Raw genomic sequence first — 144,179 nt, forward strand, 5'->3', positions numbered from 1 at the left:
TGTTTCCCCATCTTGTCTTACTGGTGTGCTCCCCTGGCACTGGGAGCATCTCAGCAATGTTCACCCTCAAACTTGGAATAAAATATATCACTCTCCAGCAGCAACAGTTGTTCCCATCTTATGGTGATATTCAGTGGTAATTATAGCAGCAAGCATCTGGAGGTTAAGCTGTACTTCCTAAACACTTGATATTCGTAGCTATGAAACTATTCATAAATTGTTGTGTTCACTTAAAAGGATTCACAGCTATAGTTGGAGAAGACCTTCAACAGGAGCTATTAGGCCATAGTGACCCATATAAACAAATTCAGTAAGCTACAAGAAAGTATTGCAATTTATTTAAAGTAATACTTCGGCATCACAGAAGAGTTTTCTGACAGTTCAGTTAATCGACTGAAGGTCTGCTTCCCATCTACATTTAAAAAATATTCCAGTATAATAAACACATGTTTTTTGTTTGCTGGAGTTGATCCAGCTACCATGGTTCAAGTGCCAACATTAAAAATGCCTTACTTTTAATACATATTAAGGGAACATACAAACATCTCTGAAATCCTGCGGCTCATAGGAAAACTCTCCTTTACATAAATTACAAACAAACAAAAAGTTTGGTACTCAACTGAAAAATACACTAAAAATAATTCTCTCTAGCATGTTATTTATAAAGTGTATATACCAACTATATGAACTAAAATGATTTTCACTAGTGATGGGTACATGTAATTTAATACCACCAATGAAAACTAGAAGTAGTTGAAGCAGCTGGGATGAACTCCAAGCACTGCTCATTTTTCAAGTTTTGAACACAAAAAATAGGAATTAAATAGAGCTCTTGTAGCATCTCTGCACCAATAGCAGCCATATATTCTGGTGGAAAAAATGGAAAACCAAAACTGTGTGGAGAGAAAACAAATGCTTCCCCACTACCACAGTATCAAGCTTCCCCTGAATGGATTCATTTTTTCAACTCAGTCTTAAAAGTAGAGTGTTGTGTACAACATATATGTGAAGAGTCACAACACACCTTAAACTTCACATCTCCTCCTGCACTCTTTCTTTGCACAGTGCTGTCCCTGGCATCTCACTCCTCATCAACTTCTTTGCTCAAAACAATGTCAAATACATGCTGACCTTGTACCCTGCAAAACTAGAAGCATCCCATAGTACTGTGTTGATTTTTTTCCTATGAAATCTCTAGACTAGGGGAGAGCATTCACAGTGCATGACTCCTGCTGACCTTTAGAGAAACTTCTCCCAAACTGCTGCCTCTTACGCTGAAAATATCATCTTTCTCTCTGCCTGATCTATATTTCTTGTTGCAAGCACAGCAGAGGTATCTTGAAGAAAGTACAGTCCTGAAGATCACTATAAACTTTCAAGACATGACATCCCTGGACCCAGAAGAGCTCCCATCCCAGAGACTGGCAGCAGGAACCACAGCAGGCCATCATCCTCATGTTCTTTGGGGAAGCAAAGGAAACAGTAAGTCAGCTTTGCTCTCCATGCATCACTCACTCTCAGCTTACACTCCTGTGAAATGGAAGCTGATGGATTTGTGAAGAGGTCCTGTGTTTCTGTTTCTCCAGTAGCTTGGGGAGCTGTGTGGTTTGTAAAAAGTCACCAGTGCTGCATATGATTGTAGATGAAAACATGCTCCCAGCAGAAAAGCTAGAGATAGCTGAAGTGTAAAACTGGAGCGACAATGCAACAAGGCAGCTATCTCAACAACAGCATGCAGGACACCAGCTGCAAGCAGCAGAACAACCAGTTCTTCTATTCCTGGGCACAGAGCCGGGTGATGCTGTCTGGTTCAGTTGTTCCTCATGGGACCTTTGAAAACTGAGTTCATACTCACTAGTTCATCACACCTGCCTTTGCTCCAGGACACTGGTTTCCTAAACAGTCATTGAGATGTGGTTTACGAGCAACACATCTATATAAAACAAAGGTCAGCACAGCATTCATTAATAAATACCGTAACAGTCACACTGCAGGATACAAGTGCTGCTCTGGTTACAGGCTATTTCCTCACAAACCTTCCAAGTTAAATACATAACTTCTCATTAACAAATTGCCATTAGTCTCGGATGTCAGCAACTCAAACAGCCAATGAGGTGGTGCCCCAGTGCTCAGCAGGACTCCCTGCCCACTCACCGCAGCGTGTCATGGCAGGGCTGCAGCTCAGTATGGGAGAGCTCATCTCAGCTCTGCCAGCCCTGAGACAGGTGCTGCTTGGGCAGTGCCTCCATGGGGAAGCATGGCCACCCAGCCTGCTGCTGTGTGAAATAGGCAAACTGGGTCTGATGATAAGGCAGACATTTCAGACCAAGCTCGTCTTCTTTAAAAATAATAATAATAATAAAAAATAATAATAAAGGCCTGTTCATGACTTTACATTCATAAGTACTCTCGCAATGTCAAGGGATGGGGGGTGAGGGTGGGAGGGGGCTTCATCAATTCATTAGATCTGCTGCCATGAATTATTTATATGCAGTGCTAAAAATGGTTCTGAAACATTACAAGAATTCAATATCAGTTTTCACAGTGGGATTTCATCATTTTAGCACTGGAGCATAATAGCCTAATGCAATACTAATACGATGTGGTGCTAATAGGGTACAATGAGAGTTCTCTCTAATATGCAAACATTTCCATGTTGCATTATTATTTCTTTTAAGTTAATATGATATGGTGATAATATGATGAAATGAATTAGTTTCATATCATTGTTTGCATGAGTTGCGCATATTAAAAGAATATTTCCCCCCCTCCCCTTGAATTCACTTGGAATGAGCTTGAAAATTTACCCTGTAGTTATTCTTATGCTAATGAGGCTGTTTAGTAGGAAACACTCCCGCTGTTGCTTAGCCAGCTGAAGAAAGAACAGGCATGTGTCACCTCTTGCTGGAATAAGAATTTTCCTGGCCTACTTTGAAAGCCTCTGTCCTAAACACGTTTGCTTTAACGTTTCCCACACGTTCATAGATTTGTTGTATATTTGTGATAAATTCACTGGTCAATATTTATCAGGAGCACTTCTACATAAGCAGATATCTTCCAGTTCAGCTCCTGCCTCACAGAAGACGTGGGTAGCAATGTGCTAATGGCCCCCAGAAGCACTGTGCAGATAGCCACAGATAGACACCATGTCTGTTCTGCTTTGGGGTTGCAAGGTGCTTGCTCCACCTTGAGGGCTGGGAAAAGCAAGGTGGCAAACCCAAATCCCGGCTCCATGGTTGCTCGTGGCCCTCCTGTCTCCCTCCCTACATTATGAAGCATTTTTCCAAAGTTGTAGGAGATACAAAAGGCCAAGTTGGCCAAAAGATTTTACTCCCTGCCTCAAAAAGCAGAATATCCAACAGCCTTGGGGAAAAATCCATTCTGCTCTTCTGGAAAAGTGTCCTCCTCCCTGGCTTATCAGAGTGACTAGAGGATCCCCTAATTTCCTGCTGTGATGTCAGCCCTGTAGGGAAAGTAGTTGGGACTGGCCCAGACATCCTACAAATACTTTGGCATCCCATGCTGGCATGAGCTACAGAGCTTGGGGCAGCTGAAAAGTCCTGTCCCGATCCTCTGCAAGCATTTTTTCCATGGCACTGAAATGTAGAAAGTGGAATAGATGTAGTGCAACTATTTGGCCTATTTCAGAGGGACTCCCATGGCTCACAATACTTCTTAATAAATTAATAAAAAAGTAAGTTAATAAAACTGAAGTGCTGAGATTTTCTATCTAGGGATGCCATAGCATTCCCATACAGGATGGTGAGCAACAGCCTCATCTACCCTCACCCCCACGTTAACCTCACACACATCCAGGTATCACCTTCAAATCCCAGCAAATCCAGCTTTTCTCGATTGAAATTCCAATGGTATGACCTTTAATTCACATGAAGTTGCTCAGGAAAATTTTACACATGAGGTTAACAGCTCATGTACAACACTGAAAACTTCCACAAATGTTACAGGAGCTTAAAATGTCATAAATAAAAGAGCCCAAAGTTTTTTAATTATCAGATTTCCAAAGCTACTCTACATAATTCCCCGTATAATCCAATCTTAAACTCAGAAGACATTCATGCAGATGACATTTTCTCTCTGTTTTGAATGGGGATTATTTTTTAAGAAGATACAGTACCTGGAAATATTTCAATAGGTCTGTTATTTAAAGCATATTTAATGGCATTTATGTTTTAATCTTCTTACTGACTAAACTTTAAAGAGAGCTGCAAGTAATTCAAATATGAAAAAAAAAATAATTAGTCATTAGTTAATAACAAAACAGACATAAGTGAAGAGTCAGTTGATTCATACACTGGACATAAATGGGAATAACAGGGCACTTCAGGGTACCACACTTCCTTTGATTAAGATTTTGAGTAAGTAATTGCATTGTCCACATCTTCCTGACACTTTGGAAGGTTTCTACTGCTTACGGACTTTGGCTTCACTGATCTGGCAACCCAGTGATCAGAGTCACTGGGCCAAATTAACCAGATTCCTTATAAACCAGCAGATTAAAGGAGCCCTTGCCAGGCAGAGAAAAGAGGCAGATAAATAATTTTAATGACTTTCATTCTCCACTTTCTAGCCTGAATACAGTGTAGCACAGTCCAAGATCTCTCAAGGGGTGACTACTCCCATTAACCAAAGCTCACAGAAAACTGTACAAGAACCAAACTGCAGGTACTTTGGACTCAGTAGTTTTAGAAACAAACTGATTTTAGCCATACCTGTTCAAACCTGCTTCCTTGGTGCTGAGAGTCAGGTACTCAGCTGCTGTCTAGCTGTTTCCCTGCTCAGCAGTGTGGCTGATGCTCTGCTCCCTAAACTCTGTGTATACTCATTTTCTGCTTCACCCCTGAAAGAGCCTGCAGACAGCTCCCTGCTTGTTTTTCTTCTCACATTCTGCCTAACCCTAGGAGCAAAGAGCTACTCTGTTAGAAGCAAAGGTGTTAATTAGCGGTGAACCTGTTTAACCCAAATGCTCTTTCATGCAGCTTCATTATGAATCCCAGAAAACCTCAGATTGTAACATGGCTATGATTTGCCTAGATTAGAGCAGATACTAGTTCTTTTGGAAACAAACAGTGCTTTACCAAAAGCCTCTTTCCAATGGGCCCATAAAGTGGAGTCTGCTGCACCCTCCCCAGGAAGAACTAGGAGTACCTTGAGGCAATAAAACACAGGCATGGCACAGCTTACCTCTAGCCTTCTGAATCTGTGTCCTAAGTCAGCAATGGAAGTGAGGAAGAAGAGAAAGGCAATAGCATGCAAATAAGAGACACTGGCTCTGTCCTTTTTCCAGACTATTATCTACCGGTCTCTGAGACAGGAAGCTCCTGGACAGCCCACTATGCTATGTGTCTACCTGAGGAATAAGGTCATGCTGATGATCACAAAGCACACAATAGAAGAGATATATTTTAAAGGTTTGGATTTTATAAAACAAAACTAAAAGTAAAAAAATTAAGCCTTCCTGTGGCCAAGACAAACTGACATGATTTCTTGTAGCTGTCAATGGAACAAATAGGTCTCACAGAACTTAAGCACTGTAAGCCCAGCCGTTATTTTGCACTGAAAATCATTTCTTGGTGTGACCATTACCATTGCTTGGTTACTTGTAGAAAACAATTCCGACTACCAGGAAATAATTATGAACAAAGCCCTGTTAATTATACAAGACATCTCAGCTGCCCTAATTAAAGATCAGTTCAATACTGTTCACTTGGTAATTTTATTTTTAATTGTGAATAGATTTAGTAGAAGCCTGGCTGATAAACAAATAATGAGACTTGTGTTCCAAAAGGAATCTGATTAATAAAATTATTCACCAATCATTTATTTCCTTTGGTTTATATCATTCTTCCTTCTCCATTAGAACTGGAATAAAATTATAGGAATTGCATTAATTGGTTTCAAAGACAATGTCCCTTCTCATCACAAACATTCCACAGTCCTGGGCCACAGAGTTGAGGCCTTATTTATGCAACTATGACAAAATCAGGAAACAATTCAGTCAGGAAAATGCTAAGTCTTGGATGCAGCAAGAAGTCCCAAGCAAGTCAGTTCCTGGATTCAACATGAGAAAATGGTCAGGGTAGGAGACAGAGACCAGGTAGAGCTCCAGCCTCCAGCAGTCATCCTCACCTTTTCCTCAGGAGAACTCGCACAGAGCCTGCTGACTACCAGATGTACTGTACCCAAAGACAGGGCTGCGAATAGAAGAAATTAAGACTTCCTGCCATGGCTACAGAAATCAACCCAAGGATATTATCAGAGCCATGCCAGGAGAGCACAGCTGGCATGGAGCTGCTGCAGGGCCACATGGACAGGACAGAGGGAAGAGGAAGAGCCTGACGCATGAAATGCCTGCAGCTTAAGCCCACAAACCATTTCATGTTGCCACTAGATCAACGATGAATGACTGCAGTTAAAGTGGAAAAATAACTTTACATATGTTTCCTACTACAATCTGCCAGCCTCATATTTTAATGGTAAACTGAAGCAATTTGCTTCCTTTTTTAATGGATTATAGAAAGAACTCGAGCATAATGTTTCTACCCCTGTATGATCAATACCTTTAACACACTTATAAATTATTAATATCCTGCTCACAAAAATTCTTCTGAAGAAGTATAATCACTCAACACAGCTCAAAAGAAAAAATTAATGAATTAAAGCATTTATTTACATTTTTAGAAGTTTCTAGCAGCTTCATGGGGTAGCTGAAAAGCTATATTGTATTCAGTATAGTGTATTAGATGTAGTCTACTTATTAATTTTTCATCCTTCCATGGCAACATAAAGGGACTTAGCATGTAACTGTTTAATCAGTCAAAAACCCATGCCATGATGACTGTCTCACTACATTCCTCCTAGAAATGAATCTCTCTTCCAGATGATAAGTTCAAGGTCAGTGGAAGGGGCTGAGTTGACTTAGAAGTTGGTGTAAATCAGGGTTATTCAGGACTGGGGCATGCAACAGAATACAACATTCCCAGTTCTAACACCACAGTACTCCTCCTGACATTCCAAAACCCATAGAGAGTTTAACACATCTTATTGCTAAATAATATCATGTGCCATATTGATTTAGCTGCATTTCATTAGCTAAATTACTAAATCAGATAATAATCTTACAAAACATGTTTCATTTTTTAAAATCACTTCTCATTTTCTGAATAAAGAGGAGGGAGATACAGAGATATTTATTTCTTCCCAGTAAGTGCCATTCAGTATTTTCTGCTAAGTTATAATCAGGCCACCATGGCCAAAAACAGCAGCATCAAACTATAAAGCCCACAAATTTATTTTAATTTTTCATCTAATGGAGAGTAAACATGCTGCCACACAAGAATCAACAACTCAGAATGTCGCCTTAAGCTCTCAAGTGCTATTCCAGAGAGTACTAGTAGGATTATGGGGCTCTCCTTTGTGCACCTTGTCTCTTTGAGCAAAAGATCCAGTAAAGGCAGATCCACTCAGATGTCATACTTGATCTGATGAAAACGAACACTAAATACATTCTTATCTAACCAAGAGATGAATTATTTGATCAAATATTTTGAAGGCAGGTTTTTACGTATCTGTACTCAGTAGGCATAAGATAACATTGCTTTGGGCTGGTAAAATAAAGCAAACAAAAACAAACAAACAAAAAAATTAAATCTCACTTGGTCTTCTTTACAGTTATTCTGGGGTTGAACTGGTCCACAGTCCCTAGCAGTTACTGCTCTTGTTTCCTTAGGTCATGATAATGCTGGAGAATACATAAGCAACATTGTTTTAAAGTATTCCCTGGCTTCTTACAATCATTTCCTTAGAAAGCATCAATGTATATCTGAAAACAAATGCTGGATTTCAGCAGCCTCTTGTGTAGCCTAGTAAAATAGCAGGAAGAAAAACATAATTAGCCAGATTAACTTCTCCAACTCAGATACGTTAACAGCCTTTGCCAGTACAAATATGAATAGACATTATAATGCTATAAAAAGTAGCTTTGTTTGTTTAATTTTTATTTTTTTGTTGTTTTACAGAGCCAGAAGATAGTGCAGTTGCCAACACAGCCAGGAAGTCCGAGCAGAATTAAATGCAAGAAGCTCTGTCACTTCAGTGAATGCTAAGAAAGTAGCTGTTGTTATACAATTAAAGTTCAAGGTTGCATCTATAATAGGCTTTTCAGTGTATTTGAAAGTAGATTTAAATTGTTACTCACCCCTAACCTTCTTAGAGATTCATGATGTCGAGTACATAAAACAGAACAAACTGAAAGGGCTATAATACATTTACTGAAAGAAAAGAGTCTTGTAGCTAGAGAGAGAATATTGCACTGGGAAACAATAGGGTTTTTGAGAAGCTGTGTTTTGCAAGAGGAACTTTCCTATTCCACCATCCAAATTATTCTTATAAAACAGTTCTTCAGAAACATAGCCGGGGTCATTTATCAGTTTTATAAAGATGCTTATTTTCTATCCATCCAAGAGATTAAGTGGGAAGATGAATTTTTAGACTTGATTAGTCATGAAATGTGTTTATGATTTCCATACAACACTGGTAAAGATATAGACAATTATTATTTTTTTTTCCTTCCAGTAAGTTGGATAGTTTAAAGAGCTGTGAACATCAACTGGTGCTCTCCATAAAACTCTGTCTGTCTAGAAATGCAGCACAGTCTTGTAGGCATCTCTGGGTGCTCCCATAGAATAGTGACATGATTGGAGTTGTTTTTGCTTTGATTACAGGATGTTTCTCACACCGTTCATCAAATACAGAATGGTGTGGGAGCTCTAACTGAAGAGAATAGAATGATCAAAAACCCACTTGTTTCAGAACTTGCAGAAAAGATTACAGAAAAGAGGAGTATGGGAAAAAAATGCTAGCAGATAAGCCTTTGCTTTATAATGTCACAAAGAAAGCAACAGAAAGAGAAAGAGGACCAACAGTGGCTAATTGTCTGTAATGGCATAGTGTACAAATATTTGCAATGTTTTGTGGTTGTTTTTTTTTGGGTTTTTTTTTTCTTTGTTGTTGTTGTTTTGTTTTTTTTTTTCAATTACTTACCAAACTCAGGTTTCCCATTACAGAATAATGCCAGAGCATCACCCAATGATCCAGTCATGGTCTCCTCCATCTCTTGTCGCCGATGAAATACAACTGTAGCACCTCTGTAAATTCCACTGTCCAAATTTTCATCCAGGAGAGGCTGAAATGATTTATCTGGAGATTTGAGAAAACACAGCTTAAGAAGTACATTTCAGTCCAGTCTGTTCCCTTCATTCAGAGCATCTGAAAAAGGATGGGAGTATTTAAATGTCCTAAGAAGTGAGTCTCACAGTGTTTTCAAGAAAGTCAAGAATTTGAAACCTTACTACATCTGTGTAAATTTTAACTGTACTCAGCACATGGATTTTAGGCAGAAATTCAAAGTGCCTGAGTATTTTGTGTGGCCACAAGGCTTTGTAAGCTTCCTGGATGCTTATCTTCTTGGCAATAAGAGGTTAAAATCTTTTCAGTAATTGCTTTCTAAATATACATCTGTCCCACAACTCACAAACTTGACATACCCTGTCAAATGCAAGTTTACTAAAGAGGCCTTGTAACTGCAAATATATTAGCGATATTCTACATTATTACCCCAAATTGGTATTTGCAACCCTTCCTGATCTATGAATTTCACTGCAAAGAAATGTTTTATATATTTGTATAAATATACCATATGTACAATGCTACAGGTTCTCAAATTTGCATTGTGTAAACTTTATTACATACACTGAAAACTGACTGATGATGAGTGCTACCCTTGTAGTCTAATTTCCTTCTAATCCATGATTTGAAAATTCCAGCTAATGGGCTCTCGACAAGACTAAATTTGGGGTAGTAGCAGACTTAATCAAGAAAACAAATGGGATTCATTAAAAGCTGGCACTTGTCAGATAATCTTTGGAGAGTTCTCACCTCAAAGAACTCACCTCAAAGAGTTCTCACTCACCTCAAAGAACTCTCTTTGGAGAGTTCTCACCTCAGTCTACACATCCCCATCAAAAAGAACAATATATATATATATATATATATATATACACAGAAATCTTCAGCTGTTTTTATCTCAAGCTGTTGAGCCAATTCAGTGCAACTTCATAATGGAAAACAGACTTAGTTAACTTTAAATTCCCTGTTCCATGTTTTAGAAGATGTATCCTCTTTCCAACTTTTTACACTCTTTTCATAGGTATTTGCAGTAAAAGGTTAACTAGAAGCTTCTTCTCACAGTTGAAGACAAATTGGCTATAGTTTCTATGCCCCCCTGTAACACATACCTTCATTGCAATGTTTGAAGTATTTCTTGGGAAATACCATTAGGGTATCACCCACCTCCGATAGCTATGGCCTTGTTAAAATACGCATATAATTATTAAATAACTCATAGAAATCAATAATTATGCCTTTAGCCAACATATTGTCAAAGATAGTGGTAAAGCAAGATTTATATTGCAACAGGTACACATCCAGCCTTGTTCTGCTTTGAATTTAAGAGCAATGAATAAACACATGCAAAGTTTCAGTAAGCCTTTTCCACTTCTCCTAAAAACGCACACTATCCACTGTCGTTGAAGTCTCTGTAAATTACTTGAACTCTAAGGACCAAATAAAGGCATCAGACTGCTGGCAACAGAAAGGATTTGACCATGCTTGGAATTAGGAATTCTTAAATGCATTCAGTCTGCTTTCTAATGTCCTCTCTCGGCAATGGCACTTTACCATTTGCTAACACCTGAAGTAACACTGCTAAGATAAAGGATTATCTACCTTCTCTTTCCAGCAGAAAATCTGACTCCCGGTTTATTTGCTCTTATTTGGTTCACTAATACTTCACTCTGCAAAAGCTTATTTACTCTCGCTACCACCTCCTAATTACTTCAAGGAAGTCATATTGTTCTCTCATTGTGTTTTTCTAGTTTTTTTCTGAGCAAGATGTATTTTTTTTGTTAGAGTATCCAAATTCTTAGCACGTGGGATGCAGCATGCATCCGTACAGCATGTCTAAATTTGCTAAGGCAATTTGAGCATTATCTGATTGCTAATTAGTGTGCTATAGTAATTCTGACCTTTAAAAATGGTCTTTTAGCCCCACTGTTTCAGAGGCCTGCTGTGCTTATGCTTCTTATGTGAATATTTTCTACCTATGACTTCTGTTGTCAGAGAACTCAGCTCATTTAGATGCTGCTCACTGAGGTTGAGAATAGCACTGGATAGCATTTTAAAGTTGGTTTTGAAGTTGTTTGGGTTATTTCCTCCCCCTCCCAGTTGCTTTCAAGGCTTGATTACCTCAGTTACATACAGAAAGCATTCAGATAGTTGAGTTGTTCGCAGTGTCAAAGCATGCTGCCATCTCCCTCACTCTATAGCCATGCAAGAGGCCTTCTCCTTCAGTGAGAGAGTCCTAGCATGTGCAGAGTGAGAGCAGGAAGGGCAAAGACCACCTGAGAATTACAGAGGACCCGTTGTCAAGTTCATCCACTGCACTGAACCAGTGTGAGCAACCCCACCTCCCCAGGGTGGCCTTTCTTCACAGATCTGAGGGGTGTCTGAGAGACACACACTGATCTGCCACTTCAAGAGACAATGCTTCTGTCTGGTGACTATGCATAATCCTTCTGTGCATACTGCTTCTGGCCAGTGCTCTTCCCTGACAGATATTAACAATATGAAAAAGGCTGTAAAAGGTTTATTATGAAAGCACAACGTGAGAAGTTACCCCTTGCAGTGGTGTCCTCTAAGAGGCGCAGAACTGCATGCAGCAGTGCTTCTGTAACCATAAAAATAGCTGTTAAATTAACTGGCCTTATTAGAATCCCTTCTCTCTTTTTGTGATTAACACAGAAAAGGGAAACAGCATACAATGTCAGAAACCACCATAGAAGTTCTCACTACAATCCCACCTCGAGGAAATGCTACCCTGCAGCCTGCTTGCCCTTCCCCAGCTCTCTGAAGAAACCACACTTCTCAGCGCACTTTAACACAGCCCAGTGAAACACTACAGGATTACCTCATCCTCACATTGCACGTGGGAAATAGGGGAGGCTTACAGGAGCCTCATCAAGCTCTAAAGCTGGGGCAGGGCAGTGGAGGTAAACACCATCCTGCCTGCAACAGACCCAGGTCTCCCTGCAGGCCAGCAGTGGAGGCATAACCAGCTGGGAACTGGGGACTGCACCCAGTCCTCTTGTGCCTGACAGAGGCTGCTTCCCCAGCTGTGTAGGGGTCTTTGCAATGAGAGAACAGCTGCAGCCGCTCACTTATCATTAAAAAAAACCAACAAACCAACAACAACAAAACGGCATGGAAAACTGCCATATGGGGCAGGGAGTCATCAGAATAAAATGTCAGTTTAAGCAAAGCCTGTGACAAGGTATCAGTCCCTGAGAAGTTTGATATTCATTTATGTTGTCAAGGTCAAACTTTGAAAAAGATGCATACTTCATTACAACCACTAACACTACTGTGAGAATACTCATGCAGGCCTGCCAAGCTGTCCTTTATGAACCAAGCACCAAGGAGGTTCCTGCTATGCAGCCTGAGGAATTCCAAGGGTTTTGCTTGTCATACTGGTACCAATCAGTGAGTTATCTGAGGCATGTTTTGCAACTGTCAGAAATCTGTACCTGTATGACACAACACAAAACAGAAGAACTACAACTAGATTCATCTGAAAACAAACAGGGCATATGATGAAAAAGAGAACTACTCCAAAACACACTACTGGAAAAGACCAAAAATGCTGTTGATGCTTTTCGTAGTTTCAGCAGGAAAGTCAACACATAGTCAACACAATATCAAAACCTAAAGAGTGCAAATGGTCCCTTTTTAGTCCTGAGAGATTTCTATGTTTTTGTTACTAAAAATGAAATCAGTTGTATAAATTCACAGAGCATTAGAACATGCATATATGAGACACACATCAAACACTACCTGGATATATTTTACAGCCTTTGGTTTTCATAATGAATTTCTTTCTTCAAAAGTCTTTAATGCAAGTTCAAACTACTTGTTTCAGCTAAAGCCAATAAACCTGATTTTGAAGCTATCGCATAAGACACAATAACTTTTCACAAGAACATCAAAATGGGAAACAACATATTGCCAAAGGAGATTGTGTTGGGCAAAACTATGTAGCATTCAATTATCATTACATACAGTAGGGTATTTTATTGTGCCACATCAGTGTGTAGCTCAGCATACTTTAGAGGAGGAATAGAGCAAATTAATTATAACTTACCCTTTGAATATGACTGAATATGATAGTAACTCTCGTAGTGGTTTTTCTGTGGCACATCCCAGTGGAAAGATGCTACATGAGACACCCGAACCAATGCGTTTCTTAGCCGATGAAAAAATCCATGCTGTCATAAAACACATCCTTTCATTAGCTACTCAGCTTCTCTGAACTGACCTCCAGAACCTCCCTTTCAAGTAGCAGGCATTAGACACAACATGGATAGCTGTAAGCCATAGCTTGCATTGCTGCAAAACCCTTCTGTGAGTAACAGAGCATGTACACATGTAGATATCCAACCTACGTGAACAACAACATTCACAAATATTTCCTCTTATCAAACAGAAGTTTGTTTTACATTCAAGTGTGTTTTATCTATTCAAAATAAAAATCTTCCATAAAGGAAACAAAAACAAACAAACAAAAAATCTCCAATATTTGAACCCAAATCTTAAGGCTGCTCTGCAATGTCTTGGTTCTGGGGTGCAGGAGCAGATGTACCAGGTACCACTAAAACTAAGAACAGTTTAAAAAATACATCAGGTTTTCTAGGGGCAACATGTTAAAATGATTAAACGCATTTTTTACCTGAGTAGAGGAATGGCAGAGTACTGAAAACTGAACCAAAAAGGACTGTAGCCAGCATGTCCATGCCCCTACCACCTCCCACCATACTTGCATTGGCAAGATCTGGGGTGACATCTCCCTGTGCAGCTCTCAACAGCAATTCCATCTTGGCTTTGGTGTTAAGTTTTCCTTCAGGTGATGATGGCAGTTTTTCAGCTCTTCAAGTAGACTAAACTCCAAGAAAGTTTACCCAGGAAATGTGAAGAGGGGGAAAGACAAAGTTGTCCTTAGACATTTCACATCCATCCTTACTGTGATAGACACTGCAGATAATTTTCCTAGCAGGGAATTTCTTGTGAGCATTTTACCAGTGAAACATTATTAAGTGTTCCTGCCAAAAGCAATTTGTTACAAAAAATGTTGGAGAGATGGAACCAAGACAAATTAGCCTCAGGATTTTAGATACAAAGATATGTTCTTTTTGTACTAATCCTATGACTGTGGATATCTTTTCCAGCACACTTGAAAGCAGCTTCACATGTGCTGAACTTACTATCAGACATTCAGGATAACCCTCCTCCAACTTTTAAACACAGGAAACTGCAATTAATAGCATTAAAAACATTTTAAGAGTTTTGCAACCACTCTTACTGCAATCAAAAGATGCATCTCCAGCAAAATTAAATAAACTAGTCTTTCAATTTTTCAGGACAACACAATAAAACTTTTTCTACCATTTTGTAAGTTGTAGCATCGTGAAGACCAAGTACAGTTACCTTGTTTTGAAGTTTTCCCTGTTGATTACAGAATAGTTGAGGCTGGAAGGTACCTCTAAAGTTCATTTGGTCCAAACCCCTTCTCAGCAGTGTGTTTGTGCAACACAGAAAGCAGCACTATAGAGACAAGCACATGTGCATCCACTGAGACACTCCAACAGCACCATGGGATGGTGGCCCTGTGCCTGTGCTCAGCATGGTTCCCCCTAGTGATCTTCAGAGCAGCCTTTTTGCCGTCATTTCTAGCAGGCTGGGCCAAACCCAGCTGTTCAGACAACAAACAAGCAGATTGCTCTGAGCAGCCTCTCTTCCCTCAATTGTTTACTCCCTTAGCCTCACTCCCACCTGTTCTTCCTACTTACTCCCTCAATGTCCAGCTTTTATTTCACTTCCCTCATCTTTTTGTCACACTGATGCTGCCTCATCGCCCCTTGCCAGTTCTTCCTCTGTTGCTTCTACCACGGTCAGGCAAGACCCACTCCAACCTCCCTGGTCTGAAGCAGGAGCTGCTGAGAGCAAGGGAGGACTCCAAGCACAGCACAGACCTATTTAGTAACAGCCCCATGTACTGTCAGCTCCTACCTGAGTGTTGGCTCTTTGATAGTAGGGAAATCTGTCAGCATCATTCTAAGGCTGCAGAGCCCTGCCACTGTAAAATGCTTTGTTTTATTTTGCATAGCTCCATTTCACACGCTGATGCAGCTGGTTGAGCCTACTGTATTTCACTTTTCTTAATTGGATTTTGCTAATTATTCCTGAAAACCTCCAAAACCACAGCAGTATTGTGCTGCCTTACTCTCCTACAGCACTGCTCCAGTGCCATCAGCTCACTAGGAGCAGAATGCTGCTGGAGAGAGAAACCCAAACCTGCATGCCAGGGGGATGCTTCACCCACCTGGGGTGGTTAGTGAAGCTGCTGCCTCTATTAAAACAGCCCAAGGGCTGGGGAGATGGCCCTGGATCCACTCAGTCTGAAGGAGGGAAAGTTATGTTTTGAAGTGAGGAAGATGTGCAGCTACAGAGTACAGGGAGAGGCGAGCATTTACCCATCTGTAGGGCTGAGAGTCCCAGGAAAATTGTTCCCCAGCTTTATGGTGGGTACCCAGCTCCTGCCACACTCCCAGCATTCTTCCTGGCTGCTGCTCCCCCTCTCCATTTTGAATATAAGGCAGTGCTTTCTGGAGGAGTGAATTATCTGATACTTATCTCTGACTCCAAGGCCTGTAGGTGCAATATCCAGCTCGTGAAGCCCCTGGACCTGTAGGAATTTATAGCAACAGATTGGCAGTGAGTTTTTCTGCAGGTTGTTTATATTATCGTAAGCTGCTTAGGAGAAAAGCTTTAACAGAACACTAGATAAAAAGAAAATGGGTTTTAAAACCCCCAGTAACTCTTTTTTTTTTTTTTTTTTCCCCCTTAGCTTGTTCTTGAACAAAAAGTATGAGGCCTGGGAAAGCACCTGCAGGTACTTTCACAAGGAACTAGTGCAGAATGCAACTGAGTGCAATAGGAAAAAGGTCCTTTGCTCAGCCTTTGGCAGTACAATCTGACTGAAAATTTGGGGGAAAAATCAGGAGGAAGTGAAGGCAGGTAACAAATGCTGGCACTCAGAAATGTGAATAAATAATGGGTCTTCAGTTTTTCTGCCAGTTTGATCCCATGGTATTACAAATCCTAATAGCTATTGATTTTTTTCTATATTTTGCCAGCAGTCAACAGAGAAAATTCATTCAAATGAATAACTCACAAACATGCTAGAAGTTACCATGGGTGAAGGAAAGACCAAGTGTTGGGAAGCTGACTAAATAGAATATTTGCTTAAGCATTGTGCTGAATTCCTGGTCAGCAAAGAATGACCAACAGCAAGTCTAATGAAAATTACTCAGACTTCAGGGCAGAACTAGAGCAACTGTCTTTCATCTACACTAACACTGAACTGTCACCTTTTTGGAGACAAACATATTTCTACTCATCACCTGATGCATCTTGAACTGCACCAAAGAATTGTCCTGATGCAAGAAAGACAGTACCATGAAGGATTAATGTATAGTCTCATGGGTAGCACCAAAATGGCAGCTTGCACTAACCTCTTCTACCATCATCCCAAGACAAAGAAGGTTTCCTTTTAGGCATCTGCCATCACCTGAAGGACAAAGGTTTTCTCCATGGAGGGAAAAGATCCCAGACTCAGGTTCCAGCAGAAAGTTTTCCTGCAAAATAAAGAATTTAAAACAGTCATCTGCATTACTCATAGCTAAGGATGATATTAAGAGGGAAAGAGAAACCTGGGAACAGCAGGCAGCTTCCTTGGAATGAGCCTTAAACAAAAAAGTGAAAGGTCAGGTGAGTCCTTGTGCAAAACATGATACAAAGCCTGGCAGTTCTCATATGGTAAAAATAACTCAGAGCAAATTCACAACTCATAGCAAATTGAGCAGCAACAATTCTGAGTGTACTCAATAGAAGACTACGTTTTTTCAATAGAGTCTAATAATTTAACATATTAGTTGCTGTATAATAGCAACCTATTTATTTATTGACAGCATGATTAGTTAGGATAGATAATTAAGACTAACTAATCAAGCTTTTAGTCATTTTCTAGGGGAAAAAGAAAATGACTCTGAATGAGAGGGTGCTTTTAGTGCAACCTTGTTAAGCTAGGTAACACAGATGAGCTCTAAACTGATCTGTTCCAGCAATGACCGTTCTTTGTCCCCATGCACGAGGCAGATGAGCATGTAAAATGATGGTCTTTGGGATAATACTGCCTCGTGCTACAGAGAGAAAGGTTAAGAAAGAGTGGAGAAGTAGAAGAAAGGGTAGAAACAGAGATGTGGGAAGGAGCCTGAGATGCAGGGAGCCAGGTAGAGGCTTAGGCTGGAGAAGAAAATCTATCAAAAACTTGAGAAAAGACATAATTTTCAGTCCTCATGCTGCTGTGCTCAGCTGGAAAGTTGGAAGCTGAGCATTTAGAGTGCTAAAGCTTGCTTTGAAGACAAGCAGGCAAAGGAACCTCAAGAAAAGGAAAGTGATCCTGTGATGCTAAGGCTTGGGGCAGAAGATTGAGTTCGCAAGTAGTGAATTTAGGGTTAGGGTTGTAGGGTTGTATCCCAGCAGGATATTGGCTATTGCTCCATATTGATTTAGTTAACAGGGATAGTTGAACAGCAGGCTGAAATGGAAGAAGCTGCGTGTTGGCAGTTCATACTGAAAGTTCTGATCTTTTTCTGTAGAAAAAAGTAAATAAACCTCCAAGTCACTGATCCCTATCATACTGTCATCTATTCACTTGAGCTTCATAAATCAGGCTAGCTGACAGCGTTTGTGAAAGGATGAGAGTCCCTTCGTTTCAAAGTCACTGCACAAAATTGAATGGCAGCTTCTGGGCATGTGGAATGTGAATCGGATACGTCCTGGGAGTAAAACCTGCTCCGGCCTTCTCCAGCAGCTATGATGAAACACAAGGCTTAGGTGAATCAGTGGAGATTCTCCCTGGCTTCAGGAAAAGTGAACACAGATGGCTCCCCGCTTTCTTCAGCAGTGGCCCCAAACAAACACCTGAAAACAGATTCTGACCTTTCTGATTATACAAGGCAAACTTTCCTGCTTTTTTAGCTGCTGCTGTTGAGCTTTCCCAAGCAATCTCTAAACATAAAATAGGAGTGATTTTAAAAGAAAATGGGTTCATCAGGTCAATGGTAGTGTAATTCTGGAAAGGGTATGAAAGTAGGGAAGTAACGATAATGCATGAATTGAAAGGCTGATATAATTTGCCATGGCTGCACTGAGGTAAGGAATAGTAAATAAAACTTCCTGTCTGACTGGAACATAATGAGTTCCTTACCTTTTAACAGTGGCTACAAAATAAATTAAAAGAAAACACATACTGCTTTTCTTCTCTTGCAGATAGCATCTATTTATATTATGGTAAAAGGAACAGTGACAGAGAATACTGCTTCTACACAACAATACTTGCATTAACTCTGAAGTCATGACCACTACCCAGAGATGGTGGAGGAAGGGGGAATGACACTGGCTTGAGAATAAAGTGATTTGAAATTGCCACTGATGGCGAAATAGGGAGAGTGATAGACAGTAAAGACTTGTCATGTATTTCTCACAGCCTTACTTGTGTTGGAAGGAACAGTGATTTTAGGAAAGAGGAGGGAAAGGATATTTGAAGGCAATTATTGTTTCTGCAGAAGAGATATTACTGTTAACTGCGTCCAGTGCTTTTGTAACTTCGTAGTGCCTCAGTAAAGAAGAACTACTATGGAATTGTGGAGTGGACTTGCAGGAAGTACGCAAACAGACAGTGGATGGCACTGAAAAAAGAGCAATGTCTATAGGATGCCCAATACAACTGGCCAGTAGCCAAGGAGCATGAGTCTCAGCAAGCCCACTGAAGGACACACAGCGGCTGAATTTCTGGAATACGTAGTAACTACAAGTAAAATAGCACTGAAAATATAATTTACCCAGCTGGTAACTGAAATGTGTAGTTCAGGCTTCTCTGAAGAGGGATATGACTGAAAGCAAGCAAGAAAAAAAAACCAAAAAGATTATTTTAACCTGCACACAACAGACCTATGCATAGTTCTTCTTCTCATTCCCTTAAACCTTACTACAGGCAGGGATCAATCAACTGATCAAGGCTTCTGCAAACTACACACTGAAATTCTTCTATTTGCCATCTAGAGAACAAAATGGAAACTATGGTAACAGAGCTAAACCTGGTAAGGTCCATCAAAGACCAAGAAGGTAACTCAGCCTCCCTCCATCTGGAGTCCTTGACCTCACTGTACTCCCAACAAGAGGGACACTTCTTGAGAGAGTTCATAGAGAGGTTCAATTAATAACAATTGCTGATTTTCAATTGCACTGCACTTGGCCTCCTGGTTTGAAACATGCAGTTCAGGATACAACTCTCAGAAACTTTTATCAGGAGAGACATCAAATAATCCGAAGTATTGTGATTTTAGTTGGTAATTTTAGCTCAGTGATTTATGTTTACCTCAGTCTAAATATCTATGAAACACATCTGGAATCTGTGCCACTGCTGTAACTTATAACTGCAGGTAAAACATATTTAGATACAGAGGATACACTTCTGAGTTTACTACTATCATGAATTAGCATCATTTAGAGTTTTGAAGATTTCCTTTCTTCTGACACCACAGGATAAGAAATTTGCCTTTCTGGCACTTTTCCCACAGGAAGTATGGCAATTTTTATAACACACTCACAGGCAACTTACAACTTACTGCAACTTAAAAAGTAAAGCTCATTTTTACTGAATATAGATTTTTGCAACATGGTAGAACTCCTGTATGTCTGACAGCATAAAGAATAGCTTACAAAATGTACCATGTGGATTTAAAGTGACCAAAAGAAGAATCCGATTTATAATTGTCTTTTTGTTATGCAATCCAAATTCTATTTTGTGGGGGAGAGGGAGAAGGGTTTCAGTGAACCCCCAGAGACAAAACAGATCATGTATTTATTGATTTCAATGAGGAGAGGATACCTTTCACCTTTCCAAGCTAATTTTTTATCTCAAACTTCAAGTGTTACAGGGATGCTTTTATTGTTAGTGAAAAAATAGCACGCAGCATGGCAGAGTGCTGAAGATGGTGTGAGTCTGTTCCTCTCCCCAGGGTATATGCTGATGCTGGGGAGGGCTGCCCATTCTGTGGCTGAATTTAGCTGGAGCTTGGTTCCTGCTAGCATCTGGCAGGACAGGGACTGTGCCTGCAGCTTTGCATTTGAGCAGATACCCACCTGCTATACAATTGGTCTAGAGGCAAGGGATGAATGACAGAGTTAAACTGAGGTATTCACACCTAACATTTTTGAAAGGCTTTTCTTAAGCAGTCATGTAATGACTTAGATTGGAGGGGACTTCAAAGATCATCCATTTCCAAACCCCTCCTGTGGCAGGTCATCACCCACTAGACCAGGCTGTCCTGGGCCCATATAGCCTGATCCTGAGTGCCTGCAGGGATGGGGCACCCACAGCTGGATTGTGCCAGGGCCTCACCTGGGTATCTAGGGAAAAACACTAAGATCAGCAACATAAAAACCTTTAAATATATGCCTTTTTGGCATCAGTATAGCATACGTTTTAAATGTAACAAAGAGAGAGAGACAACTTTCAGCACAACACTAGTACATCGTCATTTGGAAGATTTATATGTATGAGAGACTCTAAAATGAAAGAAAAAAAATATAAATCAAATTTATTTCAGGGTAGAAAACAAAATCATAAATAATGTGTTTTTCACACGTATTTTCTGATTACTCACAGCTCCAGAATTTTAAGAACTACTGCTAGAGAAAGGAAGGAAACAGCCAGATGCAATCTAAATTCCAGCTTCAAACAATTCCAGCACTTGTCATCTAGTATATCAGGCCACTAATAGACTGTTAGATGTCCTTATCATAGTAGCAGAATGATCAGCCTCACACCAGAATGTTCTCAGAACTGTCAGAGCTAGTTTCAGTCTGGAGATACCAGTATCCCATTAATTCTTGTTCTCAGTGGAGTTCTTAAAACACCGTGCAAACTGAACATATGGATTAATTGCAGGAAGAATAGATGCTATCACTTACTACTGATATATAACTGAAACTGCAGAAAAGGCTTGTAAGAAGAATTAAAAGGCACAGTAATTTCCTTCAATCAGCCTTGAGTTATTACTTGCTACCAATTTTCATTAAGACTTTTTGTCTGCTACCAGACCATAGACTGCTAGGTTAATTCTAGATTAATTGTTACAGCCTGTCAGATTTCAGGTCACCAAACTTTCACAGTTCACTTACATAAAAAGGATTTTTTCTTTTACAGTTCCCAGATATGTTTTTTAAAACTTTCTTCCTTTCTTGTAGCATCTGTGCAGTGACATGTGTTGGTCAGAATGACTGCAGTGCTACCACTGCATCTTTGCGAGCAGTAGTGATGTCTGGGTAACTTTGCCAGGGCTTTTTCCACACATGGCACGGTCAGCAGTCATGTATTTACGTGTGCATATTAACTCCCTGACATCTGGCTGCTGTTAATTTGCAAGAGTTCTGGTGTCATGCAGAGTGTTTGTACTATGCCATCATTACCTCTTTGGGTCATGGCATGCCTCATTATATGTATGGGTTGTATTCTGTCTAAATTATTCAGTAATAATATACCTACACACAGAGTTTTCAAGCCCTTGATAGATTTGTTGGATTCTCCATACACATGCATACAAGGGGTATGTAAAACTAGTTTAGAAAGTTCTACCACACTTCATATGCTTTTTCTTGCTACCTTTTTTTGTTGTTTTTGTGGGTATATTTCAGCTTTTGTACATTTAAAATGATATAGTGGTGTATCAATTATAATTGAGCAGTAAAAAATGATTACTTATCCCTTTGCTAGATGCGCAGTATGCATGAGTCAAAGCAAAGATTTGCAGGCTGCAGAGAGATAATTTAAGAGTATAATGGCTGTTCCTGTTTCTTCATGTTACTAAGCTTGTTTTTTTCCCCCTTTCTAAATGTTTGTCATATAATTTTTACAGTGTGTTTTTCTCCTCTGAAAACATTTCTAAGACACTATAATCCACCACCTTGTTCCTATTAAATGTCATTAGTCCCACAAGTTGCCATTCAAACTGAACAGTAAGTTCTACAGATTCTCTGCTTTGACCTGTAAGAAGAGGAAATTAGGAACCACTGCTTGATCAAGACCAAAGCAAACTGTGAATGACACCCCAGTGGGGTTTGATGGTGCACCAAAATGAAAGGAAGTTCAGATGCTGCACCCTCACAAAAGTCTATTTAAAATACAACTATCTCCATTTTCAAACATCAGTGTAAGATCTGAAGTACAGAACACACTAAATCTAGAATATCTAGAAATCTAGAACACAATAAATCTAAAATAATAGTGCAGAGTTCTTCCACTCTGAACTGCTGCCTGGATAAATTGTTTAAAGCTTTTACCTGTTCTTGGACTTTAGGAAACTGAATGGTATTTCACAAACCCAGTTTACAGCTGCTGTCATTTTTAGTAAGAGGGTTCTTTCCCAAGTTTCTGAAGCAGCAGCTACAGGCACAGGGCTGAAATGTGGAAAAGCCAGACCACCACCTTTTAACATCATTGTTATAAAAATACCAGCCCACTGTGCAGCTTTACCAGCAGATTTTTGAGTGGCAGATTTGAGTGTTGAACCGTCCTTTTATTTTTCTTTCTCCTCTCACAATATCACTTTGTCAGATTTTCATGGGAGGCGATGAGAGGAAGGAGCCCATCCATGAGGATGCCACTTGTGGGGCTGTGATGTAGAAGGCTCAGCACCCACTTGTCAACGGAGCTGCTTCCCATCACCAGGGCCTCTCACACACATACCTAGTGCTGTGTTATTATTCTGCACCTACAGAGCCCTGCCTCATTCAGACTAGTGTTCATTCACACCCTTCTGCTGCAGCTTTCCACTTTCAGAGGTTCTCTGCAGGACAAGGCCATTTTTGTGGCTGGAATTTTCTGTTTCACTTGGAAATCTGTTTCACATCACGTTGCTCATGTCTAAGCCATTGTAAAAAAAAAAGGTTTGGTGGAACATTACTGTTGAAGCCATAAATTGAATAATTTAGTCTTTGTTTTTATTGGTGCAGACCAACAGAGTTCTTAATTGCAACACTGACCTGGTACCAAAGAAAAGGCCAGCTGTGCCTAATCAGCCAGGGGCTGGACTAGAACACACTGTAGAAAGGAAGTGAAAAGTAACGCCAAAATGTTTTAAGATGTAAAATGACACAACATTCAATGAACACTTGCCAACATCATCTCTAATTACTGCAGTGATTAAGTAGTAAAGAATTTGGTCTCTAGAGAACTGCAGTTCTGAAGGAAGCACGGTGCCATGTGTTACAGAATTTTTTCTTGCAAATCATTATGGAAATCCTGCTTTCTGTGGTTCTCCTAACAAACTCTTTCTTTGCAAAAACCATGCTTCATTTGTGAAGTGCAAAGGGAGTGTGTCTTGCCTGCCTCTGAAGATTTATGTCTTTATTGCCTTATATTCAACTTGCCTTTTTAAAAAATCCTTTTATGTCTCTAAATAAAGAAGCACAGAAAGCAGTGTGTATTTGCATACTGTAAGCGTTCCTCTCATCCTCACTGAAGAACAAACAGAGAATAGGGGAGGGCTAGATAAAAGCATCAAGACCTTAACACAGCACGGCAATGGTCTGACAAACGGCCAGAGAAACGGCAATTAATGCAAGACCAGTTTAAAATCAGAGTCCTAGGGGACACCTTAGAAGACTTCATTTAGAAGCACTTCCATTTCTTTTTTTATCATAAAGCTCTTAACCATGAGATCAGAATTTTTCCAGTTTATAAATACAAAGCATAACAATTAAACTGAGTTTTAGTAACAAAAGTATTTGAATTGATTATAATGTATGGGTTACGTTTAAACTTTTTGTAACTCTGGATCAAAATGTCTATTGTACAGGCAAAGTATATATTTCACTGTAGCATGCTCATGTTTATTGTGTTTTATTCTCTCTGTGGGTGCCTCTTCTTTTTATTCAGTAAAAGAAGAGGAAAAATCCTCATCCTCTTGCAGACCCGAGAGACAAAGAACAGCAAGGGAACAACCATAGTTGGTCCTCTCCTCTGTTTGGTCCTGTTTTTTTTTCATATCTGATCCATGTCTCTTCCTCCTACTCCTTGCTATACAGAGCTTCCAAACACACTATCTCCTGTTCCACAAAGAAATATTTAGCTTTCACAAAGCACTTTTATCAGTACATCAAAGAGACACAATTATCCCCATTTCACTGGTACGAAAACTAAGACATGATCATCATCTGTACGGAATATGCACAGCAGGGATATATTCCCAGAATAAGAATACCATACGTATACATTAGAAAGGAGGTAGTAGAACAGGGCATCTGTGTCTGTTGGGCCATGTTACAGAGCACAAAGAGGTCAAGAGAAAGAAAGCCCAATGCTTTTTCTCTTGTCCTAAGGAAGATATAGAAATGTTGCTGCAGAATCAATCATAAACAATTTGAAATAAGACCAGTTGATATCACATATAACTCATAGAGAAAAATAAAAGTGATTTAATGTGCAGGAGAAGCATCAGCATAACCAGTTCTTGCCTTTCAGCTGGACACTGCTAGGCTGACTATGCCATGTCATCACATGTATGGTAAAATGCTTCAGTGAAGTGAAAAACAAAATTACGTTATTTTTAGCCTGACTACAGTAGCAAATTAAAGTGCTTCCTCTTGCTTCTTACTAGATATGAGTTTAGCTGGAAAGGCAACAGATGCTCTGAATTTCAGCGTTTAAAATGAGACACTGAGATGCTTCCTCCTCAGCCAAGTCGCTACAAGTCTGTGAGAAGATGCTCTTTTTTCCTCAGCATTGAATAAGATGTTAAACTTAGCTTTCTAAGCTCGTTTCATGAATCATTCATGATCAAGTACAAATCCTCACGAACTCACAAGCTTCCTGGACAAGAGCACTGAACCAGCAAGAAGAATATTTAGGAAGGTTTAATGGGAATGACAAAACAGTTAAAAATGTGACTAGAGAGATCATAAACAGTAAGTGAATTCATTGGACCAGACAGAACACTTATCAGCTGGTCCAGTCCCATTTGTACTATCAGTAATGTTGAGTATAGAAGTATTGCAGATTTTGCTCAGAACTCCAGATTCTCAAATTCTTTCTATATTTTAATGCATTTGCAGTTGTTATTTCTGTGAAGGGAATTGTGCCGTACTGTTACACTCGTGACTCACTGAAAATCTGTTTTGAGACTTAACAGCATGATGCTGTGAGTAAGTCACGCCAAGAAAAACACTAATCTAGGATAAAATAGCTCAAATTGTGTTTATGGTGACCAACTTACCTGTAGTAAGTTTTGTCTCCAAAAAATTATCTGAGAAGATAACTCAGAAATATCTGAGAGGATTAATAGATTTAGAAGAAAATGGGGTAGTTGATAAACATCATATGTTTGGGATGCACTAAAAGCAGAAGTCTCTGTGCTATTTTTACTGTTCCCATTTATGTTCTCACTCAATTATATGGCACACACATTTCTGTGGCATCTGCTCCCAAGCCTCATTATCCTGCCAGGGGTGGCAACAAAGGGGTCATATAGGGTTCTGGGGTGTGAACGATACAGGAAAATGAAGGTGACAAGACCTTAGAGATTGTAAAGGGAACAAAGATGATGCACTCTGCTCTGGCAATTGCTGCATGAGGATTAGGTTATGACCACCCTGCCTTCAACAAGCAGCCTGGCCAGTGTCGTGAGGCTGCTGGGCTAGGAGCACCCAGCACAAGGCAGTAAGCAGCGCTGCCTGTCCCTGGGTGGGAGGGTCTGACCCTCCTTGCACCGATTCCATCTGCATAGACTTTGTAACTTCCAAAACTGGCTTGTTGTTTTTGCTTTTAATGTCTGCTAAAAGTGCATAAAACTTAAGGGCAAATACAGAGGTTGGTTCAGATGGTGATATGGAAAAAAAAATGTGTAGAGACATCTTCACAGGCTCTAAACTCCTCTAGGGCTACAATCTTCTAATACTGAGAATTCTCACATGTCAGTCTAAGGTCTTTGTTTCTTCCAAACCACATCGGTGTTTTGTGGTAGCACTATAGCAATCTCCTAGAGGCATCAGTCAGCTGGGGACCCTCTGCAATTACCTATCAAATAGGACACAAGAGACCAGGAACAGAGCATTCTGAGCAGCAGGCTGCCAATCTCTGTCCCTACCCCGATCTCTGTCCCTGTCCCAAAGGAGAAGAGAAGAGCTGTTCTCTCATTCTTTTCAAGTCCCCTAATATCTCCATGATGCTTACAAAATATGGGAGCTACTGTAATCAAAGACCTCGACCACGGCAATTTCATAGCAACTGAGTATGCCCAAAATGCAACGAGAAGTGAGTCTCCTCTACAGCTTGCCAATTTGTGTTTTGTCTGAGGTTCAGATATATTGACAGAAATGAATTAAAATGCTGATAGATAAAAATAGAAATATTCAAGCTTAATGTAAGAAAACAGCAATGCATAGACATGTCTTGGAATTAGTCAGTTATGTCAAACATCAACTATTTATAATTTCTATTAAAACAGCTCTGCTTTTCTTTTTAATTAACCACATTAAAAGAAAGTCAGGAGGTTTTAGCATTTTAAGCTTGTTCACTTCTAAAAATCAAAAATCACATGGTTCCTTAACTGTTCTAAATTGCATTTATACAGAAATGGAAGTAAACTTTCACCTTTTGAAAGAGTAAGATCTATGTATTGGTTTGAAAAGGGCACTAAATGGCTCCTGCATTTAGGACAGGATGGCAAACCCTTTTTACTGCAATGTCTGAGATTATGCTGCTGGCCTTTGCTGTGATGTCAAGCATCAGCCTTTGTGGCACGGCAATTTCCATTCTAGGAAAAAAAGTTGATATTTGTGGAGCAGATTGCACTGAACAAAATTTGCAGTCTCTGATGCCTGCTAGTGGGACATTTGTTACATGCTCTGCTCTGAATGTAGTAATACATATTTCAACGTGGCACTGCTTCTTCAAAAGATTAAAAACCTCTCAGTCCTGTGAGACTTGTGTCAGCATCTGATTTCATGTGCAAGGTAATCTTTAAATATTAATATGGAGCAAGGTCACGCTCTCCTTAACCCCCAAAATGGAGTTAGTAAATCATGATCTGGCAGTAGAAATATATGGGGCACATCAGTATTTGTTTAGGGCAAAATCTAAATTTAAATTAAACTAAATTGGTTACTGGCATTTTTATAATTGCATGCATGTAATATATTATCCGTAGGCAGAGGGGCAGTATGGATAGCCTGTGAAGCTGTAGTTGAAAAACATTTATTAGAAGGATATTAATAAAATCTCCTGAATTGACAGCAGAGAAAGTGGTATCTGAAAAACCAGTTAGATAAATCTAAAGTGGGAATTCAGTAGCTCTTGGGGCAAGTCAGCTGCTGTCAGATCTCTGTTGACTGCAGCTGAACGAGTCATTTTACACCAGATGAGCGGAAGCCTTTTGGGCTCTCATCTGAGCTGAACCACTGATTTATGGCATGACACTGGTAGTCTTTTTGACCTCTTTATATGACATTCATCCTACCAAGGAGCAAGGGGGAAGGGGAATTACTGCACTTTGCTGGAAACTGGAGGATGGACCCAAATAGACTTTCCCTAGGCAAAATAAAACATTTCATAGTTTAGTTTCTTGAGAGTGGCTGATGGGTTAGCCTTGAAATTCTACATACATTGTCATTACATGTTATCTGGAGCTCAGCTCCCTATGCAGCTGAGGTTCATGCCACACATAACTAACCATATTTGTTTTGCTGCCAGGGGATCTCCCTTGCTGCAGAGATGGGGAATGGCTGTATTCTACAAAAAGAGAACCAATTGAACTCTGTGAAGAGTCAGTGTTGTGAGACCATGACCTTTCATACAAAATACTTAGAGGGCAACTGAGCAGTGGCAGAGTCTAGGGAGGTATAGAGTCTTCATCTGAGCACTGGGAAATAAAGGGAGACAAATTATTTAAATTTAAAAATCCAGAAAGTTTGTTTGCTAAATAGGGAGTGAATGTGTGACCCTCATTCAAAGCAAGGAACAGTACATTTGAGCTTTAGCATTTAATGATTTGAAGTACTGAACAGGCAAGATTTTCCTTAAAGAAGCATCTAAGACACAGGGTCTTCATAAATAATCAACTAAGTAGCTTCATTTTGCTCTCTGCTCTGCTTCCTGAATTTGCCAATTATTTCAAATTATGTGTATAAATATTGTAGCGTGGACTGTTGTGTCCACTGGCAGACGTGTTAAGGCTTTTAAACCTATTTTTCTAGGCCCTTTTACTTTGATCTGAGTTTGAAAGTGTTTTCTGGACCTCATCTGTGAAGGTAATGGGTGTTTCAGAATCAGGTGATGCAAGTTGCATTACACCGGGCACAGGTAGGTCACCGAAAAGCAACATGCAGTTAAGTCTCTAACCCCACCAAGTAATCAAAATGTTTCAATCAGTCTCTGTCACTATTTGGGTTCCTCAGCTCAGGGAAGCCATATAACATGGTCTTAATCAAGAAAGATCATTAACCTACCTGGCTGTGGCTGCCTTCAATCTGCCTGCCACATACAGGTGCTCAGGGATCTGTGAGTTTGCTCTAAAGACTCTGCAACAAGAATAAGAAAAAGCTTATTTTCAGTGGTCTTATGCTTGTCATACACATTTCCCCACCTCCACACAAACCTTCCTTAGAAATCAACAAATAAGTTGAATTAAGACTTCGCTCTCATATATAGCAATTGAATAATAATACTGTGCAGTTCCTTATTCACAGATGGATTTTTTCTTTAGGTTCAGAAATTGCTTTCAAAGCACGTTTCCAATTTTCACTAAGCAGCTCTTGCCCACTAAAAACTCACTGAAGTTATCTTCTAATGTTTAAACATGTATGGAAACACTTCTGCCTGGCATTGCCTCATAAAAATCAAACTTTTAACAACAGAAGTCCTTCCTGTGAGAAATGTGCAGGTGCAAGGAAACAAGCAGGAGGACAATGAGGAAACTGAGAGAGAAAAGGCAAGTTATCCAACAAAACACAAGACTTGGGAAAGAGAAGGGGGAGAGAAGAAAGTGTATGGCAAAAGGAAGAGGAAGATGCAGCTAGGCTGGGCCTGGAGCACCCAAGGAAGTGTTTGGAAGCAAAACCTTCTTCAGGAGTTGGGCTGTCCCTTATCAGGAGCAGAATCAACAACAAAGCAACAGCGATTAGCACAATTTGTAATATTTTTCCAAAACACACAATAAATGTTTTTGCCCTCAGGAGAGACAGAGCAAAAAATGAGCACAAAACTGCTGGCAAAATGCAGAAGTCTCTGTCACACTGTGCAGGCAGATAAAGTTCTTTAGTCAATCCTGTGTTGTCTTTTCTGAAGTAGAAAGAAAAAAAAGCTGCCCAAAGTTTTGCTCAATATTTACCTTTTGGGTTAATAAATTGTGATCCTGACCTCAACAAAAGTCAATATCTTCTGATTATTATACGCAGGCACCTTTTATTTGTCCTCACTCATTGTATAATGAGCTACTCGTTTCCACAGGCAACTTCACTTTAATTTTGAATGTCTGAATTGAACAATCATTTATTCTCCAAGGCAAAAGACAAAGTTGCTATAAACCAGAGCTGAAAAATACAGAATGGTTTTGCTATTTCTGGTGAATAAGTGAGGTTGGGCAAGGGGACAGAAGGGATCAAGGATTATGCACAAGAAATAGTCATTTTAAATCCTCTTCTAAACATCTCTGAGTGACAAGGAGCAGAGAGGGGAAAGCCCTGAACTGTGCTGTTAAATACAATAAGGCTGCAAGTGCAGAAGAGAAGACCGCAATCTGGCCTGACTCATGGATTTGTTTTAACAAAATAGTGCTAGTCTTTTACCCCAGAAGATCCAAGAGCAATGCCAAAAAATACATGCCAAGGGTAGCAAGGATGGGAACGTGTGCAGGCCACACAGCAAACCAGAGTGAAGGCCACCATATCTTGATTCTTCCTAAAGGCTGGGCTGGCCAGGACCAGAGAGAGAAACCTCAGGGCGTTACTCTCACAATTATGCAATGTTTTATGCAGTAACACAAGTGTGCACTGTGCTTGCCTGGAAGAAATCAAAGTAAAGCCTCACCCAGCAAGATCAAGAGTCAGCTAGAATCACATTTTTGCACTTCAACTTCTCATTTTTCTAACAACCTCCACTGAGTATAATAAAAACATCTTTGGGCTTTCCAGCCTTGTGATACTGGAAAGATTTTCACCCACATAACTCACTGTTTTCTTTCTTTCTTTCTTCCTTTTTTTTTTTTTTTTTTTTTTTAAGTAAGTTATTTTGCCAGTTTAAGTCTGTCTGACTTGACATTATTGTACTATTAATCACACTGGCAAACAGTGGCAAGAGCAGCACGCCTCTAGTTTAAGCACAGCACTTTCTGAACAGTTTAAAGTCAGGAAGAACAATTATGGTCAAAACAACCATCATCTTTGTGAGCACCTAGCTAACAAATCCCATCAAGACCCATCCTAGCACATTTCTTCTAAAAGTCACTTTCTCTATCTGTGTGGTGCTACCCGGGTACCATGCTATCTTATGCTGTAAACAAAAAATGTCTCACTGTGACCAAAGCAGGTCACACTGAACACCTGACACAGAAATGTTATTTCAAACTAGAAAAGCAGCTGTTTTTCAGATGGGACATTTGAATCATTATTTAGCACTTCCATAAATATTTTTATTATTCCTATTATCTGTTAACATGATGCTTACCTTCTATAACATTTGAAAAGAGATATTCAGAAAGGTTGGAGTTACTCTACCTGAGTTTTGGGGAAAGCATACCATCACAGGTAGATTTTCCCATTTATTTCACAAAGCCAGTTTACAGCTCGCTTGATAGAAGCAGCTCCCACATGGAGATCATCAGACATAAAAAAGTCTTTAGTCATCTCACAGACCAAAAAGCAGTTGATTTTCTGAAAAAAAAAAAAAAAAAAAAGAGGATAAAAATCTATTTTCCCCCAAGAAGTCATAACTCAGAACTGACAATGCAAAAACTTGACTTATTAAAGGTTCATTTGATATTCTCAGACCTGTTCCTACTGAATTCAAACATCTTTTACCATTAACATAGTTCAGATTCTTTCTTTCCATCTAATGACCTGTATCAACAACTGCCACCAGCATCATATCAATACCAACAAGAAGACATGCTATTTTGTGTGCTGTTAAACAGCATGCATATCCATAGAGGAAGTTTGCAAACTATCTTATGAGCAGAAACCATTGAAGTTTCTGTAGGTTTGAATATATTCTTGGGCACTTTGTGGCCATGGAGGGTTTTAATCAACAGCCTTCATAATAGCTTAAAAATGGAAACTGATTTAGTGTCAATAGACAGAAACAGTAAGAATATGGGCAAAACACAGGTAGATACTGTTGTTTCTGAAAATGCAGCATGCACTCAGGGGGATGCTTACTTTGGAGAAGAATCTCTCAGCACAGAGCAGATCAGATCTCGGGCCAAGGTTTTGGATGAAGTCATTCTCTCTCTGCCTTCTGTATCAGGAAGTTCTGCTCCCAGCACAGTACAACTCTGCTAGAGGAGCCATGCACTGCACGCAGTATGAAATGCTGCATGGAATGCTGGCTTGTGTTTGTTTCTAAATTTCACAGCAAGACAGTTCAAAGAGCAGAGAATATTCTTGATATCATTATGGTAGCCTGAGCTGCTAAAGAGATTCAGTGAAGTACTCTAAATTAGCTGAAGCTTGTGAATACTAAAGAAGTGTAAGAGGGTCTTGGTGAAGGAAGGAAGTAGGCAGATGGTTTCCTCAATGGAAAATAATGAGTAGTTTTTGTTAGAGGCTTTTGGAAGTATGAAGGATGATTTCTACTGGCAGCCAAGATACTAAAAGATATAAAGGTTACAAACTAGTAATTCAGCAAACTAGTAATTCAACACTTCTTCAGGCACTCTGACTATGGTTTTTACGTGATTTTAATTAATAAGTTTAAAATTTTGAGCTGGATACGTTTCTATTTTCTTCTGTGCTCTTCTTTGTTTTTCCAAGCAATAAACTAAAATATAATGCACTCACCAGACCATAATTGAACGGGATAAACAGCAAGAATCATAAAAATACTTGTTTACAATACAAAGATTGCATTAATATTAGCAAGTGTTTGAAAGCACTGAAATAACATTTGCAGTCTCCTCCTTTCTAGTCAAGTAAATCCTTGCTTTATGCAGAAAATAGCATTCAATAAAGAATACTATCTAAATTTTGAATTATATAAAAATCACAACACATCTTTTTGCTCCTCTAAGATTCAATAAACAGTTCAATAGATCTTCTTTATTCCTTTCACCCTTCTGGGAAAAAGAATGATTCTTAGGCAAAGAGCTCGCAGGCCAAATTTCAATCTGAAAATAATCTTTATAGCTGAGTTATAAAACAATGAGAATAAGGGTTTATGATGTGAAAGTTGATGTAGACTTTACTGCTTTGGCATGATTGGTGAAGCTGTATTAAAAATAAATAAATGTAAAACAAACCAAAAATGATCAATGCACAAGGGAGTTATACCATTTTTGACGGAATAACAGAAGCTGTATGATACCATGGTCAAATAAATCTAGCATCTTAAACCACTCCACCCTTATTATCTCTACCAAAAGAAAAATGTTTATAATAATACATATATTGACTTTTGCTTTCTGTTCAATAACAAGATTTACTGCCCCACTCTTCAGTCAATTGTAACCTCTTTGGGTCAACAAATCTCTATACTGATCTCAATAGAAGTCGATACCTGCTTATTACTCACCTCCACATTTAGACGCCTATCACAAATTCTTAGGATATTCCCTTGACAAGAAGAAATGACTACTTTCTGTTTAGTTTATATACAAAATAGGCTTAAGTACTTTTCATAGAGAAAGTCAACACAAGGCTATAAGATGCTGCTGAATTTAAGGAAAAAAGCATTATTTATTAATTTTCTGTAACTTGTAATTGAAGTTGCTTAGCTTCTTTGTGCTGTTTCCTTAAAAAATCGAAGACTGACCCTTCTTGTAAATCCTACTTTCTTTCCACATGAAATGCAATTGAGCAATCTGATATTTAGTCCTGAGTAACAATGAAAGGCAAATAACAATAACAATTAATAAGATACTTGTAAATATTGAAAAACAGACATGCCAGTTCAACAGAGAAATGTAACAATTGCCTTCTCAGCTACATTTGAACAAGGCTAGCATAAAAAAATAGTCTTTCAGCTCACTATCTCACCTGAGTTTGTGTATGAATCAATTTTATACTTTCATAGAAAGAAGCTGTCTTGAGATATGCTGTTCAGCCACTGAAGTGTCAAATGCTTGCTGTGCAAAGACATTCAAAACAGGATTTCATGTCTTATATATAAATAGACTAAATGAAAATTTATTGATCATTCAATCCAAAGGCTCATCTAGGAATCTTAATATTGAGCCAGCTAATAAGGAATGTCTTTTAAAGCAGTATCTCATCAGATTTGGTTTTTAAAACTGGATTACTTATTTTCTTTCACCTGTGTTGTGAATGGAAACTTTGAAGAAGCAGGTACAAAAGTCTGGAACATATGGCAAGAGAATGTCAAAGGCAGCAGAAGATACACTGAAAAGCACCTCTACAAGTGTGTCAGGCTACAGGAAACATCACAAGATCTTCTGGTCCTTTCCAGTTGCACATACAATATAATATTAGTTGTGTCCAACACAGAAGACAACATATGGAACAATGACCTTAACCTTGGGTATTAATATTTTGTTACCCTGTCTTAAAATTCTATTTTTTGAACAACACACAATGCAGAATATTTGGAGGGAGGGAGACATTGCAGTAAAGGCCAGAAGTGGATACTCAAGACTTAAGGAATTTTTAAATTATTTTTTATTTTTACTTTTATCCTCATCAGATCAATTCACGTAACATTTTTTTGGACTTGTTTAATGTTGGACATTCCCATCACTACCCCATAACCGTCTCCATTATCTAAGGTAAAATGAGAATATGCAGTTTGTTAAAGATGGTTTTCTTGCATTTGTCAGTTAAATCCTACCTTGAAAAACCGGATAAAAATTTAGATAAAAATTTAGAGAAAAATTTAGATGCAGGTCAAGTACAGAAGGTCCCCATTCTCCATTTATTGATATAATTTTTGTGTATAAACAGATGAAAAAAGAGGAATGATGCAACAAAATCATGTCTGCACTTACCTGAGAACTGGATCTGACTAACAAAAAAGCCAACTCAGAATTAAGTAGTTTTTCAGGACAAGCAAAATCAACATTATTTATAGGGTCTGATAGTAGGCCTAGAAAAACATGTACAGCTTTTTTAAAACAGAGAAAGCTGTATTGATTAGCAAAATGTAAGGCATTAGACTGTATGGATAAACATAATTGTCACATAAAAAATCTAGGTCAAGAAACACCAATAAAACTCTTATTCATCTAATTAGTGAAAGTGCACAGCAAAAGGGCAAGCAAGGTTAACGTGCTCTGTCTAGTGCCTGATATTGCTACAGGATGACAAGACATTCTTCACACCCAGCTTTAATGATGTCTCAGACCATAGGGAAGGCTACATGTTCCCTAGGCATGGTGCCGCAGGAAGCAGGCTCTGAGAGCTTCCCACAACCCTGTCTGATAGCCCCATCAGCAAAACAGCACCCCCATTTACAACCTCAAGCTTAGAGATCTGGATCACAGAGACTTTTGATACAAAGCACATGTGAGTACATAATCAGAAGAAAAAGGTAAGCCCAGCTCCTCCGCTGCAGACAGCCACAAGAAGAAGGCACACAAGTATGTCACTGAAGAACAGACATGGTGGGACAAAACCAGGACTGTAAACAAAAATGCATACGGCCCAGAGGAGCTGTGTGGAAGCACTCTGTGCATACCAGATACTGCAAAGATCCATCTAATGGATTTTTAAGAAAATGCTGATGTTAGGCAACAATAGCTCCTGTAAGAAAAAGAAAGGAATCTAGGATTTGGTTCCTATTCTAGAAAGCAGTGAGGTTTACATTTATTGATCTTGATATGTGATTTCCTTCGCAAGAACTGGTATTTGGCAAAACATCTCCAAATTAAAATATGAGTGCATTTTTATGTGATAGTGGGTGGATTTCAGAATACTGTAATATGAAGAATGACAGCAATCAATGTAGATGGAGCACTGGTAAGAATACAACAGAAATTCAGCAAAGATCAAGTGCCAGACTGAAAGAAGGTGAAGGAAAGTGACTAGAGGACATTTCTTGGAAGTAAAAATAAGGTTAAAGACTGATCATTAATGTACTACTGACACTCCACAGTTCCAATCAGAGCTGTGCAAACGAATATATGATAAAGAATAATAATCATAGTTGGGAAGAATTAGATAGATGGGAAGAGGCAAAGGGCCACAGGAAGATCAGTCTAATATTGGAGACACTCTGACCAGACTGTAGCAAAGGCCTTGGAAGATGCTCAGGGGGAAGAAATCTCCATGGAGATTCATGAAAGCTGTTCCTTATTATTATTTTGCAGAGATCTCTACCCCTAAACAAGCCCAAAGGCCCTTTCAGAATCTCTGAAGGTCCTAGACTATGAAACCTGTCTTTGAAACACATGAGTGGTGTCTTCCCATGCTAAAGGAAGTGAGATATCTTCATGTCTGCCTGCCACAACCCTGCTACCGCACCCAGCAATCTCCTGTGCATTTTAAATACCACTTACCTTTAAACCCATTGTGTTTCAGGTTTTGGTTTCAAAGTATCTTTACTTTATATCATTAACCAAACACGGGATTATGGATCAGTGCCCTTATAGAACAGACAGGCATACAGAAAAAAGAGGAGGGGAAAATACTGAAATGTTTGGATTTACTCCATTCCAATGCACACACCTCTTATTTTCTGAAACAGAGCTTAGTTTGGACACATTTTTTTGGTCACTATTTGCAAAGCCTAAACTCCCTCATTTACTAATATTTATAGCTGTAGAATTAATGAGATGGATCACAGCTAGCATTTGACTTGATAACATTTTAATAGAAAATCTTCAGATGTATTAAAGATCTACTATCAGCCTTTCAGAAGAGGTGATGAGGCTGATGGAGCTACTATGAGGGTTATTGCTATAGGAACCTCTCAACTTGCAGCAGAAAGCAAAACATACCATCATGTTACGTATTCTGTTCAAGTTTCTTACTTTGAAATAGTTGCAATTGTCACCCTTGACCAGGTTCAAACAGGCATTTTTATCACAATGTTCCTGGCACAGTACTGCAAGCTACTTGCTTGTGAGCAGTTATCAGCTGGCAAATATTTAAAAGGAGGTTGGCTGATTGAAATTATATGCCCACAGCTACACAGAAACAACAAAATAACCAAAAGCAGCCAAAGGCAGCAGAGATTCTCTTAAAATATATATTTTCTAAGAAAGGAAACCTATTAAAGTATAAGAGCTGTAAATCCCACATCTTCTTTTAATATTTGATCATCAAAAACTAATAATTAAAACCAGGAAGGTTAGGTTGGTCAAGTTTTACAGCTGAGTGCTCTCCCCGAGCATGCTCAAATCAACACTTACGAGATTAATTTATAAGCTCTTCAAATTCTGAATCTCCGAGGTTTATGCTGTCTGTGCATTGTTTGCATAATGCAGTTTTACGCTGCTACAGCACTGCCTATAAAGGGATTATTTTCGTATTCAGCACATTAAGGATATAGCACAATTCACAGATATCGCCCTGCGTTTATGCCTGAGATAGCAGGTAAAGTGTCTCTTGTTCTGATTATCCGCGAAGCAAACATAGGAACATGGATGTTCTGGGAGAGAGCGTACCCTTAGTGAAATTAATTCCCCAATGATTTTATTAAAGTCTGCAAATTGCATTATTTTCCCATCATATTTGAAATATTGCACTTCCTTAATGCTTGCTCTAACCCATGGCATGCCATCTTCCCCGGGGTGTCTAGACGTGGTGTCTTAGATTTATGTGTATGATCTCAGTGTGTTACAACATCACTCCTGACTAATGCATTATTACAATACTTACATATATTCCCAAGTGTCACTGTATTGATTAGAAAATCACCAATCTGCATATGCACACCATCTGTGCTTCAGAGAAGCAAAACATGCAAGATAACATTTGTGTTACTCAAAGGGAAATTCACGTACTACTAAGAGAACAAATGGGTACACATTTTTTTCTGCTTTGTTTTGTAAAGTAACAAAGAAAATGAATACTATTTTCACAAAACAGCAGCCTATATCTGACAGTCAAAAACAGAAGCATTTTCCTCAGTACACAGCAAATCTACCTTTTGGAATGACACACAATCTACCATTTTAGAGATAGCAAATAATGCAGAAGCAAAGCATGCTGCTGCTGCAATGAATTTTAAAATCTCAGCTCAAATGCAACAAGGGGACTTTTCAGCAGAACTGGCTGTAGTCAGCAGTGAGTCCTTTCTCAGCTGAAAGCTCCAAGAGTGGTTGTAAAAGATGAATGAGGCCTTTGCTTACTGGGGTGAAATGCTTTTAAAGGACAAGAATCTGCTTATCTTTGATTGATTGCTCAGTCTGATACTTTCCTTTATAAAGTTTATTGACTACAAGCCCATAAATCAAAGAAAAACAAATCACAGGTTCAATTTTGGGGGCATTGACATCCTGCCATCTTGCAGCAATAGCTTAGAAGTTGCAGGGCAAGGAAGAGGAGGAACATGGGGTCCATTTCAGATAAACAATTACTTTAACTGTTTGTAAATGACTATTCATTTGCCCCATAACATTTTTAAGTCCAGAAAAAGACGCTATCAACCATGGAACACCAATCATTTTTTTGAAAGTCCTTAACAAGTGAATTTGCAATGGACAGACATACTTTCCAGTATGCAGCTGTCTCCAATTTTGCTAGTTGACTGTTGCATTCCCACACATTCCTCATCCTCTGTAAGGTTTCTATGCTTGCAATTTAGACTATCAAAGCAAGAGCCAGAGTTCTTTCACAGAGAAATGAAGGTTTGAGAAGCTCAAGATCTCTATATTGAGAGCCTCCCCACTCATGTAGAAAAATATTTGCACAGAAGGAAAGCACTAGCCATAGATCTTGCTCATATGTGGCACAGGGTACAATATGACAGCACAATAATATAGATTAATTTGTACTGTTGACCTTGACGCACTATTCTATTGTGTCTTCTTTTAAAAGTCAACATTCAGGTCATTAGAACATCTGGTGTTTAACAAAAAATCCTGTTCTGAAGTGCTAAATGTGTTGAAACAAATGGTACTGTACTATCATTATGCAGTGCAACCTCTCTGTTAGGGGTCTAATTTCAAGGCTACCCTGACTGAACTACATTATTATTAGTGGTTTTATAATTCACATCTTGCCACAGTACATAAAATACCTCATTATCAAAAGTAGCCTTTTAAAAGCTGGATTGGGTTCCATGTAAGCAGGACTGACTGTCACTTTCCTTTCATTTTATCTTTAGAGACATCTGGAAAGGCTCAGTCTGCGCACTGCTGGGCATGCTGGCCCCAGCCCAGCAGAGCACTTTAGCACACACACGTTTTCATACACTCAAATAACCCCCTTTGTTTTAGCAGATCTTACTAATAGGTCACATGTGTGTTGCACTACCTTGCTGAATGCAAAAAGTGGGTCTACCACACCAGCTAGAAATTGCACATCACTCAGCATTTCCTTCTCCTCATTTCACACTCCTATTTTCAGATGGTGCTCAAATCTACACTGCACAGGAAATGGCCAGTGCAGCCTTTTAGCAGAAGACTGAAGATCAGGGAGATGTTCAGTAGCACAGAGTGAGTGAGCAGCTTTGCTTCACAGAACTATCACCAGGATGTTAAACATGAAAAAAGAAAAAATAAAAGGGTAGCTATTCCACTCCATAGTGTCTGCCAGCACATTGCCCCCTTAATACTACTGATTTCTCTACATTTCTCTCCCACCACTCAGCCTGCTCTTTGCTCCCCAGCAGAGCTTCTTCATGCAAAGAAACACTGTCTCTACAATGCCCCAAGGAAACTCACCACTCTTCTTCAGAAAGGACTAATGCTTTTCAGTGGACTGCTGACCTTCACCTGACCTGAAACATATCAGAAGCTCTATCATTAGCATTTCAGCTTGCTCAGTGTGCAGAGAACTACCTCAGCCCAGACCAAGCTCCTCCAGCTGCACTGCATTTGCGTTATGAGTCAGCTTACCCTGACTCTGCTCCACCTGACAAATCTTACCATTATTTGCATCCCAGCAAAACAAGCATAAAGCAGTACTTCTCTATTTGTTCATCTGATTTATATTTCGTATGCAAGTACAAACAGAAAGGAATTGGTCCCGAGAAGTATACCAGTAGCTGAGTACCATGTATCTGACACAATTTATTTTTTATCAGGTAGAAAAGATTCTCATAATGAGGAGCATGTAAAAGTAGTACCAGCTTCTATGAACTAAAACATATGAATCACATTGCCTGGGGAGAATCCGGTATCCCCAGCTTTTGAGGGGGACATTGTAATGGAGAATGTGTGTGTGCGCATTTATGAAGAGCTGTGCCTGCTGAGCCAAGCAAAGAAGAGGTGGTGGGAAGCTGCTCAAGATTGCTCAGCACAGAAAAGTAACAGCCCAGAAAATACCTTTGACTCACAGCAGGGCTGGAGGAGAAGTGTTATACTTTGACTTGGGCCAAGGTGAAATCATTTCCAGTTATTTTAAATGAGATTTGTGCTACAAGGTCTCAGCTGATCTCCACGAGTAGTTTAAATATGGTTACTAACATGAAGAAAAAAAGACTGACATTACTGAATGAGAAGACAGTATTAAGCAATCAATCGCTGTAGAGCTAATCTCATTAAGTCCTTCTAAGATGTCAGCTGTCAGTCTGCAGTTGGCAGCTGCAGAAAACTGAGTGCAATGAATTAGACATCTTTTAAACTTTTTTTTTCCAAGCCATCTACCTGATCTTTCACTTGTTTGTTCTGCAGTTTCTTAGAAGTTATAACTGCAGAAGGAAGTAGAGAAAATCCAGAAAAAAAACCTCACTCCGCTCTCCCATGCAGCTTCATGCCTCTGGGTCAGTGATTAACAAAGACAAGGTCCTACTGCAGGGAAGCTAAATGGAGTTCATTATGGACATGAAAGTTAGCAGAGCCAAAAAAGGTGAGGCTTTAGGAAAGAGGATGAAATAAGAGCCTAACAAGTGCAGATTTTACTTCCTCGGTACAATAAGGACAACTTTTAACTATCAACTACTCTTAAAAAAATCTAGGTAATAGTGATTTTAAGCAGATACCATATACTGTTCCTGCATGTGCTCGGGAAAATTAGTATTATAATGTATTACTGAGAAAGTTCTATTATGCTGCTATAATCTTTACACTAGGTATCTTGCAGACTGAATATTTATTGTGGTGGTTTTCTGGAAAAAACAAGAAAATGGAAAGAAAGAGGAATATCATTTCTTTAGGGTGGTATCACGTGACCCTGGACAGAGACAGCCACCTCAAAATCTCCTCAAAACTATGAGCTTTTCTCACCAGCACTCACTGCTAGATTACCTGGGAATGACAGTGTTTCCTGGACATACCCTCAGCAGACTTCCAGAAGGACACCATAGACAACTCAATCCTATATCCATGGACAGAACCTTGAGCTACAGCTAGCAGACACTGAGATCTGAGAGCATTTTTAGGGCTCTGAAATATATGTGAACTACAGCCTGTGTCTCACTTGCAGATAATTTCTGACCAAATGCTGCAGTTTTGGGCATCTGGGCAATGCAATGGAAACCAACGTGTACTTCAGCTTGCTGTATTTATCCCAAAGATCAACTGTGAGTAATTGCTCACCACTGGTCTAAAATGGACTTCTTAGATCTTTTTGTAGACAACAATTAGGAGTTCACATGTTGTCTAAGTAATTTTTAGAACAGACAGGAAGAATCAGATGTTACAGCAAGTTAATTTGGCATTAACTTGTCTCCAACAGCCTGTCAATGGAAGAGAAGCAAACAAGGCTTCTTCCATCCTGGCAGACAGAAACTGCCTCCATTTGCACCATCGTGTAAAAAGATCCATCAGCTGACTGTTACAGTGGGTGCACAGTGAACATCCCCGGAGAACTTCAACCTTGGCACAGAAGACACGGCAGGAAACAAGGCAAGTCTGAGCACAGCAGGAAAGACAAATGAAAATGCAAGCTTTTGGTCACCTCTAGCACTTCCTAGGACATCACAGATACTTTGTTCTTCTAGAAAGTGAAAGGTAGTTTGAAACAGAGTTCTGTTATTTAAATTTCTTAAATATTTAGGTGAAAAGTTTGCTTGTAATAGAGGGGAAAAAAAAAAACACAAAAAAACCCTACCTGACTGTCGCATGGTGATAATCATTATAGAAACTACTGCTAAGCCGTGTGAGATCTTGAAAATATCATACTTCAGCGTTGCTCCCACTGTTACGTGTTCTCAGACTTGAAGAGAAAATGAAGAACTGAATTTGTTATTTTGCTCAGATAATAACAGTTATAAAAATAGATTAACTGTCACTATCATGAATTAATATCACAGTAGTACAGAGCCTCCAATAACAGACTTATGCCATAAGTAAAGAAGAAAGAACACAGAGCTTGTGCTTTGACCTGGGAAAGGATCACAATGTCGCTACTGCAGACAAACGTTTACATAAAATGAAATTCATGTTTAATAATTCCGAGTGCTTTCAAAATCTGCATTTTGTTTGGTTTTGTTCTACATATAGAGATAGCTTTTGATGTTAAAGCATAGCATGCCGGCTACAAAAGCTGCTACTCAAGTTAAAAATCTACAGCTTTTAGTTCATGGTACAGCTTTCTTTTTTTTTCTTTTTTTCTTTCTTTTTTTTTAAAGAAACTCTGAACATCTAAATGATAACATGTTTCAAGTAGCTGCTCCTTCCCTGGAGTTGAACAAAATTGAAAAGATCAAAGTTAGTGCAATCTTGTTCAAAGGTGAAGAGGTGAAATCTTATGTGTGCTGGAGGATCAGAGCAAACAGAAATGTACAATGCTTAGTGTGCAACACCTGAAGCCCACTTTCATCAAGGTACCTCATTTTCATTTGAATTCAGAATGTTTTTCATTTTATGGTAAAATAAGGAACGGCACAGGAACAGGAGGAGCCCTTCCCCAGCATTGAAAAGTAAACACCAGTAAAAGATGAAAATGGTCTTTTTTTTTTCTTTTTTTGAATGACTAAATTCTCCATGTAAAATTCTATATTCCTTCTTTAAGTAGCATTTATATAATTGAGTAAGATGAAGCCATTACACCCATGATGTTTCAAGTATCATAATGCTGTTGATAGTTGAAGAGTTTCTTGAAAAAACACTGTTTTAAGGGGGCTGCAGAGAGGGGCATCTAAAAGGATATGTTTTTTTCCCCATAAAATCTTCATGTGACTGATGTGCCCTGACATAATGTATCGTGATGAAATACAGCTGCCAAAAAAGAACTTCAAATGATGCCCTTTTTCTGGAGGGGAAAAAAAAGTGATAAGAAAATAGGCACCTTTTCAGCAAAAGCTTTTAAAGCTTTAAAAGCATGGCAACCAGTAAAAAGGTTCTTAGGTAAAGGCTTCTTTACTCAATTTTGTCTAAGTACCTAGGAGCTAAATGGGGGGAAAAGGGTATGGAAAAAAATGCTCCTGCCTCTGTGAGAACTATGGGGCACCCAAGACACAGGAAGACATGAAGATTTTTATGTTCTTGTCCTACAATGTCATTTTCAAATACACTGAAAGGTCAGTTTCCAAATTATTGGAAATTGTTCTACTTTACCCTAACAATGCTGATCTGATCTGAGAATTTTTTAGCATAAACCTGAATGTGAATCAAAGTGGTCACATGCATGCAAACATTCAGAACCCAAAAATCTGTGTTTCAGCTTCTGAATATGCAGAATTACTTTCACATGCTTTCCTGTCCTGGTGCTGCTGTTCTACAGTACACTTAAATTGCAACCTGTACTCCACTGCCTTAAAGCTCTAAGTATGATTGTATAAATTGTTTATATTGTCTATTATGGGTCAAACCTTGACCCAAAAATCAGGTCTGCTCAAAGGTACTATAAAAATCTTTTATATACAGCTCTCCTAGGAGCAATTCCACACAGTTATCAGCAAAAACACATTTCTCAAGGATTCGCCAAGCTTGTCCACACCCAAATTCCTGCTTTGCTTTCTTTTAAATCTCAACTCTGCTAGAAAAGCCTAATTAAAAAAAAAATAATAATAAAAAAAAAATGTTTGGTCTCTCAGTGATAGCTCTAGAGAAGGTGAAATGATAGATTGACACAAAATATGTAAAGATCAGCCAAGTCGTGCAGTAGAGGGTGGCTGACTTGCAAACAAAGGTTGTGCCAACTGTATGTTTTTATGCTTGAGTTTGCTCTTGCATTTTGGTGGCAGGCAGTCAGTCATACTTGCTGTTTCAAGAGGGACGATCTGCTGGGATTTCAGGTTTCTTCTGAAGTACTCCACAGAACAATCTTCAGTTATTTCTTAAACCAAACATTTCTGCAGTGTTCAGATGCTTCCAGCAAAGTTCCCAAGATTCCCTACAAACCCCTACTTTACATAAATCACGACGTGCTGCAAGCGTAAGGGTAGTTTTTAGTCACCAAAGACTATGCCAAGAGCACTGTGTTTGGAGGCTCAGCTTCTATTTCCTACATAATTCTCCCATCTGTCTGTACAACAGAAAGCCCTTAGAAAGCATTCAGCCAGTCACTATTTTGGTACTCATGACACAGACAGAGTCTGGTAAGGTGGGATAATAGGTCAGATGTATCAAACTGTTATTGTTCCTTTCTGTATTTGTATTTGTTATGGACTATAAACCCTGATGATCCAATAAAGGGCTGTGACCATGAATCCCAATTGGCTGCACAGTGCTATTTCATGGTGGGGCGAGTCCAGCAGTAACAAATTCAGTCAACATAATGATTTCAGTTTCACCGTGTTGCTCTGCTTCCTGGGAACCTGCAAAGATAAGCGAGTGTGTCACAATCATAAATTCACACATACAACCTTAAAATATCTTATGGAGCCTTAAGTCTCCGTGAAATGTCAGACTAATAAATATGGTGATCATACTTGCTATTTGGCAAAAAATATTAATTAACTAGGAAAAGTTAATAAAAATATATTCCCCAAAATTATGCAACAGACAAAATATTTTTTTCTTATTCATGGTTATATGAATGCAAAATGCTATGGATTCTTCATCTTTAATACCTAAGGGATTTATAAACATATTGCATCCATAAAACTTGGTTCATCAGTACAGTACACAGCCCAGATATGCATATTTAATTACTCTGAAAGTAATTTACTTGTACAGATGGTGGCATTAGAAGGTCTTACTTCAATTTAAATTACTTCTATTTGAAAAACAATGTTATTTTGCTATGAATCTTGAGTGAAGAATTCACTCTTATTATAGATGAATAATACCTGACAATCGTAATTAATCTGTGACTTATCTAATGCTTCCTCAATAAACATTTTGTTTCAGATTTCACACAGCAGAGCAGCTCCTTTGCAGGAGGCAAATACACAGTGTTTCTGATTAAAACCTGCTTGTGATGATGGGCCTGCTCTAGGGGTAACTGAAGGTTAGTAGAAGATTTTGTTCAGCACCCCTGGGACCTCTTAAAGGAACGAGGCACTGCGGAACAGTTTGCTCTTCCTGCAGGCCAAGCAGGGATCAGAGCTCAGGGGAAGCCCATGGGGTAGCTGGTCTGGGTGTCAGGGTGGTGCACAGCATGCTGCATCACCTCTCACACCACACTGGGGGAACACAAATGGCCTGCGTATGCTTGTGAGGCTTCCTTTGGGGCTCTGCCTGTGTCAGGCACTGGTGGCCTCAAAGGTAACATGTGCACCATGTGCCACCAGGGTTGCCATGGCGGGCATTCATATTTTATTGATGGATAAATGGCCATAGCCCACATAAGGGGCTCTTACCTGACCCTAAAATGTGCTTCCCCACCTCTGACCATAGCAGAATAAGGTGATTTCTCAAGAGATGATATGATCCAAGGGGCTCAGCCAGAAGAAGGAGCTTTATTCCTTTTATCTACATGATTTCATCCTCATGAGCTGTATTTAACACTACAAACCACCCACTGTGGACCTAATGCTGGAAAGCATCTGCGTTTCCAAAGAGCCCTGTGGGAGCCAGAAGCACCCACAGCAGCTCTGAGCTGAGGCAGGACTGCCAACCTCAGACACCTTTGTTAAATTAAATTCAGGGAATCCCACTGGCCCCTTTCCCTCAGAGCCAGGGTGACACAGCACACTCAGATACAATGCTCCTGCTGCACTGTGTGGGGCTTCAACCTATCACAGATCCACGACACCCACACAAAAGGCAGTAGGATTAAAAGTGTACTATGGTGTAGCTGGTTGTGCACAGTACTTACATTCACCAGACCAGAAGACTTAGGTAGAAGGGGATAAGATGTGGCACTGGTGGCACGTTGCTGCAAACATCACCATTTATGAGTACAGTGCAAGTGACAGCAAGTCCATGGTTAGCTTCATGTCACGGTCTCTTGGGAAGCAGCAAAGGGTTGCAGGGTGCTGGGCAGCAGACTGGGGATCGCAGCACACATCTGTGTTGGGAAGGGAAGTCTGCCAGGAACAGCACTGCAGAAAGAAGCATGGAGATGAGATAAGTGAATCAGAAACCTGTAAGGGAGTAAATAGATGCAAGGCGTAGGATGTTTGTAGCTGAACTGCTCTTAATTACAACACTCCTCTTTGAAGCACGCTGCTTTAAAGCACAGAACATCAAGGCTACAGTTTCTATGTTATAACGCAGTCAAAATCTCAAAAAAGCGGAAGCATCTTACCAGTTGCATTCCTTATTTTCATACAAATTCACACATAAGTTCATTCATATACAAAGTCAGCTCCAAAACAAAAGAGCCATAGTAAGTTTTTCAGCAAAATAATCCTTTAGACATTGATAAATCAAGCAGTGATGACACAGGGTTATCATCGTATCATTAACAATGGCACCACAGTTAACAAGCCTTATTTCTCCAAAAAAACACTGGTGAATAATCAACTATCAGTTTGCACTTTAAATAAAGAAAAAAAAGCATGCCTAGTGTTTCTTGCCTAAAATAATGATGGGAGTGGAAACATTGCTTTCTTGCTGGGTTATTTTCATTTCAGGAAAAGAAATAACCAAGGGGAACATGGAGAGAAGAATAAATAACAAGAAGTGGTGTGAGGGGAAAAAATCCTTCATTATTATGCTGTCACCTCTGCCGTTCTTGCTATCAGATTCCTCTCCTGTCCCACACTGTGCAGAGCCACTTGCAGGCAGGGCATCCTCCAGATGAATCAGCACAGTGGCACGTGGACTCTCTAATGTACATCAGAGGCAGAGAAGAGGTGTTTGATATTATATTTATGAACAAATCAGAGGCAAGATCTTGGCAGGGTTGGGTTTTTTGTTGTTTCTGTTTTTGGAGGAGGAGAACTAAAGGAAATAAGACTGCATGTCAGTTTTGGAGAAAAAAGAACTTCATCTTTTTAAAAAGTATATTAACTTCAGCGTCTATTCAGCCTCATCCACTCTGATAAATTAAAATGGCATATGCATAATCTGTAGATTTTTTCTTGATCCATCTCTCAAAAAATACAATATGAATGACCACCCGTTCTAATCACAGCTTTCATGCTTGTCACAATAGGCAGAGCAGGCAACAGGGCAGAACTGCCTGGCAAACCCCACTGGATTCTGCATGCCCAGTCCAGCACATGGCCCTCTTAATGCGAGAGGGGGTCTGTGCTGGCAGCAGAACCATAATGATCAACTCACTTTGCTAAAGAAGCAGCAACAGATGATGCCCACAGGCCAGCATATCACCACCACAGACAGAGCCTCATAGTTGGTTTTCTCCTGTTTGTAAAATCTCATCTGTAAACCTTTTCATTTTTTTCCTTTCCAAAATAGGAAAACTAGATATGGTGACCGTTGATCAAACAAGTAATAACCCGTAAAGTCAGATGGGAGAGAAGAGAGAATCCAAAGGAGAAGGAGGACAAGGTAGCTGTACATACGCACTTACATAGTCAAGTTAATAGACTGACCTGGCTCTCACTGCAGAAAAATATTTATCAGATCTCACACCATTTATTCCAATCTTTTGAACCTACTTGAATGTTTGACCAGCTTTTTCCTGGGCAGAATACTTCAGCAGACAGCTCACCAAGAAAATACAATGGAGGTCATTCCAATTCCTTGCTGGTGGTTTGTCACACTTTTTAGTAGATGAACATCCGAGTACCATCTTTCTAGCCTCTTCAAAGGAATAAACTATTTTGAGTTTTTCATTTGTTTGGCTTTTAATTAGAAATAGGGTTCTGTGCTCAGTATTCCATCACTGTTGATGATATAAAAACGCATAATTAAATAAAAGATCGTTTTTCCCCCATGTTTCTTGAGTGAGTAAAAATGCTTACAGCAAGAAAAGGATGCAGGCTTCAGGGAGAGAGAATGAATGCATGACTCAGAGAGTGAGCATGTGTGGGTACGCCTGCACATAGGGATGCATCTGGAAATGTATTTTCCCTGTCTGTACATACATGGACTTTCTGTATATCAGACTACTATAGTCATACTATGCAAGTCTTTGAGCAATTCCTCTAAACAAATTGAAAATGTATTTAAACTGCAGTAATGTATGTTTGCTGATTTTTGTTTTGTTGGTTTTTCTGTTTTTAAGAAAAAAAATTCAGTAATGATAATTGAGATTGATTTGGATTTGGCTCTATACACAAACTGATTTTTTTTTAACCAAAAACAATCAGTTGTTGCACTACTAGATTGCTTATCACATCTCTATTTATATTACAGACGCCATGATGAGTAATTAGATATTATTTTCAGACATTATAAAAAATACAATTGAAATAAGGTGTTCTACATAGCTCTGTACACAACATGTCTCTGTGACGCTTGCTGTTTTTCTCCAGTAAAATGTCTGTAAAATGCCTAGTCTGATGCTGCACAACTTGGCTAGAAACTAACCCAATGCAGAAAACCAAAACTTCTACTAACTGTATGAAATTGAAAGGCAGAAGACTATGACCCTTGGTATTTTTATTATATAGATCAACATAATAATAGTAATTAACAGTATATAATTTAAAATATGCCAGATGCGTGGTGTAACTGCTGCGAGAAGTTACTGCAAGGGAAAGGTGTTGCTTTCAGATTTGGAAATGCCTACTACTGACTAACCTCCACGTCAACATGTTTGCAGCTCTGCAACATCCATTTCTAAATGAATTACTTTATGGAGGAAACAAAAAGGCAGAAAACTAAAGAAATAGGGGTCAAATTCCTCCTGTGAGATCTACCTTGTAAAATTATCCAGAATGTAATAATACCATGTTATTGACTTAAGCACAGTTCCCCGTGACATGCTGCGGCTGACCTGTAATTTTTATCCTACATGTTGCCAGCACTATTAAAATGACACTTGTGAATGTAAATTAAGCTCACAAAGGGGACAGATTGTATGATTCTGGTTTCTCTCAGATGCCTGTAGGCTATCACAGGTTCCATATGTGAAGTAATTATGTTCACTGAAGGAAAGAATAAATGCTGTCAAATTGTGTACTGAGAGAGAAAGCAGCTATTATATTGCAGTAGTCACTGGAGCATTGCCTCAGAAAGTGGAAAGATGTATAAGAAAATAATAATAAAATAGAAAAACTGTTGCGGCACTATATTAAATATAACCTTTAAATGAGTATCTGCTTTTGAATATATATTACAGAAAGTTAGTGTTTCACAAATAAAAGCATTTCAACTCTTTATTCTCATTTTCTTCCTCACATCTAGAGGGCAGGGGGCAGATCACTTACCAGGAAGAAGGAGTAGTGAGACCCTTCAGCTCCCAGTGTGCACCATGCCACCCACCCACTGCCTGCTCTCACCAGTGCCCAGCCCACACAGGGCACCGAGGGCCCGCTGTGCTCCCAGCTCACACCAGAAGGCCCATGAGCAGGGCTGGGTGCTGGCCATGCCCATGGGTCCAGTTCTGAGGCAGCACTCTCTCTCCTGGTGAGATACAAGCATTTTGCTCCACTCCTTAACAGTACCTACCCAATGGCAACAAACAACAAATTCATTTTCTTAAAGTACAACACAACACAAAGTATGAAGTTTTTAGGCAGTGCTGTTATGTTGAAATTGCTTCCTCCTTAAATAGCCCACCTCAAATAGCACTGCTTACCAAACCTTGGCTTCTACAAGTAGCAAGTGATGACAAAATAGCACTTGTACACCCCACCAAAGCCAGAGCTCACAGAAAACTATTTTGCCTGCTCTGCTTTATCTTTCTGGTTTGGTGTAAATAGAAACTATATTTTCTTTTTGAGGAGATGTAGGAAAAAATATCTGCCAGCCAGCAGTCTGTCCTTGGAAACTATCTCACCAACCACACACTGCATTCCCCATCAGGGAATGCAGGGCACCAACTACTCACCACTCATGACCCAGGACCGGCTCGTAACAAGAAGACAGAGTTCAGCAAAGAGCAGCATCCAGGCACACGCTCCAACACAGATCAAACCTTCTGCCCAAGCAGTCAGCTGTTCGTCTTCCATACTCACCAGCTTCTGAAAAAGAGGTGGCTAAGCTGGCAGGGGCCAGCCTACCTGGGCAGAGTGCAACTTGAGCATAAGGCAAGGCAACAGAGTTAGGGGCAGGGGAATCCAAAGCAGAGTCCCACAGCCCCCTTTTTAGGCAATGCCATGGCACTGGGACACCCTGCCAGCAGATCCTTGGCACAGTAGTGCTGGGGTGCTTGTGAGCCCATGAATCGTTGCATTTTTCAGGCTATTAATGCCAACTGGGCATGAATGGATTGGCAGATAGATGGGCAGACAGACTGCCTGCTTTCAATTAACTGCAGAAACAGTTGTACAATACACTTCAATTTCTTCTTTAAATAAAAAATGGAAATCAACTACCATTTCCTAAGAAGCTCCAAACTATTAAACAGTTGTTTGCAGGGTGGCTCATGTCATATGTGGGAGGCTGAAACGTAAGGTAGAAAACTGTTACACATAAAAAAAAAAGAAAGTCAAACCAAAGATCTTGCAGTCGTGGCAGGAGGGAAGGAGGGAGGGAAAGACGTGGTTTGCTCTCAACATTTTAATAAGGATTTGTGGGGTAATGTTGTGTAAAGGTAATACAGCTGTATCTTTAACACCAATAACTAGAATCAACTCTCCACGTTAACTGACCTTTAAATATTATTGTCCCTTTCAGTTTACCTAAAAGACATTTACTTCATGAAAGAGTTACTCAACTCTGTTTAAAGATCCAGTGGGCTAAAATATGCTAAACTGACATTTAGAATTATCTCATATCACTCTTTATGATAACTCATATTATTTCCATGTGATTTGAATGTGAGATTTGGGGGGAAAAAAAACATTTTGACACTATTTCAAATAATAGCAAGATATTGCCTGGACATTCCAGTTATCTTCAGTGATATCAGGACCTTTCCCAACAGCTGAGTAATTACTTCCTTATTACACTCAAGGCAAGTTGGTATCACATACCCTGCCTGAGATTTAAACCTGAATCAAACAGGCAAAGGAAGCATCCACACTGACATTTTACATACCTAACCACATTTTTTATAATAAAGAAAGCATCTGTGCTGTATTGCTTTGATAATCTGTGAAATGAAGACAACTGGGAGCGCCAGGAAGAAAAAAAATCCATTCCGGTAAGGAGGGGAAGGCAGAGGGACTTAAGTACAGATATACGTACTGTTTCTCTCGTGTCTCTATTGCAGTCATCTACCAGGGCAGCAAGGCACAGCATGCTCCACCAGCCTACATAAAGCAGGAGTAAGGAGGAGGAGAGAAGTTCACAATCTGATGCCTTTCAACTGAAACGGTCAGCCATGACAGCAAATGCACAAGCAATCCTTCAAGGCACAAGACAATCAACTGCCACAGTTGAAAACAGGACAACCCTGCTTTTCTTACCCTGCAGCGTCTCTTTATACTCTGTGAATCCACCTGTCCCTGGGCAATACACACCATAGCCCAGCGATCACATGGGCAGGCAAGTCCCTTTCTTCAGGCATCCTACAGCCCCAGAGGGAGGCAAGTGGGAGTCCCAGAGAGCAGACGTGGCCCCAGGGGCACAGGGATGCTCTGCACTAGCTGCAGTTCATCACATGTGTAAACCAGTGCAGATTGCTCACATATCAAAAATACAGATAAATGAAGACATGGTAAGAAAAAGTTCGGTAATAAATACCATTCAGGAACACATTTACATGGCCCTTCTTATAGGCTTCCATAAAAAAATAGAATGACATGGTCACTTATGCTACAATATGCAGTTAAATGGTTAATAGTAGAACATGCAGAGACAGCAAAGAACTGAAGCAAAAGCAACCAAAACAGCTCCTCTTGTGGGAATGCTAGTGTGCTACAGTTACAGCTAGAGCTAAAGATGCAAAGATAGAAAGGACAGATTAAGTAATAAGAGGGAAAGACTAATTTAAAAAATAAAGTCCATAATATTTTCTATAAATACATTGTGGTTACAACATGCTCATAGGATGTGTTTTAGGTTCAGGTCAATTCTAGCTTCATCTGCAATATTTTTAACATTAGTAATCTAAGGCAGACAAACTTAATTTTTAATTGGATATTACTGTTCATTTCAATTCAGCTGGCAGCAAAGAATATGCAAAATCAAAACAGAAGACTTCAATAAAAAGCAAGAGATAATCACAGCGTATCTAACACTGTGGCTGTAGAGCTACTGTAGAAACGCATCATTTATCAGTGCTGCATCTTTCAATGGATTAAAAAAGCGTATTATCCTTTTTCTGATTCCAACATTTGCTTGGTAAGTTCTAGTAAACTCTATGTCGTATATCGTTCACCAGACAACATAAACAACTAATTACATTAGAAATCCACAGTGATAAGAAAACTGCACAATAAATACATTATATCCAGGCAACAGCAGAAGCTAAGTTTTTATTTCATTTGCTGCAGACTGCATAAGTTGGTAAATGCTTTCTGGCAAGTGTCCTTCAAATTCCAAAAACAATGCATCTGTTTTATAGCATTAACTCATTCTCTATTATATTTGTTTATACCTCTGCAGTGAAACCATATTGTTATTAAGGGTATCGTTATAATAGAAAATTGCATTAGCTTTTAAAACCTTGTTCTATTTTATGTGTATATAAATAGGAACATTAGGACCATGTGAGATTCCCATTTGTCCTTGCTATACTCTTGACACTGGTAAATATAAGTAGAGCATCAAGATTTACCAGCGCTTAATATATTGCCCCTTTGATTAGCTGTGCAGAAATCCTTGCTTTTAAGTTGCAAAATCTCACCCTGCTGGTTATGTGCCTAAAAACGGGCCATCGTATTGTTCCTCTTTACCTCTGATCACCAAGGTGAGTCCACATAAGTCTTTATTGGCACAGTACCATGGTAGCAAGGTATGCCAATGTCAGCCAGAGGGCTGTGTTTTGAAGACATCTGGGTGGCTGATGACAGTGAGGTGGTTGCACCCAGACAGCACCAGAGGAAACACAAGCTATGCTGTTGGTCCACAACAGGCCCAAGAAATGTGCAGCAACCAAGTTTCAATTAGGGTGGATTTTGGGCAAGCATTCCTGAGACCGCAATGCAGAAATCCACTCCCAACACCAAAAGACCATATTTTTTCCCTAGATAAGATGGGATTTAATTTCAGTGCCTGGAACTCTTATTATTACCAAATGCTGTTGTGTTCCTTCCTCACTGTCATAGCATCCAGTAGTTCGGGGAATGCAACTGTGTGTGATTACAGAGCAGCTCCCTGTCAGATACACCGTGTAATTAGGGCTGATATGTAGCACTGTGCTCTGAGAAAACCCAGAAGAGTTGGGTCTAAAAAGTTCTGTGAATCAAGATAATTACAATATTAATCACAATCCATTGAACTAAAGTGGAATTGAATACAAATTTTCTGCTTATATAGTACGCACTGAATGACAGTAAGTTAGAAACATCCATTTTGGTCTGGTTTCACTACCTCACATCTGGAGAACATTATCACAGAGTCATCAGCCACTTGGCCAGCACCCAACATGGAAGCAGTTCTCTTTCCCCTGAATATTGGTGAAACATGCATGTTTCTCTTGAAACATTTTCTTAAGGAGTTTCAATATTGCACAATTGGGATGGGAGAAATCACTTGTTTCTGTTTAGAAAGCAAGAAAACTTTGATCAAAATGAGTCCAATTTTAAACATTTCCTCCTCAAAAAAATACTGCTATTTATGAGAATCCATGGTAAAGGCAGTCATTCCAGCTTTTTAAACAATATAATTAGATAACATTTCATACTATAAGAGACAGATTGCACGGAAGTCTAAATCCAGAGTGCCCTTGTTCCTCTATAAATATGTACACATAACCTATCGCTAGTTACTACCAATCTAGTATGAAGTGTCTTTGGTCTTTATTATGGTTGCCGTACTTGAAAAGAGCCACTTTACTTATGAAGAATCTTCTTTTTTTTTTTTTCTTCTTTTTTTTTTCTTATAGTAATGTAAAAACACAGTTGTCAGCATAATATCCTGACATTCAGGATACCAGCCTGTCTCTACTGGAGTCAGATGTGAAAATAAATAGATATTAAACTGTCACTCAATGAAATTACAAAGTCAAGAATGGCTCTAGCTGAGATCCTGTGTGTTTTGTTTGATGGACACAGGTGTTTAAGTGTTATGAAATCCTGCAGAGTCTCAGAGTGAATAATGCACCTTCCAGTGGTCCCGCATTAGCCAAAATAGCTGCAAGTAGCTTCTCTGTCACCCTGAGCCCCCAAACAATCGATGTGAGCTCAGAAAGGTGCCAGAGAGGCCTTCCAGACTTATCAGAGCTAAAATCTGAGAAGTCGTACAGTTTGTGCCATGGCATATGTTCAGGAATCGAAGCAACACTCCTCTAAAACCGTGAAGGTTAGCTCCACTGGCTTTGCAAACAAATCTGAGGCAGATGCCCCAAATCCACATCATTTATTTATTATTTGTAAGGCACTTAAAGTCAATCATCTGTCACTAATAAACATTAACGCTATTAAAAATTAATGATCATCCTACAGCATGCTGACACAGATTCTTCTTTCTGTTTGATGAGTATTGGAGCAAAGCATGCTGCGTTCACTTACTGACTCTTAAAGTGTTTATGCGTTGTATAATCCTGTGATTTGGGCTCCTCCTCCTTGCCCTGATGACCCCCTTCTCTTGGTATGCCAAGAATTGATCAATCTAGTGAGAGAAGCTTGAAAGGACAGGCTTAGATACAAATATGTATCTGCAGAAAAGAAAATAAATCACAGATTCAAGGTTATTGCAGAGCACACAGCATAAGCCTTTGTGATTACAGGGCTTTTTGTCTCGCTTTCCACTCAGCACTAAGTAACGTGGTGCCTGCGACGGCGGACACGCATGCCTGTGTTTGCTGCTATATGGAGGGTCCCAGCTCACATAGCACACCAGAGGTGGACAATGAGGCTGAAATAACAGTTCCAATGAGACTTCCCAAGAGCCTCACAAGCTGGAACAAGAAAAGGCTTCCTGAAGTGCAACTGAAAGAGGCAACTTCACCAAAGGTCTGCGCAGTGTCGCAGGGCACTTTCTTCTCTTAGTGGGTGGGAGGCAAAGCCCACTGCTAGAGATGAAGAAACAGCTTGCACCTTAACCCTCAAAAAGGACATTTCCTCTAGAAGTAAAAATGATTTCAGGCCCTTCATCTTTTGTGTTCAAATTTCAAATATAAATCTCGGGGAATACATTCTCACTCTTCTATCTTGCACTCACAGACCTCAGAAGAGCACTGTTTCCTAACACACACACAGCGTTTTGTCCTTCTCTGAATTTCAGTGATTACTTTTATTTGAGAGTGCAGTAACTATGTTATAAATGATCACTCGATATATAGCTGATTTTGTTTAAATGCAGATAAATAAATGTAATAAACCTGCATTAAAGACCAGTCTATGAGCACACTCATGAAATCAAACTAACCTCATATTTCTTTGAGTAATATCAAATCTCTGAAAACAAGCTAAACATAAGGTCTCAACACTAACGATATAATAAGAAAACTCACCAAGGCAATAGACATATTAATCTTCCCCTTGCAATTTGCAATATAATATTTCACTGTCAGATCATTTCTCATAGAGAAACAGTGACTTGAGTAAGATCTGTAGGAAGGATTCAGAGACTGTGATCTCTTTGCTTCTTTTATTTGCCTATGTTTCATTACTTATGAAGATCTGCAAAGAGCAGCTACCAGAACTAGAAACATACAGACAGGCTATAAAAGCACGGTGCCACGGAAGCACGCTCACCAAGCCAAGGACAGGAGGGGATTGCGTTCCATACATGCTGCCTTCATGTCAGCTGCCTCTGTTACAACTGAAACTTGGTGCCGTTAGCAGAACACCTCTATACAAAACTAGTTCTGCCTCTCAGGGAACAGCAAGTCAAGAAGTAATGAGGCTTTCCTGCAATTTCCTCAGCATCTCTATTTTTTCAACTCCTCCAGAGTATCAGGGACTGATCCACTGCCCAGTACACCCTTTTTATATGTGCACATCTCCCGTATTTCCACAGAGCCACACAGCCCAGGGCAACTCCATGAGCTGTGACCGTGAAGCCAGAGCTCATCCACACAATCAGTTGTGAGCCTTACACACACCAACAGAACCCAAGGAAGCTGTGATTTAACGCTTCTGAACAAAATTAAGCCACAAAACCTTCTAAATCTCAGGCTGAAGACCTTGCTGCTTTGAACAATACTTTTTAGTAACACCAATTTGTCCTGCTGCCATTCTCTGCTGCCAACAGACTTCTTCTTAATTTGTCTCTTTTTTAGTTCAGAATTCACCCACTGTGAAGCTAAGTTGTTCTTTTAAGGATAGTGGAAATTACAGTCAATAAAAGATATATTAAAGCATCATTATTCAAACATAAAAATGCTATGAAATTGTTAACCAGCTTTCCCTAAGGTGAAGGTGTTTATTGCTAAGTTTTTGCAGCGCAATTACATTCAAACAGACAAACGCTAGGCTAAAATAAAGCAGTTATTTTCTGAATCTACCAAGGAGAAATGGAAAAACATCTTGCAAGTAAGCTGCCTCATAGCAAATGCTTGCCCTAAAAGCTTTTCTATTAAAAACAGTAGATTTTTAAGAATAATTTTGAGAAAATGAGGCAGCTAAAATACAGCACCTTATTTTCCCTTTTTAAGTATGAATAACTTGCACTGAATTTCTGCAGTGAGTAGGCCTGGAATTTATATGCACTTCTAAAACAACATTTGATGCTTTTTTACATGATGCTGTGCAATCCCCCTTTCCAGGTGAAATAACACAGACACACTGCAGTCACTACACGTAATGTGTATGCCGAGCTGTCCACACTCCCCACCACTGCTACCAGGGCCTGCACACTGCAGGACCTCACAGGCATTCTACATGAAACTGAAGTGCATTTTGGCTGGGGCAGTGGTAGATATGACACTCAATTCGTCAGCAGAGGTGCAGGGCACTATCAAGTGTCTGGCAAGTCGGAGACCCCACGGACCCTTCCCTATAGCCTCCTTTATACTAGGGCTGAAGTGGTACCAGCCCACACAAGCAAGGCAGTGCCGCTACCAACACACTGGGGACATTCAGAGGAGACATAGTCACGGACCTCACATGGGCTGCTGGCACAAATGAGTCAGAGGAGAACAGAGATGGTAGCAGCAGGACATGACGCAGCCCACACTGAGCTACAAGAAACATCAGTGCTGCAGTGCCAGTATTTATAAACATAACCAAGGGCTGCTGTCTATCTCTTTCATACTATTGCTGGACCACAGACTATGGGCCATCTGCCCACAGATGATTATCGCAATCTGTGAACAATTATAGACAGGATATTTCTTCTTAGGAAATGGTAAATTTTACAAAAATGGCACTAAAAAAAAAAAAGCCAGAAAATAGTCAAAAAAACAAGCAGCAAATCTATGGTTAGTCACTGCATGGAGCCAATGATCCCAGTGATGCTTTATTCCCTGACTGCCTCCATCCACAGCCACAGATCACAGAAAATGTCTTCTGCTGCTGAGGCCATGGTGGGTGTATCTTCAGATGGAAATAGACTCTTCCATCACGGGACAGCAACCACAGAGCAGACCTGCGCACCCTGGCTGGGAGGCAAATCATCCCTGGAAAGCTCTGACATTGTTGTACTGAGCTTTCTCCAGGTGCCATGCTCCAGGCAGGAGCCTCCAAGGATTCCCCAGCTGTCAGTCCATGATAAGGGAGCAGCTGAGAATGGCACCACTGGGCTAATGCATCAGCCCACATGATCCTGCACAAAACATGTAGAGTGAAGGAAACCATGCAAATACAAAACATCCTGCATCAGTCCCCAGTGCAGCCAGAGCAATTAGTGGTTTGTTACAACAGCGCAATAGCACTGAAAGTAAAAATCCAACAGCCTTAAAACAACAGATACTCTCAATTCATTTCTAATTTATGCATTCTTGTCATATGAAAGCCACTTGTTTAAGCTGCTTTTCTATCTATTTGCAGTCTGTTCAGACACACAATGCTCAGTAGGGGTCTGTCTCCATGATTCATTGGCTCAGATTTCCTATAGAGTTTACATGATGTCTACTAAGCCCCATACAGCTTTGTATCCATTATAACCAGGGACAAGCAAGCAGGGCTTGGGAGTCTGAGCATCCATCTAAGAATAGCTTCCTGTCTTCCAGCTTTCTTCACAACAAATGAACAATGGTTACATTTTACAGGCTAGCACTGCATGGTGAGGGGAAATTATAGGAACTTGTCTGAGTTAAATAAGGGAAGAAGCGTTTAGAGTGAAGCTCCTTAAATGAGCAGGTCAATAACTAGTTTACTGAGACCAAGGCACATAGCTAATGAGAGAATAAAGAATTATTCTTGTCAAGAGAGAAAAAGATGCTGCCCTGGTTTTGTGCTAAATAATTACATTCATTATGTTTAGGACAGCCCTGCAAGTGGTCTTTTGCACTTGTAAATTCATTAGCAAAGCTAATAGGCAAACTACTATTGGGGCAAATTTAAACGATTGCAATAGGATGGATGGTAAAGATGGGGAAAGGTAGTATGAGAGCTAAGAGCCAAAGTCAGCTTTAAGTATAATTGAATTTATCTTCTCATCAACTTTAAGGCCTCCTTCTGGGCTTGAAACAAGGAGAGGAAAAGCCATTGAAACTGAAAGATATTCACTTGATTGGATTTGTTGCTGGCTTTTCCAGTTTAACCTAGCCATTTAAACCAACCCCTTGACACATGAGAACAATTATAAATCCAAGAAAAATTAAAATGTTAACTAAATTGCTTCAGTGTTTCCAATTGATACAGGAACTCTAATGTCTCGTGAAGTCACCCCCCAATAGAAACTCTACAAACTAACTCAGCTTTGCAATTTATCCAAAAGTTAGTGAAACTCAGCTGGGCAACAGGAAGGTAGGAAATGGCTTCTCTAGAGAAAAGTCCCAGTTACATGAGAGGTTCAGCCTAGCAGTGGAGAACAGGGAGAGCAGCAGTGCATGGCTCCACCTTAGCATGCACAGGTTTCCTCCACAGATATATGCTCAGATAAAGAAATTAGAGTCCAAAAAAACATCAAAGGAACTGTGGACCTAAGCACCTCTTTTTTTAATCATGCCCTGCCTAGACTGCAACCACAGAAGCTCTATAGACAGAAATTCATCTCAACAATGGGAAGTGTTAGAAATCAATTTAGAGGGGTCAAGGAGCACAGCAGCAACACATGTGGGACTGTGAAGGCCCCAGTGGCACTTACAGCGGTGCCCACAGGAGCAACCATCAGCAGATGGCCCTCCTTTCCCAGGTCCATGGCATGGTCTCTGCCAGAACAGACCACTGCTGTTCTGGAGCTGAAAGAGCAGAAGGAACTTCTTGGTTTTTTAAAAACGTTAAAATCTTTTTCAGCATTTTAGAAGTGAGATACAAAAGAGATTTGTTTTTCCTAAATATAACTTTCTAAAATGAAAAATGCATCATGATTGCAAAAGGATACTTACTAAAACAAGACGGAAAAAAATCCAAAAATACTTAATCCTTTTTCTTTGGATGTTAGAATAAAATGCTTCTTCCCCCCCACCTCCACTTTAAAAATATCTATTTTAACTGCCTCATTCAGGTTGAACTGGGTCAGGTTCATCACTGAGCCAAAAAGCTGCTATATATCAAATCTTTGTACATCTGTTTGAAATGGACAGAGTATTAGCTAAAGGCATCCAGAAAGTAGCTTTTCAGTAATTGAATTTGGGAAAGACAGAAAAGAAGTAACTGCAATGAAGCCCATATCTGGGGGAAAAAAAATCTTTGCCAAGTGGAAATGGGAATAAATGTTCTTGGCTACTGCTTCAGCCTGAAAAGCCAGAAGGAGCCTGAGGCTCCCCAGTAAACCTAGTTTAAAAACCTCCTCAGCTGATCTCTTATTTCTTCTGGCTAGTTGCCTTATCCAGACAAGTTAGAAATTCAGGATTTAACTCTCTGTGGGAAACTGGACAGATATTGTACCTCTGAAGAAAGAGAGCTTAATTCTCTAATTAAGTGTTGAAAGACTCACCACCTTCATCATTTCTTTTGAAAATGTCTAAATTACCCTAGAAACGGTTCCCAGCTGCCATCTGAACAGCAGCAGGACTTCTCACAAACATGGGCATACCACAGGTGCTGCAGTTTGACCTGCCTCTCTGAATGCATCACAAATGGGTCTGATAAATACAAACTAACAGCTTCCTAAGGAGGGCCCTTGGTGCCAGGAGCTACTTCCCACCACCCTCTGAAATGTATAAGCTGGTCCCTTGTGCCCAGCCACCATGGTCTACCTACTCTGCCAGCAGGCCTGACTGCATGGTGTGCTACATGGAAGGCTGCTGGAAAGTGCAATAAGAAAACTGGTGATCAGCCATCTCCTTCCTCCACCTTCTTTCGCACAGCTATATCCATCAAAAGCAGACTAGAAAGATTAAAAACAAAAAGAAAACCCCGAGATCTCCAGATAGTTTTTGCTAATAAATTTTTAACTAATCATTTCCACAGGAAAGATTAAGGCTGGAAGATAACTGTTAGGAGTGCAGGAAGAGTGTCAAGAAGTGTTTCATTGAGGACAAGCCTAACAAGCACCAAGTGGAGAGAATCTCACAACTTGTTCTCCCAAATGTCAAGAGCAGACCTAGCCTTCATCATGAGATTTTTTGCCTGCTATTAAGCAATACAAACACTTTTACTCTTTATATTTAGAGGGTCTAAAAGTTCAATTACACAGCTGCTCAAGGGACAGAATCATAGAATCACCAAGGCTGGAAAAAATCTCTAAGATCATCTAGTCCGACCATTCACCTACCACCAATATTTCCCCACTAAACCATGTTCATTAGTACCACATCTACATATTTCCTGAACACCTCCAGGGATTGTGACTCAATCATCACCCTGGGCAGCTTGTTCCAGTAACTGATCACTCATTTGGAGAGTAAGATTTTTCTAATCTCCAACCTGAACCTCCCCTGGAACTTGAGGTCATTCCTTCTAATCCTATCTCGTTATCTGGGAGAAGAGGCCAACACCCACCTCACCTCCTTTCAGGTAGTTGTCGAGGACAATAAGGTCTCTATTGAGCTTCCTGTTCTCCGGACTAAACAATCCCAGTTCTTTCAGCCACTGTGAGAAGATGAGAAGAAACTGAGCAATCTGCCCTGGCCTTGCTACCAGCCAGCTTTGAACAGAATGTCAGCCTGAGCCCTCCAGCAGTCCCTTCCCACCAACTTACATGGCATGTAATTGTGCCACATGAAATCTTACTCAAAAATCACACCACAATCTTCAGGCAGTCACCAGCCTGAGAAGCAATTCATACACACATCCTTACCTGAGCACATGGGATTTTTGTACACTCATATTTCTGCTGTATCAGACAAAACCCCGTATCTTTTCATTTTACTTTTTGTAACCCTTCTTTCCTAGAAGAGTATAGGCATTTCAGCCACATAAATCTTTAGGCCTTAAAAAGCCACTTTTAAGTCCTTTCTTAATGGTTTCTCAGAACAGTAAGCTTTCTGAAGAGCAAGAAACACCTCTTATCTTCATTTCCATCAATTCAGATTAGTATTCCATGTTCACTATTACGTATTCTCTCTGACTTCCTGATACCTGCAGCTGAGTAATCTTGTCCAAAATCCTCTCCATAGTTTACAAGTATGGATTTAGTTCTTATGTTCACTGACTACTAATGAGGCATCTTGCTGCCTCAATCCTGAATAAATTTAGGCACCTAGTATAAAATGTTCCTCCCTACTGCTTTCCATTGATTACACAGCGAATTAGGATCTGGCAGCCATTGATAACAGCCTCGATGAGATGCTCACTGCTCTCTTGATCTTGTGAAGTGAACTTACAACAAGTGGTCAAAACATTGCTCGGCACGAGAAAGAAATACCTCCCAGTCATACTGTATCAGTAAGAATCCTTCAGTATCTGCATGAATCTGGAATTCAGCTTCAGACAGCTCTAAGCAGAATGCCCAGGCACACCAAAGCACTGACACTTCATCACACCTCACTCACTGTTTCCAGCTCCTGAAAGCACCTGAAAGGGCAGGAAACATAGAAACTCATGCTGGTTTATTACATGCTTGTGACAGAGCCTCCAACTTAATCTGTGCCTTACAGTCCACGCAAAATAAACTCAGAAACAGTCCTCGACATGTCTCAGTTCTCGTTGTTCAACACCTTTGGAAAAAAGACAGATAGAATTATAGCACTTGAAGGTTTCCTGTCTGCAGAGCCAGGCTACAGGCTTAGAGGAGGTATCAGACCCAAGGAAGGAGCTCTTGCTCTATTGTACTCCACCTCATAGATAAAAAGACCACAGACAAAAAGACCAAACAGCATTTTATGTATAAAAGAAGAACAAAAGAAACCAATATATATTTGGCAAAATAGATCTAACTTAGTGATAGAAAAGCTGGTTAGCACATCCTTGGCTGAATGTAGTTATTTTGTTTAATGCAACAAATTATACTACAATTTTATAGGAATTCTATATTTTTGACCTTTAAAACCAAGGATAATCTGTAGCCTCTAAAATTTCAATTTCTCTTTAAAAAATATTAATGGCTGTCCACAGCAGACACAGCTTTATCAGAGGGTATAACATTGAAAATTTGAGGAAGAACATCTCTATCTAACTAACAAGCATACCCGTAACTGAGAAATTGGTGTTCTTCCTAAGGAATAAGCAAAAAATGAAAAACAATTAAAATCTGAGGTTAATTTGGTGATCACTGAATAACACGTGAAACATTTCTATAGTGAAACATGATTTTATAAGGAAGCGTATGCACATTGCACCCTACCACAGCCTGATAAAAAAAAAAAATGAAGGAGAGTATGGTACACACCGCCAAATGGATGACGACTTCATATAACTTGTTCTGAAAGAAAGCAGCCTGTTGTTTACTGCATTTATCGACAATCTGTGAAAGTAGACCAGAAATCAGTCTAATTACCAGAGTGCCAGTTGTGCTTGTTAACACCAGCTTTGTGACCAAATGTTATTCCACAGTTGTCACATCACAAGAAGGTTTCATTACTAACATAATAGTGAACAAGATCACATGCCTGGCTATTGATTGATCTGCCACACAAAGGAAGGACGTTGTTGTCTCTATTATAACCAGTTACATCTTTGTCTGCCTGTGTAATATGCGCAGGAATGTATCATGAGCAGTTGCTGCACTGTTTCCAAATTTCTGCCTGTTAGCCCATTAACAGCCCATTATGATTTGTAGGCTTTACCACCAGAGAAGAAATGACCTTGCCATATTTCACTCTTCTATAATCTTCACAAAGCTGTTTTCATCACACTTACTGTATTGGAAGCCATTAAGGACTGAAACTTTTTCAACATTTGCTTTCAAGTATATCACTTCTGCCAAATAAAAAAGAAATTTTAATTCTTTTCAGGTGCAATTAGGTTACGTTGCAGAAATAATAGAAATATGCATCATTACTGCAGTTGAATAGGCCTGCAAAGCTGTATCTTAGACTGGAGCAATATGCTACTTACAAGCACCTCAAGCAAAATGAACTAATGCTGACACTTGGACCATAAAGATATTGCTTTCCATTCACTGACCATCCATAAACACAAACAACAACTTTCAGGCTTGTTGTTAATATTAAATAACAGTCTTGTTTATTTTGCTACAAACTCAATAAATATTATAATTTCAAAGTGGATTTGTTTATCGTTGTGAGCCTACAGAAAAACAAGCATGCCTCATCATCTTATCTGATGATGAATGATTTATCAGGCAGAACGTGAATCTGCTTCTAACTGAGTCTATTTTCCTGTTTATGCTTGTTGAACAGATACAATTTAATGAAGAATATAAAGTACTTAAAAATCTGTCTACTATTAATAATTTAATTAAACTGACATGTACTTCAAAAACAGAGAGACAGAAAACATTAATTTTGGCTATAAAGGGCATGGCATTATTAAAGTGCAATTAAAAACAACATTCACTTACAATTAATAGCTAAAACAATTTAATTATTCAGCCTTTGATTGTCAGTTCTGGCTAACTTAGCCACCCCAAGGTAGATAAGTTCTTTGGTCCTCAATGTATGCTAGACAGCTGCCATTACACTGCAGTGACCCAAGCACAGGCTACCAAACGGCTCCTGAGCATTACTGCAGCATAAACCCTGATCGAAATTGGCCAACTAGTTCTACAGTTATTTGAGAGAAGATGCTGGAAGAGAGGAGCAAAGAAAATCAGCTCATCCATGCAGATCTCTCTCTCTTTTTTTTTTTTTTTTTTTATGATTACCACCAAATTCATGAAGAAGCAAAGTGAGAGTTTACCAAAAAAATTCCCACCTAGAACAGTTATTTCTCAGCAAATATCAATGAAAATTCTCTTGAAATTCAGCCTCCGTTCGTTATTGTTTTAAGAACACTGCAAAAGAGACATTTAGAAAGTTCAATGGAATTTTAGGGTCAGAGAAAAATCCAGACCCAAGACCTGACATACAGGACTAGACTAAAAACAGGGATGTTTCTTCTTAAGTGAGATGTCAGTACTTGTCTCAGAGTAGTAGTTAGAAGAAAATTCATTCTTTTACAATTTTAAACCAGTAGCAGGAGAGAGCAGCATTACTACTGAAAAGCCATCCATTTGTAATTGAAATAACCACGCCTGATTTCATCACTCACCAATACATGAACCACTGGGCAGCTGACCATTCTGGCATGTGGGCTTAAGAAAGTCTAGCTTAAATTCTGTTTTCCTGAGAAACTATTTCATAAAATAAGTTACATGCAAGAAGGAAAAGTCTTTCTCACATGCTGCCAGCAGCTGAGCCAGGCTGATCCTCCAAGATTAGAGGGAAGGGCGCACTGAGCCTCACATTGCCTTGCGAGGATGGCTTCCACATGGGACATGAACTACAACCAGCTCCATACTCCTCCGTTGTGCTACAAGTCAGATGATGGTGCAGCAGAGAGCTTCATCTGGAATTCTGTGGCAGAAGAATATGTTGGAAAACTGCAAGGGGAGAAAACAATTTTATCATTGGTTTTGTAGACAGTATTTCAGTGACAAAGCGATTTGTTACAGTGCATCTGTAAAAAATGTGCATAAAATGAGAGCAAAAGTAATCAGTACAAAGCAATGAATTCCTGCACTTAAATTTCTCCATGGAGGAAATTTTTACTTATCTTTAATTTATCTGTGGAAAAAAGAAATGAACTAAGAGGGAAATGGTAAAGTGTGGGAGTTGGTAGTGTTCACCAGAATCTATATCTTCAATGTCTTCCCCCACCATTCTTTTTCCCAGATGCCCTCTCCGTAAACCTAAGAGCTGGTTTTACATCCATGCCAAACAGGGAGGGATTATTCTTCAGGGTCTGGGTTCTGCAAGGTTTAACCACATTAAAACCTTGCTTAAATTATTTCCAAAATGTGTTACTCATAAGTGACTGCAGTCTACAACAGACCAGTGGAGCAGGGAGAAGAGAGGGTGAAGGCTGCAAGCAGATTTGAAAAAAAGCCCAACAAATAACAAGAGACAGGGAGAGCCTATAGACCATACATACCTACAAGCTACATCTAGAATCCCTTGTGCCTGAACCAAGCTTCTTTGCTTGCATGTGATTTTGCATCAAATTGCTAGCCCCATCAGTAATCAGATGTTTTCAAGTATGGAACAAAACACCAGGCAATTACCAAGCTTTATTTACTTCATGGTTTATTCACTGTTTTGTGACCAATGTAGCCTGGCAATTCAAATATTTTATGAAATACTGTATTAATTGACCTCAAATCTCAACAGTTTTCTTTAATGGCAGAATACTGCAAAGGGTTTAATATTTTGTGTTCATGTATATAAATGTTGTATATATACATATATCAAACCACATGCATTAAAATATTTTTAGCTTTTTTTTTTCAAAAAATATAATCTTTTAAATATATTACTAAACTTCCATTTCTGAAGACGTATTTTGATTTCTATTTTTTTCTTTAATTGTGCATAATTACATTAAAATATTATGGACTTTTAATTAAAGATTGCTGAAAATAAGACTTACGCAAAGCATATCCGAAGCACTCCCTGATACAGAACCTTTAAGGAGAAACACTCCTTAAAGTATACATTGGCCTAAATTACTTAGCAATTGAAATCAAGGCATTAGATGTAGACTTTGCTATTACTGTGTTTAAATTAAGCTTGAAATGCCATACAACTGAAATAAAATCGGAAGCTGAGCAGGGTATTGTTTGGCTTCTGAATATTAAATGCAATCAAAAGGTAATAGTACTTATAGGTTTTTCATATACAAACAGATTTATGGAACTGATGAAAACCATTTGCCCATTGAGTTTCAACAATCAGGATGTTTTCTTCTATGAATAATCAAATAAGTTTACTTAGGCAGCTTCTGTAGTTCAATGCTAGTAACAGACAGGGTTTATACTTAAAGAGATGCTATTCAGTTAAAAGATACACTTTTAAAAATCAAATAGCTTCACCATAAATTTCATTTAAGAAAATGAAACAGTATCTTGCGCAAAAAAACAAACAAGGTTCACAGTGTTCATAGCTGATAAAAACAGCAAGTCAGCAAGTTTCATTGTTGTTTCTAATGAATTTTACCTTCTGGCTTGCATACATGAGAAAAAAAGTTGCAACGCTTGAAGGTAATCACATTTGCTTCAACAGATCAGTTTCTTTATACACTTCATTTTCTGAAATTTTGTGAAAACACTGCTGTTAATTCCAAGTTCCCAGAGAGCTTTTTGCACTTCAGAAAATCTCTGAGCTGTTTTTCAGCCTCCCTGATTCCTCTAAGCCAGCTGCTCTCTCAGTGTGAGAAGGCAGTTTATTGACCCAGAATTTTCTCACAACAGCTTTTCAAAAATTAGGATTTATGAGATGTGTGCTAAGAAAATATGCAAAAATGTACTGCAAATTTTAGGGGCCTTCGTGCCTTCTGAAGACGCATTATGTCTCTCCCATTCTTTAGTGTCATAAGAATGCTAAATAAGGATAAAGAAATCCCTTCTTTCATGGGAGGAGAAAATAACCGCTCACACCCTTAAAATACCAGATCATGTCAGAACTGTGGGAAGGTTTCATATGCTGCCGGTTGTGGCTTTATACCCATGCTCCACTTGCCAACATTTTGGATAGTATTCTGAAGCTGATTTTTGATCCTTTAAGGACCTCCTATCCTCTGGGCTCAGGACTGTCTCAGCATTGGTAATGCCAGAACAGCAGCTGCTCTGAAAGCAATCTGGATGAAATTTCACAAGAGCAGCTTTTCCTGCAATATTTTAAATTAAATAAAATAAAAAGATAAACACAGAAATCAAGCACAGAAACCTTGGAAGGGCAGCATAGAAAAAGAGGAACTTGGAAATAAGCTCGTGTAGAAGGACTGGGGAGCCAAAGGGAAACCCAGAATAAAACCTGAGGAGCAGAAGGGTGACAGAGCAGGGAAATGTATGAGGGGGAAGAGCAGAGACAATGAAGCACAAACATGAGCGGAAGATTAAAAATAGTGGTGAAAGGAGGAAGGGAATGGACAAAGAGTGGAGTTGGAGGAAACATCAGTAAAGATTCAGTAAAGAAGTTAAATTAAAAACACAGATCCAAAATCAAGGCAGAAATGTTTACAGAGCTAAAGCATTCCCTATAGAGCTCTACTGAGTCCGCAGGAAATTAGCTGTGGGGAAAGCCTGGGAATCACAAGGAGCGAGGCACACACATCCTTTACCTGGGTTTGGGTTAGCAGAGCTGTGCTATTTATAGAACCCCAAAAATAAGCATCCAGCCAATTGGGACTGGTAAGAAGGATATCGTGTAGTTACAGCCTTCTCTCAACTAGCAATGTAATCTCCTTCTTTTGTGTCCTGCCTTTCAGAACAGGAGGAACAACAAGGCAAAATGTAATTTACAGTCTTGGTTTATCTGTAGCCACAACCCATCTGCTTACTCAAACCGCAGCAGAATGTGTATATGTGCATGCAGAGAGATGGCTGTCATTAGACCAATGAAGTTAACCAAGAGATAAAAGCCAGGATCAGATCAGTAATAAAGTTTACACTTCATTATAGATGTCAAAATCCTTGCTGATTTTTTTTTTCATGAGTATTTAGCTTATTGAATTTCACAAGCAAAATTGTCTCCAGTGAGCATTCAGCAATCAGTAACTTGAAAGCTCGAGCATTCAGCACTGAAACCTGAAAACAGATATTTCCTTAATAAATTTACAGAATTAGAAAAACTGGACATATTAAAATACACCCCTGCATTCGTGGCTCTACAGTGATTGGATTCACGTCTCATCAAATTTACATTGTGGAATCTGAATGTAGTATGATTAGGCATTATTTTAACACCTACATTACAATACAATTTAAAATAAAATGGCCCTTCATATTGCACTAATATCAGTGTTTTAAATAACAAAGGGGATTTTTTTAAATAAAGGAAAGGATTAGCATTTAGTTTCAATCAGTATAAGCAATGCTGTAGCAGTTGGTGTCTCAAAGATTCAGGATTTTATTAATATTCCAGAGATGCATTTGTGTTGCCTCTGGGTACACTGAAAAGCCACTTAAACTGCACTTAAAGCAGCACTACAGGATCAAATTGATGTGCATCAACCATTTACAATAAAACTTGATTATTATAAAGGCATACATATTTGCATAATTACATGTTTGATTTTTTGATAATGCAGCGTGCACTACAAAATGTTGCTTCATGTAGAAAGGCATCGTCAAAAAGCACCATCTGCTGTAGTGTTTAATGCACTGCAATGTTTGAAGGATTCTGAAGGTAGATTTGTGCGAATCAAAGGGGAAAGCAAAATAGTTTTGGTGGAACAAGAGGCTGAGGGCTGGAGGATGGAACACCAAGCAATCTGGACTTTTCATTTGGCTGTCGTCTGTTCCTCTCTGCTTATTTGTAATATAATTGTCAGGGGGAAAAAAGGAAAAGACAACAGAGCAGCACATCCTCCAGCCTTCAGAACAGAATGTAGGAGTCAGAATTTGAGAACATTCACCGTAAATATTTCTGAGGTTTGTACTCAAAGCAAAAAATTACAGTATCTAATGTATGTAATGAAGTAATCACATTGATAAGGACACCAGACAGCACACACAGTGGATTCTGACACTTACAACCCTGACAGTAATCTTTTTAAAAGAATCTCAAGTAACAACACAAGAGCTTAAAAGATGTAGAATTTGAAAACAAAAATATATCCACATTTCCTCAATTCAAAAGGAGAAACAACCCACTTCTTCTGCAATATCTGACAACAAACCCTAACAAAAGCACTGCACTTTCAAGTCCAGGAAATCCAGTGTTGAGATTGTAGATGTAAAACATTGGAGTAAGAGAAGCAGCAGGCATTTTGAGACAGCACACTTTGTCCAAGGTTCTTATGCCCTAAAAATATGTATAATTTTGATTAGCACACACCCATCATTTTAATACCTGAGGCTGTTTTACTCCAAATGGATTTTGAGAAAGACATTAATCAAACACAGCTGTAGTTGTTTTCACTATTCTGCCTTCCCAGCTAGCTTGCATGGACATATCCAGAACACATAAAGAAATGGGTCTGCTGCGGCTTTTTCCTAGGATACTGCCACCTGTGAGTTGGGCTGTGAACGGTTTTGGACACTGTGCTGAGTGGTAAAGCACACTACAAAGCCAAGACAGGGAAGATTTGGCAGAGAAGTCAATAGGCATGTACTAGCCTGTTGCTTCCCAGTAGGAGCTCATTCCTTCACAAATTGGCCTTCAGTAAGCAGTGTGATTCAGTGCTCAGGAACTGGATTACAAGCTGGAAACCAACTGCCAGAACTTAGGCAATTCATTTCATTTCTCCATGCTTTCCATTATCCTTCCTCCTGACTTTCTCACATCACATCAGTTGGAACTGCATAACACTTTGGGTCAAGGATTTTTTCATAATACAAGTTTCCAGTATGTTGGGCATTAAGCAAGCTTTTGTCTCCATTTATACCACTAGGTATACCAGGATATAAACAATTTTATTGTATGCCATTACATGGGACAAATATGAATTCAATTAAAAATCATCTTCAACAACACAATCTGATTACAACATCCAGCACTCAATAATAGCATCTGTCTCTGTCCAGTGACTCAAAAGATCTTTACAAATGGACAAAATCGGGCCCAGAAACCCAAAGGAACAGTCTAATGGAGTATGAGTGAATGCAAATACATTAAACCTGATGTGTTCAAACCTCATCTTTTATATACAGATTCACTGAAACCAAATGACCGTAGAGCTTCAAACTCTAAAGCTGTATTACCGATGTCTTAGTTTATGCTGTATCTGAACTAAATTTACATTCCTACCAAGAAAATAGCCCCCACTGTATTGTTATGAAACAGATTTTGTTTCACACAGTGAGGCAGAATCTGCTTGAGCCCTCTGTTGTACATAAGATTTTTAAATCATCCACGTCCCTTACATTGGCTTATCAAGTACAATTATAGCTTGGCATTCAGAGGTGTTGAATGCTCACATTCTCATTGACTTGGTGCTCTGAAATCCAGTCCTTCTGAGAAATCAAATCTTGTGTATTATGCAGAAGGGTATAAAACATTTCTTTAAATTGCTGTTGTGAGCACATAGTTCACAATATCTGAGAAATATTTATCCTTTGGTATTTTCCCACACACTTTGTTTTCCAAGTCGAACTGCATTAGAACAGAAAGCTGTGCTGCTGCTTTAGCCTGCAATTGAATCAGAACCTGCACAGTTTCTGCTCTTCAGGTACCCATACTGAAAAGATAAGGGTGTATTTGCATCACAATATTGAAAATAGCCCCAAACTATGACAAAACATCAAAAACATCTGTGTTTCTTTCCCACTCTGAGTGCATTTGGTCATAGCACTGAAAGAGAAAACAAAACCAAGCAGGCAAACACAAAATCTCTGGAAACAATGAGGTTCCCTTTTGTGCCTTAGTATTCTTCTCTTAGTGAGCTTTCCTAACAAAGTCTGTACTAATCGTTGCTGGAATCAGCACAGCAGTGACTGCCAAGCACAGGCTTTTTCTCCACCCCTCCTCTGCACTAGGCAGACAGGGTTTTTCATTACATATATCATTTTCAACTTGCTGCAGTGATTCCACAAAGACAGGAGGATTTAGAAAGCTAATGAATGGGGGTGGGGAGAAAGCCAGGATTGGAGCTCCTGTGTTAATGTCTAAGGCTACATACCCTGAGTGGCTTCCCACATAGGGCATTGCCACTGATTTTATTTTCATTGCATGGCACTGACAGACTCTGACAGCCAAATCATTCAACTAAAGTTAATAAATCAAAATAAAGGGTTGGTCAGGGGGCGGGGGGGGAAGGGGTGGTATTTGTTTGCTTGAGCATTTAGTGCTACAGGATTTAAGGCAAGGCTCACTGGGCATTGCCTTGCCCAGATTGCTATTGTGTTGCAATGACAGCAAAATTGTTCATCTTTCTGTTGCTAATTAAGAACAAAACCGAAGAGGAACATGTTTGGTCTGAATATACCATAGCATCAAGGGACCTTTTGCCACACCATAATGAGATGCCATAGATGCTGCAACTCAGTACTATCTACAAGTCTCTTATTATTAGAAAGAAATTCATCTCGCCAGTTAGTTGACATAAAGTTAATCATTTTTAAATAAGATTAACCTGAAGGAGGAATGCACACACAAAGACAACAAAAAGAACACATCCCTTCCCAAGGTCCCTACTACCACAAAATGCTCCATTTCACTGATATTGATACTGTTGCTACAATACAGCAGTTTTGTACGTCTAACCCCCCTTTTGCAGACATGTCATCAATATTGCCTGCCACTTGGGAGAACAGGCTGTACTGATTACAAAATACTAGCTCTATAAATCTGTTAATTTTAATGATAAACCAGGATATTTTAGACTTTTTTGTCCCCAGAGATCCAAGAACAATTGCAGATTGATTGTGAACCAATTAAGGACCAAAGAGCTTTAAGTTGTGAATATCATTTCTTTTCTTAGAAAAAAAGAACTGCCTTGTTCTTGCCTCTCTATATAATAACTTAGGATATGGGGGAAAGTGATAATTCAGATCTGAATGGTGAACCAGAACTTTCTCAAACCACAGCCAACAGCAGCTCCTACTCAGCTGACTCTCTTGTGACCATTGTCATTGGTACGCCAGGCAAACAGAGAAGCAAACACTACATTGGTGAACATCAGTGTACAGAGAAGCAAAAGTGGTTTTTGAACTTGATGGGTATTCTCTGCAATATCTCAACACAAGTTAATAAATGGCAGTTATTGTTAGGGGCCTCACTTGAGTCCTAACTGCAATAATTCCCCCCTCTATCAAACTGGTACAATGTAGGTCCCCCAAGATCTGACTTGAGACTTTGAATTGGCATTTTCCAGACCAAGCTCAACAATCTGCTCCCACTATGTTAGGGGAGGAGCTGAACGGAAACTACATGGGTGAGTTGATGACTTTTCATTTACGTTTAAGAATAGGCCATTCCCTGCAACTGTATTCTGCTGCCAATGTTCAGTTAATAGGCTCCTGTAGTGAATAACATCATGTGCTCTGTCAATTATTAATAACTAGACAAGCATTTTCACATCAGAACGCTGCCTTGTAATGTGATGAGCCTGTATCATATTAGCGCATCAAAGCTCAGACTGGGAACATTAGTAGTTTACTAAGTGAACTTTGAACAGAATTTATTCCCCAAACAGTCCACTGAGTACTAATATTCACAAATTTTTAAAATAGAAAATGTTTCTTTATTGGCAATGTTTTTACAGTATGTTTTGTGTTTTAGGTGGTTGATTTACTGCTACATTGCATTTATTCTAAAACATCATTGATCCTCTGTCTCATGCATCAGATTTAGTTACTTCTTTATTGTATAATTTCTAGGTGACAGTGGCTATCCAGGACAGAAACAGCTGATGGATCTAATTTGATTTTGCCCTTATACAAGCAGAAGTTCACTTACTAGTTCACTTACTCAGAATTCATTGATCACTCGAAGGTCTTCTGGGATTGTGAAATCTCATTCTCGGTGTCTTTTCCAATTGTCAAAGCACAGACTCGATACCGCATCTGACATCCTTGCAGCCTGCCTCGTTCTGCATAACACAGCAGTCAACCATGGGGTTACAGTCAATGATGGGGCTCTCATAAAGGATGACAAGGCTAACTCCTACTGACTTCAGACATGGCAAAAAGGTAGATCTTTCTGAAAGGTGGGCTTATGGATGATAAGCAAGGGGCAGCTTGCTGACAGCCATATATTTAAACAAGGGAAAGAAAGAAGAGGAAAAGGAAGATGGGAGACAAAAAAAGGCAGTAGCAAAGGAGAAAGAAATCACAGAAGTAGTTTTACATGAAGATCCGTGGGACTAAAAATGAAAGAAATTGTACTATTTAGCATAGCAAGATGATTGAATTCCTTTATCTCTGTCTTACTGTTCCTAGCTAAAACACAAGATAATGTCTTGTGCTCAGCCCATTCAGTTCAACAGCGAGACAGCAAGCCTCGCAGAGATTACTGTCAGAACAATAATCACTTTTAAAGTGGTTGTAAAGATCTCCTCGTCACTAAGCGCACACAAAGAGGCAAGAGGAGGTTAATGAAACTTCAAGAACTGTTTGTGTTCAGTAAGGTTACTTCATCCTGAGTTTTTGAGAGCAGATAAGCCGGAAAAGAAAGATATTGGAAAGGCGGATGACATTTAAAAGAAGCAGTATTAAAATTCTCCTTTACAAGAACTGTTTTATCAACAGCAAATACATTCATCTTCATCTGGAGAAACACCCGATAGCTCCTGTGATAGGTGGCGATTCTAAACCATGAGCTAATACAATTTTTCAAACATGCGTTGATATTTAGGTCACCAGTTTTGGAACAAATGCATTCATTACCAGATACAAGTGAGTTTCTTCCACAGAAACAAACACTGGAATCTGCACACACCTGCTTTAATCACAGATCATTTTCTGAAAACATTCAGCAGTCTAATTTCAAACTGTTTGAGCACCTGAGCTTTCATTTCCACACTGAAACAGCCCAAATACTGCCAACTCTGTTAGGCTTTTCTCTGATATGCACTGTCCATCTTCTTTTTTGCTCCTCTTTGGAAGACACAAGATATTTTGCTCTCTACATGTTTGAAACCCATCTACAATCATCAGCTGCCACTTCATCTATTCATAATCTTGTTTATGTACAAATAGGAGCTAATGCACCATCAAAAGACTTGGTCAATCATTTGAAAATGGTAACACCATCAGGGAAAAAACAATGAGAAATTACACAACAAGTAACACTGTATTTAAAACTTCCCTGCTGGGTTGCAAGCTATGATATTTTTTTTCACAACTGCTGCTTTATTTCAAATGGAATTTTATTTAATCAAAAAGAAAGCAAAGCTTCTGAGAAAGAGCTGAAGCCATCGAACAAAAGATGAATGATCCCACACTTAACATCTCTACTCAGAGCTATGATCATTCACTATTCTGCTACAGCATCCTGAGCAGCCTTAGTCAAGTCGCTTAGGGTTTTTTGTGGCTTAATCCCACATCTTTGAGATAAGTATGACTTAGCTGCCCTATCTCACAGGCACACGGTGAGGATAAATACATTAAAGAAGAATAAATGTATCACAATATAGCGATAGGAGTTCAATACCTTCAGTACAGAGTCATTTATCTTTTTGTCTCCCAGATCAAGTACAGTTTCTAGGTAAAAGCCTAATATATTGATATATAAAGAAAGCAAACAATCTTCAGCCATACTTTCCTATATATGAATCAATGAGTGAAAACAAACCTGGAAGTGTAGAGTGAAAATAATGGAGTAAGAGATAACAAAATTTGTTTCATCATTACAATGGGCTTAAAGCAAGACTAATAGCTACAAACTAGACACAAGTAAATAAATGTATTAATTCCAACAGAATAAAATAGAAAATACAACAGAACAACTGTATATCAAATTCATATATAGATTATACAGATATATGTGTTGAGAAATATTTAACAAAAGAACTTCAAGTTATCTTGTGTAAGAAATACACTAAAATTTACTAGCATATGAATTACACACTGATCACTGGATGAAACTCCCATATTTCTTGCTCAGCACAACCTTTCCATAAAATAGCTTTATTAGAATATAGCAATGTTAGGGAAAAAAAAGTGAAAGTAATGTCTATAGCTCCTATTAAAAAGTCGATCACATGTTTCATAATGATTATAGAGTAATACACAGTAAAAAATGAGTTTTCACCAAATATTCAAAATTATAGATTTATTCAGACTCCTAGAGAAAAATCAAACTTGTAAATTGTGTAGATTATATATCCAATAAAATATTTATTGTTGCACAACATATATTGTTAACTGTGTTGACTACTTTTCACCAAGGTGCCAGAGAAATGAAAAATTAACCAATGCAGAATATATGACAGCTTTTTTTCAAGTCCTAGAGCTAGTTCATGAGCATACAAAGCAGATTGTATTCAGAGCTGTAATATAGAAATTCCTCTACTGGAGCTGAATACCTGACAGCAGAACAAAACAGAGAACAGCATTAAAGCCACGTAGCTGAGGTGCTGCACACAAATTCAGAAATACCTGAATTAGTAATGTTGAAAGTCTAGCTAAAGTAGACAGTGACTATGTAAATGAATGTTTTAATGATATCTTACTAGTTTATGGACTTACAAGTGCATACATGTAGCCTAATGGAATCCAGGAAGTTCGGCTAATACACAGATTAAAATATCTATGGGTTTACACAACAAATAAATACTTGAATATACTTCTCTCCAATTTCTAGCCTATGAAATCTATGTACAAGGTGTGAGGTAGATATTCTTGTTTCCGCTGGTAACGGTAACCACAGACAAACAACTCCCTGTTGCCTATTATTTATTCTTTTTCAAAATTTAGATGAATATTCATTTAAACTGTGGCTATGGGGCATCAAGCACTGTTTGTACTATAAAAAGGATAAGGTGAGTGCAAATAAAAATGATACCACATGGACTACATCTCAAGCTATTAGTTACTTAGCATCTTAATACTGGAACTTCAGATGTACCTCTGTTCTCATACTTCCTGTTCTCCTCACATTGAGACGACCTTGAAATTTTCCCAGCACCAAACAAACAGCAGGTTGGTGGCACCGAGTGGTGGTGGATCTGAGGCTGTCATCTGACCTGTCCTCCCCATGCACAAATCCTGATAGATAAAATGAAAGAATAAAATAAACAAATGCACCAATAAACTGGAGCAAGGGGATTTGACCCTGCACTTGCTCTGTTTCTGCTTTTTCAGGTTTGTGCAATCAGAGACACGGGGTGAGTGCATGTTGTCCTAACAAAACACTGAAAAAGCAGCATTTGAGCTCAGTACTCCTCTGTACCTGCCATCCAGCTGGAAACATACTCCTGGATCTTCTCTTCCAGGGTACCAGGTCGCTCCAGCTGGTTTTCGCTCCTCCACAGAGACTGTGCACAGCCCCGGGCTGCTGAGGGGCCAGGGCACGGTCTGACTTCCACACACAGCCCTGACTGCAGCACTGCAGTGCTGAAGACAACAGGATGAGCAGCAACCCTGTGAGGTTATGGGTTGCATTGGGTAAAAAATGGCCATAATTGTTTCATTTCAGTTTTGCTCTAACAGCAAGCACCAGGCTTGCTGCAATACTGCTTTCTTATCACCAGCCCTGGGAAAGCTTACACAGCTTCCATGGAATACCTAGCTTTGATCTGCATGAGAAAGACTCATTTCTGTACCACAGCAATGCCAAATTACATGGCCATGTTGAACAACACATTCAGATTAGATGCTCTCTCAGAAACTTGCAGTTATCACATTTTTAAATGCTTGTTCTGTCAGCATTTGAAACCTGTGCATTTCCAGAATCTTTTTTGATATACACTGAAGCAGCTGGATTATACCATCAGCCAGCAGGAACCTGATACACAATACTGGTATTGTCTGCTTGTTCCCAGTGTGTGCAGGAGGAGACGGGGAGCACACATGCACCTGAATGAGAAAAAGCTCTATTCCATCAACTTCCTGCTTAGATAGACCGCAGCTCAGTGTCCTGCTGCGTACCTGTAGGAGTGCAGGTCCAGATCCGAGAGCTGGATGTCTGAAACTAGGTCCTTACATCAGTGCTAGAGATGACAAAAAAATAACCATTTTCTTAAAAAATTTAGGCTGTTGGACAGCTTTTTTGAGGCCAGTCAGAAATGCTGTGCATTCAGTATTTTTGAATGCATCTAATTTTAGGATCTCATTTTTAGAAATCTTGGACTAGAAACAAACCCATCTTGGTATTTAAATGCACTGCAGAACGAGAGCAAGAAGTGAACAGCCCTGGACTGATGCACAAATGAGCAAGCTGCAACCCAACACAGCAGCAATTCTACCCTTCCTACCCAGTGGTGTGGATGGAGTTTCACAGCTGAGGGTAAAGATGGGTACAGCACATGAAGTATGCGGCATTTATATACTAAGTGAAAAGACTGCAAATATTATACAAAACAAAGATTTACAGTGGATGAAGTCGTGCATCTCCAAGGAACAAAAGTTTTATAAAAGAATAAATGAAATATATCTATATATATATTGTTTTTCCCTGAAACTCCAGAGACCCCCAGAGACTTCAGAAAATTATTAGTCAGACCAAAGGCTGCCAGATGCTGCCGGAGCCATGGCTGCTTGCCAGGAGCTCACGCCTTTGCAAGAGGGCAAGGAAGGGCGAGTGGAAACTAAAGGGTACAGATCTCCCCAGAGAGACTTTCTTTTTGTTGCCATCAGTTTTGTGTGTACGTCCTCTTTGTAAGACTTTGGTTTGAAACTCACTTATGTTTTCCACCTAGAGATTTCATTATGGGGAAATTAGAGAGATTTTTCTTTCTTTTGACTATTTCCCTGACCTGAAGCATTTTGCAACTGTGTAGAGCTCTGGCACTCATTTAACCATGGCTAGCCCTGTGTTAACAGTCACAACACTCTACAAATTGTAGCAAACTATCTCAGACCATAGGCTGGAAGAACTTTCAGTCCCTTACTTCTTGAATCTTTTCATTTGCCCCACTAATTTCCAATAGGAACAGCTCCATTATTCTTTTTTCACCTATCTCCAAACATTTTCTAGCTTGCATTTTACTATCTGAATCCCAAAGTTCACTCCCAGTCTCCATATGAAACACAATGATATAGAGCTCTTATAGAACAGATGCCCATTTACAAGAACTATTTTACCACCAAGAAATGTATTTCTGAAGACATTTCCATCCTCACCTCTAAGATAGCCTCCTTCCCAGCCCCTCTCAGGACTTACACATACTGTGCATCCTCTTCTCATCCATGTGAAATCCCTGCAACCAAATGAGGTGTAGCAAAAAGCACTATAGGAACATTAAATGATTTTACTTGCCCGTGTTTTTCTGTCTATCATCAAGTGGTAACACACAAAAATTCCTCAAATAATGAATAATATTAATAAAAACAAAATTTGGAGTCAAATTTTTGCACTCACGTAAGACTGCTTGTTTGAAACTATGGGAACAGTTGCATGGACAGAGGATGGACTCGTCGAGTTAATTCTTCAGGGACTGCTAGCAGTAGATGGCAGAGGCCTGTGGAAATAAGAATCACATTATTCTGAAGTACAGGGAAGACAAAAAAGAAAGAAAAAAAGCTCAAAGAAAGAAGGTGTAAGAAGATGCAAACCCAGAAGGTAAGTCTGACTTTCACTAAGTAAACTTCCCTTCTCCCCATGAGCAAACAGCCCTGAGGATCAAGTTTTTGTGAGATTTCTTCCTAATCTGGAATTAACTACCACCAAGACAGCCAGCCCCAGGTGCACTAGTAGAAAAAACAGTTGCTTAATCTGTGGTTTAATCAATTTGGCAAAATGTATAACTTTCCAATGACACAGCTTGCTTTTTAAAATGATAGAAACCGGCACAGATTAATTCAAAAATTAGTTAAAATAAGTGGTTTGTCTTTAAGAAAGCAAGAGTTCAGCCTCCTGAAGGGTGAGTGAAGCTGAAGTATGCCTACCAGACCCGCACACAGCACACTGTAAGGACCTAAATAAATAACTGCAAGATTGTGTTTTGTATTGGTATTAAGACAGAACTGCTTGTATTGTAAACTGACTGTTTTTCAGACATTAAGTAGTAACAATACAATAACTTGAGTAATTCTTATCCTTCTAATTTCAACTGATGAGAAAAAGCTACATAATATTGTTTTAAGAATGCAAACTGTTAGCTTTACAAGCTTCAGTTCTCCAGTTAAATCCAGAGACATGGTTCAGGATATTCACAGATTAACCTCCATTTAATCCCAGATTCCTATACCATTGCATTAGTATCATCATTCAAGCAGGTGATACTAATCTACAGAATAAATTACCATAAGGAGATATTTTCCTATTATTTAAGGAAGCTCTGTTACTACTAGCTAAATTTTCCATGAAATAGGCAGGCACATCTATATGAGCATGTATGCACACTCTGTCTGAAAGGAGCAGCTCCCCCACCTCCACACACAAGGCCCCACTCGCTGTGATATTCCTCGCATCCCCTCCCTGGGGCACCCACCACCATCCAGCCACCTGTGCAGGCAGACATTCAGTACCAGAACGTAGAGCCCACCCTGCAGTTGCCTACAGCAAGGTTCAGACTGAGCAACTGCTATCTGCAGCAGCTTGTTAATATTATAATAATAATTTGCAGCATGTGAATAAATAAAACCACGTTATCAGTCCTCTGTGCAGACCCTGATTATGCACATGGATACTCTATATCACATATTATAAAGGAATGAGCATTTACCTTAAATTCTAACACCAAGTTCTAACTTCACCAAGTACAGCTTAATACCACAGCACTGAGACACGAGACAGATGGGATAGATAGATCTGAAGTGCTACAAATAAAATCTAAAACTGAACTTTTAAATATTCATTCTGAACTATAAAGAGAGCTGTGGCTTTTGTGCACTACAGATGGCTTGGAAATTCAGTGCAAACAAAGGACCAATTTTTGAATACTCATAGCTGTTCTACTATAATAGCTGGAGGCCCAAAACTCCAGGGGTTTGAGATGATTCAACTCGATTCTCTTACCTGCCAAATTTCATCAAAGCAACATTGCTTTTACCATCTTATAGGGATGAAAGAAGTATGAATAGTGTGGGGTTTTTTTAATGAAATGTGGACTGCTTAAGCTTGAACAAAAAAAAATTACAATATGAATGGAAATTGCAAGGTAAAGGGAAAATTTTCTTTTTATCATAGACTCTGAAGCATAGTATAAGATGAAATCTGTATTTTGTATAGATTGAAAGATTAAACAGAAATATTTGGTAGATTTAGGTAAATGAAGGAAATAAAACAAAAAAAGAAATAAACATAATAAAAATCCCTGCCAGTCACAATCAGTGAGAAACTGCTGATTGTCAAGTGCAGCCTTAGGTTTAAATCTAGGAGAAATACGTGTTTCTTTGTAAGGTAGCAGGGCACGACCTCATCAATCAGAGATTATCCTCTGCATAATAGTTTATAGAAAGAAACCACTAACGCCAGCTTTTCATCTGCCTTCTAGACAACAGCAAGCTGATACAGATACAGCTGGGAAGGCAATAAATTCATATAACTCTGTTGCTAATGCCATACACTGCAGCATTTACACAGCAGTGCAAGAAGGGCAGCCTCTGTAGTGAAAACCATACAAACAGTTCTTTTTCAATCTATTTTCTGTTGCCATTAGCCACTTCCCAAAGTCTTTGGCTTTAGAGAGATGCTCTCTCTCCTTTTGCATACAATTGAGCTTTTACAAGAACCAAACAGAAAAGTGAGATACAGAAGCGGAGAGGGAGCATCCCTGCAGGGGAGCAGGGACCGCCACTGGGGCACAGAGGACCCCTGAACTGCAAATGATCTTCCAAGTGTACAGTCCATGGAGACAAACATGCAGTGCTGAATCACAGCTAGCAGTCAGGCTTATGGATATTTATGAGGCACCGCTGCCAACCACAATGAGGGAAAAGGGAAAGAATCAGAGGGGAAGGCGTGAGGTGCTTGATAGAAAAATCTAAGAGTTGTGTAATGACAGCAGATGCCAAGAGACAGTTGTAGGCTGATACTGAGCGGTCGGTGAAAAGTAGAACGGGCTAACATCAAACAGCCTATGCTATCGGCAACATCAGGGGACATAGCAATGGAAGCATGCATCCACAGAGGAGCGTGGCTGGCATGAGATGCTAAGGAGAGGATGGTTGCTGCAGCAGTCTGGATGGATGGTACTGCTGTGATTGTCAAGATTAGAGAACAGGATGTTGTGAAAAATCAAGATAAGATGGTAGGAGTTAGGACAAGCATTTTAATTGCTCCCAGCCAAGACAGAAGTGGCAGCTTCAGGCAGGGAACCAGCCTGGCTATCTCAAACTCAGCACAAGGTCAGAGGGCTGTGAACTTGCAAGAGACAGACAGGTTCCTAGCACTGCCTGCAGACAACAAGGAGGATGTGGCAAGGCCCAAGGAGGCAAGCAGGAAGAGCAGGGTCTCTCTTTTGGCTGGGATGGGTTCTTGGATCCATCAGAGCAAGGACTTCAGCCTCTGTGGGTGGAAGCCTGAAACTGTGGCTTTGTCTCTACAGCAAAGGCTAAGACTGGGAGATGAGCGGAGGGAAAATGGGAAGATGCAGCAGATCAGGCAGCTTTTCCAATGACCTCTCTGTCCTTCTGAGAGTAACGGCTTTCCAGGACAGAGCATCCCAGCAGGACACTTAAACGCCTTCAGCACAGTACAATATTTGAAGATAAAAACCATACAACTTTTCATGAATTCTGCCTCCAATAAAAACATCTTTATTGCCCTGGGCTAATGTGTAAGTTAGTGAGAGATTATGGTTCAACTTCTATAGCCATTCTATGTAATATAAAAAAAAATAAAAATCCATGGGGACTTTGTCTGTTAGTCCTCTAAAATACAAAATACAGTTCTGAGCTATGCTACCCACCATGTTATAAGCTATCAGCTATTTTTCTAAACACTCAGACTAACGGCTGTCAGTCTAAGAAGAGTCAGACATTCTGACTTAATCACCTCCTTGTGACTCACTGCACCGTGCCCCTTCCTTTTGAACATATATAAATCCTAATTATTTTTTAATCCTTTGCTAGAACACTGGCAAAACGACTGCTATGCTTGCGGCATACAAATGTGGATGTGCACAGGAATCACAGCTAGGATTTCAGAGACCCTCCTGCCCAGGGAGCTGTGTGTCCCCAGCAGCACTCAGCACTGACCCCCACCTCCCAGCAGCAGTTCTCTTCTAACCTCTCTTGTTTGTGTTCTGTGGGGGGTAGCAAACATTACAGTGAGGCTACAGCCTCGTCATGCAGGAGGACAGTGGTCAGTTTTACAAATGGCTTAAACCGAGCCCTTAGCTGAGTTTGGTTGTCTGCACAATCAATTTGCAAATGTCCTGAGGGTAACCTCTGAAACCTGGGATTATTCCAGTGATCACAAATAATCTGTGTATCTGGTTTAGGATACAGCTTAGGTTCTGTTCTCGTCTGTTGCAAAGGCTTGAAACCTAGCTATTTATAATCAACAAAATGTTCAGTGAGAACCAGGGCAAAGACACATTATGTTTGCCGGTATGTTGCCTCCTCTAAAATCAGTAACATGACAATACATGCATTCAAATCACAATAGGCAGCTGGACTCCTACCAGTCTGCCATCTAATGCCCTTCAAACTGCCCCAGATGTACTAATAAAGCCAACATGGCCTGTGAAAGCCTGTCCCCAGACAACTCCTGCAGGGATACAGGTTGGGACCAGAGACCCCACAGGGGCAGGCACTGTCCCATATTTCCCTGTCTTCCATTCAGAAACCAAGGTGAAACACAAGCCACGCTCTACCATGGTCTCAAAAGCCCTGCTCACTCTTTGCTCCTACACCAGCAGACCTAGATGGTTAGAATACTGACTGTAGCACACCCACATGAACAAGACTCTCCTAGTCACCACATATTAAGTTTGCCCCTCTTTTGTTCAATAATAGTATATGACATTTCATTTTACAGCTTCAGAGAAGTCTGCCTATCTCATGGATGCACCACCACACATTGGTCCCAAAGGCTTCCAGGGTCCAAATTTGTACCTCCTGACACAGCAGAAAATCCAAATGCCACCTTCCACACGCAGTTTTATTGGGATCAAAGACTGAGGAAACAGCAGTTCAATAACATAACCAGAATGGCCTATAACTACATTTGTTCTTTTTGCTCCCCCCTTCTATATTCTAATTTATGCCAAAGAAGCCTCTTATCTTTTCATGACAAACCAGAAATTACCACATATTTTCAAAAGGATGGATTCATACCACATCTGTGGAGCACCCTGGAATCCCAAAAGAATTCGCAGAATATCTGGAGTTGGAGTGGACCCACAAGGATCATTAAGTCCAACTCATGCTGCCACAGAGGGCAGCCTAAAAGTTAAACAGTGGATCTAAAAACATTGCCCACAAGCTTCCTGAAAGGACAGGTCCAGTCCCTAGAGCTGTCCTTACAAGGATGACAAAGCTGAACCTGTACTTATAATGAGCTTTGAGGCCCCACTGAACACAAATCACTGTTTAAATGCTAGCTTCTGTATTATCTTCCATCCTCAGTTCCAGCCAGCTGCTTGAACCATGGGCATCTCGCAACTCTTTCTCCTGAGCTCACTCTGCTCTACATTCAGTTTCCTTTCCTGTCATGAAAATAAACAAGCCAGAGGCAGCTTATGCTGCCTACTTTAACATCCCAATTCCCTGGCCTATGAAAGACTATCTGCATCGCAGTGTATTTCTGTCCAAGCCTTTAGCAGTTAACTCTCTCCCAGGAACTGAACATTACTGGGGAAAGAAGCCCTGCAAAAGCAGGCTCCTTGCTGTGGTTGCTCATACACCAGATCACTGATTTTGGGAGACCAACATGATAAACATGGCTTTAGCAGCTTTCTATGTTATCATAGTAAGCTTAAAAAACCTCTCTTACAAAACATACTTTAATCAGAAGAAGTTTTAAATTTGCAATTTTAAATGTGAGCATGTTATAACTTGTAACCGAACATTTCTATAAAGATAATTACATATGGCAAGACAGAAAAACTTTTTAAAACATTTTCTCTTAAATGTGTGCCTGAATTCATTTACAACTGTTGCTGCTTTAAACACTTCAGGCAGAATAAGTGGATGGCACTAAACAGCTTAGCTGCAATTATTATGGAATGTCTGAGGTATAATTTCCCCTGCGGTTTTGTTAGGCGTACAAAATTCATAATTCTGATTTGTGGCAGGTACTTATTACCCATCGCAGGTGGAGATATGCAAATATTATTCTAGTAGGGGTGAACAGCCTTTATTTCAGTATTCAGCTATTAACGAGATTTGTGAGTCTGGTACTCCGGGGCCATTTAATTAATTAGATGGTACAGATAAAATATAAATTGTTTTGTAGGCTACACGATTCCAGTTCTAGAAGATGTAAAATATGGCTGAATGAACTTGGTATGGACCGATTTGTTGTTTCATCTATGGCACAGGGTACAAGAAAATCCTGCTTGTTATTTTTATCTACAATAATCCCAGGCAGAATCCTTCTACTGTCAAGTATTGCAGGAAAGAGTTGTTATTTATTTATCAATACCATTAAGAATGTCTATCAGTTAAGCTTTTTATAAAAACTGCTGGCTTACATAAAGCAAAAGGAAAAGCAGGCACGTTCTTTTATGCAATGCCAATATATTCATGTTTCAGAGTGAACACGCATTTTGAAGACATGCAGGTTTGGCAGGGTATTATTGTCTCAAGGTCAGACATTTCTATTTTAAATAAATCATTTCCATGGAGCAGGGAAGCCAAACTTTACAGAGGAAAATGGAGAGGCAATCTACTGCATCATCTTAGCAGCTAGATTTTTAAATAAATCTATTAGCTGATTAATTTATGTAATTCCTTTTCCCAAGTATGATCTCTTAACAATCTCTTAACAACTCCAGAAGATTTCTGGAAAATCTGGAACATGGGCAGCGGGGGAGGAGAGGGGAAATAAATGACAACAAAATAAACACCTTTAATCCCTAAAATGATGTCTATAATGGTCACGATAAGAGTCAGCATTTACCAGGAGTTACATATGGTAAACTACGTGTGAGAAATTTACCCTGCCCTTATACAGAGAAAATAAAATGCAAGAGGCATGAGACTGGAAATTGTTAGCAAACTGCCAGCATTTAAAGGCAGGCATTGACCATTATATTAGATTTAAATTGCGGGTAAAATACTACACTGCACAATTACAGTACTCTAAACATTGAATGAAAACCAGTTACTTTTACTGAAGTAGGAGTATAATCAGCAGTCAGTCTTATTGGTTTATTGAACATATTTTGGGGTCCATTCCAGCTGTCTTTATTAGCTCTAATGCAAATGATTTTTACACTGCTATTTTGCCAAGCCCTGGTAGCTGTAGTACTGCAAACACACCCCACTGTTTTCTGTCTGCTGGAGATTTACTGACAAATATGATAAAGAGTACATAAAATGAATAACAACATAAAGCTTGCACCATACTGGAAAATGAAAACTAACAGGAAGAAATTAAACTGCAATCATTAAAAGCTATTGCATGTTTTTCTTTGATATAACTCAAAATCACATGAGTTCAAAATTAAATATTGGGAACTGCTTTGGTTGTTTCTCTGTAGAGTGAAAACCACTGCTGCCAGGTAGCCACATCACGTGCTGTTTCAATGGGGCCATACCTCAACTCTGCTCCTTTCTTGCACGCCTGGTGAGCAGATCTTACTCCTCTCCTGGCCTCCTTCGAGGTGCTCCATGCTTGGCAACAGTGGGCAGAATCTGGTAGAGATGGAAACAGGCTGGTACAGACCAAGCAGAACAGCAGGTGCCTGAGTGGGGTCTAAAGTATGAAATAAAAGGACAGAATTTCATTCAAAGAAAATGCTTTTGACTTTAGAAGAGTCCTGCACTGGAGAGGTGCAAGCCTGATCACTTTGAATAGGGCAAGATATGACTCAAGAGTCTGGATGCATAAATTTTAGAATTTTAACTATAAGACTGAAAGTAGAAACAAGTCAAAGGGAGGAGGAACTGACCGGGATCTGAGGAAAAAGGGTCAGTCATACCTTGTGGGTGAAAAGAATTGATCAGGTAAGATATTTGCTGTTGCTCAGTTTTCAGTGAGAAAAACCAGTTGTGATTGCAATGAGATTCACTGAATCTGAGGAGACTGCAAACCCATGGAGACGTATGGAGAAATGAGCCATAGGTAAACAAGTCTACCAAAGGGGATTCCAAGGTAGGGGTCCCAAGCTGTGGGTTCTTTGGACACAGATAGGTCAGTTATCGGCTTGACTGAATTGCCAGCTAAGACTCACAATGAAAAACATGGGAATCTTGATGCTAGTGCAGTGACAGTACAAGAGGTGTGTTTTCATGCTGTACTTGTGCCAACACCTGAGAACATGGCAATATTAAACACAAAAGCAAACCCTGTAAACACACAATAGGGACTGAATGAACAGCTTGCACAGACAACTACAGTGAAAAAGGTGGAAAAAAATCTCAAGGGAGAGAAATGTATTTTGTTAAACACAGAATAAGATAAATGACAGTGTTATGTTTGGAATAATCGCAGTAGAACCATAAGGAGTACCTAAAATGTTCATACGTGGGGAACCCAAGTTACCTGCAGGCTTTTGACAAAGTGCCAAAGAGTTAAAATCGCTCCAATCCCATCTCTCTTGGCTGTGCAGATTAGCAGGATATGGCCTGCATCTGCTTCACATAACAGCAACATGCTTGGGGTGGTAGGGGGAGAGGGAGAGGGGAGGAAAAAACCATATAGATTTCCAAAGAATAAATACAGCAGAACAACATTCTGTGTTTAAATGCCTTAAATTGGATAAACAGTACCCCATGGGTAGAACCTGTAAAAGGCCATTCCTAAAGAAGATGAAATCTAGAAGGTATTTTTAATTAAATCTTTCCAAGGACTTCATAAAAACCGAAGCCCAGCAGCAGTGTTCCATGTAGTACCGCGATGACAGCCCTGAGCTACACAGTCCAAAATGGAGGAGGCATTCCAGCACAGAACATTTTTTTTTTCTCCAGGTATGCACACACAAACACATCATTAGTTCAAAATCAATGCACAAATGAGCGATGTGATCAGAGCATTACATTTATTCACAGTAGCACAGAGAGCACTGCAATGAACCTAAGGCAGTTCCTGAGAGGTGGAGGAGAGCAGCGCAGTGGCGGGCAATTGATTCCTCTGAACACAGAGGAAACGGCTGCCTGCTGCTAGGTGATTATTACCAGCATTTTTTCAGAATAATGTAAGTAAGCAACATTTTAGGTAGCACTGTAATATCCACCAGGCATAGCGTTTGCAAAGAGATAACAGAGCAAAACACGCATCTGAGGAACCTCTGTGGTGCCTGGGGAGAGCACTGGCAGGGAGCTGGGTGCAGGTGGTATACCCTCAGCCACGTGCCCACCAGTGAGCTTAGCACCACATGTAGATACAGGGTGGATAGCTGCCCTGTGTGAAAAGCAAGAGTTTTTGAACAAAAGCTATAACTTGAGACACCTCCACTACAGCACATGCCTGCAACCAGGCTCAGAATACCCACAGAGCAATGGGTAAATACTAAATTGGTGAACAGATCCCATTCTGTGTCTCGAGTGAGATAAGGGAGGGATAGAAAGGCAATTTTAACATGGTGAGAACATCAATATGTTGCAACTGGACAGTAAAAATTCCTTTATGACCACAGTGCTTTGGTACATCAAACAAAGAAAAAAAACATATAGGCATAGTAAACTAATCCCAAACAGATAGACAACCAGCTGGGAGAAGTCGCAGGCACTTGAGACTATGGCAGGCAGCACGGCAGGAGGGGGCTGGAACCAGTGTAGTGGAGCAGGGCAGAGCCACATAGTGCTACAGCCACTGCAGCACTGCTGCCAGGATGCCAGCAAAGGGAGTATTGCAGAAGACACAACATTGCCTTAGGTGATCAATCCATTCCAATGAGCAGCCTAAAGCAAACCAGCACCCAGCCCCATCAAACTATAAGTCTGTCAGTTCTCCCTCTTCCCTGCCTCCTGCTTACCCATATACAGTGCTTTATAAGCTGCATGCACTTCTAGCACAGCTCCCCTGCCACTGATGTCTGACAAGGCTGCAAGCAGGACCTCAGCAATGTGAGACCAATTGACACACACACTCTATGTAAGCATTCAAAAATTAATGCAACTGATCTTCTTCTTTCACCTGATAGGAAGTAAATAATTGATCTTTGCAATATGAAAGCACCCAAAAGAACAAACTCAGAATTGCAGACTTTCTCATGCACCCTCAGCTCCCCTTGTCAAACTTAACAGTTTTACCCAAAGGCTGCAAGGAGATTTGAGAAACACATGTTCTCCCTGTATGATTTAATCATGATATGAGTAAAAGGTGGATTCTCCAAGAAGCCGATGGCTGTGTTGAACATGAAACAGCATCACCCAAACCCCTGGCACAAGCCATTGCTTGATGGATTACATGCAGGGAGACTGGCAGTTCTGGATGTTGAAGCCTTAATCTTTAACACACAAGCAAGGATGTACAGCCCTACAGACAAATCTTGCACACCTGAAAGCCTGGTACAGTACCGATGCTCCTCACCCAAGGGGTAAGCTTGCTTTATAAACTAAACATTGTTTTCCTGATTTTCCCCCTTTCTCCTGACAGCTCTCTACACTGCTACGTAAACACAAGCTCCTATAAAGCTGCTACAAGAGCCCCACGAGATAAAAGCTAGGTAGCTCAAGGATTTTTTCTCTGCGTGGGCACTGTCCCACATACCTGCCTGCCTCCTTCCATATGCAGCAACTACAGTGTGCCAGGACTTCCATCCTCAATATTGAATAGGCATTATAGGAGAGAGGAACAGAAAATAAACCTATCAATACAACAGATTTTTCCTAACTTCTTTGCAGTTGTCTTTGGGGTGATGGGGGGGAGGGGAGAAAAGTAATTCCTCTGGGACAGAATGTTGTTCAGTGACCCTAAACTCAGAACATTGCATCAGGTTACAGACAGCAACACAAGCCAGAATCTGCTGATTACAGCTAAAGATCTGTTGTGCTTCTTTTAATTCTTAGAAATCTGTTCCACTTTGTACACCAAATACACCATCACTGATTTGTTGTATGGATGACATAGCTTGAATGGTCTCAGCTCAGAAAAGCATTTCTGTGAAGATGCTGAAACTAACAGGTTTGAAGGTAAAGAAATATCATACTTCCCTTTCTACTCAATCTGCTCATCTGTTTTTAAGCATGTAAATTCCAGGTGATAGTTAACCTTTCTGTTTCATTCAGCAGTGTCTTTTCAGTAGGGACCATGCACATCAGACCTTCACAAAATTCATCACCACAGGAGGAAAGTTCCCAAAACCCTGCATAAAACCACAGTGTTTCAAACCTGAACTGTGTATTTAACACATCATATTTAACTACACCTTCCAGGAACAATTCTGCTCTTCACTGGAAAGAGGTCAGATTTCCCTCTTGCCATGTGAGGAGGAATGTTACCCCAGTACTTGGAATCCAAGCAGTATTTGAGCAAAGGATGATGGAGAAGCTTTGTATAGCTGTGACACTATATTTTCAATACATTCAAGAGTAAATTTTTTGTTTTACCACACCACTGCACTTTACAGAGCATAGCAACAGTTTCAGGAGAAAACGACGCTTTTGAGAACTTTTCTTAATATTTATCCCCAACTTTTCCTTCATTTGCCTCAGGCTTTGTTCCTGTCTCCAGCTCAGACAATGAATTATTCCTTTGTCTTTTTTGCACTGTTCATATCTTGAAGGTACTATTGATTAGGAACCAGACCTTCAGGTCTTTCCGCATTCTATACATTTCTTGGTATCGTTTCCATGAAGTTATTGTTTTTGTTGTTCTGTAGAAACTGCTTTCTCCTCCTGCCCTTCCACCTTCTCTCCTAAAGCTTGGAACAGGGGAGATGGAACTGTTAATGCTCCTCTGCTTACATCAGTATTTCTGTTAGCTTCAGCCTTAATACTGGCAGCAGTTCACATCTAACTGCAACTCCAGGCTTGCAGATTCTGCCTTCCCAGGCTCATGGTAACCTACAACGATCGCTCTAAAAGAAAAATTATTCTCAAAGCTTCCTTAGAAATGGCACACTGGTACAACCCCTCCTACAAACAAAGCAAATTCCTCTTTCTTTTAAGAGAATTTATAGTAACACTCTTCATCACCATTCCGCCAGTTCATTCCTTAGCAACTGTCTTGCTGCAGCCCCATTGGACAGATGAATACTCTTTATTTATATTATTATTTTACATATACAGTTCTGGGAGAAATACCACAGACAAACAATCAGTTATTCTTCTCTTGTTTTGGTACATACAGAGTTCTCCCCATCTAAGCTTTAAGGTATTCTTTCTTCTTTAATCTTGATTATTATCTTTCTTGGTTGTACCCTGTATTCTCAGTAAAATCACAATCTTTCCCATCTCAATCCCCCCTTTACCCTCTGCCTTTTGCTCCCATTGAGCATTCACTCCTCTGAACGGAAAAGATTGAGTTAGATGAAAGATAGGGTTGCATTTTCTTCTGTTTTCCTTCTTATTTTATCAAAAGCTTATCATTTTCTCCAAGAATTGAAGTGGCACTGAGTATTGTCAAAGGCTAAGAGTAGTTTATCACATTTCCACCTCAACATATTACAATTCACTTGCATGCCATCTACTTTTAGCACATTTTAAATAATATATTCTATGCCCTGAATAACATGCTGGAATGACATCAGAATCTCCAGCAGACATATCTACCTGAGCGCCCGCGCAGCTCTCTGTCTGTAATATCCTGTGCAACCCTTTGCAGCATCAGCATTTCTCCTGGAGCATCTCCTGCAGACTGCACTTGGATTGCAGCATGTCATAGAACAGATTCTTTCCTTTTGGGCAACCTCAGCCCCATTTCCCTGCAGTCAGAGGCTGCATCACCCCGAGCATGCAGTTTCTTGGCCACAGGGCACTTTGTCACAGAACTCATGTTTTGCCTCTCCTGGGAATGAGGAAAAAGTGTCATTTTGCCTTCAGTGCTATGTAGGATTTGCCAACAAGTTACCCAGAAGGGAACTAAAAGCAAACAAATCCCAAGGCTATTTGGAAGACTCAGTTTCCTCCTCAGGTTCTGGCTGGTATCTTCTCTGCACAGCTACACAAACACACTGAGATTTTGGCATGTCTGTGCTCATACGTGGACAAAAAAAGCCTGTGCCCCTGCCATTTTAACAGCAGAGACAGATACTAAAATGTTGGTTTCTATAAAACAGTGATCCCATCAAGTGAGACACAGTTTTGTGGGGGTTCTTCTTATTTTTAGCATCCCAAACCACCACAAAAATATTAATATGCACCATAAGGTGGCTTTTTTAACTATAATACTATAAAACACTTCTGTCCCTTTGCATGAATGTTTTAAGTGGCCTGTCCTGGCAAAAGCCTGCTATACCTAGAATAAGCTGTTGGAGGTGTTAATGGCCACATTCCTGTCCAACCACTCCAGAAATAAAATAGTAAAATAATACAGTCAAAATGTTGTTTTAAAGGTGGGGAAAGTGCATTTGTTGGATAATTCAAGTATTTGTCTGTCTACAGAGATACAAAGGTTTTAACAGCAGCAATACTGAGTGCTGAGAACATCAGTCTCCATCATTATTAAAGGTGCACCTGAATTAAAACTGTCAGAAAACTGCAGTTGTGGGGAATCAGATGTACCAGTCCAGCATCTCCAAAGTACTCACTGTGTGTTCAAATGTACCATCCCTTGGAAGACTGCTATACCTGAGAGGAGTTTCTGATTGTAATCTTGAGGAACAAGAAAATCATGGTGCTATTAGTTACACACACACTGTCCCAGCAGAAGGCACTATTTTCATGTATTTTGCTTAGGTTTCTTGCCTACTTTATACCAAAATGTAATGAATAGTGAACAAAGTGGTTATTTAAAGGAAATATTCTTCCATGATCAAACTCACAGATAAAACTGCAGCATGGAACTGTGTAAAAGTAAGGGAGAAGAGAGAGCTGGTGACAGCAGCCCCATGTCCCACAGTGTTATGGCCCCTGGGATTGCCCACCCTCACGCAGCGCCACTCTGCCAGGGCACTAACATGACCTCATTATTACCCTCAGATTAATTATTTACCCTTTTTTTCATCTTAAATCTAAGCGAACAATCTCTTGGCAGTATCCTTCAGCCCACAAATTACTGCAGGTCACTGAGAGATGCTGGGGGAGCTGTGCAGTCTACATTACCCTGCTACAGCCTGCAAGCGTGTGCTTTGACATGTCTGCCCAAGCTCACTGCCCCCCACACAGCAAGGCTGGCAGTCAGGCAGCTGCCTTTTCCCTGTCCTCCAAACAGGAGGCTGCTGTGCTCCAGTTGTTCATGCCATACGTGTGGCTTTGGTGCACCAGCTATACTGGAAGAACAAAGGGAAAAATCCACCAGCACCAATTATTTCAGTTGATATTTTTAGCAGAGAGCAGAGATTTTTTCCATCACCCTGCCACAAAATAACAGCATCACATCATAGGCCAACTTACCCAGAGGCAGAGGGCTGTTGTTAAAGCTTTCTGAAAGGGAAATTACTCAGTGCATGGCGTGGTCCTGATGGCTCCTGCACTGCCTCCAGACTGACTCTCAGGTTAGCTGAAGTGTCATCTGCTGTTGGTGAGGTCTGCTAATGAGCCTGTGCAAAAATAGAGCAATGAGATCCTATGATCCTTATCCACTGCCACAAGTTTTTTGAAGCTTTGATTCTTGCCATTGATATTAAAAACCACAGTAGCATTAAAATCACTTTGTTTTCACTGTAGCTTTTGCAGTGCACATACATATGCAAGTTAGGTATCTGTAAATAGTGCATCTATCTAATATTTGGTAGTTTGATGCATATTTCTTATTAGTCTTTGGCAAACTAGCCTTGAAAAGTTAGCAGCTTACTTTCTAGGAGTTTTAAGAAAAACCAAATACAATCACACATCTGTAAAATAATTTGGGACTGAATGGAGGACTTCATAGCTTGTCCATAAGCGATACCAACAACAGAGAAATAGCTATAGGAAAGGATAAATCTGTTCCTGGAAGGGCTCTCCTTGTGTTTCCATTAGAGATTTCAAATTCATTTGAATATCACTGTTGTTTGGCTTTAGATGTTTCATATCTGGAAAACTACGTTTTGCTAGTTGCACCACTAAAAAGAGGTAGAAAACTAATAAACTAAATGCATCTGTTTACACATGAAAGTTATACGTTAGAGACAGCATATCCGGCCTATGGGGAGCACTACAGGGATCACTGACAAAAACCCGATCAAGGTGTGTCTAAAGTAGATGATAGGCAAAGACATTCTATGCAGAACTAAGGGGCTTGCACCACTGCATATAAGGATTGCCTCTATCTGATGGTATGAGCATCCACACCAAATCAGTCCAAGCAATAGTAAGACCGCAGCTTAATTAGTTACAGAAGAACATCTTTTTTATTACTTTTTACTTCTAAAACAGATTTTTATTTTTTCTGGCGTGTTAATTGCAAGCCAAATATTATCTATAAGACAAAAGGAATATTTTGGCTAACAGTCTCTTACTCTCTTCTGAATGTCAGCACATGTCCCCACTGGCAGATTCCAGAAATCCAGGGGCTACCAGATGGCTGCATAGCAACAATGCACAAAACACACTCTGAAAGTTAAAGAATCACAATGGAAGGCAATGAGTGGGCATTTCCAACACATACTTGTAGTCACTGCTTTTTCTGGGGGGGTGAATATCCAAGAACATCACCTGGAACTGAGTGCAGCCCAGCCTGGTACAAAACAGCTTTGCGCAGAGCTTGCTGCAGATACTATTGAAGATGTACATAAAACAGTGCCATATTTTAGAAGAGCTGATTTTAAAATCAATGTAATAGAAATGAATAGAAAACGCCAAGAATAATTTTCTTGCAGTGTTTTCCTTTGGGAATGCTTTATCTCCACATACAATGCTCATTTGGGTTTTGAAACTTCAGCACAGGGGTTTTCTTTATTCTTAATTAGGCATTTTACATATCCCCTCTTCTAAACCTATACTCAACTTATTTTATAGTTAAGATTTTTTATATGTTGATTTTTAATTTGCCTTATTCGGTATCTTTCCCTCTTAAAAGCAGCATTACAAGAAGTGTTCCCAGTTACTGTTGCACAGTTCAGCCATCAGGGATATGTAGAAATTCTGCTCTCTAACTTTCCTGGGTAACATCTTCGTACTAACTGGGACTGCTCCAGTCCAATCAAGGCAAACAGGATTATCCAAGATAATTAACATTTCTATAGGGCACCAACAATTACACGCAGATTTGAAACCCAGAGTACAAAAGAGCGGCACCAATTACCATTCTAGGAGGATTCTCATTTATTACTATGTTTACTCACAAACATAAAATTAGTGTTGCCTGGATTAAGATTAGAAACAACACGTGTTGCCATCACAGATAAAATCCTCCAAAGTATATTTCAAGCACAATGAATGCAATATCTCTTAAAATATGAATAATAATTTAAAAAGTAGCATCACAGATAACTGAATGGAGAGCATGTTTTTCTCAATACTGGAAATGCAGCTACATAGAATAAAGAAAAGCTGTGGTCTTATTAGATTGCTTGCTAGCAGTATACTTAAAAGAGAGGGAATACAATAATCTGTAGAACAAGGTACAACATTTAAATGACAAACAAAATCCGTGTCACTTCTCTTATTAGTTGCGAACTCCAGTTATATAATTCAGAATCTTTCAGAGTCAATTAGAAGATAATTTGCCTGTATGCCAGAAGTTACAGGAGGAATACAGTGTCTAAAGGCATCAAAGTGGTATTTCAGCCCTGCAAAGACAGTACTTCCTCCCAAAGTTTCAGACATGGCGGTAACCCAACCAGTAGCATAAAAATATAATAAAAAACATAAAACCGTTCACCAGCAAAATCTTGAATGCAATTCTAGGAGAAAAAAAAAAAAAAAAAAAAAATCCTGTCAGCATTGTTTGGCATGTCAAAGCAACAAAAGGGGCCCAGCAAATTGGAGACCCATTCAAGGTGCTTGTGCTGTGCTTCCCTCCAACAAAAACCCCACAAGCAGAGAACAGTAATTGCAGGCAGCCACAAGCCCCCCACACTCAGATGGGACACACTGCACGGATTAATTAATACATGACTGGAAATATTTCTTAAAATGGAGTCTTAATTGAAATCTATTCACTTCTGGGCAAAACAAGATATATTCTTCTTCAAGTCCATCCCCAAGACCAAAGCTGTGGCAACTCAGCACCAGATCCCAGGAGGACCCATTCAAGCAGTCTGAGAACACCAGTATGTTCCCAACTACCACAGGCTCCTGCCCTACCCAGCTCAGCCTGACATCAGGTTCACTGATTTCAGCCTTCCTCTAAGGCAATGCGGACTCCTTCAGAGTCTTCACACTGATAATGGTGATCAGTGGTGTAGCTCTGAGGGACTGAGGTCGCCATCAGTTTTCCATATTATAGATAAATAATAATAAAAAGCACTATTTCCTTTTTCCTAGCACCTGCTAGGTTCTCAGATTTTCTTCTTGTCACCATGTTGACAGTAATTCATGCCATGCTGTGTCATGCTAAGCCCAAATCAGCATGACACAGCCAGTAAAGGCAACAAACACCATTAAAGCAGAAAAGGGCCTGTGCATCCCACAGCACTGGTCTCTGAGTCTGCTTCCTAGAACCCTATTTAATCAGTTATTGACTGTGTTGTAGGGCAACTATGGAGGAGCCATAAGCCAAACCCCTTTTTGAAGGAGGAGTGTGTGTGTTGGGAGGGGGTTGGAGGGGAACAATAATATTTTAATACCAGAGCTAAATTTAGACCACGAGTTTTAAGTGGATTCTTAAAGAAGTGAGCTGAGTTCTTTCTCACCTCCTCTTGTTTACAGTCTCTTAGACTGGGATCCCACACTACCAGTGTCACCCAGTATGTCATTTTTTTCTCTTGGCAAGTAAGCACATGCGAAAGAAAAGGCATTACATTTATAATGACAGCAACAGAACTTGCTAACGTAGCTCTTACCAGGATTCAAAGGGACAGCTTCAGCTTTCCAACATAAAACACGATGTCTCTGAGCTTCACATGTGTTCTTCCACCCCACCGAGCCCATTTTAAAATGCAGAATCGCCATAATTTAATATTAGACTATTTCACAGTACCATTCAAGTTCAGAACAGAAAAGAAACATTAAAAGCAGTGAAATAAATCAAATGAATCATCTGAAAATAAAATTAGGGCATAAATAAAACAAAAGCAAGGCCAGGAACAGACAGACTGTCTCCTCCCTCCCTCCTGGGACAGATTTCCTTCAGCACAGCTTCAGTCTCTCACTGTGACATTTCCCGGGTTCCCAGGGCCTGGCAGCACCCGGAGCCATGTGGGGAAGCTGGAGGCACTGCTCAGTATTTGCATAGCTGGAGGTGTGAGGACAGCCGTGCTCCTGAGTGCCTGTGTGTGGTGGGAGGTTTGTTTTAATTGTTGCGTTAAAGTATGCTTAATTTTCAAGCTTTTTTTCGTTTCTTTCTGGAACCTTCTGAATGCTTCTCCCTCAGTTCTTTAGACATTGGCTCTCACTCTTGACTAAGTTTCCCACCTCCCAGCACCCATGGGTTGGGCAAGTTCCTACTGGCACAAAGGGAAGGTCTGGGGGCTCCTATTCCTTGCTAGAGTCCACACTTGGGTTTGGGAGGGAATGGTATATTAGCAAAATGCAACAGTAAAATGATAATTTTCAGAGGAGGGGAAGAGAGAGAAAAAGAGTTGTGCCAAGGGCACTCCTGAAAGGAGCGAACTTCTCTTCCTGGTAAAGGAAACCAAAGGTTCTTGTCATGTGAAAGCAACAATAGCATTTTTAACATTCCCTATCTTGATAATAGCACCTGAGTTCTCTCAAGATTCAATGTTTACGCTCACAAAAATCAATTTTTCGCTTTTATTAAAAAATTATGTATAGTAAATTGCTGCTACAACACAATCTACACTGTTTAACATACCCTGCTTTGATTTACTGTCCCTTCCATAATCTGCTGATGATTAAGCTTCTCAAAAACAATCCGCTAGCCTTTCTAAGTGATATCAAGTTGTTTGTTTTTAATCTGCTGAAAATCATCCTGTAGACAGATGCATTATTGAAGAATTACATTTTAATTTATTTTCATGCAGTGCCTGTGACGGGCATTTGGATTAACAGAGTATGATAATGGTTCTTTATGCCTGTATCTATTTAAATCAGAAATTACCTGCACACACTGTCTCTGATGGTGGTCAAAAATTGTACAAAGAACTGAGAATAGTGCTTCTTAATATCACACAGCTCCGCCGCTCATCAATGAGTCTTTTTCTGTTCTAATGCTTTTGTCATGTATATGAAAGTCATTATGTAGTTTAGAAAACAGGAGATGAAGTGAAAGAGGAAGATCAGGGACCTGGGATGCATTAATATTCTACCAGCGTCAAAGATATTTCCCTCGAGGGGCTCCTACAGGCCACACTGTTATTACAGTGCCTATCCATTATCTTGTGCTGTACTTGGTATTAAGACAATAATGGAGAGAATAGGATTATGTGCAGATGATAGGAAATGCGAAGGCAATTCAGCAAGATAGGAAATGAATGGAGACATGATTCTTTCATCGAAGCTCGGGATGGTATAGCATACGGTAAGGAAGAAGATAAATGATGCAAAATGAAATCTTTACAGGTTAGCTAGGGTAAAATGAGTGTTTACATAGAATCCGACGAGTTTAACCTTTTTGGTACAGAATAATGCAGCATCTTTCTTTAATGCGCTGGTGTATATTCCTTCAGTGGTCCGTTTTGATCTGAAATCTTACTCTACATGCATACGGAAAGGACCTATGTTAATTCCATAGAGGTGGCCTTACACAGTGGATAATTCTTTCATTCATGGCAAGAAAGGGCTTCTATATTTCATCTCCCTCCTACTACACAAACAAACAATAAAATCCAAACTGCAGTAAGGAAAGAATGAGCAAACCTGAGCTGTGGATCCCCTTGCTAAACGCTCAGGCTGTTTCACTACTGCACACCTTTTAATTCCACTGGCCAAGCCTGTGCTGACACCAAGTAACACAGGCTCATCGTTTTAGGATGCCAGCAATGCATCACAGTGGTGATAAACAAAGATGGGACCAGACCGTGCCATTTACAAACGTTTCTCTGGCTTATGTCTGTCATACTTTTTTTAATTAGGATAAATCACACACGTGCATTTGTTATAACAGCACAATGCCAAAAGAGATTATCGCTGTTCCCTAAAGCACAATATCATGCCATTCCTTCCAGTGGGTGCTCAGAAGCCTCCCTGCAGCAGTCAGAGCCCACAGTGCCAGCGGCAGCAAGGCACGCTGCCCAGGGCTCGGCCGGCACAGCCGCGGCTCACAGCCCACCGCCATCCTGCGCCCTGCAGTCGCACCCAGTGCTGTCAAGAGAGCACAGCCCTGCACACAGAAGCCCTCACGCCATCACCCGCTGCATCTTCGCAGGCCCGGCCCCGCGGCGTGGGCGGCCGCCAGCGCAGCTCCATGCTGCTCCCTGCTGTCTCAGCTCGCCAGCTCTCCTACTATACTCCCTTTGTCTTGACCTACGGTTCGGCCGTCGTGGCTTGGGTGTCGCCGTGTCTGGGCTGGCACTGCTGCTATCCGCTGTGCTGGTTGCCCATCATGCCACGGAATACACCCGTGAATTTGATGGATCAGAGAAATACAGGAACGTGATAAACAGCAGCAGTGGTGCACCCCTGTGTGCTCTTGTTGCTGGCTGCGGGGGCTCACCCTGGGAGCTCCACTACCCCATAATACTGCTTAAAAACTGCAGAGAAAACTGTCCACAAAGGAGTCACAGGACAAACTTCATCATAAGGCTGGCTGCTGACTTGAAGAGTGTTTATGTTATGTTTTAATGTTGCTTAACTTTATTTACAGAAGCATCTAATTATTATAGAATCATAGAATCTTTTGAGGTGGAAGGGACCCTTAAAGACTGTCTAGCCCAGCCCTCCACAACAAGCAGGAACACCCACAGCTCAGTCAAGTTACTCAGAACCCCATCCAGCCTGGCATCAATGTCTCCCAGGATGAGGTACCCACCACCTCTCTCTGGGCAGCCTGTGGCAGTGCATCACCACCCTCAATGTAAAACAATCTTCTTTATATCCATTCTAAATCTGCCCTCTTCTAGTTTAAAATCATTGTCTTATTTAAGAAACACCTTAGTGATTTTTCAAGGAGAAAACCCTCGGAGGGTTTTCTAAGAGCTGTGCAAGTCAAACCACAGTCACCTTCCCACAAGTGGCTGGCATCCAGTACCCAGCCCCAAAACTCCCCTGAGCAAGAAGCCACCCAAAGTCCTGCAGCTCCCACCTGCAATGCAGGCCCTAATCTGAGAACATGGCAGAAGGATGAAGTTAGGTCTCACAGTGAAATTCCAGGCTTGAGGCTATTTTCTTGCTCACTTCCCCCAAGGAACATGTATGTAGGGTAGAAAGCTGAGGTTTATGGGGAGAGGCAATATCTTTTATGAGATCAGCTATTAGAGTTGGGGGAAAAGTAGACAAGTAAATAAGCCACTGTTAGGTCTGAAACAGAGGTTGCAAACTGCAGTAAAAGCACGTTGGTAAGATGTGCTCTGGGATGAAATTATTATGCTATCAATTAGATGATATGAGAGGAAAGGACAACTAGCACCTTCGAGCAGCAGGCAGCTCCAGCACAGGGAGCCACACTCAGGTCACTCACTCCAGTGGGACAGAGAAGTGAGAAAAGGAGAAACGAGACAGCAGTTGAATATAATTGGAAAGTTAGTGGGAAGGGAGTGGAAATGACAGTATGTCATCAGCCCCTCTGTTGGGTCCTGCTATAAAGTATCTTCACATGCAAGTTCTCTCTTTGGTTGTTTTGTAAATCTACTTTAAGCACCAGAATGCCAGAGCAAGCAGATTATCTTCTGAAGATGTTTATTCTGTGATGATGGTGTTTCTGTACCTTAGTAAAAAAATAATTTACCAATGACCTGCTGATGTTTTTCTGCATCTCTTTTTCTATGATCTGTTTGATCTTTTCTGCTTTGCCTAATATATTCAAAATCATTACATACACTGTTATAAAGTCAATTCCAGTACACATGTGGAAAAGATTGTAACTTCTTATGAAAATAATTTCTTCTGTAATAATTAAGAGATAAAGTTTCATATAGATTTAACACTATTTGTCACAGAAATGAATGCCCTCTTTTACTTTCCTCTGTTATAAAGCAGCGATGTATTATGTATGCTCCTTGCCATGAGAATGATTCTAAACAAAGAGCTCAGAACACATTCGTGAATGTGAAATAACCACTAAACACAAACTACCCACTAACTCAATTGTGCATACCAACTCTCTGCATTTGAAGTCTGGAGGAAGGATAAAAATGCTTGGAAACACAGAGCGGGCAGAAAGATAACCCTTTGGATTACAGAAACTTGACCAAGTCTAGCCTATGACAGGGATCTAGCCCTGTTTTATTTGATCCAGCAGATATTAAATGTCACCTTTTTCCTGACCCCAGCAACATCCAGCTCTGACCCATCACCTCATTAACACAATTCCAGCATTTCCAAGCATCCAGCCTCTCTGGGCAGAGCTGTCCGTAACAAACAGCCAATATCAGTAACCAATTCCCCTAGCTATAAAGTACATTAAAACCAAATTACAAACTGCATTTATTAAAACAGCTAACAAGGCCAACAACAACAAAAAAAGCAGAACTTTAAGATGAAGCATGCTTTATCAGGCATGTTTCATTCCTGTTCACATGCATCTGGTTCACAGGGAGCACACTATTAGTCTGGTACACCTGATCTGACACTCCCACTTGTGCTAATTTCTCCCCTAACCATGAGGAGTGCCAGCTGCAGCACACCCCATCCAGCAGCACCCTGAGTGCCCCTGCCAGTGTCTGCAATCTGTTTTCACAGCCAGCACTGAGGTGGTGGCACTCAGACCTTCCCCAGACAGGGATGCAGATAGTTGGGGGCAACGGTACCTCAGTTCTGAACCCTGTTGCTTAAGGCCCACTCACTTCTGCCCATCAAAAGAATTTAAGGGGATTTTTATTTATTTATTTATCAGATCTCTTTTTGCAGATCTCAAATCAGGCTGTATTTTGGTAGACATCATTTACTCTCCTCTGAAAGACAACATTTTCCTTGGCAGGTGACAAGCACCACCTCCACATTCTACTGTAGATGCTGCTAATTAAACCACAGTGAAATTCAGATAATTAGCAACCTTTTCTAGCACGGCAGGTTACTTATTCTAAACCTTTTTTCCAGATGAAATGGTATTCAAGACATTTTAAAAATCTACTAATTTTCAGACTCTTAAATGTATTTTCCATTCTAACAGAAAGAAAAAAAAAAAAAAAGAAAAACAGAACAAATCATTACTGAAAGCAGAGAAAGCATTTATCACCAGTGTTTGCATTTTGCTACGTCTGACCATCTGAACACTAACAAGAATGTGTTCAATCTCTCATCTGAGATGGTCTCTCATCACAAAGATAGATACAGTCTTTTTATTACATTTTTAAAATAACAGTAGATATTAAAACCAGTTTAATAGCTGTATCTTTATCAGAGATCCTTTTAAACTTTCAGCAATGTATTACATTACCAGAGTATGTTATGCTGAGGATGCTCCAATACTTAAACACATGTTGCTGATGCCTCTAAGTGGAATTGTTTAGATTGAAGATTAATGTAGAGGTGACGTAATTACTTGAATGGATGAACCCAGTCAAATGTAAGAATATTTTAGAGTTAAAAAAGGGGAGCTTTGTTTCCAACTCTTGCATAAAGGGGACTGCCCCCACCTGCCTTCTCACCCTAGAATATCAGTGGCTGTTGGTCACAACATTGGCCATCACAGAGAATACAAAAAACTCTTCCCTCCTTTTCTCCTGAATTGCAAAAACTGTAATTCCCTTCCAGTTACTCTCTACAGCATTCAGCAAGGCTGACTAAAAAGGATACACATTATGGCAGGGCTGCCTGAGCTGCTAGGCTGCAGTACCACACCTGACCCTCACCCAGTATGCTGCACTTCATCCCAGCACTGGGCAGCACAGCTGCAACTTTTGCCTTCTGCTGCCTACAGCCTTTGAACACCCCTAACAACAAGTCAGATGTTCTGCTTCTGCCTCCCATACACGCCTCTAATCACACTACTTCTTCATCAAGCTGGGAGATCTGCAGGGGTTAACCCTGAAAAAATTTACAGTAAAGGCAGCATTTATTGTAGTGGCAATTACAGAAAGAGAAAAAGCAATTTCGTCTTTTATGTGGCTCACAGTTTCATTAATGCCATACACTTTTAGCCGACTTGAGTTGTTACGCACTAACTCAAAAAGACGTGGTACGCAAACAGTGCTGAAATGAGAAATAAAGAAATAATGCAGGGCAAACTTTAACTTCTCAAATGCAGGCTTAATTCTTCAAATACCAGTAATGCTTTCATTTGACAGCTTTATTAGTATCCTAAGCTTCAGGCCAAACTTGCTATAAAGTAAACTGCTCAAACGAGTCTAAGAAACAAGCAAAAAAAAAAAATCAAACAGACCTGCAAAGAATTTGTTGCTCCTCCTGTTGTAGCAGGGAGCTTTGCTCCTGATGCTTCCATAACCTCACGTGTGATGACAAAAGGAACTCAGATGAAAGGCAGCGCACCATGGCAGCAGTGGCTGTGAAGCAACACAGATCTTACAACATTCAGAGATGCTTTTGGGATTCTGCTGGATTGTCACCATGTTAGTCAAAGTTTCTCTACAGTGATAAGTATCATTTTATATAGCACAGATGATGGATTACACAAAGACTAATCACAGCAATTCTTTTTGCTGACCCTCAAGATCCAAAATCCCAGAGTTTGGAATTCTGGCTAAAGAAAAGTCCCTGATGTTGCCCAACATGTGAACAAATGCCTAACACTTGTTCTGAGGCTTTCCAAATATTTCTGGGCAATGTAGACACAATTATCTTTGCTACACCATGGGATCAGGAAGGAAGGCGGGCAGCTTATGTTCCATTTTTCATCTATCACTTCACATGGTCACGTGAAAACCCACATCAAGTTAAGGGCATGGCTATAGTTTAAATAAATTTAGTACCATACGACTATGTCTAGCGGTTTTTCTACAAGAAGTAATTCAGGAAAGTTTAGATAAATCAACTAAACCCATGATAATAATACATGTAAGTTAAAATGCATTAAATTCCTATGTGGATATTCTCACTGAGAAGTGGTCTGACTTTACTGTAAAAGAGGATTAAGCTACCATGAACTGAGGCCATTCTCCTTCAGAATTAGATCATCCACAGAGCAGCTTAAAGCCCTCTAGCTTTGGTGTACTTACCTCACACTTTTCATTCATCAGGATTTTCTTACAATTCAACAATCCTCGGTTAAATAAAAATCTCCCCACTTGTATATTTCTGGTTGCAGTTACAGTGCATTACCTGGTTACTTGGATCAAAAACTTCCTGTGAAAAAAAAATAGAAAATAAAACCAGCTAAAGCTGTTTTGCAAGTAGCAGAAACAGAGACATCCTTTTGTGGAGGAAAATGACAGCAGCGTACCAGTAGCCTTGGGCACTTGATAGATCACCAACTGCAGTGCTGGACTAAGCTTTTCCTAATCTTGAAAAACAAACAAACAAACACAACTTTAAATCAATCTTGCATCCCATCTGAAAGGATCTCTTCAGACAGAAAAAGGCAAACAAGGCAGCCCCATGGAACAAAGTTGCAATGGGAAGCATTTGGCAACTTTGTCCTCTAAAAATAAAGAGTGGGGTAGACGCAACACTGGGTGCCCCTTGTCACTGAGCAGAGGATACATTTTTAGAGGTTAAATAAGACGCACTCTGAAATTTACCCATCCCAGGCTCACAGATGAAATGCTAACTAATGAACAGGGAAAAGCAAACATTTTCACAGCCTGTTACCAACTCAGGTGTTAGTTCATCTGAATGATAAATTTTGTATGGCTGAATGAAAATGGATGCAATTCATGTTCCCAAGTAATACCAAGTAACTGAGGTGTAGCAAGTAAATACAAAGAAAATAAAGTAAAAAAAAATATTAACCAAATATTGCCCTTAATTGCTACTTGATTGGCTTCAAACATATCAGGGAACAGAGAGTGCTAATAATGTTGCAGTATATATATAATAATTACAAATTTATATATATATATACACACATACATACATATGGATATAGTTTTGTTTTAAACACTGACTGCATGTAGTTTGCTTCATAGCAGACAGATGCATATTTGTAATATATATTTTGACAATGTATCCACTGTCACTCTTTACAGATCTGAGCTTACAAACAGCGATAGTGGAAAAGCTTAAGAAAAATCAAAGACAGAGCTCCTGTACTTCATTTTTTCTTATTCCTTTGCTTGCTTTCATTATTCATCTGCTTTCTCAGAAAAAAAAAAAAAAAAAAAGGGAAGAGAGAGAGGAAAAGAGGAGAAGAGAGAGAGAGAGAGAGAGAGAAAGGATGTGACTACCCAAAGAGGCCTGCAGGTCCCAGCCCCACTGCTAAGCCCACACCTGCAACCCAGGTACCAGCTACAGCCACAGCTCCAAGCTCTGCTGCAAGCAGTCCCACAGGAGCAAGGAGAGTCTGCTGTTACTTCAGATACAGTCTGGTAAATATCATCTCCATGCATCTCCACACAAATATAGGCTCCTACAGACCAGAGTCTTACAACACTTCACCAAGGAAAACATGTTGCAAGTTCTGATGCATTCTCCTTCGCTAATGCTCAAGCTAAGCCAGAAAAAGCACCCCTGAAGCCCCAAAAACAAAAGACTTTTCATACTAGCTTTTGTATGGATTTCTCCTTGTTTGTGATTTTCTCAACAAATGGACCCAACATGCTGGGATTGCAGTTTGAACCGCATTACCTTAATTCATTTCTTTAGAATAAAGGTGGTTTTGGCTGGTAGAGTTGAAAAATTCTATATGCAATGACTCTCTGGAGAGCAGACTCCAGAAATCCACAACTCCATCACCCTGTGCCTTTATCTGACCCAATCTGATTCCTTCCATGCCTGCAGAGCCCCTTGGCATCCCTCCAACCATCCTGAAATCAGGTATCCTAAGGAACTGCGAAAGAGCTCTCCCTGGAAGGGGACAGTTCCTTCTCCCAGAAAGAGACCCTTTGAGCCACTATGGTTCAAGATCCATCCCTGTCACCCTCTGCTGGGCTATGCTGTCACTGGGTCCTTAAACAGGACCAAGCCTAAATCACTGAACATACGCATGCCAAATTCTTCTGTCTGGCACAGCCCAAATCTTCTGCATCACAAAGAAATATTACTTGAGGGCATGTATGTCTGCAGCCATTCAATCCATATTTCTCTTGCAAAATTTTCTTCAACATCTGCACCACTCTATGATTATCTCAATGCCATTCAATCTAACTCTAAGTTGAGTTGCCTAAGTATATTTGCATGTATATTGTAAGCATTATACTAAATGAGATGGGACTGCCTGCGTAATCATGCCATGACTTTCCCTTAGGGAAGCCTGGTAAAATTATGTTCCATTACATTTGTAAAATACTACCCATTAAAAGCAGGAATAAAACTTTTATGTTCATGCGAAACAAAGCAGAAAAATTCTCCACCCTTTAACTTATATCAATTTTGATACGAAAGAAGCATTTTCCAGGCAAGCAGGGATTCTGATTTTAAGTTCACTACAATGTGCTTCCAGCCTTGATTGTTTGATTGTTAGGCCTGCTTCCAAAATTCTCTTATTTTTTTCTTAATATTATAAAACAGTGCAGAACAAAAACAGTTCATCTGCATTGAAAAGTATAGGCAGTAGTTTTGGAAAAATCTTTCTTGGTGAACTTTCCTTATTTATAATAGCCCATGTCATGAAAGAGAAAAACGGTACTATTAAGTGTCCTTTCCTCTTGCAGCCGGTGAATTCATTGTTTTAATTCCTTGATGCTCTGGCAAACTTTCAAGTATGCCATGGGAGAATTTTAAAAATGAAGCATTCATTTAGAAGTCGCACAGTGGTGATATATACACACAGCTTCAATTTAAACCATTATTGCATACCATCCTTTTCCTTTTATAATAATCCATTAAATGCTTTCAAGTATGGAGAAGAAATAGCAACCTGTAGATCTGAATGGAGCCCAGATGACCTATAAAATACATCCTGCCTCACTGCCTGACTTGTTCCAGCTCTCATCTCTAATGGTTGCTATTGTTATTCTACCATCCAGACAACTACACACATCAATTACATATTCTTCTGGGTCACAAATACATTTTCTTAGGCAACCTTTTTGTCTTAATGCATGACGCTTTCTCTTCAACCTGTGAACAAAGTTGAAGGTCTCAATATTAAGAAATATTACTTTTTCTTAAACCATGTCGATAATTGGAAAACATCTACATTAAAATCAGGAGATACAGTTTTTTTTAACTATTCTGAAGCACTTGTGTAGACCATATATTTTCTCCTATTACACCAAACGCGTTAAGCAGCTCTCTGTGTTGTAGGTGAACATTTTTTCTTTTGTTACACCAGTGCCTGGCAGCATGGCTATAATTAAATGTCCTTTGCTTTCTTTATCTTATGACACTAACAATTCGATCAGCTTAATTGGACTTTCCTTGGCTTATATGCAGCTAGCTCAAAAGCAAAGCCTTTCGTCTGTGAAACAAACTCAAGATCTAAATTCTGTACAATTTCTGACTTTTTTAGAATCTTTGACTTCTTTTGTCTTTTTTTAATGATCCTAATTTCAAACATTTTCGTTTATCTGCTGTCATGCAAGCGTAAGACAGCTCTCAATTTTCTATTTTTATTTGCAGGTAATAGTACCAATGAGGATTTTGTTTGAGACATTTCTAAAGCAGTAAATGCATTTAACTTTTCAGGTTGATCAAGACAAACAGTTCTGGAAACAAAACATATCACTTCCACAGAACTCTTACACATCACATATATCCTCAAAATGTTTCTGTAATTGAAAAGACACAGTTGTTGTTTTAAAACACAAATGTAAAAAGAAATAAAAATCTTTCTAACAGTTCAGAAATCCCAGCTTTTGTGTTCTTTAATATCAGTAAGACAGCACAGAGAATAAACAAAGGACAGCTTAATGCTCTCTGCAAAGCATGAAGGAAATGGGCTATTTGGTAAATATTATGGAGGTGGTCTTGAAGCCCATCTCAGCAATGCACAATGCCCAGGCACCAGTTTTGCCCATCTCCAGCAGACTGTGTCTGTTCAGCAGACAGTGCTATCAGCAGGGCCTCACCTCTTCTCCTGCGTGTTGGTGGATCACACCTAACCCACTCACTCACTAACTCACACCATGAAGATCATGTAAATTCCCACTCTCCCAAACTTTGTACCCTACCTGTTCTTTCACTTACCACATATAGCTCTGATTTTATCCATGAGAGGACAGAACCTTAAAGCAAAGTGGAGGTGCAGGCTGTAGCACTGCACTCTTGCGTTTCACCTGCTCACCAGTTTCATGCCTTTAAGGCAGTTGATAGGATCCATTTAGTAGAATCCTATTCAGATCTACAAAAACCAAGGGATAAATATTATTTTAACAGGGGTTTCTGGTTGGCTGGTTGGTTTGTTTGTTTGTGCAGGCAAGGGGGTGTGTTAGGTTTAACTTTATTATAACTAAGCCTATATAAATGCAAATACTGTTTCTGTAGATATAATTTCATAAAGCAAAACTCCCCACAATCTTTAGCAGTGAAATTCAAGTGGCAACTGTGACAAGCAAAGAAAAATGAATGCAGTTAACTTCAGCCATCCCTGCTCATCTGAAAGCTTGTGTCAGTTCCTAAATAAGCTTTTCATTTTTCTATTCAGTCTGCTGATCTTTGTTGATTTACAGCATGAATGAGCATGGCACATTGCAACTTGTATAGTATATTTTTCCTAAATAATAAAGCATTTATTGCAGAACCATCAAGCCTGCTACTAGCTTTGAATTATTATAGCAATGAAGTGCCATGTTAACAACTCATTTACATTGTTGCAGAAGACTCTGCTTTAACACCATATGTAATTTAATCTCGATCAGAAGGGATACCCCAAAACGCATCTAGAACTGATGAGAAGTTACAACTTAATGACATTTTCCTAACCAACCTTATCCAAAAAAGGGACTCCTTCAAGTTCATCTCACCCTTCACCATCCACAGTGTGCAAATTGCAGCCGTACAAATCACTCCCACGTGGCCCTCAAGAATCAGCATATCCCAAGCCCTTCCTCTGCTGGAAGAAGGAGAGGGAAGTACATTTAGTGGAGATTTGCAAAGATCTGATTGCTTTTGTTAGCTCCTTGCCCCTGCTGCAGGTCCCCAGAAGAAGACAGTATCTCAAGAAGAAGCTCCTGCTTCTATGTTAACATGCTGGGTGACTACAATAATATAATCGTTATTTTTTAAAAAAAGGAGTGTGGGGGGGAGGGAATATCTCCCAGGATATCTAATGTTCTCCAGCTGTTAACTAGAGAAGATTATGTTCTCGCATATTCCTAAAATAGGCTGGACGCTACCACAAAGCCTGTCTTAGGCAACCATAAATAAAAACAAACCAGACAAATTTTCCTTTCCTGTAAAGATTAAATGAGTGGATTATATATATGTATAATGTTTGAGGAGTGATCCAAAATACCAATGAGTTAATGGTAAGGACAGCCTTGATCTGTTGAATAGGGGAGCCTGACTGGAACAAGGTGACTTCATTTTTATTGGATAAAACAGTCTTACGTGGAAGTAGAAAGAATAATCTATAAATGTACTATAAGACATTGACAAATCACATACCTACCCACTTCTGCCCATGGAGTTTGGTGGCAGAGGAAGACCAATAAGACAAAGAAAATAATGTCTCAACAGTATTGTTACAAGATCTTGACATTTAGTTCAGTTATTCAGTTATTTCAGAGAAATATTATATTTTTTTTAACACCATTTCATTTGTGCCCACGTAAGTCCAAAATCTTCCTACATAATCTTCTGCTGCCATCTAATAAGTTGTAAGAAGCAACATGTTTCTAACTTCTTTAGCTCGCTCATGACCAAGATTTGCCTAAGAAATGCTTTATACCACATCATCAAGCACAAGTCTTTGGCTGTGATTATTCAAGAATAATTTGATTTCCTCAATCTTTTTTTCCTTTTTGTTTTTCTTATAAGGCATTTCAAGGTAGGTGAACGTATTAGTATGTTAAAATGTTACTGTCATTTCCTATTTCATTGAAATTGCTCATAATAGAAGGCAGATTTTTACTTCTTATCTATTAGTTGTATTGTTGCTGTTGCTTGTTTTTTTTTCCACAATAGTGTCCCAGGATCAGCTCTGATGTTATTCACGTGAAAAAGCCTCCTTCTTGAGTTCCATTTCCACCTCCTTCCAGGTGCCAGCTACAAATGATCAGAGCAGTTCACCTTATCACCTTGAGTTAAACAAGCCAGCAGCTCACGTCCTGCCGCCAGTTGCCTCTTTCAGCCTAGCAAAGGCAGGCAAGCCCGCTGTAGGCATGCAAGCTATACCCAATGCTCAACATAGATGCTCTCCTAACCAACAGCAGTGAGGGGTAACACAGGCCATATAAAGCAGTAGCCATACAGTAAGAACTGCTAAATCTGCCCTGCACATGAGATTATCTGTTGTTACTGTGAAGAATCATATGATTTAAAGACTACAGCCATAAAAACCCTATCTTACCAACCAATGGCATTTAATATGTTAATCTAACAACTTCAATGTCCCTTCCACAGAAATACACTTATTCTGCTTTATTTCACATAAATTACACAGTCAAAACATTATTTGAACTGTGAGAAACAAATAAGCAAGCATCATTGTTTACTGGTTGACTAGATAAGGAGTTAAACGTCTAGAGGTGAAGTGGAGGACAATTAATGTACTAGCCTGCTCAATTATCATACAATGCCCACTTCTCAGGGAATTAGAGCTATTATGATCTACTCCTATGAATAAATGAGAAATTCTGCTCTCAGAGGGCAATGTAATAGTTTTGGAAATAATCTTTTCATGAGACTGTGGCTTTATCAGTTATATTTTAGAGTCAGTATAAACTCTTGTGTATCACAGGGTAGGAACTACAGACAAGGTTGTAATTTTAATTTTTGCTCTCATATAATTTCTGTTCATTTCTCCTGTGCTCTTACTCTAGAAGCCAAAATGAAAGTAATTTTGGTTTTTCAGGTCTTCTCCTTTTGTAAAATGTTACCAGAAATCTAATAGCAAAATAAAGATATAAATAATGATATGAATAATACAAATTTTGCACAAATTGTTTTCCAGTGCAAACAAACAACCACTGAAAAATGTCTTTGTGACATTCAACAGTATTGTAACACTTGAAAGATACTCAAACACAGCTTCAAAGATGAGGGGGAAAAAATAAGAGTATTTCTATTCAAATTTCACACAATCTAGTTAAAGATTTATTCGTATTAAATTTCATATAAAAATATTCTTTCTTGGTCATTGTGACCCAAATATTTTGCACCTTTAGCAACGCATAACTGATTTTCTCCACAGCTGACAAGGTACAGAGTTCCATAGTTATTTTCCCAGCAGACAGAACAAACCTAAATATATGATAGTTTTAAGATAGCCTGACAACAAAAGAAAGCTTTAGGAGACCCAAATAGTGGACCATATGTGATATCAAATGGGCAAGCCATTAACATCAGCTGTGAACATATTGTACCAACTGGGAATGAAAATAAAACATTCAACTACCAACTGTTATAATCTGTAAATAGTCAAACCAATTCCTCTGGGTTCCAAAAATACATGAACAGGGTGACTTGTTGAGGTCCCATTGTCCTGTTCTTAGGTAATACAGTATATTTGCTCCTAGGGAAATATAATGCAGTCAGTGAGAGCTGATATCAGAGACACTTCCAGTACTTTAAGGACTCCTGGATTTTTGAAACTATAGCTAAAGATTCCACACTAAGGATTATGAAATGAAGAATTCTTTTGAAGTAACTTCTCCGTGTACAATGAACTGTGCCAGTTAAAAAAAAAAAAACAACAAAAAACAAAAAACAAACACCATTGTAAATTACATTGAAAAACTATGTAGTATACTAGGAAATTTATAGAGGGCACTAAACTGGTAAGAATTCATTGTACAGCTGGCAAGTGCACTCCTACCTACTAGTTGCTTCACATTTAATAATGCATGTTATGAACAGATGGATAGAATGTCAGTAAGGCTCTCCGTATCATCAGTGGTAATGAAATACTGGACTTTGAATGCTTAATAGCACAGAAAACAAAAAGCCTGGAAGAAATTTGTCAATGTCGTGCATGCAATACTTTAGCAGTGCTTTAACACTGTTAGTGCGAGGCCATATGTTTCTTCTAACAGCATCTACTCTAGCTGGGTGCCAAAAAAAAGTTTGACACTTTTTATTTTTTTAAAGCTCTTGCAACATGTTAAGAGCAAATACCCTGTGAATCAGTCAAGCACAGTAGTCAGCAGACGTGCAACATCATTTCTCTTTTTATTCCGTTTCTCAATGAAAAGAAGCTAAGGGAACTTGCTAGTAAACACTGTTCTTTACACCGGTTTTAGAAATATGCTGGAAAGTAATCTCTTAAAAAATAAATATAGAAATAAAAGCACTGAATTCTCTGTATTAAACAGTAAATCTCATAGTCAAGAGTCATGGAAGATGTAAAAGTGGAAAATATTATAAGCATTAAGTAAAGCAGAAACATACACAGCAGGCTCCTGAAATTAAGCACACAAGAAGGAATAAACTAAAAGTTATCTTGGGTAAGTATCAGCTAAAACATCTAGGGAAAACGCTCTGGAATAGTCAAAAGGAAGCAGAGAGGAGGAAAAAGCCAATCTGAATGAGAAAGGGATGCAGGTATGGTAATAAACACACTAGACACAGGCTTTCACTGTGGCATGAATGGGGAAGCAGGAGCCCAGCAGCACCTACCAAGGCATTGATGGCACCTGCAGTGGTGTTCCCATGCCTTGCACTTCTCAAGGAACCCCATGCTCAGAGCTTTGTAAGGTGTGATTTGCTGTTGCAACTAGCCCTCTGCAAGACACAGAGATAGAACTCAACTTCAGAAATACAACTGGAAAAATAAGTGTATGTTGTCAGCATAAATCAATGAGAGTTTAACGACTGGCTTGGGGTTAAGAACTACTGGACCAGTATCAGGTGTTCAAGGAGCTAAAAAATTCCTCAAGCAGCAGCAATGCTTCCTGCACTATGAAACCCACAAGTGTTTATGTTCTCCTCCACGTCCACCTCCCCCTTGCTGCCCTCAGCCCAACGGCTCTGAGCTGCAATGTGCCTGGACACACTGCCACCAGCCCAGACTCCAGACAAGCCCATCTATTTCTCAGACTGCACAGGACTGCCACAAGTGCTGGTATCTTTGGGACTTTTGCCACCACCAGACTCAGCTGCAAAAAATGACCATTGTGTTCAAAAATTATTAGAGAAGGCTGACAGTATTTCCTTGGAAAAGAAAATTAGAAATCATGACATCAACAACAACTACACTTCCAAATGCATTGAGTGCATTTCAGTTCAGTACAGAACAGATGATTTTCCCTTCTGCAGCAGAGGGGTGGTGAAGAGAAGCCACCTTATACTACAGTAGAGCATTAACCTCTCCCTCTCACTTTTGCTTTCCTTGGAAATATCCTGAGCCCTGACCACCGCAGTTACATTTACAAGAAGTAGGCAAATTTTTGGATGTTCCAGAAGCACAAATACTAATAGGAATACAAACTTTTTGTGAAGCAGGGCACCAAGTTGTGAGAAGAAATGAATAGCAGTAGGGGACCCTCATCCACCGTGGCCAGTATATCTGTGCATCAAGAAGCAGAATTAAAGCAAAGGAACAATTCTCAGAGAACTGATAAAAATATTCTAGCTATTAGATTTCTCTTAGCTAGAATCTCATGTGTATGTTGGACCCTGAGAAAAAAAGACCTGAAGAAAATGCTGTGGTACACATTTGCTGATAGTAAATGTCATTCTCAGCCTAGAAGGTCTTAGGTAGGTTTTTCAAAACCAGAAGGATATTGATAGCTGAAGAAAGTTTCAAGAACAACTTCTTAAGGGAAAAATATAATAATCTATAAATATTTGAAGTGTGTAAAACCATCAAGGGAAAGGGATATAACTAGAAATAGTGGAAAGAAAAAGCTTAATCTCAATAGAGTATCAGGAAAATCTTCCTGACAGTGAGATGTATTACCTTGTGAAATATTCTCCCAAGGAGAAATATGGAAGCTTTCACTCGGGATTGTAAAAACTAAAGTTGACATAAGACTAAAAAATGTTCTCTATGAAATAATCCTATGTTGGCAGAAAAACTGACTGAATGATCCATCCTGTCTTTTCTCTTTCTATGTTGCTTCAGCCTTTGATGATTTGCTAGCATGTTGTAAACAGTCAAAGGTTATTAGAAAGGAGCTCCTTCAATTAATATGATGGATAACAAGATTACAAAGGTGATTGTTGTGAAAGACGAATACAAAGTATTTCTTTAAATGATGAAAAGTAGGTGCTTTTCAGACAACAGGGTTTTTTCCCCAAGACTTGACAAATATGACCTCAATCCTGTTTTCAAGTACATGCTTAATTTTAAGAGTGTTTTTTTTTCCCCTGTTAACCCAAAGAGTCCAAACCTGTAGTCTGAAACGTGCTTATAAGAAAACAATTTTCCAAGAGTCCTTGGATGATTTTCCCGTCTTCAACATGATATTGACAGGTGTTGCGTGTAATCAAAATTAAACAAGCAAATAACGTCTTTTGCACCATTATTAGCACTTTTCAAACCTGCCACAGACAAGGACAAGCCAAGTTAGTTCAGAGCTGGTCAAAATTACACACCTTCTTACAGTGATTCCTATATAATCTGACCAACCTGACACTATGAGTGGTGTTAATGAATATTACAGCCTATTATATTGACTTGTACATCCTAAAAAAAAAGATGGTGAAAGTACTTTGGGAAAGTCTGTGAATTGTGTTCTACACCTTCACCCTGAAATCATCCTATCACACATTTCAGCCACTATCAGCATTAATATTTAGCACACAGTGTATTTCATTTACTGCATCTCATTTGTCCAGTGCTATGGAAAGGGCACAGACTTTGTCCCTGTAGAAGTGCTGCACTGGTGCCTGGCTGTAACCACACTGGTACCTGTACAGACATGACTCCTGAGCAGGCATTAATGGCAGCTGCCACAAAACCAGACACAAGCAGAAAACCAGGGTTTTGCTTTCCCTATGAAAATACCTAGAGAACCAAGCAAGAACAAATCAAAAAGGATGAACAGACTTTACTCTGAGCACCTGGGGCTGTCATAGAAAATGTTAGCCCATCTAGAGCTTTAAGGAATTTTATTAGTTCTGCAGCACAAATACAACTTCTCATTAAATACTTTTCTGCCAATAAGTTGTAAATGATTTCCTCTAGTGGTGTTACTGAGAGCTGTTTTGGAAGGAGCTCTCCATTTATGTGCCTTAAATACCAATGGGCTATTTGTGTATTTTTAAGAAATGCAGCCTGCTCATGCATGAACCATACAGGATATATCTGTATGTATAACGAAATTACCAAGTCTTTTGCTGTCCAGTAGTACCATTTGCAAAGATTAAGTGACTCTAGAGCACAGGTGCCCCTTGGTCCCCAAATCACACTCTTTAAACCAGAATAACTCACCACTTTGGGAGAAACACAAAACATTACTCTGTCCCAGCAATCCCAGGGCTGCTAGCACATGGCCCAGTTGGAGGAGGAAAAGCATCTGCTCAGGGTCTGCTCCTGCCCATTTCATCAGCAGCCAGCACCCTATTGCATGGACCACTCTCCCCATCCTCCCATTCCCATCTCTTCTCCTCAGTCCCACAAACTTTACCTTTCCTGCTCATTACCAGACTTCTGATAGGGTTGTTTTATTGTTATTACTTTTGCCTGCATTTTACAGCTGGCACATCATCCCCTGCTGCACTAAATCAACACTTCTGAAAGCAGCAGCCTTCGAGTGACTGGCTGGAGCCGCTGCTTGCAGAAGTGTCAATTTGGTACAGCAGGGGATAGGGGTCACATCTGCAGAAGCAAAGAAGAGGCCCTATTTTATGCTTTAAAATGGTAAAAATGTCAGAAGGGAGGGAAATCTATATAAAGTTTAAAAATAAAATCAAAATAAGTGGGACAACAGAAAAGAAGAGGAAGAAGGGGAAAAGGGGTTAGCATGAAGAAGTAAAAGGGAAAAAATGACACTGCACAATAGAACAACATCGATGGAGAATAAGATGTAGGATTATTGTAAGTATTTTCACGGTAAAAACAAGTCATGAGCATATCACAGAAACACAGACCTGCTGGTAGTCCCCCTCTGTTTTGTGGAGAAAGTTTGGCTCACTAAGCTTAAATTATTCTCTTAATCTACTGTGCTCATTATAGGTTGTGATGTGCTTCTTAGCACAAATGTGGGGGATAAAAATACATATATTTCATAGAGAGATTGATTCTATGCATAAATTTCATAATGAAAGACCAAGAATCCAATACTTGGAAATCTGAATCAGCAAAAGGGAACAGAAATTCCTTCCATCGTCAATTAGGATGCCCCAAACTGAACAGTCTTCAGAGGCCCAATTGGAAAAGTAGGTACCTATTACAATGACAGCTAAAAGGAAAATAAACCAAAAACATAGATCCAAGAAGATAAGTTACAGAAAAAAACAACCTTTCATTTTCCACATTATGTAAATATATCTAATGCATATTTCAAATACTATTAGCATTAATGCTTGACTATAAATGATGCCCTTTGTTTCTTCCAGTCTTTGCCTGGGAGCTGCTGCTTTCCTTGCTCTCTATTAACTTTCCAAAGCGTATTTGCAATAAGGAACTACAAATGAATAAACTGTTATAGTTCTAAGAGATGTTCAAGCTGTCAGAGTACTGTTCAAAAATTCAAATAAACACACCAGTTATTTATCTATTTCTGCAACAAGTGAAATCACCTCTCCTGACCCGCAGTTCCAGTTCAGTGGCCAGACAGCATGGATCCTATGATGCCTCCAAAGTTTTGGCTCTCTGGGTCTCCTTATATTCCTCAAAGCAATCTCACTTTTTTGTCTCCCTAGCTTTTCCTTACCAGTGTCACACATTCAGACAACAGGCTAAAGAAAAACAGAAAAAGCAATAATCGAATGGATGAAACTAAAAATCAGAAACAATTATATTCAGACTAGATGTCCCCTAATAGGAAAATTAGCACTGAGTCACTTGAAGTGACAACAAAAGACAGTTTCACATGCTTTACAGAAATGTTTCAACAATTTCTCTTTAAAATGTTTTTGGAAGAGTCCATATTTAACTACCTGTAAACCAAGTCCCAGGTCTGATTATCATTGTCTAAAGTACAGTTTCTACCCACCCTGACCGCCTTCCCTTCTTTGCATACCATCTCAGCACAACACAGTTTGGTCATCCTGCAGCTCCCTAACTGCTCCCTCAGGGTGGGTGCCCAACCACAACCACCTCAATCCACCTACCAAGCTCATTCACAGACATTAAAAGTGCTTCCAACATTTCGTAACAAGTATTTTCCTTTCATTTTTACATAAATCACATATATTCAGATATATTCAGTGTAAACACATACTGTGAAGATCCACTTCTTTAAAATGAGTCTTATTTTCTACTACCACCAATTCTTGCTCCAATTTACAAGTTCTACATTTTCTTTTCCCTTTAAACCAGTTGTGATTTACTACTGTCTTTCTAGCAGCAAAAATCAGCTCAGCTGTTTCCATCTCCTGAGGGTGAATTCTTGCTCTGGAGCTGCTTTTTCTCTGCATCTCTGTAGATGAGTGGCTGATAGATAAGAGACATTCCATAACACTGAGGAATGAGCCACAGTTAAACAACAACTCAGCAACCTCAGTAATGCCTGCTTCAAATGGGATATATTAACTGTCATGGCATTCAGCTCTATCAAAACATCCCATGTTGGTGGTTGTGTTTTATCTGGACCCTTACATACATCTATTTCACCTGTTGTGACAAGTGACAGGTGCAAGTTATGGTATTTATGGCATATTATGGAACCACGATGGTAGGCACAATATAAATATTACAAACAGATCAGGAAAATACATTTAGCTTTGTGTAATAGTAACACATCTTATTAGAAGAGAAGGTATTGGTTCACGGTAAGGGAAGACACATCAGCTAAGCATACTCTGCATGACAGTGGCTGCAACAGCTGCTATTGCTGAGCTTCTGGACCCCTTTAACAGATCACTGTTCAGCCAGCTTGTGCTTCAGAGATAAAGACAGACTCCAAAAATTACCTCAAGCAGAGAAATTTCCTCCATTAAGAATCTAAATCATGATCTCCAAATGATTCATAGCCTGAGTGACTGTACTACTGGTTAAACTCCAGAAATTTGAATAATTTGATTTCTTAAAAGATAAGAATTCACAGTTTTAAGCATTCAAATTAGAATACACAAGAAGTATTAGAAAAAAAGCCATTTTTTGTACACTTGTATGACTATCTGTTCCACAATATCCTAAAATGACAAAAATACAGCACTGCACACAGTCACTGTGACAGGACAACCCAGTACAATCCCCAGTCTTAGGAGGTAACTTGTGATGACTGACATGGGTAACTAAGTGATTTGGGGCAACAGAAAAAGTTTAGAAGATGTCCTCAGCCTGCACCCACAGCACAGCACAGCACAGCTGGCCACAGCACTCTCACCACCACATAAACATTTCTGGGTTATTTCTATAATGCTTTCCAACACAAAGATGGAAGAAAGCATTAATATCAATTAATTGACAGCAAAATGACAATTTTGAAAGTAGAGAAAATACTTATTTTCCAACAAGTGTGTTGTTATGGAAACAGCTGCGGACTGCCATTTGTCACAAAGCACTGTGCACGTGCAGCCTCAGCATGGGTTTAGGGCTCCACACCCAGAAAGCACTGTGCCTGGCAGCAGCTCTGGTTGATGGGGAAAGGAGCAGGAAGAGCAGCGTCGGTAACCCAAGGGCTCTGCAAGTCACCTTGGTAAGCAGCCAGATATTTTTGTTTATCAGCCCAAAACAGCAGATCAGATTGTATGAAAAGATGGGAAACAAAATCCATCATCTGTACTGCGGGGAGAAGCCCCCAAAACTAGACAACTCAGTGTTTCTCCTAGCAGCTATGCTTTATTTTTTTAGTCAATAAACAGCTTACCAGCAGACATTAAGTTACATGGGTGCGTGATGCCACCTGAAGGCAGTGTCCATTCGCCAGTATCCTGCCCCAAGGACCTCATCCCACACCATTGTACTGCATGGTCCCACAGTCTCCACTCACTGTGGGGCTGAACAGCAACAAACGTTAGTCCTGAAAGCCATTATCTAAGTTTCAGTAGCAAGAGTTTATTAGTCTGCTTAAAGTTCAAACAAACCTGGTTTAAAACAAACTGGTAAAGCCACTGAGATCTAACTTTACAATTTTCTCATTTTGCTCATAACAACTCATTCCTTTACCTTTTTTTGCGCAATAAAAAATTATTTTCCCTAGGTAATTACAATTCATTTTGTTTTCAGGTTTATATCCTTACTGTATTCACGTCACATTAAATACACAATCCATACATATGAGAGCATGTTCAGCTAGTATTCAGATGGAAGAGCCAAAAAATTCCTTTCCAAAAAAAATAAATCAATATTTCATTCCAATTACAAAGGAAACCAAATCTTTGAATGTTGGAGTACAATGTAGCAACCCTGGAGAATACATATTTGGTTTTCCTACCAGCACTACCCCTTCATAATTGAACAGCTGCAGAAAAGAAAAAGGAAACAAACACACCTAGAAATTAGTTTTCAAACCTACATTCATGGAAAACTGTCTACTCTATTGTGCTTTTGGTCACAACACGTGCAAACTGAGTTCCTTACTTACTGCTGTGCTCTTCTACAAAGCAGATTAGAAAGGGGCAAAGCCATTTAATTTATTACGCCGTATGAACCCTCACTCACTGGGGCAAATTAAGCACAGAGTCCACATACCTGAGGTGTCGAAGTCTACCCTTAACTACCAGGAGTGCTAGAGCCTACGGATTAATTTGTTTATTAAATAGATATTCTTTTTTTCAGAAAGAAAAAAAAAAAGAGGATACTACTATGTTCTGGTTAAAAAGCAACACTGCCGTTTGTAAATTTTTAAGTGCCTGAGTCATTCCTGATATTTCAAGCAAAGTATCAGTCAGAAGGACAAGGCAAAATTTTAAATATAGCTATGTTAGAAGTAGAAGTCTATATAGAAGTATATTTTCAGGGAGAAAAGGGAAATACATCATAAAATATGAATTTAATTTTTATATGAGAATGTGCATATATATATATATATATATATGTATATGTATATGTATAGTCTTCTACATTGAAATCATAAATGTTTAAATGCATCGTCTGCTTTTGTTCATATCACATTTTCAGGGAAGGAAGGAAAAGAAGGTCCTTTACCGCATCTTACAAAGAAAGATGTTCTCATAGCAAAAGACCCAATTAAAATAATAGGGCCATTTATTTCTGTTGGATTTCACACGTACAAGAGAAATGCTAACCCTTGGGAGAATGTTCTCAGTTCATTTAACAATATATGTTTCCTCCGATATGAAAACTTTAGCTTTTGCATTATAACATCGTTGCTAACAAGGCGCACGTATCTATCTCGTAAGTAGAAGGAAATGCGGATGTGGGAAGAATGATAATGGTTCTTTATTCATAATGCACTCATCTCAGGATATACGTGCATCTGTTTTGTACTCACACTGAGTAGATCTTTCCTCTCCCTACATTTAATAAACACACTCAAGAAAGGCTCTGCACTCTGAAAGACAATAAAAAGATTAGTAAAGAACTGAGAGAGATCAGTAAGGAAAAGAGCTGTGAAATGAAACAAAAAAAAGGGGGAGTTAGAGGGGGGGTGGGATTTATATTCCAAGTCCACGACTGCCAGAACACTTAAAGGGCAGCTGGCACAGAGCTGAGCTCCAGGGCACCCAGCTCACACAATGCAACCAGCACAAAGCACAGCAGGGGGGTGCCATGCCACCAGCATCCCTTGTGCTGCTCAAATCCTGCTGAGGACAGGCAGTACTGTCACTGCTGCTGTCACCAGCTCAAGGGAAGGCATCTCACCTGCACCCTGCAGCTCAGGAGTTTCTTCCTCTGTGCTGGCATCAGGGCCCAGGGATGGGTGGATGCACAAAGTAGAAAGGCTAAAATTACAGTGTGCTTCAAATTCCATTTCACATGTCTGGGGACCCAAAAGGAAACTCAAAGATGGATGTTTGGGGCTATGGTTCTTTCTATTGTTAAGATAAAGATGTTCAGGACTGGGAACAGATTTACCAACCCTGGAGTTCTTAAAGTACAATTAACTCATTCTGCAAACCTTACTGCTTATTTTTTTCTATTAAACAAAATTGCAGATCAACCAGTTGAGCTATTAACAAGTAAAAATTATTTTCTGTAGATAAGTTTCCACTGATTGTCAGCACAAAGATGTTTCTAGCTAACCACAAGAGCAAATGCAACACTAAGATCTGAAAGACCAAATCCCTAACTGAATTAAGTCAATAATCTCAAATTACAGATACAGTCGTAGAGCCAAAATGATGTCCATCTAATTTGGGATGGAAACACAAATTATGTGATTAGGTGTCTCACAGAGCACACATACAGGACAGATGTCTAGGAAAATACGAGTCTTTGAGTACTTTTCTCTGCAAATGCTACCTGTAAGCCCAGAACAGCACACTTGTACATGTCTTGTATATTTGATTGGTTCTATAAGGTTTTCATCTAAATTCAAAATATAACTGTGTTTAGATATATTTGAAAATTTTATTGCATTTAGTTATGAGATATGAATTTTTACTGAGAGATTCTGGGGCACATAACATTGCCTGATCATTTCAAACAAGTTAATTCTGAAACGGGCTTGAATCAATAACACAAAAGAGGCAGTAAAACCAATTTTTACGGTAGTCACGGTTGCATAAAATAATATCAAGACAGGCAGATTGAAAGCTCTGTGCATCACAAATATAATTTGAAACCAACTCTAAGCACAAAGATGAAAGAGATAGGTGGAAGATACAGATAAAAACAAATGATAGATACATTGGACAAAAAAGAAACTGGTTATGAAGAAAGAATGCGGAGTAATTGCTATCTAATAAGGTGTGGGGGGGAAAAAGGAAAAAAAAAAAAAAAAAAGATGCCATGCAAGTAATTCAAGGTAAAAAGAATGCTTTAAAACTTATGTAAAGGCTCTCTTCTCACTCTGTAAGGCACAGACAGAGAGTGAATGTATAAATAAGTATGTAAGCGTGTCACAGCAATACTTTACTTTTAATGAAAATGGATTTTTAATGATCCAAAAGGCTGGATTTGTTTCCGACTTGCTCCATTTCCAAGCTATCAGCTGGAAATAGATACAGCAAATCCACTTGCATTCCACGTCCTTCACGAAATCCCAGGACTACCAAGCATCCATGTGCAGCAAAAAGAAGAGGCACCATGATACAGAGCAGATAGAGTAAAACTGCCTGCTTTACACTGTTTCTCTTGAACTGTGTAGATTACTTCGGGCTCTATCTGCATGAGATGATGCAGAGGCACAGCAACACACCTTCCTATCTTTTCCACCTTGAGGACAGTTGTTAGAAGAGGACCCTCCTTCTCCCACTGGACACACTGTGCAAGTACTCTGCAAGAAGTTCTGAGCACACAAACACCTGAGGACATAGTCTGCAGAAGAAGAAAAGCCACCAGGGAAAGGAGTCTGATGCAATCCTTATTCACCCTGTTGGGGCAAGAGTTCTTCTTTCCAGTATCAAAGATCTGTTACAGTCTGTAATAACCATCACACTGAAAAGCTTGTACTAATGTACTAGGTATTACAACCAACATATTTGCCTGTTTGTTCAGACAGGCAATATTTGTATGTCTTCAGCAACATCAGCAAGCAAAGACACACTGTCCTTACCACTCCTTCCATCTGTGAAATCCCACCTGCAAGTAGTTGTTGTTAGTTAGGTCCACACATTGGGAAACTGTGGAATACAGTTGTCAAAAAGCCATGGCAGCACTCAGAGTGAATGGGGACTCTCCGTACTCAACAATTCCCAAATATTGTTTGTGCACCATGGGTTATCTGAGGGGGGGAAAAAAAAAAAGTACTCATTTTTCCTGCGTTGATACTTCTCTCAAATATTAGAAACCATGGGAAGCAGTTAGGAACAAGAGCAGTAGTGACAGTGCAGAGCAAGCCTGTGAGGTGCTACTCAGCTAGTTAAAAAACATGGCGGCACACTTAATGAGCCAAAGGGTATGGCCTTCTTGAAGGGCTCCACAGAAGCAAAATCAAGTGTTAACTGTATTCTCTTTTCCTTTTCTTAAAATAAACAAATAACAAATAATCCCATTTGTCAGGTACTCCCAAACTCACGCACTTTCCATTTTGTCTGCTGTCCTTGCTCAGAATGCCTGCCAATTAATATTTACCAAATGTCTCTCCCTTCTTCATCTAAATCAGTTCAGAAACTGCACCTGTTCCATGAGACCTATGCGAGCTTCTGACAGCTGGTGTTTGAGAAAAAACAAGTTAAGCTACAATTTATTTTTTTTTAGGAACCTAACTGTGTTACCCCAGAGTCAAGAAAAGCAAAGCTAAGATTAGCTGTGCTAGTACAAGACACCAGCAAAGCACGTGGGGGGATGCAGCTCCTTCAAAGATCTGCCCCATACCATCAAATGGGGTTGAAACGCAGCAAAGCATTTAGCAGTTATTTTGGAGACACAGACTAGGTAAATGGCATGGCTGCATCTGCCTCATTTCCCTAGAAAACCTGTCAAAAATAAAAATAAATTAAAATCTGTACAAGAGACAGTTTTTGAAGCTTCAGAAAGTTGCAGTATTCAAAGCCAGGGATCATTTTAAGCAGGAAAATGTAACAGGCCAGTAAATAAAAGAGCTTCAAAATCTTGCAAGAGCTACTGTGGATGACAGCCAGAGGATGCAGCAGAAGCCAAGGCACAGACAGCAGAGCCACCTGCCAAAGAACAGACTCAGTCCAAACTTCACTTAAAATAAAGTTGTTACCAGTGCTTCTGTGTGGCAGAGGAAAGCAAACAGGTTTGCCCTACAAGGTTGGACCAGGCTTAAGCAAGGAGCCAGAAGGAACTTAAGTGATAAAAAATGGAGGATCATACACTGATTAGGGATATCAATGTATAGTGACTAGTGATATAGTGATTTGCAAATCCCTAATATTTAGGGAAAAAAAGAACGAAAAATAAAAAAGGTCAAAAATGATCAAATAAGGCACTTCCATGAAAAAGTGCACTTGAAATGCCAAATCTGCCAGGGGCAGATTATCATCAGGGTGAAAACAAAGAGGGAAATTTGAGAAACAGTGTCTGTTGTGCTATTGGATACTGTTCATACGCAGTTTCTGATAGCAGACATAGGGTGCTGTCACTATCTGTTCTTCTGCCTAAAACCACACTTCCACTTCAGCATTTCCTCGGCACCCTCCCTGCAGCCTTGGCAAAGTGCACATCAGCACGGAGTGTGTCATTAAACTGACACTCCAAGTAGTCTACGTACGTCAGAATCATCAGAGCCAAGAACCCTGTGATCTGCTGACATTCAGAACGCAGTGTTACTGGAGCAGATGATCACCATCTTGTTGGGCTGTCCCTGTGCAGCCAGTCAGGTCCAAGCCCATAGGTGGACTCAGCCCCAAACACAGGCTGTGGTGTGACCCTGCCCAGCAGAGGCTCACACTTATTTCTGCATTTCAGATGTAACCCCACACCAGAGCAACCTTTTCACAGGGTCCAGTTTGCTCGTGTACTGTAGCTCACACAAAACAGCTCTTAATATACCACTGGAGAGCTGACAGATAATTGAGAGAATTTATAATATTAAAGACATTTTAATGTGTTATTTTCAAGTGCCATATTTAAATGGTATCATTTCTCTAAAGCAATACCTCCTACCCTCGAGTCATATTTGCTAATTCTGTATTTCAATGCTTGCCTTTCTCACTAAGTGTTTTAATAGTTATGCCCACACATTTTTTAAAACCCTGTTGAAATTATGGTTTTGATTAATATTTATCATCAGCAAAGGTGTGAGGTTAATCACAGATGCAGGCAGCTGACATGCAAGTCAAACTATGTTTATTCAACGTAAGTTTATTTGCACTGACAAACTACTTTTAAATGCGAGAGACGAGTCAACCAAACTAAGAACAAATCCAGTACAGGCAGCCCTGTCTAACTATGCCCAATAACCTCAGGAAGTCAGAATTTTCACCATCTTTCTTTCCTTTCACTCTCAGAAATTACCACTTTCTTAACTTTTCAAAGAGTTTCTCAAATGAGCTGAGTGATTCTTTCCTGCTTTATTTTTCAGTATGTGGATTGTTAGAAAATTATCTTCAAATACCTGCAGTTCTCACTTGCCAACCATTACCTCAGTAGTGAATAGTTCAGATACTTTGCGTTCTCTTCTCTGATTATATTAAGCATATGCAGAAATGCTGCTGCCACCCACATGCACAGGAGGAATGCCAGTGATTTGTGATGAAATTGGTTTCAGTTTCTGCTACTTAGATGTCATTACCAGTGTTAATGAAGCTCCTGATCCCATTTTTTATTTTATTACTTTTACAATCAGACTACTTTTTACTTTTAAAATGCTTCTTATTCCCCCGTTGCTGTGAACACCTGTGCATACAAACGCTCCTATTAAATACTTTGCAAACTAAACAAAGTAGAAAAAGTACTTAATCCCACCTTTCACTTGCACTTGTCTTAGAAATCTGTGAATGTATTTGGTGCACATCCAGATAAAAGAATATGCAAACAATACAACTGAAAATTATTGAGATTCTTTGAATCTCTGCCCTCATAAATAACTATGACAAAGCCCTGTGTAGTTCCTGAGAAAACTCCTCAGTGCAACCGGCCAAAAGTGAGACTTTCTAGAAAGTGCAGATGAAGTTCTGAATTCCCAGCTGCAATAAGGAAAAAGACCATGTAAGTATAACCCAAGGGATTCTTATTAAGATATATTTCTTTTTAGTTCTTAAGTGGTTGACAAAGTGGTAGTTCTACCCATAAATAAGGTATTTTTATTACAATCTAAGAACATCAAGACTGTAACAGTGATTAATTTTTTTTAATAATCTCAACGCTTAAAGACTTCCGATCTTAATAGGGCAATCGTGCATCTCCGTTGTGTTCCAGCAGAACTATTAGTCTCTGTGCTGTGTTACTCTAATTGCAGTCTAATGGTTTACACTACCATAATAGCACTAAATATTTTACTAAATGGAGTACAGTATCTAAAAAGTGATTTAAATGGTTCCAGGACTGTATACTCAAAGATGAAAAAAACTCCTCTTTTTTCTCTGAATTAGGTGTAAAAACACTGTCAAAATTTCATTCTTGTTTGACTTGTTAAAGAATTGGGTAGAAAGTATTACTAGAAGTAGAGATTAAAAAATACACCAATGAAGAACTTAGTAAAATATGAAAAACCTTTTGTGATGTTTTGATACTCTGATTCAGCAGGCTCAGGCAATTTACTGTTAGGTTATCAAAGAATGTTAATTTATTATTAATTTATTGGTTTTAACTAATATTTTCTTTTAAAAATAATGTACTATTTTTCAGAATTTCTAATTATTTACTTTAATAAAACAAAATGTTGCATATCCTGAGAAATATCTAAATAGCTCTAGACCAGCAAGGCCAGCAGAGCAGCAAGCAGCCTATCTTTCCCAATAAGCCACCACCCAGCCCATCCTGCCTTTGTAATGGCCAAGGCAGCAAGCTTATGTGCCACTGACCAGTTGTATTCTGAATATATTCTGAATGTTCATTCTCACAAAAATAACTCATTGAATTAAGTCAGATTACATAATTGAGGAAGGACTACTAATGCAATTAAGGATTTGCTAAATCTCAACATTATCATGCAATGGTAACTGCGCTCCATAACACATGCTGCTTTTCTACCTTGGATGCAAAGCCAGACTTCCGTTATTCCAGAAACAGCCCTGAAGGTATCACTGGGATTGTTCAGACACAATTTTGCCATAGAGCCCCAGAAATGTAATTTAAGAACTTCTTCCATATATTCCTTTATTACTTACACAATATTTGGAACAGCTCATCATCCCTTGATCTAGGGACTGCCAAGATCTACAAGCACCTCTTCCTTGGACAAAAAAAAAATCTATTCTTTTAGAACAGGATAGAAAAGTTTGTCTTTTAATTCTCACAAGAACCATTTGAAGAAAAAAACTGAAAGAAAAATACCTTAAACAACCAATTAAGCAATTCACATACTAGATAATTTTTGAGCATGTACAAAGGTGCCAATAAGAACGGTTCATTTTTCAGACAGTGAGGGATAAGCCTCACAGATGGTGCTTCCTCCTACTGACACTGAACAGAGCTAACTGTGAGCCCTGCCCAGGCACAGGAGTGTCTCTCCAGCAGTAAACATTCCCACAGATTACAATCTCTGCTGGGATAAAAATAATAATAAAAAAATAATATAGAAGAGTTTGAAAAGGGAAAACTTTACTTAAACCAAACTGCATCCATGAAATACCGTTTCTATTCAAGAATCATGAAGTTTTAATTTGGTCTTCTGTTCCCAACAGGAAATACTTTAAAAGCTGGAGATCTCTGAAAGGATTTATTTTTGCAATATACAGACCTCACCTATTATTCTTAGATAATTACCTTGCATAATATTCTAATTTCATAGAGAAATTTAATTTTAATTTACAGTTTAATTGTCCTTCTTTAGGAAAGCTCGTCACCTGTGTCACTTTGTGACTTATAATTGTAATCCTCTTTTAATTATTTACTTCAAGGGAGCATTTTAATCATGGATATTACTGTATCTAAAGTAACTTATACTTGAGGTTAGTGAAAATTTACACAGTAGACTGCTCACCTATACTTGTAATCGCCATAGCTCTCCTTGCACATGTCCTGCTACAGAAACTATTCCTGAGACGGCTGAGCAATGGTATTTTGTTCCTCCCTGACAGCAGTCTTATTGTACATGTTCTTCTGCCCCATTTTCAGTCTTCCAAATCCAAATCTCAAGAAAGCAGGTCAGGTGAAGTTTTCCCACCATAGAACAGAAATTAAAATACACAGATGTTTTATGTGTGCTCCCAGCAACCCCCGTCCCTCCCACCATCTTTCTTCTCACCCACGTTTGCAGGTAGACAAAATGTCTTGCAGGGCTTCCCAGCCCTTCCCAAAGCCCCTGGCAGCACTCACATGGCCAAGGTGTTCCTCCCTGCCCCCATAGCCCAGCCCATCAGTTTGGCTGGAGAAGTCACAGCCAGGATGCTAGAGATCAACATTAGTGGTAAGTGCAATGTGCCCAGCTGAAATATACATTACAAGATAAAAACTTCTCTGCTCTAAGATCAACCCTGCAAATAGACTTTGGTTTAGGGTCAGTCACACAGCACTGGCTCCACAGGGAGGACAACAAAGCAACCAGACTCTGTAGCGGTCGGTAACAGAGGCTGAGGAACCATGAGAGATGCAGAGTAGAGGCTTTCCTCTGGTTTATTTCACCACATTTGAACAACCAGTGATTTATGAGTCTTCTCAGCTGAGGGCTGCATGTCAGCTGTCAGCTTTAATAGTCATCAGTTAACCAGTCTTTCACAAATTTATCTCTTTGCAATCTCTTATAGTGATCTCCACCTTCTAAACTATTGCATTAAAAACATATATGTAGATTTTACTTTGTGTTCGCTTTAAATCTGCCAAACTTGTGAGTTTGTCTGCTATCACAGGGTCCAGTAGTTTTAACTTCCAAAGCAGTCACTTCATCATCATATGAGGTGGACTCTGCAGCTTTCCTGCAGTGCACCACGCAATATTTCTTTTTTCCCCTACTTGGAAGAATGGCCACAGCTGCCTTTAACCTTTGGTTTTTGTCTGCTGCCTCACAGAGCATCCCAGGTTTGGCCACGCTCCCTAACATGTGAGAGCCCTCAACACCTTTCAGCACTGAGGATATCAAGTTTCCCATCTGAAATCGCTTACCTCATCAATCTCTAAGGGCTCAGCTTGGAAGTCATTTAAAATAACGAGAATGCTGGCACTTGTCCCAGTAATAATGGCATTGAATTTGGTGTTACTTTTCTACTTTAAGACATTTGTATGTATCCACAGATCATTTAACTCTTATCTTTATACCAGCTTTAATGAAACTAATGGCTGCTGAAACAATGAGATTTCTATTCTAGTTTTTATTTAAATTAGTGTCTGCCCACTCCATTATGCGACATAAATACTTACACAGCATATTGCATCACAGTATTTCCCCAAAGTGTTTACCAGGATCACCATATCCATCACTAAAAAGCAAGCACTTCTCAGTCAATAAACACTTCAGCTGACAATAAAGTCACAGGAGAGTTTGCAGAAGGAAAACTGAAAAGCAACAAATCCAATTTGTCTAAAACAAATTTAGAACCAGTACTGCTGGTAGATTCTCACAGGGTCTTGTATTTTACTTTCCATCTGTATCTATTGTAGCATTTTTCCTCCTAGCCCCATGTGAGAGGACTGACTCCTTATCAACTTACTGTGCGCCTCATCATCACTCCTGTAGGGTCCCATATTTTACAGGCTTTGACAAGATAATGAACCCTCAATAATGTGCTGCAGGCCATCACAAAAAGCAGATTTAAAGTGTTTCATTAATCCCTCAAAAGAGAAAACATCAGTTGTTGTGAAACACATTAAAACTTTAAAAGCCTCACCCTTATTTCAGCATCTACTTCAGGAACTAACATGAACTTTTTCACTGTTACATTTTTCCTGTTAAGAACAAGCCTAAATTGTGCACTTTGAAATAATAAGCAATAGTACTATAAATCTGAAAAAATACCATCGTCCTTCAATACACACCTTTTATTACTCTAAGCATGCACTTAAACTGCATGTCAAATACTGGTAGACAGATTCAAAAGTCACAGATCCAGTACTTCTATGCCGTGACAATGAGAGATTTCAGCTCCCTAGACCTGATCTCAGTCTAAGCAGTAACACAGGCATTTCAGGATCATTTGCTCACAGATAAGATACCTCTGAGATGCACAGGGTATGAACACCACCAGGGACCCTAGAAGTCCATCTCACTATGAGGAGACCAGGAACCATAGGCTGCTGCTGAAAGCCATATCCTCCTCTCAAAATCAGTAGGGCTCTGTATGGCTTAACAAACTGGTGTATCTAGATGGGAGCAGAAAGCCAACAGGCAGATATGGGTCAAATAGTAATTCAACCAACAATGAAACTACAAGTATTAGATTTATCAGAAAGCTTGCTGAATGCTTTGTAAAGTTATGTTTTTTAGTTTTGATGTTGAGATCAGCATATGTGGATATCTGGAGAGGAATATTACCATTACATATAACAGAATAATTAAAATCTTGCAAAAATTAATCCAAAAGCCTCCTTGATTAAGGAAATGAGCCACTCAGTTATTTTAATAACCACTTTTAAAGCTGTTAAATGTTTAACGCCTTTGCAAGCAATTTTTTTTGCATTTATTTTTAAGCGGTGGACAAAGTCTGCTTTAGAAACACATTGATAATGTTCCCATTGGTCTGTGCTGCATCTCATCTCAGAACATTTGGGGGTCTGTTACAAATGGCTTACAAAGCCAGAAAAAAAAAAAATCATTTCTAGCAGTGCACACCATGTTATAAATTTGACATTACTCTTATCTATTAGAGCAGGGAATAAAATGACAATGTACTAATTAATTACTAACTTCTAAAATACCTACTAATGACAAACACCCACAGACCCAACTGGAGCCAGCCACGTCATTTAAACACCATGTGAAAATGTTCAAGCATCCTGAGTGGTCAAACAGTCATCTAACAATTGATTTGAGGACAATTAAGAACAGCAAGAGTGAATAAAATCATTACTTTCAGAATATATGGGGAAACTCTATCATATTTTCACTCCCAGTAAATGAAGAAAAGAGGAAAATAGTTGTGTGATGCCTAAAGCTTGCCTGTGGCTCATTATCCAATTAACTGATATCAGTAAGTTGGTTAAATCAAGCTAAATGACAGCTAGTTGCTCCACAAATATTAGAAGTATAGCAGAGTAAGAGATTTTGGATAATTTAACCTGCACAGAGGTCATTCCTTTTGAACTTTCGAAGCACATTAAGAGACGTCTGTGTTTGTATCTTCAGAACAGATGACCAAAAAAAAAAAAAAAGATAATAAGTAATTCATATTTAGAATCTCATTCAAAAGATTACAGCTGTTGTAGCAGCAGCAGAGTATTTCACTGTAAGAGCAAATTAGCATTGTGTATAGACCCTCTTCTGTGAGGTGAATGAAATTGGAGCTTCCTATTATCTCATACTTGCCCCACACCTATCACATCGTTATTGTCTGGGATTGTATGAAAGCTTATTTTATTTGTTTGGGGTTCTTTGTTGTGATTTTTTGTTTTTGTTTGTTTTTGCTTTGTGAGTTGTTTGTATTTTGGTTTGGTTCTTATTAGAAATTCAACACTAAGTAATGTAGGGAAAAAAAACTCCCTTCTGTTTTGATATCAGCTTTGATGTTGACTGAGTTTGCTCTTAGGAACAAAGAAATTCTCTAATTACATGCCTAAGCCTGAACCATGCTGTAATGGAGAACACTTGCCCATGAGTTGTGCAGAAAATTCTTTTACGTGAGTAGGGCACAGCTTTCCCTATAGCTGAGGTCTATATTATTAGTGGTGGTTTATTTTCTGTCTGCCAACACAGCCACAGCAGCCCAGGTGGACCATACAAACAGGTGGGGCCTTGCTATCCATCCCTCTCTCTCTCCTTTTGGTCTGCTTTTCATTGCTTTACAGGCATGAACACAAATGCCCAAGACAAGAGTTCTGTGTCAATCTGTGGCACTTGATAGACCTGCTGATGGCTTTCATCAAGCTGATTCCAAACTGTGGCAGCCCAGAAGTCACAAGCTAACACTGAGTATTGTCACAGGTCGAGGTGCATGGAGAGTAACAGCATCTCACCAAAATTCAGTGATGCCAAGGCTGTCCTGAGAACAGAGAAAAGGATGAGAATGGCCTTAAGAACATAAGAGGTATAATTATGATTGAATTCATATTGACACACACATTAGGAAAAGAATGTAAACAAGTATTTAAACACAAAACAGACCTTTCCTCTCTCCTGTCAAATCCTTCCAACCACTTCATGCACATTTCTTACAAATAGAGATATTCAATCGTGGCAACAACAGTTTTCTTTCTGTTTCCCAAAGCCACTCATTCACACAGGGTCCCAACTACCTACCCAAAATATTCCACACCAGTAGAAAAAAAAACAAGCCTTTGATTTTACATCCAAATGTCTGCTAGGAAAGTACACAGCCCTGAAGACATTTTCTGACAATTAGTTCAGAGGCTTTGCACAATTTAATCAGAAGTTTTAAACTCTGATTGTGCAATTAAACACACCATACTCCTGCAGTTGTAATTTATCACACTGCTTCCACGTCAAGTAATCTGACCAACAAAACAGCCTGGTGCCTAGGAGTGGAGAAAGGAAAAGGATAATGTTAGATAGACCTGCTTTCCTGCAGAACATTTTACAATGCTAAAAATACCCCTGGGACTTGTTCTGATATCTTGTAATTACGCAAACATGTCCTGATTTATGGTGCATGTCTCCCAGCTCAAGGAAGTATGCAGTCTGCCTCATATCTTGCCCTATTTATAACTAAAGCACTTGATTCTGTAATGTCATAAAAGAGAGGACAGGCTCATTGCACATGTTACTATCAACTTCATATGAACGTGGGGCATAATCTAATGATGCTTTTCATCTAAAGATAAATATGCAGAATTTTGCCTTAAACTTGTCAGCATCTCATCACTACAACTGTTGCCTTTGTAAAACATGGCTGCGATGCTGAAGACCCATTCGTTCATAGGGCTGGTGGAGAGTGTGAGGAGTGGAGGCAGCCAGTAAAAGGACAAATAGTTATCACCTGTGTATCAAGAAACACAGCTTCTTCAGGCAAAGTCTGAGAATTCATCTCACTTGTCCACAATCTCCCAACTCCACATCACCTTCTCTCCTGCTAGGCAGCAATGAACAGAGCAAACAATCTTCACTGAATGAAGACTGACAAAGTGGTTGATAGCAAAATAGATATCTATTTCAGTTGTGAGTATTATCAAAAACATTTTTACCAACAGTTACACAGTTTCAAAAGAGAGAAGGATGGCATGTCTTAGGCTGAGAAGTCCTTTCTGCATTCCCCCACGCTTGCTCTGCAGTCCTTTCATGGCTTAAATCTTCTCTATGCAAGGAGATAGAAAGCAAAATAGGGATCAAACTCATAAACAGTGTTCAGATACTTGAGGCATTAATGCTTTCCAAGGAAAAGTTGAGATCTTCTTGTAAGAAATGATTTAAAACTATTAGACACTGAATCCTTCATTTTCTGAACGTTGAGGGTTTTTGTTTGTTTTTAATTTTCAACCAGGTTCCAAATATATTTTATATAGTAACACTTTTCCTCTTTCATGTCGGTATATAAATTGAGATGTGACTTATGTAACTATTCTTTCACACACTTGCAGAAGTCACAAAAAGCTGATGGAAAAGCAGCAAACCACTTGCCACCTTTGTTCAGCAAAGTCCATGTAGGTAGATACACAGACAACTATATTCATAATAACATACCACCACCACACCCCAAAAAATAAGTGATAATTGTGTTTATTAAAGGTTTTTGGCATGAGTTTTTTGAGTTTGGGCTTTGTGTATTTCATATGTTGTTTTGTTGGTTGGGGGTGCCTTTTTTTTAGTGAATTTTTGGGGAATTTTAGTGTTGTTGGGTTGTTGTTGTTTTGGTTTTTTTTGGGGGGGGAGGGGTGGAGAGGAACAATCTAATTTAATTTGTATACTTTTCACATTTTAAGCATTTTTAAGAGAATGAGAATTGGAATCTTAGCATCTACGTCTTTCTTCAAATACAATTCAACATCTTAATGACAATCAATACCATACTCCCTCTATAAGTGAGCTCCCTAATTATTCCTAATCTTGATGAATGGCAAACTAAACACCAGGTTGGGTGAAGGACATTGCCTCTACTGCCAGTGTTTTGCTGAACTGGCTGCAGAAAAGCAGGAGTGGGGATGCTTGTTTCTAATTATCTCACTTTTACTGGACCATAAAGTTTCCATCAGCAATTTGTTGACACAAATTTATAACTCAGGATGGGAATAAATTAAAAATAATCATGAGGGGGAAAGCTGGGGGGGTCAATATTCATAAGAGCAGATAAAACAATTAAATTTTTTTGTTTCACTGCAATTTTCTTAGAAGATTAACATCAGGAGAAATGAAGAAAAATTCTTGAACTATGTGCTTGCATGGTAGGTGGCTGCAGCATCTCTTCGCCTCCAAGGTTTTTAATACTCAGTACTCACTATTCATAAAGGTCATTTATTTGGCATCAAGCAACAGAAGTAAGCAAACTGTCACAGTCACTTGCTTTTCTCTCCTTCATACAACAAACATCTTGCAGCCCCTCACAGAAAGCAATACCAGGAGGGTACAACACAGACCTGAATACTCAGGGATGCATTTGATATATCCTCCCTGTGCAAATGCCATAACACTCAGGGATGGTGGACTGCTGCTTTCCTAGCCTTCATGGGACATTTGCTTTGGGGGTGTGCAGTAGACATGTTTCTGGCCATTGCACAGGAGGTAATGTTTAAAAACTTTTTTCAGTGTAGGTTTTCTGGAAGCATTTCATGTGATGAGAAGCATCATACTTTGGCATAAGCATAATATTAAACTAAAAAAACTGTTTTCAGCAGTAAGGCAAAGTCTTCTTGAGCTAACCCAGGCATCCCTACATGACATGGCACTGGGCTACACAGTCAAGACAATCCTAGATACCTTCTAAGAAGCAAGCAAGAGTAGCTGCAGGGCAGCTCACCTTTTCTAAGCAGCAGCAGCATGTGCTTAGCCTGACATCCTGCAGCTTCACAGTGGCCATGCTGAGCCATAACCATGTGTGCTCCCATACCATCTGCCCTGAGGAAAGAGAGTACAGAGAAAAGTGCCTTTGAGCTCGACACTTAACAGTCTTAACCATACAGCTTTTACCTTAAAAGGAAAACCCCACCAATGCAGCATTTACCTTAAAACAACCATTCCATCAAGAGACCATCCAAAAGTTTGGCTCTCCCAAACCTTTCTCCTGCCCAAACATGTGCTCCAGATCCTACAGGTGAGCAGCTGCTGCCAAGAGGAAATATAAGGCTGAAGGCTGGCCATAGCTTCTACACCTTCACAAGCCCTGTGAATCAAGGGAAGCATTTTGATCCTTGCCTCTGGGAGAGTGCAATTCCATAACATGATAGGGATCCTCTGAATTTTCATTTGTTGACAAGGGTTTTTTAACATACCGTTTAGATCTGATGAAATTTGATACTGCTTCTGGTAGAAGCATTTCTGTTTAATTATTTTTATTTATTCTTTCTTTAAATTGAAAGCATTCAGTCTCACTGATGAATGCTGCCTGTCACAGAAATTATTGTTCACGCAGAATATTTTAGGATCCACTATTTGCATACCTGAAAACCTACCTACAGAAATAGTGGAAACAATATTAAGTAACATGAGGGTCTTATAGAGTTAGTAACTTACAAATAAGTGAAGGAGGCTTCTGTAGCAAATCAAAGAGAAAAAATAAGCAATCGCTTAGTTCAAAGCTATCGTTTCCCCTGGGATATTTTACAGACAGTCAAAATAACAGAAGCCCAATTCAGAAAAACAGGAATGGGATGGCATTACTGCTTTCTAGCCTATGGGAGCCACAGGGATACTTAACACTGCAAAGAACTGGGGCCTAATATGGAAGCCAATGGACAAAAGAGAGAAGGATGGACATAAGAGAGTCATTTATAATCTCAACAACTGAAAACTGCCAGAAGTCTTCCATTTTTAGCTTGCAAGATATAGCACATATTTAGCATCTGAAAAGTCTGAATTTTGCAGTAAGCACCAGACTCGAAACTTAATGTGCAGAGCATATAGTCTCTTTGTAACACATTCAATGACATAGCACTTGATTGAATAAGAAGAGCCATTTAGACTTTACACATTGAGCAATGGATCATCTACAAAATGTCAGAGTATAGAAAAGCAAAAGAACATGTTACAAAAGAATATCCAGTTCTTCAGATAAGGCTTAAAAGTAGTATATAATATATCCAGAATTAATAACATATTAATAGCTGTGCAAACTCATACCATCCCCATTTCAATAGTTTGAGCCAAATAGGGAATGCATCTGACTTTATCTTTTCGTAATTCTACATTTTAACAGTTACATTGAATCAGGTCAAGCAGAACCCAAGACACTTTATTTCAACCTTATTTCAATGGTTAAAGCTGCAATTTGAATAGGAAGCGAGTAGTACTGTTCTCCATATTTCAAACTATTTTAATAGTTTAAATAAATGAAAGTTATTGAAACCAGTTCCAAGAAATGAACTTGAATCATGCAGAAATGGGCTGTTTCAATAAGGAATAAGATCAGCAGCAAAGAAGTGTATTACGATAAAAAGTATATGCCAAATGAGAGCAGGATTCAAAACTCCAGTACATTTCAGGCAGTTCTCCAGTAATACGTGTTTCCACTCAGAATATACCTGTTACACACAAAAGAGAATATGAAATATTAATCTATACAATAATTCAGCTTTGTAGGAACATAAAACAAACAAGCATTAGTCCAGTACTTCACAGCAAGCACGTGGCCAGAACTATATGAGGCAGGAAGCAAACATACTGGGCAGGTGTTGGAACAGGTGAGGGCTCCTACTTCCCCTCTCTACTATAACATGAAGCATCACCACTGCAGAAAAAAACACCTTTGAGAAATTCCAGCACCAGAGATTATGTGTTGGTGTTACAAAGCATGATGTTTCTAAGAGCACTCTCTCATTATGTTTCTTTTTATAGACACAGACCCATGAAGGAAAGACCTTGCTGAGCTGACTGCAGCAGTTTCCTCTGCTGCAATGTGCTATTGGCATAGAGCTGACAAATTTATATTAAATAATAGAATGCTTAAGTTATCTTCACTTAAACACAAACCCATACACATACTCTACTCTCAGTGAAGAAGAGAATAAGAAAATAAAACCATACATAACATCACATTTTTTTTAGCTGCAATAAAAGCAGATAAGTAGTCATAGTAGTTGCCTAGTGCTCCCAGTCTGACAAGCTAACTGATCCTTACAGGGGGAGAAATGGAAACAGCTGAGAAAACCTAGTGCTGTTCTGCCATGCTAACTGCCCCCTGCTAAGAGCCAGTGCAAGGACATCCAGCATCCCTGACCTGTGCCCACAGCCAGTATCACACAGCAGAAGGTTGCTACAAAAATACTGAAGATCACATGCCCAATGTAAGCAACAGCTAAACATCCAGCCAATCTAGGCACTAGGTACCCATATTTCAACCCACAACCTTAAACCTCAAAACACTCATCAACCATCTCTGAAGATGCTAAAATTTTCCTCATTAAAGTTGGATAGACCCTAAAATTTCCACATGCAGCCCAATGCCAGGAAATACTTCATCTCCAGAGGTCTGAGAAATTCACATTTTTGCAAGGCCTCATTAGGATTTTCTCCCTCCTACACCTTGCATAAGAAGGTTGGCCTCACAGGTGTGCACAAAATACATTTCTACCCAGACAGGTTCCACATAAAAAGGCAACAATAAAGACTCTCTTCAGATTTAATTGTTACACCATTGCTGTGGCAGGGGCAGTACGTCTTGTACTCCAAGCAGCTCGTCTCAGCTACAACATGCAGAAAGCGGGCACTTTTTTCAGCAATATGGAATGAATCTGTCAGGTGAGTCAGGAACCCAAAAACCAGACTTTGTGATTGTTCAGATTTTGGCTGTAAAGTCCCCTTACAAATCTGCGTCTAACTTGACTGGCAGCTCATTTAGTGTCTGGAGTAAAGAAAAGGGGAACAATTACACTATCTCAAATCATCATTATTGTTTCAATGATTGCATTAGCATTCTCCAAGCATAAACGTTCCACAAAACATTTGAGGCAGACATCTAATGATGGATTTTCCCAACAGAGAAAGCAATTCCTCTAAGCAATAAAACAGTCTGTGAGAAATCCTGCAGTCATAAATCTAGTATTTCTCATTACAAAATTTACATCAGCCACAAAGTGATTACTTCTAAAATTACAGACCCTTGTGGGCAGCAGTATTAGTGGGTTACCAATTGCCATCTCATGACTCATGAAAAAAGCAGTCAAAGTTGTAATAGTCTTGTAAAAAACAAAATACCAAAATAATTAATTGTCCTACTATGGACAAAGTTTAGGGCATCCACAGAACAGACATCTAGCTTTTGAAGCACAAAAACCAGCAGTAAGTCCTCACAAAAACTCATAGATGTTACAGAGGAAGGTCTGAGCAGCGCAGCCATCACAGCTTCCCAACATACCCTACCCTACAAAACCAGCCCTGCAGCCAGCCCCGTATGCATCCAGTATTTCCCACCCAGGAGTAAGGAGCCTGTAAGTTGGAAAGAGGGAAATGATAAAGAATAGTGGACACATCCTCAGCCCCCTACTCCTATAGGAAGTGAGCTGTAGTTTGTTGCCCAGCAAAGGGTTGCAGCTAACCCAATCTGCCACCATTTACTAAATGTAATCAGAAATTAAACCGTTTAACTCATCTGGATTCACTCTTCACATATGTTAAGAAGCTTCATTTGTTTAACTGCAGAGAAGGCAGAAGAGCAAGCGGATGCCAACATTTCTGCAATTAGAAAATGATCCTCCAGTTACCAAACTCACGAACACAACGCTGCCAGCACAGGGAACATCAACAGGCTTTGGTTCCCTTGCTGACTTAAATTTTAAGTAATACAGAAAGTGACCTTCAACAAGCAATGGCTTCTTTAGAGGCTTAAGTTTCATTTCTCTCCAGATGCAAACTTACATGTAGAAACAGTGGGGGACTGAATGCAGGCACTACCCCACAAAGACAAATCATGACTGTTGAATCAAACCGAGGGAACACCAGCTCACAGCACAAACCACTTAAATCCAAACCAAGTAACACAGTTGGTTCTTCAACATCCCAAGTAACCAGGCTGTGGAACTGGCTCATCCCCATACCTGCACTGCTTGGATTTTTCTGGGCTTGATCAGGGACCAAACAGGGACAGGTAAGCTCCTGCTCACCACAGTCTTATGAAGTTATGAGTACTTTCTTTTTACTGCAATTGTGATCACTGTCTATTTTATTGCTTGCTCTGCACAGCATGGTGCAAAATGTATTACAAGGAACAGGAAAAAAAAAAAAAAAACCAAAAAAAAAACCACTGTAAATACATGTTTGCAAAAGAAATAAAGTTTTATTGCATACAAAAATATACTAAAAATGTGTTCTTACTATTTATTACCTCATCTTTGCCATACTCACTGCACTTCCTTTTAACTATTCTGGGAGTATCCTGGTCACACATTCCATGTTTATGAGAAAACTATTTTCCAACTACATCTATTCTTTACCATGGAATGAAAAATATTCAATCTGTTTATGCTTTCTGCCCTAATAATACATTTGAAATTTATAGGGCTGTAAAATGATATTCCAGCATGGCATTAGCTATTTCGATCTTTGATCTATTGGTGCCATTTGAGTGGGTGATTATCGTTTACCAGCTCAGAATACCGGCCTAGTAAAAACCACCTCACTGCTTCCATAACAAATATTTACCCTCTAGCTGGAAAATGTATTTTCTATGAGAACATTTTCTATTTTAATAGACATTCACATGCTATGCTGCTCTTGTATACCCAGATCTACATTCTCTACAATATACAAACTCATCATTTCACAATTTAGTACAAAAAACAGCATTTAGAGGAAGAGAACTCAGAGGACCTTTACTTTGAGACAGATAAAAATTGGTGTGCATATTACGTACAAGTCAGTTAGTCAGACTCACATCTCAAGACTGAGAACCATCAGCAGATATTCAAAGGTGGGACTGAACTCTGCTAATGAGCACAAAGTGAGGCACAAGTCCCCCCACTACTCCTGCTGAGAGGGATGTGACCTTTGCGGTCTGTAATTTCCAGGATGGCTTATTCTGATACTCTCTAACTCTGTGCTATTTTTTCCTGTCATCTGCTTGCTACTACCGCTATAGAAAAATATTTCATTACAAGCCAAAATGAGAAGCCATATTTCCTCACTTAGTGCATGTATCCTCACCAACAGCTGAACCCCTTTCTTTCCTAGCACCAGTAATCTACCAGGACATCAGACCCAGAATTAAGATCAACCATCTCTGCACTAAAGTCTGCTTTTTGCCTCCTAAAAAATAAAAATAAAAAAACTAAACTGTTTCAAGTTGAAAAATGAGTTTTGATATGAAAGTTAGAACATTTCATCTTAAAACTGTCAAGATGAAAACTTTAATTTCCTGGATTTTTATTAAAATCTCAAAACTTTTCTGCAGTTTTCAAAGTCTCCCCAACATTACCTTCTTACACAGGGAAAGAACAAATAAGAAACAAACCTGTTTCAGCTCTTGAACGTTCCCAGTCTTTCCCCACGGTCACAAAACTGCAGTTTTCTCCCCAATGTACTTACACTAGTTAGCAAACAATGTCTTCTCTCTTTACTGGGAACATGCTTGCAAACACTTGTTCAATCTTCCACTCATCACTCCAAACTTTTCAAAATTCCTCTTTGAACATTTTCACTACAATTTCAAGCAAAAAAATGGAATTGATACTAAACAATCTGAATTAATTAGGGTGATTAATTACACTAATTAGATTTTTCCTATCCTATTTTTCCAGAGAACAAAAAATCTAGCTTCAGACAATGAATTCCTAGAAATAGAGGCTGAACTCCTGCCAATAACATCTGACCCAGTGTGCGACTGGTCACTTTGCTCTCATGAGATCAAGTTGTGAAATTAATCTCTTACATCTGATTAAACCACATCCTTCAGCTGAGAGAATTCCTGCCACATTGCCAGAGTACAGATTCTGTACCTACCACATCTTCCAGCAGCAGGAACTTTCTGCAGGGTTCTGTCCTTACTTTGCAGAATGTAATTTACACTGACACTCAATTTAAACACATACTTTACCCATATTTTTCTAATTCTGCAAACAACTTTATTTACACGCAGGTATTTTAGCATACATGAGACAGAAGCGACAAAACAGATATTGCTGCAATTTTTTCCCAAGAATGATGCATGATAACTCACAGGGAGATCTCCAGGGGGGCTTTCGGAATGTGTGCTCAAGTATGTGAAACAGAATTTCCGTAGACAGCCTGGAAAAAGTATGTATGGAAGTGAATATGCTTGAAGTGTTCCTTTTCTTACAACCCCAAGTAGCTTAGCAACAAAACACTCCAAAAGAAATTTATGATACAAAGTGATTTGGTGCTAGATGCAACAGCAGATTAAATTCAAAAGAAGAAAAATGTGAAGTGATACTCACGGGGTAGTAGGTAGTGGGAGCACAGAAATAACTTTCCATAGAAAATAGTTGTGTCTAAGCCAACCATCACCAATCAAGACGGAGACTTTGGGGTTATGAAGTATAACACTGCCAGTATTTCAGGACTGTTCCAAAATTTCAGAAGCATTCAAAAATCAATGATGAAAGTTATTAGCAAAGGACTCAGAGAACAGAATGTTGTATATGCCGTTGTTAGTGAAAATTAATTTACTGTCACTCTCAAACATTCTGGGCAAGTTCCCCTGCACTCAGCTAGAATTGTAACGAAAGGCAGGATTAAAAAAAAAAAAAAAAGTGAAACAAATTCTTTCTGAAGATGATGAGCCGAATCATGGTGCCACAGCCTGAGCAAAAGTGATGGAGGTTGCAATGGACACATACACAAGTGATAGAAACAATGATGGAGAACTCACTGCTCACCATTCTCTTCCAACACAAGCATCAGGATCAAAAAGGAAACTGGTAACATCAAAAGTGATGTTGCTTCATCAATTGAAAAATTAAACTGAGGAACAGAGTGCTACAAAAACTAAGTGATAAAGATTTATGTAGGCCGAGAAGAGTCAGAGTAAGAAAATTTATCAAAAACTATTACATGTAAAAATGCTCTTTCAGACTGAGGCAGCCCTAACCTACAAATCTTGAGGTGTAGGGGACAGCAGGTACCAGGGAAGTACTGCTGTAACCCTAAGCTGCTCCTTGTTGTTTCTTACATATCATCAGTTTCCAGAGGGTCAATACAAGACCAAATAGACCTTATTATTGCAACATTTGGGGCATTATAATATATACAGTTTTAAGTCATTAGGAAAAAAAAAAAAAAAGTTTTAAAAAAACCTCCATCCTCAACACTTATCCTATTTACAAAAATAAAGAACAGCTTTCATTGGAAAACCCACTGCTGCCAAGCTTATGCTATGGCTTGAAGAAGTTCATCTTACTTAGGGGAAAGGGAAGGCAAAAGGCATCACAAAGGGCAGAAAAGACTAAGTCAGGATTGGAGCTGGAAGTTTGGCAGAGTTGCTCTCACATTGCTCAGCGCTTATAAGTTTGGATGAGGCTGTCTCAGATCACAACAGCATGGTGCAGCACCACACTTGGTGAGTGTCTGCACAAAAATATGATGTTTAGAAGTTGTTCTTCACATGTGCCTTTCAAGCAAGGTTTTGCACAGCTACTTTTGACAGTAACATTCACAAGCGGAACTCTAGAAATCGCCTGGCTTTTTCCTGAAAGGGAGAGAATACAAAAATACAGTTTGTGAATTGTGTTTATAATATCTACAGCATTACCAGGAAGTGTTTTGTTTTTTTCTAGTATTACTTTTTTCTTTGTGGTGCTGTATTTTTGGTCTCGAGTTTTTATCATTTGAGGGCTTTTTAACTTAATTATTTTTTAAATGCTTTTTGAGACTCTTGAATATTAAAAATGAGATAGAAACATAGACTTATTTTGCCTGACAATTAAAGTTTCAGGATATGTTGCTACATTAGTTATAAAAAACTTTTATTCTTCAAAAATAAGACTTCTCTTATGAAGTTTTCATAGTTAGGAATTTTGAGCTGACATGGAGTAGTTGGTTGAATTTCACTGCCAGTGAAGTACATGTAGTTGTGTCATGTCCTAAACAGGAAACTGCAGCATCCTTTTTAAATTCTCAGCACTGGTGGCAATTCCAACAAGTACTTTAGTATTGGTTTTGGTCTTATCTGTTTCTAACAGGCAGCCTAGTGCCATGAAAACTTGACCTGAAAGAAAAATTCAGCCCCAAGTATCTACTGTCAATTGTGCAGAAAATAGAAGATGACAGCAAAGTCACTTCTGCATGCTGAATTAGATCTCTTTCCAACATCTTCTAATGTCATTATTAGCACTCAAATACACTGTGTCAAAATGTGTCTGTATAAGAAGATGGACCAGGCAACATCAAATTTATCTCTTAGTCAATATGACAAGCCAGCTTTGATTCCGACTTTTGAATAAAGAGAGACTCTTAAGAAAAAGGATCTGTTCCACCATAAAGGTTTGTTTGTGAGCATAGATATTATAATGGAAGCATATCAAAAACAAAATGAATCATGCAACTTCACTGAATTGCTGGAACTAATAGAGCAATACAAGCTGTTAAAACATCAGTTTGAGTCTTAGTGCCTATACTCCAAACGGTGTAATGTGAAGAGTTTCAACAGCAAGATCACCAGCAGGAAGTCTTCTCTTTGCTTTGGAGCTAGCACAAATAAGAAAAACTAACTTTAGATCCACAGTTATGTGGTTGTATTAAGTGTATCATATGGGTTTAGAGCAATATTCAAAAATGGCAAAATAAGAGAACTGCATCTGAAAATAACGTATTTGACTATTTGTTTACAGTTTCATTAGTTTCTGACAAAACGTATCCAAATAAGTGAATAAACAGACGTAAAGACTTTTAACTATTTTCAGAAAGCAGTTCTCAGAAAGTCAGCAGTGTCTACTTCTGTAATGCTAAAGAAGAGTATCTCATCTAAACACTGTTTGTGCCTAAATAAATAGCAAAAACTACATTAGTCATTACAGCTCTACTTCCTGTATCCATGTGGCAAAGTTCAGAAGATTAATAGAAGTGAAATAAACTACAATGAAAAAGATTTGAATTCTCATACACATAGGTCTATTAACTAATCTAAAAAAAGAAAAAGGCTATTTCACTTCATTAATAAATGGATATCAATAAACTCCTAAGCAGTAAGGCTCTTTATCTTTTTATTCCCTCTTTATATCCATTCCATTCAAGTAAAGGCATGGAAATTATTATTGGCTAAAAACAATTTCATCCCATCTCATTAAAACTAGATGTCTACCAAAAAAAAAAAACAAAAAAAAAACTTATGAATGATTAAATATTTCAAGTTTTGTTCTTACTGAGTGCACGAGGCCATTTACATCAATAATTCACAATGGATGGGGTCATGCTTTGCCTTCTGTCCTGGGCTCAGAGACTGCAAAGTAATGCATTGTTTGTCCTGAAAATGATTGCAGGGGGGGAA

General features: G+C 39.4%; 4 long non-coding RNA genes across 7 annotated transcripts; all 4 read right to left on the reverse strand.

The window, feature by feature from the left end:
- Window positions 1-5,440: 5,440 nt before the first annotated feature.
- On the reverse strand, window positions 5,441-28,876 carry LOC107317345. The gene is made up of 5 exons (XR_001556831.2): window positions 28,756-28,876; window positions 16,701-16,823; window positions 14,614-15,871; window positions 13,274-13,397; window positions 5,441-9,216 (listed from the first exon to the last, which is right to left on the reverse strand). It is a non-coding gene; the product is annotated as an uncharacterized LOC107317345 (long non-coding RNA).
- A 13,072-nt stretch (window positions 28,877-41,948) lies between these two features.
- LOC116653779 lies at window positions 41,949-51,506 on the reverse strand. Its single transcript, XR_004308215.1, has 2 exons — window positions 45,727-51,506; window positions 41,949-44,281 (listed from the first exon to the last, which is right to left on the reverse strand). It is a non-coding gene; the product is annotated as an uncharacterized LOC116653779 (long non-coding RNA).
- Window positions 51,507-63,086: 11,580 nt separating this feature from the next.
- LOC107317371 lies at window positions 63,087-107,913 on the reverse strand. 3 transcript variants are annotated; one of them, XR_004308229.1, is made up of 9 exons: window positions 107,772-107,913; window positions 103,703-103,829; window positions 102,910-103,030; window positions 92,781-92,926; window positions 85,880-86,037; window positions 78,589-78,688; window positions 78,351-78,427; window positions 76,135-76,274; window positions 63,087-65,009 (listed from the first exon to the last, which is right to left on the reverse strand). It is a non-coding gene; the product is annotated as an uncharacterized LOC107317371 (long non-coding RNA). The 3 variants fall into 3 exon arrangements; XR_004308230.1 differs by lacking the exon at window positions 78,351-78,427; XR_004308231.1 differs by lacking the exons at window positions 76,135-76,274; window positions 78,351-78,427.
- A 17,501-nt stretch (window positions 107,914-125,414) lies between these two features.
- Window positions 125,415-136,522, reverse strand: LOC107317346. Of its 2 annotated transcripts, XR_004308236.1 has the most exons (5): window positions 134,751-136,520; window positions 134,547-134,644; window positions 131,486-132,890; window positions 127,475-129,786; window positions 125,415-125,516 (listed from the first exon to the last, which is right to left on the reverse strand). It is a non-coding gene; the product is annotated as an uncharacterized LOC107317346 (long non-coding RNA). The 2 variants fall into 2 exon arrangements; XR_004308235.1 differs by having other exon boundaries at window positions 127,475-132,890; window positions 134,751-136,522.
- Window positions 136,523-144,179: the final 7,657 nt, after the last annotated feature.

This window comes from Coturnix japonica, chromosome 8 (assembly GCF_001577835.2).
Source record: "Coturnix japonica isolate 7356 chromosome 8, Coturnix japonica 2.1, whole genome shotgun sequence".
NCBI lineage: Eukaryota > Metazoa > Chordata > Aves > Galliformes > Phasianidae > Coturnix > Coturnix japonica.